The 132,582-nt window shown below is 55.1% G+C and overlaps 12 protein-coding genes, 2 long non-coding RNA genes and 10 other non-coding genes across 40 annotated transcripts in view; 13 read left to right on the top strand and 11 right to left on the bottom strand.

The window, feature by feature from the left end:
* ARSA (arylsulfatase A) overlaps positions 1 to 1,733 on the top strand; it is a 5,553-nt gene extending 3,820 nt beyond the window's left edge. For both annotated transcript variants that reach the window (XM_052705396.1, XM_052705397.1), the window contains exons 7-8: positions 1 to 72; positions 181 to 1,733. The exon at positions 1 to 72 is cut by the window's left edge and continues 31 nt beyond it. In XM_052705396.1, the coding sequence (XP_052561356.1) occupies positions 1 to 72; positions 181 to 482 (374 nt within the window). In that variant the 3' untranslated portion in view covers positions 483 to 1,733. The remainder of the gene's footprint in view (positions 73 to 180) is intronic.
* A 513-nt stretch (positions 1,734 to 2,246) lies between these two features.
* On the top strand, positions 2,247 to 4,813 carry LOC128091964 (acrosin-like). Its single transcript, XM_052705410.1, has 5 exons — positions 2,247 to 2,484; positions 2,558 to 2,755; positions 3,257 to 3,522; positions 3,767 to 3,924; positions 4,331 to 4,813. The coding sequence occupies exons 1-5, from the start codon at positions 2,390 to 2,392 to the stop codon at positions 4,670 to 4,672; spliced, it is 1,059 nt and encodes a 352-aa protein (XP_052561370.1). The 5' UTR covers positions 2,247 to 2,389; the 3' UTR covers positions 4,673 to 4,813.
* A 928-nt stretch (positions 4,814 to 5,741) lies between these two features.
* LOC128091962 (rab-like protein 2A) lies at positions 5,742 to 10,428 on the bottom strand. Its single transcript, XM_052705408.1, has 8 exons — positions 10,269 to 10,428; positions 10,162 to 10,191; positions 9,971 to 10,050; positions 8,978 to 9,057; positions 7,564 to 7,675; positions 6,706 to 6,803; positions 6,431 to 6,514; positions 5,742 to 6,150 (listed from the first exon to the last, which is right to left on the bottom strand). Exons 1-8 carry the CDS (start codon positions 10,373 to 10,375, stop codon positions 6,070 to 6,072), a joined length of 672 nt encoding a protein of 223 aa, XP_052561368.1. The 5' UTR covers positions 10,376 to 10,428; the 3' UTR covers positions 5,742 to 6,069.
* A 33-nt stretch (positions 10,429 to 10,461) lies between these two features.
* On the top strand, positions 10,462 to 13,351 carry NME6 (NME/NM23 nucleoside diphosphate kinase 6). Its single transcript, XM_052705409.1, has 5 exons — positions 10,462 to 10,596; positions 10,692 to 10,794; positions 11,597 to 11,636; positions 12,010 to 12,170; positions 12,390 to 13,351. The coding sequence occupies exons 1-5, from the start codon at positions 10,507 to 10,509 to the stop codon at positions 12,554 to 12,556; spliced, it is 561 nt and encodes a 186-aa protein (XP_052561369.1). The 5' UTR covers positions 10,462 to 10,506; the 3' UTR covers positions 12,557 to 13,351.
* Positions 13,352 to 20,611: 7,260 nt separating this feature from the next.
* On the top strand, positions 20,612 to 24,592 carry LOC128091958 (olfactory receptor 2A12-like). The gene has a single exon (XM_052705399.1). It carries the CDS (start codon positions 22,996 to 22,998, stop codon positions 23,977 to 23,979), a length of 984 nt encoding a protein of 327 aa, XP_052561359.1. The 5' UTR covers positions 20,612 to 22,995; the 3' UTR covers positions 23,980 to 24,592.
* A 1,417-nt stretch (positions 24,593 to 26,009) lies between these two features.
* HCLS1 (hematopoietic cell-specific Lyn substrate 1) lies at positions 26,010 to 35,869 on the bottom strand. 3 transcript variants are annotated; one of them, XM_052705392.1, is made up of 14 exons: positions 35,755 to 35,869; positions 34,440 to 34,513; positions 34,213 to 34,342; positions 33,309 to 33,419; positions 32,654 to 32,708; positions 30,974 to 31,084; positions 30,708 to 30,818; positions 30,363 to 30,418; positions 29,994 to 30,063; positions 29,314 to 29,444; positions 28,582 to 28,689; positions 27,850 to 28,234; positions 27,226 to 27,297; positions 26,010 to 26,884 (listed from the first exon to the last, which is right to left on the bottom strand). In XM_052705392.1, the coding sequence occupies exons 1-14, from the start codon at positions 35,836 to 35,838 to the stop codon at positions 26,748 to 26,750; spliced, it is 1,635 nt and encodes a 544-aa protein (XP_052561352.1). In that variant the 5' UTR covers positions 35,839 to 35,869; the 3' UTR covers positions 26,010 to 26,747. The 3 variants fall into 3 exon arrangements, with proteins under 3 accessions (XP_052561352.1, XP_052561353.1, XP_052561354.1); XM_052705393.1 differs by having other exon boundaries at positions 28,582 to 28,686; XM_052705394.1 differs by having other exon boundaries at positions 27,937 to 28,234; positions 35,755 to 35,868.
* A 3,382-nt stretch (positions 35,870 to 39,251) lies between these two features.
* On the bottom strand, positions 39,252 to 80,607 carry GOLGB1 (golgin B1). Of its 2 annotated transcripts, XM_052705383.1 has the most exons (22): positions 80,539 to 80,607; positions 77,193 to 77,335; positions 75,926 to 76,028; positions 73,722 to 73,874; positions 72,865 to 73,017; positions 71,391 to 71,549; positions 68,733 to 68,855; positions 68,172 to 68,285; positions 65,232 to 65,640; positions 63,961 to 64,025; positions 62,012 to 62,102; positions 60,896 to 60,963; positions 55,233 to 60,268; positions 52,218 to 54,168; positions 49,922 to 50,100; positions 48,522 to 48,687; positions 47,548 to 47,679; positions 45,562 to 45,720; positions 45,341 to 45,435; positions 44,386 to 44,520; positions 41,544 to 41,649; positions 39,252 to 40,864 (listed from the first exon to the last, which is right to left on the bottom strand). In XM_052705383.1, the coding sequence occupies exons 3-22, from the start codon at positions 76,019 to 76,021 to the stop codon at positions 40,730 to 40,732; spliced, it is 9,525 nt and encodes a 3,174-aa protein (XP_052561343.1). In that variant the 5' UTR covers positions 76,022 to 76,028; positions 77,193 to 77,335; positions 80,539 to 80,607; the 3' UTR covers positions 39,252 to 40,729. The 2 variants fall into 2 exon arrangements, with proteins under 2 accessions (XP_052561343.1, XP_052561344.1); XM_052705384.1 differs by lacking the exons at positions 75,926 to 76,028; positions 77,193 to 77,335; positions 80,539 to 80,607 and adding an exon at positions 75,062 to 75,237.
* Positions 80,608 to 85,874: 5,267 nt separating this feature from the next.
* Positions 85,875 to 90,973, top strand: LOC128091965 (guanylyl cyclase-activating protein 1-like). Its single transcript, XM_052705411.1, has 4 exons — positions 85,875 to 86,072; positions 87,645 to 87,794; positions 90,105 to 90,195; positions 90,846 to 90,973. Exons 1-4 carry the CDS (start codon positions 85,875 to 85,877, stop codon positions 90,971 to 90,973), a joined length of 567 nt encoding a protein of 188 aa, XP_052561371.1.
* Positions 90,974 to 92,357: 1,384 nt separating this feature from the next.
* LOC128091977 (U2 spliceosomal RNA) lies at positions 92,358 to 92,548 on the top strand. Its single transcript, XR_008211569.1, has one exon. It is a non-coding gene; the product is annotated as a U2 spliceosomal RNA (small nuclear RNA).
* A 1,204-nt stretch (positions 92,549 to 93,752) lies between these two features.
* Positions 93,753 to 93,943, bottom strand: LOC128091976 (U2 spliceosomal RNA). Its single transcript, XR_008211568.1, has one exon. It is a non-coding gene; the product is annotated as a U2 spliceosomal RNA (small nuclear RNA).
* A 2,075-nt stretch (positions 93,944 to 96,018) lies between these two features.
* Positions 96,019 to 96,209, bottom strand: LOC128091978 (U2 spliceosomal RNA). Its single transcript, XR_008211570.1, has one exon. It is a non-coding gene; the product is annotated as a U2 spliceosomal RNA (small nuclear RNA).
* A 1,465-nt stretch (positions 96,210 to 97,674) lies between these two features.
* LOC128091953 (uncharacterized) lies at positions 97,675 to 102,400 on the top strand. Of its 7 annotated transcripts, none has more exons than XM_052705387.1 (3): positions 97,675 to 99,382; positions 101,428 to 101,578; positions 101,727 to 102,400. In XM_052705387.1, the coding sequence occupies exons 1-3, from the start codon at positions 97,772 to 97,774 to the stop codon at positions 101,768 to 101,770; spliced, it is 1,806 nt and encodes a 601-aa protein (XP_052561347.1). In that variant the 5' UTR covers positions 97,675 to 97,771; the 3' UTR covers positions 101,771 to 102,400. The 7 variants fall into 7 exon arrangements, with proteins under 7 accessions (XP_052561347.1, XP_052561348.1, XP_052561349.1 ...); XM_052705388.1 differs by having other exon boundaries at positions 97,676 to 99,382; positions 101,428 to 101,515; positions 101,727 to 102,397; XM_052705389.1 differs by having other exon boundaries at positions 97,676 to 99,382; positions 101,428 to 101,515; positions 102,115 to 102,376.
* On the top strand, positions 100,586 to 101,414 carry LOC128091967 (uncharacterized). Its single transcript, XR_008211556.1, has 2 exons — positions 100,586 to 100,954; positions 101,084 to 101,414. It is a non-coding gene; the product is annotated as an uncharacterized LOC128091967 (long non-coding RNA).
* A 198-nt stretch (positions 102,401 to 102,598) lies between the features above and the next one.
* On the bottom strand, positions 102,599 to 102,789 carry LOC128091975 (U2 spliceosomal RNA). The gene has a single exon (XR_008211567.1). It is a non-coding gene; the product is annotated as a U2 spliceosomal RNA (small nuclear RNA).
* A 1,589-nt stretch (positions 102,790 to 104,378) lies between these two features.
* LOC128091966 (C-type lectin domain family 2 member D-like) lies at positions 104,379 to 105,074 on the top strand (the record flags this gene model as incomplete). Its single annotated transcript, XM_052705412.1, has 3 exons — positions 104,379 to 104,627; positions 104,831 to 104,945; positions 104,980 to 105,074. Coding segments are annotated over 3 exons (459 nt in total), but the record flags the coding sequence as incomplete, so codon positions are not given.
* A 1,954-nt stretch (positions 105,075 to 107,028) lies between these two features.
* Positions 107,029 to 107,219, top strand: LOC128091974 (U2 spliceosomal RNA). The gene has a single exon (XR_008211566.1). It is a non-coding gene; the product is annotated as a U2 spliceosomal RNA (small nuclear RNA).
* Positions 107,220 to 107,290: 71 nt separating this feature from the next.
* LOC128091961 (capping protein, Arp2/3 and myosin-I linker protein 3-like) lies at positions 107,291 to 113,072 on the bottom strand. 6 transcript variants are annotated; one of them, XM_052705406.1, is made up of 5 exons: positions 111,883 to 113,072; positions 110,776 to 110,870; positions 110,268 to 110,318; positions 109,744 to 109,927; positions 107,291 to 109,106 (listed from the first exon to the last, which is right to left on the bottom strand). In XM_052705406.1, exons 1-5 carry the CDS (start codon positions 112,067 to 112,069, stop codon positions 109,081 to 109,083), a joined length of 543 nt encoding a protein of 180 aa, XP_052561366.1. In that variant the 5' UTR covers positions 112,070 to 113,072; the 3' UTR covers positions 107,291 to 109,080. The 6 variants fall into 6 exon arrangements, with proteins under 6 accessions (XP_052561366.1, XP_052561362.1, XP_052561361.1 ...); XM_052705402.1 differs by having other exon boundaries at positions 107,291 to 109,080; XM_052705401.1 differs by having other exon boundaries at positions 109,744 to 109,881.
* Positions 113,073 to 115,344: 2,272 nt separating this feature from the next.
* Positions 115,345 to 118,102, top strand: LOC128091960 (dehydrogenase/reductase SDR family member 4-like). The gene is made up of 8 exons (XM_052705400.1): positions 115,345 to 115,488; positions 115,755 to 115,932; positions 116,458 to 116,559; positions 116,671 to 116,741; positions 116,844 to 116,895; positions 117,171 to 117,305; positions 117,686 to 117,741; positions 117,839 to 118,102. Exons 1-8 carry the CDS (start codon positions 115,376 to 115,378, stop codon positions 117,951 to 117,953), a joined length of 822 nt encoding a protein of 273 aa, XP_052561360.1. The 5' UTR covers positions 115,345 to 115,375; the 3' UTR covers positions 117,954 to 118,102.
* LOC128091968 (uncharacterized) lies at positions 118,016 to 119,671 on the bottom strand. 2 transcript variants are annotated; one of them, XR_008211557.1, is made up of 2 exons: positions 119,608 to 119,671; positions 118,016 to 119,034 (listed from the first exon to the last, which is right to left on the bottom strand). It is a non-coding gene; the product is annotated as an uncharacterized LOC128091968 (long non-coding RNA). The 2 variants fall into 2 exon arrangements; XR_008211558.1 differs by having other exon boundaries at positions 119,615 to 119,671.
* On the bottom strand, positions 119,304 to 119,494 carry LOC128091982 (U2 spliceosomal RNA). The gene has a single exon (XR_008211574.1). It is a non-coding gene; the product is annotated as a U2 spliceosomal RNA (small nuclear RNA).
* A 3,574-nt stretch (positions 119,672 to 123,245) lies between the features above and the next one.
* Positions 123,246 to 123,436, top strand: LOC128091981 (U2 spliceosomal RNA). Its single transcript, XR_008211573.1, has one exon. It is a non-coding gene; the product is annotated as a U2 spliceosomal RNA (small nuclear RNA).
* A 2,082-nt stretch (positions 123,437 to 125,518) lies between these two features.
* LOC128091980 (U2 spliceosomal RNA) lies at positions 125,519 to 125,709 on the top strand. The gene has a single exon (XR_008211572.1). It is a non-coding gene; the product is annotated as a U2 spliceosomal RNA (small nuclear RNA).
* Positions 125,710 to 126,912: 1,203 nt separating this feature from the next.
* Positions 126,913 to 127,103, bottom strand: LOC128091979 (U2 spliceosomal RNA). Its single transcript, XR_008211571.1, has one exon. It is a non-coding gene; the product is annotated as a U2 spliceosomal RNA (small nuclear RNA).
* Positions 127,104 to 130,217: 3,114 nt separating this feature from the next.
* LOC128091973 (U2 spliceosomal RNA) lies at positions 130,218 to 130,408 on the bottom strand. The gene has a single exon (XR_008211565.1). It is a non-coding gene; the product is annotated as a U2 spliceosomal RNA (small nuclear RNA).
* Positions 130,409 to 132,582: the final 2,174 nt, after the last annotated feature.

Here is a 132,582-nt window from a genome sequence, read left to right as displayed (position 1 = left end):
CATCCCCTGATCCACTGCATGGCCCCTTTGCTGTCCGGCTCGGGAAGTACAAGGCCCACTACTTCACACAAGGTTGGTGCCACCTCCTCTCTGCTCGGGGAGCTCTGTGAAGTCCTGCCTGGTTCTTCTGTCCCGAGCTCAGAGTAGCAGCTGAGCTGCTCTTGGACATTTCTTTTGCAGGTTCCTTTCACAGTGACACAACCCCAGACCAGGCCTGCCACGGGCTGACCCCGCTGACCCATCATGAGCCCCCGCTGCTCTTTGACCTGGAATCAGACCCTGCTGAGAACTACAATTTGGTACAGAGCGCTGCAGGGCCAGAAGTTTGGCAAATCCTGAAGGACATCAAAGTGCAGAAGACACTTTTTGAGCAACGCATGGAGTTTGGGGAAAGCCAGATGAAGAAGGGTGGGGATCCTGCCCTGGAACCCTGCTGCAAGCCAGACTGCACTCCCAAGCCCTCCTGCTGCTGCTGCTCGTAGCCTTTTGCTGCTCCACCCTCCTCTGCTGATCCTAAACCCACCAGACCCTCCCAACTAACCACATGTAGCCTCAGTGCTACCCCAGAGCTTCGGCTCAGTGATGCTGCTGACTGAGGGAGTGCTGCCCGGTGAGCTGAGGGTTGGGCAGGCCACCAGCCCTGCTGGCTGTGCAGGTCGTTGTTGGACCTCCAAGCTGTGATCTGTTAACAGAAATTCTGAGGGACCAGGAGCCAGAATCATCAGCAGAGCCAGCACAGCCCCTTTCAAACCACAGTTAAGATGAAGCACAGGTATGCCCCGGTGTCTGGAGATCCCAGTTCGGCAGGAGGCGTGCTGTGCAACCCTTGTGAGGGCAGTGTGAGCTGCAGCAGAGTCACTTTGCAGGGGATGGGAACAAAGCAAAGAGCAGGATGGGCTTGGATGGTCCTGACAGCTTTAGGGATGGAGCTTCGTACAGCTAGTGCAGAGAGGACATGCCAGTCAATCATAGGATTGCTCAGGTTGGAAAAGACCTTAAAGATCATCGAGTCCAACCCCAACCCAACCATCCCACCCCAACTCTAACAGCCCTCTGCTAAATCGTGTCCTTGAGCACCGCATCCAGATGGTTTTTAAACACATCCAGGGATGGTGGCTCAACCACCTCCCTGGCAGCCCATCCCACTGCTTAACAGCCCTTTCTGTACAGAAGTTTTTCCTGAGATCCAACCTAAACCCCCCCTGGCACAACTCGAGGCCATTTCCCCTCATCCTGTCACCACTTCCCTGTCCTTCTAAATAAGGTGGAGATGTGGCTGGCCTGATCTTTCTGTAAGGTCTGTGGATGCTGGAGCTGCCTGCAGTCGGGTGGGCTGTGCTCACTTTCCATCCACAGGACAAAAATGATCTCTTGCTCATGAGCTAATTGGCGTTCATTAGCAATGACACGCACAGCAATCCCACATTGCATTTGGGGTCCTTGGCATTTGGGGTTTCCAACTGGTGGGTTGGGCCTGGAGCCCCTCCTGATGGGGACAGGCTGGGAACACTGGAAGGGGACGCTGAGGGGGGATCTGAGCAGTGCTGATGGATATCTGATGGCAGGGGCTGCTCAGTGATGCCTGGGCTTGGACTGGAGGACTCCAGAGGTCCCATCCACTCCCACAGCTCTGGAGCTCTGTGTAGAATAATTCTTAACAAAATATGAAGGTGGATTACCGTGATTGGATGCAGGGCTCAATAAAACAACCAAATCAACGTGCAGTTCGCTTATACGTGATTTCTGTATTGGCCTCCATGTTGCCCCTTTGTTTTCAATACTTACTCATCTTGCTTGCCTCCTCCCACATAAGCAATTCCCTTCCCCAGTTAACTTTTCCCCACTGCTCTGGGGTTTTGCTGCATTGATTGGTGCTGTTTGCTGAGGGCATCGTGTGCATCTGGGCCATGACTGAGTTTCCTCAGTGCTGCCGGCCCTGCTCCATTCCTGTCTCCATAAAAGACACCCAGCCCTGTGGGGCCATTCATCCGTCCCACCACAGCGCTAAGGGGACAGCTGGGTACCCACAGCAGGCAAAGTGCCCTCCGAGGCATTCTGTGCACCCTAAGCAGATCTGGGGCACAGGGTGACAAAACCACAGCAAGGTTTGTTTGAGAGCCGCTTCTGGTGCGCGTGGTGCCTCGAGGCTGTTTGGGACAGAGGCTGAAATTTGCGCTGCTGTCGTTCACAACACCGGGTTGCGCACTCAGCTGTGCGGCTCCGCATCCATCCGTACCGGCCGTAGAGCAGCCGGGGGTCCCTCCCAGCTGCTGCCCGACCCCCCCGCGCAGCCCCACGCGGTGGCACAGCCCTCGGAACCGACGGTTCTGTGACATCAGCGCCGCGGACAACGGGCAGCGCTGCGTCGTTGGCGGTGAAGCCTGACGCGATGGGCTGCCGTGAGACGTCGGGAGCGATGCTGCTGCTCCTGCTGCTCCTCGTGGCCGCCTGCCGGCCGGCGCACAGCTTCTCCGGCAGCTGCGAGTGAGTGGCCGGCGGCGCCCCGTGGGGAGGGACGGCGGTTCAGATGCAAAACCTGACGTGTTTCTCCTTGCAGCACCTGCGGGCTCCGGCCCCTGGCTTATCAGTACGGGGGAACGCGCGTCGTGGGCGGCACTGATGCCCCACAGGGGGCCTGGCCGTGGATCGTTAGCTTGCAGAGCACATGGTATGTCGGCACCGGACACATATGCGGAGGATCCCTGATTACGCCGCAGTGGGTCCTCACAGCGGCGCACTGCTTCGACCACGCAACGTAAGGGCCGTCCCCTTCCCTGCCTTACAAACAGTGCGGGCAGTCCTGGGTGCCTTCCTGGTGGTGCGTGCCACAGCTTCCAGCAGCCCTTAGCTCAGTAAGCCTCATGCCCAAGGCACGCCTGGGATGTCACAGCCCTTGTAGGACAGCTTTCCTCCCTCCTGCATAGTAGAGATAGCAGGGAACTGGAGAAATGGTTTGAAGTCGAGGGAGGGCAGCTGGAGGTTGGATGTCAGGGGGAAGTTGTGTGCTGTGAGAGCGGGGAGGGGCTGGAACAGCTGCCCAGAGGGGCTGCGATGCCCCGTCCATCCCTGGAGGTGTTGGAGGCCAGGTTGGATGGGGCCCTGGGCAGCCTGGGCTGCTGTGCAATGCAGAGGTTGGTGGCCCTGCATTGGTGGGGGGTTGGAGCTTCGTGATCCTTGAGGTCCCTTCCAACCCAAACCATTCTGTGATAGTGATGTTGCCACGTTTCTTCTGACCTTTCCTCTGCCCTTCTTCCAGCCCTGACACCCCGTGGCACGTGGTTATCGGTGGCCACGATCTGAAACGCCTGGGCCCCGAAGCGGTCGTGCGCAACGTGGTGCGGGTAATCCCACATGAGTACTATCACAGGAACACCATGGCTAACGACATTGCACTGCTCGAATTGGACCAACCCGTCCACTGCAGCTACTACATCCAGCTGGCCTGCGTGCCCGACGCCTCGCTGCGAGTGTCAGAGCTCACAGACTGCTACGTCAGTGGCTGGGGACACATGGGGCTGAGATGTGAGTACACAAAATGCACGGGTGTCCAGAGTGAAATGCTGAAACAGCATCCCTGATGGCAGGTAGAAACCCAGTGACGCCATAGGGATGTATCCATGGAGAGGTGTGGGTCTGACCCGTTTCCCAAAGCAGGGAAACGTGGGTGCATCTCGAGACATAAAGTCAAGATGTAGGGAAGGTCTTCACCCACAAATGGGATAACGGGCCAGGAGCTGGCGGTGCCAATTGTGCTCTGTGCTCACAGCTCTACAGGAATACGTGGAGCCGTACCGTGTCCTGCAGGAGGCCAAGGTGCAGCTCATTGACCTCAACCTCTGCAACAGCAGCCACTGGTATGCTGGGGCTGTCCATAGCCACAATGTGTGTGCTGGTTACCCGCAGGGCGGCATCGACACCTGCCAGGTAGGAGCTGCACACCGACACACAGCTCTGCCTGCAAACCACCCTCCCAGCACTGGGCGCCCATCAGAGCTCACCTCCCCTTCCCATCTGCAGCTCCTCAGACTCCCTGTACCCCATACACCTGGGACTCTGCCCAGAGAGCCCCCCAGGTGCCCTGTACGTCTGGACCCAATCCTGGAAAACCCCTTTCCCCCACAGCCTGGATCACTGCACAGAGATGAGGGAGGAAGGGAGGGCTACCTTCCAGACCCACAGTCCCCTTCCAGAAGACTTTTTAGGCTCTGGAACCCAAGCAAAGCTTTTCTGTGCAGGGAACGTAGCTCTAGGGAGCGCTGTGAGAGGGGAGCCAGCTCTGCTGCTGATGTGGCCACCCAGTCACACTTTGGGCTTCTCTCCTCCACCACAGGGCGACAGCGGTGGTCCTCTCATGTGCAAAGATAAAACTGCTGACTACTTCTGGCTCATTGGTGTGACCAGCTGGGGGAAAGGCTGTGGGAGGATACAGCAGCCTGGAGTCTATGCCTCCACTCAGTACTTTCGCAACTGGATCCTGGTACAGATGGGATTGCTTCCAGCAGAAACGCCTACTTCAACACCATACCCAGTCTATACCTCAACCTCCTACCAGAGGCCCAAACCAACGTACTCGAGCCCATTTAGACCGTGTCCATTTCCACGCCAGAAAGTCCTGGATTTCTTTAATCTGCTCCAGGAGCTCCTGCAGGGTTTAAGAGGAAAGAAAGCTTAATTGGCTGCATGGCCCACAGCAGGCTGCAAAGCACCACGATCCTTTTCTTTGGGATGATGCCCAACGGCACCCCAAGTGCCAAAGCCCTGCTCTGTCCCATCCATCCTCCTCTGACTGCACACAAACACTGAAGTTGACTTGGTTGGATAAATAAAGCTTATTTTCACAGCTACCCGTGTCTCTGCTCAGTTCAATCTGTGCCAGGCAAAGGCTTCCACACCCTGCAATGCAAAGCAACAGACTGCAGGCCACAAAAAGGGAGAGAGTGGCCCACGAGGGCTGAAATGGCGCCTGCTCAGGGAAGGGGACACAATGGGACAGGTTGTAGGTGAGCAGAGGTCTCAGCGACAGCAGCTGCAACATCAAGTGTCCCTCAAGTGCCAGCTACTGGTGAGGTGTGGGTGTGGGGGGGTTATAATGCACCAGGCAACTCAATGCCAAGCCAGCTCAAATGGCAGGAGAACCAATCTGGGAAGAGCTAATGGCTGCCCCTGTGAGTGTGCAAGGAACCTCATGACACCCAGCCACCAGACATGAGCTGGATGCCATTTCTACGCTGTTATTTGAAGGATCTGTAGACTTGCTCTGCAAACCTAGAGAGCAAAGCTGCATCTATTTGTCGCTGCTGACCACCAGTCCCAGTAACTGGAGAGGGATTCACAGTCACATGTTCATGCAAGGAAAGCACTCTGTCCATCTTGATGTGTTTTGCCATCCACATCAGAGTCCTGGTGTGTGTCTGTCTGCACCTGGGACACACAGCACGTCACCACGTGGGAACAGCAGCAGCCACATCCATCAGCCTGGGCTGGGAGACACCTTGTGGATACGACCTCACCATGAAGCTCCAGAGGACCTACAAGGAGCAATTCCTTATGCCTAGAGGTCTACTGGATCTGTCTGGCCCACGGCAGAATGGAGAAGGGAAACTCAAAGGAACTCTACAAAGAGGTGCAAAGAAACTCACAGGGGTGCACAGAGGCTGGGCTGTGAAAGGAAGGGGAGGGCTGGTGGTTGGACTCGCGTTGTGCAGCGACTCAACTGCCTCGTAACAAAACTGCAAGAAGACTCCAACCTTTTTTCTTTTAATGAAAAAAAAAGTCTTTAGTAACTATTTTCTGTGGTAGGTACCATTAAAGTCTCTGGGCAGGACCCTTCCCTGCAGGTACACGAGTGGCTCAGCTCTCCCAGCAAGCTTTGTCTCGAAGAAGCACATGGATGCTCGCGCTGCCGCCTCGACTGCGAGGCACAGGGAGTCAGGGCCCAGCCAAGGGAGGTGGTGCCCAGTCTCCCCATCACCAGAGATCTCAGGGCACGAGAAAAATCGCTTTCCCCTGCAGAGGTGAGATCCTGTAACCCCTGGAGCAGAGAGAAAAGATGGACTCCAAATGCGGTCCTTAGGAGGATGGGGGCTTTTCTTCAGGGCAGCTCTCCTCCTGATCTGACACGTTCTCACTCGTCTTCTCCAGGTCAAAGCTCTGTAAAGAAGTGAGACAAGAAAATGCTGAAGAGCACAACAGCTACACTCTGCTACGGCTTTCAAAACCAGGCAAAAGCAGCATAAGTTCTTCAGAGGGTCACCACCTCACCCCTTCCCACCTACATATGAGCAGCACCCAAACCCGGCGCTGTCAGCATAAGGCAAATCTTTCAGTTCCTGTGAGATTTTCACCCTTTGGTACAGGCTCTGCTTTCCCCAGGGGGAAGAGCTGCTAACCACCTCACGTTCTACTCCCTGCACTTCTCCTCCTTTCTTACCTCCAGTTCTTGCATGACCTCATCCATGAAATCTCCTGAATTCTGTTTGTAAGTAACCGCCAGCTTGATGGCATCGTTGAAGAGCTGACAAGAAAGAGAACATTTTGTCACTCAAAGCAAAGAGTGATGGGACTCCTTAATGTACAAAAACTGCTCCCATGGGGGAAAAAAAACCCCAACTCTACAACTGCTTATAGTCAGAGGGACTGCCCCATTTCCTACTCCGTGCTCACAGCCCTCCACGGACAGGGCTGAGACAAACAGCTGCGTTTTACCTTCACTACATTGGTGCCATCTGCAGCAGACACAAAGTAAAAGGGCAAACTGAACTTCCGGGCAAAGCTGAAGCTTTTCTGGGTCATCTTCATATCCGCTGAGGGGAAAAAATGAAATGGAGAAATAGTCGGTAAGGCACTGGTATAGAAAGAATGGGAAATGGTTGGAAGCTGAGGGAGGGCAGCTGGAGGTTGGATGTCAGGGGGAAGTTGTGTGCTGTGAGAATGATGGGGGCTGGAACAGCTGCCCAGAGAGGCTGCGATGCCCCGTCCATCCCTGGAGGTGTTGGAGGTTGGATGGGGCCCTGGGCAGCCTGGGCTGCTGTGAAATGCAGAGGTTGGTGGCCCTGCGTGTGGCTGCAGGGCTGCAGCTTCGTGATCCTTGAGGTCGCTTCCAACCTGGGCCATTCTGTGATTCTTTCTGTGAAAGAATGCCAACAAATGCAGGGATGGTGGAACAGATGCAGACAGGAACCTAAAGCAGCTCTCAAGGCCTCCCCTTTGCAGTACAAAGCCATGTGGACCCTCCACAAAAGCCAGAGGGCTTTAAAAGCGACAGCATCAGCAGGCAGCTGACAAGAAGACAAAGAAAGGAACAGGCTCTTGTTGCTTCATTCGTGGTGCTTGATGCAGCCTGGAGGAAAGGCTCTCATTAGTGAGATGAATCACGCTCTAAGCTCCACCACTGAGCCAAATGAACCTGCACAGACCTGGCTATTTATCTGGTAACATACAGCCCCGAGGAACTAATCCTCAAGGATGTATTGGACCCAAGAGAAGCATGACATTCCTTCCCAACCAGATAAGAAGAGAATACCTTCACAATCCTGAGGAGCTACAAGAAGAAGACACACTCACCATCGATTTTATTGGCCACCACAATGCAAGGGATCTCCGGGCGAAATTCTCTCAGCTCCTTGTACCAGTTGTTCAGGTTCCTGTAGGTGATTTTCCGCTGCACATCAAACACCTTCCAAAAAAGAACCAGCAAAAGGTGCAACAGGGCAGCTCCTGATAACCCACAGCACCAAACACATCTGCAGAACCCAGAATTCTGCCAGGAGGATGTCATGGGAAGCTGCTGCTTGTTAGAAAGCGTGACAGAGGAAAGGGAGAACATCCAGCAAGCCCTGAAAAACGCAGCCAGGCTTTGTCTTTGCTTGATGCAAGCAACGATCCCTCGTTTGCCTTTACATTCTTAGCACCCAAAGCACTGGGACAGATCTGTTCTGCTGTCAGTGGGGTCAGATGTGAGGATTCTCCATTGTAACAATTACATTAAAGCATCAGCGGAGTTGGCTGATAAAGATACAAGCAATAAAGATGCAGTGAAAAGTTAGAGCAACAACACAGACCAAGAGACTGAAGTAGATCAGGAGTCAGGAAACAACACTCATTTGAGTTACAAAAAAGCTCAAAGCACGTGGAAATAAGGAGGGCAGCTGGAGGTTGGATGTCAGGGGGAAGTTGTGTGCTGTGAGAGCAGTGAGGGGCTGGAACAGCTGCCCAGAGAGGCTGTGATGCCCCGTTCATCCCTGGAGGCGTTGGAGGCCAGGTTGGATGGGGCCCTGGGCAGCCTGGGCTGCTGTGCAATGCGGAGGTTGGTGGCCCTGCGTGTGGCTGCAGGGCTGCAGCTTTGTGAGCCTTGAGGTCCCTTCCAACTCAAACCCAAATTCATCCTGTGAGTGCAGCACTTTGCAGAACACCTGAAGACAGTTCTGTACTCTACAGTTCAACAGCCACATCAGACACAGAAGGAGAAAAGAGTGCCCTCTCCCCCACATCCCTTCTGACAGCACCGCTTCCAAGGAGGTGCATTTGGTCATAAACACATCATTACTGGAAGGGCAGTGATGAAAGAAAGGAAATTGACAAGAAAGCAAACTCAGGGAATGCAGTCAGAGCACTGCAGAATTATGCAGAACACACCAACCACACTGGCTTTGTCAGGTAAAAAAGAAGGAACAATGTGGGAAAATCTGTAAAACAACTGGAAGAGATAAAAAAAAATATAGTAGAGTGTAACTGCAAAAAGTAACATCCAGGCCAAACATCAGCTGGGATTTATCAGCCAAAATCCCACCAGATCACAGAATTCCAGAATGGCCTGGGTTGAAAAAGCACACAGTGCTCATCTGGTTCCAATCCCTGCTGTGTGCAGGTCGCCAACCAGCAGCCCAGGCTGCCCAGAGCCACATCCAGCCTGGCCTCCAATGCCTGCAGGGATGGGGCATCCACAGCCTCCCTGGGCAGCTTAGGACATCACCCTTACCATGATACAAGCGTGAGCTTTGTGGTAATAGGAGGCATGCATGCTCTGGAACCTCTCTTGTCCAGCTGTGTCCCAGAAATCTGTAAGATAAAAGGATAAATTAAAAACAAAAAAACAAAAAAAAAACCTGACAAATTCAGGATGACACAACATCTCAACTTCTGTTTTCCTCACAACTTTAACCCAGGATGCAAACCCCAGCTCATCTACTCAGCGCCACAAGTTAGGTTTCATCTCACTGATCTGAAACATCCCGGGGACAAGAGTTACCACAAAACCAGGACCAGGCTGGGCAGAACAGCACCCCATGGCAGCTGCCCCAAGCTGCAGCAGGAACAGAGCGAGGCTGAAGGAGCTGCAGAGACAAATCCTCACGGGATGTCCACAACCCCCACTCCCCTGCGCTGTCGGTTACAGGAGAAAGAAGCAGATGATGGGGAGTTGGCGTTTGTTCTCTTCAGGTTCTCTTCATAGAATGGTTTGGATTTGAAGGGACCTTTCAGACCATCTCATTCCAACCCCCTGCTGTAGGCAGGGACACCTCCCACCAGCCCCGGTTGCTCACAGCCCCACCCAGCCTGGCCTTCAATGCTTCCATGGAGGGGGCATCCACAGCCTCACGGGGCAACCTGCTCCTTTGTCTCGCAGCCCTCACGGTAAAGAATTTCTTCCTCATTTCTTCTCCCAGGAAGTAGTGCTTTGCCCACGACAAAAATCAGCAGCGATCTGCCCATCCTTACCTCGACCCATAGACTTTTCTCACCTCGTTTTCTCCCCCTGTTCTTTTCAGGGCGGAGAACAAGCGGCACGCCACAGCCCGGCTATGAAACGGCTCTGCGATGCTGCTCTTCATTCCTCCATTTCGCTGCCCACACAGCGCCGGGCGGCACCCCCTGCCCACCGCCGGGAAGCCCCCGCGCGGCGCTTTGTGTCCCGGCAGCACCGCGGCCGTCCTGCCTTCCGACAGAACTTCCGACAGGGCTCCGCACTTACCCACGAGCACCGCCTTCCCGTCCACTCGCGCTTGGTGTCGGTACAGCGTCAAGGCGAAGGTGGAGAGCTGCTGAGGGCGGCTGCGCCCGCGTTAAGGAGCCGTCGGATGAACCGTCCCCGCCGCCGCCGCCGCCGCCCGCCTCCCGCCCGCCCCACCGACACCTGAGGGGCGCGGCCGGAACCGCGGATACAACCCGTCCAGCAGGAACCTCTCGAGCAGCCTGCGGAGAGACAGCGCGGCCGTCAGGAGCCCCGCCAGGCCCGGCCCGGCGTCCGGGGAACGCGCGCGGCCACGCACTTGGACTTGCCCACGGCGCTGTCGCCCAGGCAGATGATCTTCACGGCCTCCTCGGCGCCGGCCTCAACCGGGGCCTCATCCCGGGGCTGCTCCGCTGCCTCCGCCATCGCTCCGCCGCTGCGTCCCCGCTGCTACGCGACACACACGGCGCCGTCGCGCCCTGACGACGTCATCGCCCGCGCGCCGTCGCGCTGAGTGACGTCATCACCCGCACGACGCCACGTGAGAGGAGGGCGTCATGGCGGCCGCGGCGTGTTCCAAGCGGCCCCTGCAGCTGACGCTGGCGCTGCTGAAGCCGGACGCCGTCGCCCATCCGCTGGTGCTGGAGGTGAGGGCAGATCGGGCCGCCCCGCACCGCTCGGCCCCCTCGGGACGCCCTGGCGGTGCGCGCCTCCCGCCCAGCCGCTGCACCTCTGCCCACAGGCCGTGCATGAGATCATCCTCAGCAATCGCCTCCTCATCGTGCGCGCCAAGGAGCTGCGCTGCGGGCGGGAACAGAGCCGCCGCTTTTACCGGGAGCACGCGGGTAAGCGGTGCGGGGCTGCGGGGCGGGAAGGAAAAGGCCCTGGGGGTGCTGGTGGGGAGCAGCAGCACGAGGCAGCGCTGTGCCCTCAAAGCACAGAGAGCCAACTGCACCCTGGGGGCATCCAGAGCAGCGCAGCCAGCAGGAGGGGATCTGCAGCTCTGCTCTGTGCTGGGACACCTCGCCTGGAGCACTGCGCCCAGATGGGGAGCGCTCAGCACGGGAGGGACATGGAGGCGTTGCATTGTGTGCAGAGGAGGGCCACCAAGAGGGTCTTAGGGATGGAACAGCTCTCCTGCGAGGATAGGGTGAGAGCTGGGGCTGTGCAGGTGGAGAAAGGAAGGCTGTAGGGAGAGCTCACAACAGCCTTCTGTATCTGAAGGGGCTGTGGAAAGGAGGGAATGGACTCTTTAGTGGGGTCTGTGTGACAGGACGAGGGGAGGTGGTTGCTAACTGACAGAGGGAGTCTGAGGCTGGGTGTAAGGAGCAGGTCTTCATGCTGAGGGCGGTGAGGCACTGCACAGCTTGCACAGAGAGGTGCTGCTGCCCATCCCTGCAGGCACCCACGCTCAGGGGAGGGGGCTGTGAGCACTGATGGAGCTGCGGGGGTCCCTGCTTATTGCAGGGAGTGGGACCAGATGGCCTTGAAGAGCCCTTCTAACCCAAACCACTGGGTTAGAATGACTGTGTGCAAGTCTCTTTTGACCCCCATCGTTCTCTGATTCCCTGAAGGCTGCTTCTCCTGGGGGTGGGCAGGGAGCACGCTGGGTGGGTGCTGTGACTCAGGGTTGTTTCTCTCCCACAGGGCGATTCTTCTACCAGCGGCTGGTGGAGTTCATGGCCAGGTATCTGCTGTGCCACATGGTGGGCAGTGCAAGGCACAAGGAGGGGATGGGGTGAACCCTGAGCAGCACAGCCACATCTGGGGGGCTCCACCTCAGCGGGGGATGCATCTTGTCAGGAGCCTGTGCTTGAGATGTGCTGAGGGTGAAGGCTTTGGGCTGAAGGGTGGGCATTTGTCATGGAACAGCTCCTGTGTGATGAGAGAGGACTGAGTGGGATGGCATCCCAGTGTATTGTGGGTGCCATCACCTAGATGGAGGTCATGCAGATGCTTTGCTTTCAAGCTATCGCTGTCTACTGTGAGCTTGTCATAAGAATAAGAATGAAGAAGCTGTACCCTGTTATAACCTTACTCTTTCCTGGTCCCTTTTTCAGTGGCCCCATGTGGGCTTATATCTTGGCCCATGAGAATGCCATCTCCCTCTGGAGATCCCTGATGGGACCCACCAAAGTGTTCCGAGCTCGAAACTGTGTCCCAGACTCCATCCGAGGAGCTTATGGCCTCACTGACACCAGGAATACCACCCATGGTTCAGGTAGGCCTTCTTGGCTGAGCGCTGGGCAGGGCCTGGAGCTCGGTGGGGGCTGAACGATGCTATTTTTGTCTGCCTTTGCTTTCTGCTCACAATTTGCTCGCTTCTGCAGACTCCACGTGCAGCCAGGCCTGGTGCTTTACATCCGCAGCTTCTGCCTTTAAAACAGTGTGTGTTTCAGGTGCAAGGCTAGCATCTCACCTCTTCCCTCTCTACTTACAGATTCCCCAGCGTCAGCCAGCAGGGAAATTGCCTTCTTCTTCCCAGAGTTCAATGAACAGCTGTGGTACCAGCAGGAGGAGCCACGTCTGCGCTGTGGGCAGATGTATTACAATGCAGAGAAGCGTGTCCACTGTGTGATCAGGGGAGAAGAAACAGAGATGACATGAGTTACATGGGAGTATGGTCTCTGCTGAGCTGGCTTTAGCTGCTAGCCACACTGTTTGGGTCAGTCCCATAACAAGACACAGAGTCATGACGTGTCTTAAGGACTGTGGGGAAAGGGAAGGCAGATGAGCATCGTGCTGTGCTGCTCAGGATTGTGATTTGTGCAGCATGCAGGTGCTGGGACACTCCTGAAACAACTTCTCCACTAGCAGTACTGAAAGTCAACACAGAGATAAAGCCATGCACTTCCCCAGCCCTCGTGTTTTTATCTGTGTGTGAGCAGTGCAGGTGAACACTGAGGACTTGGCAGCTAGGGGATGACGAGCGTTGCTGATAGTAGGCCCGTATTCTTACTGTCTGCTCTGTTCCCTCCTTCCCTTATGAAGGGTTTAATGGGATGAATATGGAAAAAAATGCAGTGGTGAGCAGAGCAGTGGTAACCCTTCTGTTATTGCTTTCCTGGATCCGAGCTGGGAGGAGAGGTGGCCTTCAAACTCATATAAAAATTCTTATGGTAGGCACCTACTGGAGGCACAGTTGGAAGTTGTTCTCAGTAGGAAAGCAGTTCCTTTTAGTCTGGGCTGACAACCCTATGGCTGATCTTCTAGCAGTGATTGCAGAAAGGTGTGGAGCAGCCCGGTGCCTGTGGAGGATCATAAATTGTTTGCTTTTAAATCTTCTGGAACGTGGGGTTGGTGGCTCTGATGGAACCTGAGAGTGGCTGTTAGGACTGCGAATATTGGGAGTGTGCAATAAAGGCCAAAAGTCTGTGATTCAGTGCAGGTACGCAGACACCACCAGAGTTCTGTCTGGAGCTCTTTGCATTCAGCCTCATAACAGAACACCCAGTGGTGACTCAGAGACCAAATTGCTTCTGGGTTTGCTGTGAGCTGAGGCACAGAGTTCCACATCCTTTGCACAGTTGTGTTCCAAGTGTTTCAACCATCAGATCGTTGGTGTGCTGGGGCACGAGGACTTGGGTTTGAGTTACTGTGAAAGTTCTGTGCTCACTTATGTTCTTCCATCTGATGCATTTTGAGATCTGCCCATGTGTGAGTCCTTAATCCATTTAAACTGTCCCCTCGTAGTTTATTCCAATACTGATGACGTTTAAAAATCAAGGTACTGAGTGAAATTTCTTTCACATAACTCCAAATGACCTGAATCAGAGAAGGGACCCTGGGAATCTACTTAGGTTGAGTTTGTTTGCCTTGACTCCCCATTCTGATGTAAAGCACGAGTGTCAGTGATGCTGAAGCTCTGCTGATTGAGTCCCAAATTAATTAACACTCTGGTCTGTCACGGATCCCAAACAAGTTACTCTTTCATTAGTTTAAGACAGCTGTGTTTGAGAAAATGTAAGTTGTCAAAGTGCTGCCACCCAGCTTCCTCGATTCAGTACATTTGTGTTGTTCTTTCCTTGCTGTTATAGGAGATTAAACACGGCCATCATTTTGTTTCGGGCACAGATCAAAACAATCTGCTGAATATGTCTGCATTTCTGCCTTGCTGCTTTTATTTTCACCAGCAGTTCCCAAAGGTGGATCTGTTGATGACATGAATTTACCCACACCTGGATTCTTGCTGTCATTGATGATTGATTCGTTGTTGGTTCCCCATATGCTGGATGCTGTGTGCTTATTTCTGGTAACTACTGATCTTTACTATTCCTCTCCAGCTCCCTTCTTTACATCATTTGCTTTTATGACGTTAATTGGGGATGGCATTACGTGGTAAATCTTTGTTCATCTGAAATGTTTATTTTGCACAATCCCTGAAACAAAACCTCGAATTTCAAGTACTGATCCTCCATCTCAGTGTCACGTTTTCAGGTACTGTTACAGGTTCTGGTTGGCATTGCTTGGGTAATTGTCACATTAGTGCTGACAGGGATAAGGAATTGGTTGAAAGGCTGCAGACAGAGGCTGTGGTGAGTGGTTCTGTGTCCAGGTGAGGCCAGTAAGGAGCGCTGTCCCACAGGGGTCTGCCTTGGGACCAGCAATCTTTAACATCTTCATCAGTGACATCAGTGATGGAATTGAGTGCATCCTCAGCAGAGACATGGATGGAGGGGCTGCCGTTCAGAGAGACCTCAGCAGACTTGAAAGGTGGGCCTGGGTGAACCTAATGGGGGTCAACACAGCAGTGTGTGAGGTTTGGGATTTGGGCCAGAGGAATCCCAGGCATCCACACAGACTGGAAGGAGCAGAGCTTGAGAGCAGCCCTGCAGAGCAGGACCTGGGGGCCCTGATGGGTGAAAAACTGAACATGAGCCAGCAGTGTGACCTTGTAGCTCTGAAAGTAAATGGGATCCTGGGCTCCATCAGCAGAGGGGTGGCAGCAGGGACAGGGAGGGGATTGTCCCTTTCTGCTCTGCCCAAATGAGGCCCCGTCTGCAGCACTGCATCCAGGGCTGGGGGTCCAAATACAAGACAGACAGGGAGCTGTTGGAGAGGGTGCAGAGCAGCCACAAAGATGAGCAGGGGGCTGCAGCACCGCCCTGCAAACAGCCTGAGGGAGCTGGGCTGTTCAGCATGGAGAAGAGAAGCTGGGGGTGAGCTGAGTGCAGCTGCAGGAGCTGAAGGGAGCCTGCAGACAGGAGGGGAGTCAACTCCTGGCAAGGGGAGATGGCAGCAGGACGAGGGGAAACGGCTGGAAGCTGAGGGAGGGCAGCTGGAGGTTGGATGTCAGGGGGAAGTTGTGTGCTGTGAGAGCGGGGAGGGGCTGGAACAGCTGCCCAGAGAGGCTGTGATGCCCCGTCCATCCCTGGAGGTGTTGGAGGTTGGATGGGGCCCTGGGCAGCCTGGTTTAGCATTAAACGTGGAGGTTGGTGGCCCTGCCTGTTGCTGCAGGGCTGCAGCTTCGTGAGCCTTGAGGTCCCTTCCAACCCAAACCATTCTGTGATGATTCTATGATTGTATGTCTTTGGTTCACCTCAGTCCCATTTCCCCAATCAAGGTGTTTGTTTTGCAAAGCAAAAGATGCTCTAAAATTCATCAGGAGATCTAACCCTGAAATAATTGGTGTTGGGTGCGAGAGGCAATGTCAGGCGTGGATTTTTAGCATAAAGAAGCCCTTGCATTTGGGATGACAGCAGATGTTCTCTATTTCGGGTACTCTGCTAAAAGTCTTTTTTCCTCCTTGCTTGGAAGAGAGCAAAATCAGCTTTTTTTGCTGCTTCTGCAGTGACATCCAGCATCTGTTCTGTGCACCATCTGGTGCCGCTTGGTCCTCTGACGATGAGTCACCATTGGTTTTGTAACTTCAAATGGTTTAAATTCAAAACAGCTTCTCGTTCCATTTCTCACCTTTCTCTCCCTCATTCCCTCCCTCATTGATCTGTTCTTACAGAACAAATGGAGAACAGATTCCGTTCCCTCCTTCAGGATTTTTGCTTGCTTTGTTTGAACTGCAGATGCTGTGGCTTAACATCACAAAGGCAAAACTTCCAGATGCTGCTTTAGCATAACGTTACAGATTCTGTTGCTGCAACAACAGCACAGTGGGGCATTGGGATTAAGGAAGGGGGACGAAGCATTAGGCTGAGCCTGGGAAGGGGTTTCATTGCTGTTTTTCAAAGCAGGTCAAGGAGTTGGTGATGTCTGTTGGATTTTGCTTTGCACAGCTTGCTGTCACTCGGGCGTTTCGTATTGACCATGCACTGTTCAGTTGTTCAGCTTTTTCCCCTTCTAACACTCGAAACCTTTGTGTGCACCTTTTCTTGGCTCAGAGTGTGGACACCCTGAAGACAGGAAGGCTGATTCTCCGCTTTCCATTCCCCTTGCTCTGTGTGATGATGCAATGGATTGGTGCAAATGCAAACAGTTTCAAAGTAAAGTTCTGAGCGATGCACCGAACTTCTAACAGCTCCCTCCGGGCCTCGTTTACCCTCATTTACTCATTTACCCACAGACACACAGGGCAGAAAATTGGGGCGCTCTGGGCTTTCTGCCTGGCACTGCCACTCCTGTGGAGGGAGCCCAGCGGGGATTTGCCCCGAGTGGGCAAGAAAACTTTTCTCTCCAATTTCAACCTTCTATTTAAAGCATCTCATTTCAAGTGCAGTAATTAGCTCCTGTGTCTGGCTTGGTGCCATGGGCAAAAACCCCACAGCGTGAGGATGAGGGATGGGGATGGTGGTTGGGTCGCAGCTGTCCCATAATAATCAGTGGGCAGGAGCTGCTTGCTGGTGGTGGGGGAGCTCCTGGGCTCCATCAGGAGAGGGGTGGTCAGCAGGGACAGGGAGGTGATCGTCCCTCTCTACTCGGCTCTTTGTGAGGCCCCACCTGGAGTCCTGTGTCCAGGTGTGGAGCCCTCAGTACAAGAAAGACATTGAGATCTTGGAAAGGGTCCAGAGGAGGGCGACTGAGATGAGCAGGGGGCTGGAGCACCTCCCCTATGAGGACAGGCTGAGGGAGTTGGGCTTGTTCAGCCTGGAGAAGAGAAGCTGCGGGGTGACCTCATGGCAGCCTATCAATACCTGAAGGGAACCTACAGCCAGGAGGGGAGTAAACTCTTCAGAAGGGCTGACAACAGCAGGACGAGGGGAAATGGATCCAAGTTGAAGGAGGGAAGATTGAGGTTGGATGTTAGGGGGAAGTTCTTCACAAGGAGAGCAATCAGGCCCTAGAACGGGCTGCCCAGGGAGGTTGTGGATGCCCCGTCCTTGGACGTGTTCAAGGGACCAAATAATCAAGTCACCATAAATCAAGTCAGCTTTGGCCCACTTTAGAGCTGGATCAAGCATTGCCACCCTTTTTTCCTGCAATACGAGTACCAGCAGTGAATCCAACAGAATGAAGGTGCAACAAATGAAGTCCCTTCACTGCTACAGAGCAGCATGAGGCACTGCTGTTTTCTTTTCAGCCAAAAATCAGTCATTTTAGAGAAAAGCGACTCCCTGCGTTCCATTGGTGCTTTCACAGGATGAGGCATTTGTCCTGCCTTGGGCAGTGCAGGCTGGAAATGCCAGCTCTTTCCTATCCTTGCTTCTGGGCTGGCCTAGATAACAAGGAGCTCCAGGCAACTCCTCTGCAAAATCACGTCTCGAAGGAAACTCCTCGGAGGAAAGCAATGAGAAAAATGTGAAATGCTGTTGTGACAAAACCCAATGGAATTTAACTGTAGAGATCAGACTCGTACTGGTGGAAAGGAGATGCTGGTCCAGCCCCTGCCCAGGACACAGTTGAGGCTGCAGGAAGAATTGTAGGGGTTGGAAGGGACCTCCAGAGATCATGGAGTCCAACCCCCTGCCAAAGCAGTTCCCTACACCAGGTTGTCCATGGCCTGTGGGTGTGGAGCCAGCGCTGGAGGGATTTTCCATGGCATGCAGTGGGGATGGCTCTTTTCATGGCTCATGTCTGTTACCTCTCCTCATCACCATAACCATAACCCTACCCTAACCTTAACTTCTGGCAGAGCACCATTAGCACCATCACAACTGCAGGAGGGACAGCCAAAGCCACCGAGCAAAAGCCCACTGCAGCCAATGGGGCCAACGATGCCTTCAACACGTTGCTGAGCTCTGTATTCAGACGTGGCCACACAAAGGTCTGAGCAGCTGGGCTCTCCTTGTCAGTTAGAAGTGTGTTCAAAAACATGGGAAGAAAAGTGTGTTCAGCTCGTGTGTGTCAAAGCAACTTCATGAAAGTGATGGTGTAACGCTGTCTGGATCATCAGCTTCAGAGAATAATCATAGAATCATAGAATCACCAAGGTTGGAAAAGACCTCAAAGCTCATCCGGTCCAACCGTTCACCCATTCCCAATAGCTCCCACTAAACCACGTCCCTCAACACAACATCCAGCCTTTCCTTGAACACCCCCAGGCTCGGTGACTCCACCACCTCCCTGGGCATCCATTCCAGCACCTGACCACCCTTTCTGAACAGTAATACTTCCTCATGTCCAGCCTGAGTCTCCCCTGCCGTAGCTTGAAGCCATTCCCTCTGCTCCTATCACTGATGACACGAGAGCAGAGCCGACCCCCAGCTCACTACAGCCTCCCTTCAGGAAGTTATAGAGAGCAGTGAGGTCTCCCCTGAGCCTCCTCTTCTCCAGGCTGAACATTCCCAGCTCCTTCAGCCTCTCCTCATCAGCCCTGTGTTCCAGACCCCTCACCATTTCATTGCCCTCCTTTGAACACGTTCCAGGGCCTCAATATCTTTCTTGCAGTGAGGGGCCCAAAACTGGACCCAGCACTCGAGGTGCGGCCTCACCAGTGCTGAATACAGGGGAACAATCACCTCTCTGCTCCTGCTGGCAGCACTGTTTCTGATGCAGGCCAGGCTGCCCTTGGCCTTCTTGGCCACCTGGGCACACTGTGGGCTCATGTTCAGCCCAGCATCCATCCATACCCCCAGGTCCATTTCCTCTACGCCGTCCTCCAGCCACACCGCCCCAAGCCTGCAGCGTCGCCTGGGGTTGCTGTGGCCGAAGTGCAGGACCCGGCATTTGGCCTTGTTGAAACTCATCCCATGGGCTTCAGCCCAGCTCTCCAGCCTGTCCAGATCCCTCTGCAGGGCCTCGCTACCCCCAGGCAGATCCACGCTTCCAGCCAATTTGGTGTCATCTGCGAATGTACTGAGGCTGCACTCGATGCCCTCATCGAGGTCATCAATAAAGATATTGAAGAGGACAGGCCCAGCACCGACCCCTGGGGAACACCGCTCACGACCGGTCGCCAGCTGGATTTGACTCCATTCACCACCACTCTCTGTGCCCGGCCCTCCAACCAGCTCCTGTAATGTTTGAGCAGTCATCAGAGACGGATGAGACATCGCAGGTATCTGGTCCAGGGCCCTGCCCTGATTGGCCTCTTCATTAGTGACACAGAGGAGATGGTAACCATGCCAGATTTGTAGGTGACTTCAAATCAAGAAGACCAGTGTATGTGCTCAAGGGTTTTTATTCCAGAGGGACCTGGACAGGCTGGAGGAGAGGACCAAGGGGAACCCTGTGAAATTCAATGAGAACGATGCCAGGTCTGGAGGGGGGAGCAGTGACAGCAAACTGGGCATGGGGCAGCAGCATGCCCTGGTGGCCCTGGGCATCCTGGGGTTGTGTGAATCAAAGGCAGCAGAATGAGGTAAGCATTCTGTGCCCCTGAGACCACATCCAGATACTGGATGCAGTGCTGGGCTCCCCAGAACAGGAGGCACGTCGTCGAACTGGAGGTGAGCTCCCATGGGCAGGGGCTGAGAGAGCTGAGCTTGTTCAGCCTGATGGAGTGGTGGCTTGGGGGAGCCACAAGTATCCATGTACCCATGGGGAGGCTATCTCAAAACCAAGGCCGGACCCTTCACAACAGGGCACAGAGGAGTAGGAGAGGCAGCAGGCAAAATGCAGCCAAGAGGCTTCAAGATTTTTCCTTCTAATGGATGTAAGAAAGAACCAGAGTCACCTGTGGTGATCTTAGTGGGTTTTTCCAACCTGAATGATTCTATGATTCTCTCTGAATATCACGAGATGAAGGCTCAGGAAATCTGTGGCTGTGCCAGTGCTGACTGCTCTTTGGAGAAGAAATTGTTCCCAAGATCCAATCTAATTTCCACCTGTCGAAACAAACAGGGAATCGTGACTTGGAGAAGACCACAGTTTTACAACAGTACCTTTGGGTTTGGAAAGCACGGTGCTTGCAAGTGGAGACATTAAGAGCTCTGCATCCACTAAAGAGTCCAGAAGTGCTGAGTCCTCAGAGCCACAGAGCTCTGTTCCACGCCTCAACCCAGCCCAACCAGTGCTTTAACACAACCAGTGCTTTATCCCAGCCCAACCAGTGCTTTAACCCAGCCCAACCAGTGCTTTAACACAACCAGTGCTTTATCCCAGCCCAACCAGTGCTTTAACACAACCAGTGCTTTATCCCAGCCCAACCAGTGCTTTAACCCAGCCCAACCAGTGCTTTAACACAACCAATGCTTTATCCCAGCCCAACCAGTGCTTTAACACAACCAGTGCTTTATCCCAGCCCAACCAGTGCTTTAACCCAACACAACCTGTGCTTTAACCCAGCCCAACCTGTGCCATAGGGTTGTGCTGCAGGTGTGTGCATTGCTGCCCCCCTGCTGCACCATCTGCTGTGACCCCTCACGGTGTGATGAAGGAGGACGAAAGGGCTGCAGGTTCTTCACTTCTTGGTGGAGGCTGATCGTAGTACCTGTGCTTATCAGTTAATGAGCTCAATCAGCTCCCAACCCTCCCATCCGGCCCTTCCCCATGGCATGGGGTACTCAGTGCGTGGTGACCTGAGCTGCAGCCCAGGTGCACAAGAGTTGCTGAGGGCTGGGATGGAAGGACAGGGCTAGAGAGCTCAGACTGGGCTGGACCAGAGAAGGGAATCATAGGGGGTACTGCGCCAGGAGGGTTCTGTTTGGCAGGCTCAGGTCCCACTTGTGTGGACTGACTGGGGGGAAATCATCTCTGCTCTGTGCTTTTGCCGTGCAGCAGTGCTGCCTCTGCCAGCCTCTCCCTCAGGACCTCCCAGGGTTAAAAGCTGCTCCTCTGCTCACAGGTGCAGGTGGCTCCTCCTGGTGCAGGTAAGACACATTGGGCAGCACGTGGGGGCAGGGGCAGCTTTTTCCTCTCACCCAGCACTGCAGGTTTGTTGCTGGACACGGAGGTAAGGAGGGCAGAGCCCTGCTTGCAGTAGGAGGCTCATAGGGCATGATGGAGGCCTCTCAGGGTCCCCCCCCTGCATACTGCATAGGGACCATGCCTGTGCTGGCACCCAGGGCTCAGGGTGGTCGAGGCATTTGTACAGGCTGTGGGAGCTGGTGCTGCCTCCAGCAAAACCACCCAGTCCTCATTGGGAGAAATTCCTCCTGTGGTGCTGCCAGCTCCCCCCAGTCCAACCATCAGGCAGGGACAGAGCGCACCAAGGGCTCAGGATCCCTCTCCCACGTTCCAGGCTCTGCTGTGCTCACCTGGGGTGCAAATGGGCTGGTAGAAATTCAAGGGGAGAGCTGCATCTTCCTGCAGGAGCATCTGGTGTCTGGGGTGGGAGCACAGCGTGCCTGGCCTCCTGCAGAACAGAGGGTGGCACAACGCACCCCAAAACACTGGGGCGACGGGAGGGGGACCAAGGTGAAGTGAGGCACCTTCCTTGGTGGGGGAAAGGGGAGATTTTCCGACCACGTTTCCCCTCCCCTGTACAAAGGGTGTTTGGGGGTGAAGGGTTTAAATGTCACTGACTGCTACATCACTCCAGAGCGCAGCGGAGAAATTAGGGTCTGTCTTCCTGTGATTGCACAGCATCCTTGTGCCTCCACACCCAATGCACAGGGAGAGCCTCACAGGCAGCTCTCCATCCCTCCCTCCTGCAGAGGAACTCATGGTTCCCTTCTGCTGCTGCTGAAATACCACGGGAAAATGGAATCACGGAACCACAGGGGTTGGGAGGGACCTCAGGAGATCACTGAGCCCAACCTCTGCTAAAGCAGTTCCCTGTAATGGTCTCAGAGGTGGATGTCCTCACAGGAGACTCCACCACCTCTCTGCACAGCCTGTGCCACTGCTCCGTCACCCCGATGGAAAGCAGTTCTTCTGCATCTTAGCACAGAATTCCCTATGTTCCAGTTTGTTGCTCCTCGTCCTCTGGTTGCTCAGCACTGAGAGGAGCCTGGCCCCATCTCTGTGCCTCCACCTCCCTTTAGAGGTTTGTGAACATTGATCAGATCCCCTCTCAGCCTCCTTTTCCTCAGGCTGAACAGCCCCAGGTCTCTTAGCCTTTCGTATGGACAGGGTCAGCACAGCTCCACAGAGCAATCAGCAAAACCCTTGGGTCAGGGTGGCAGAAATCAGATGTATGGAAGAAAGTCAGGAGTCCCAGGCCAGCAGAGACCCTGACAGCTCCATTTGGTTGTGGCTCTACAAACATAGCGTGGTGAGCCTCCCTCAGCTGGAACCTGGGGTGTTCTGGTACTGGTTATTGCTAAGCAAAGCACTCCAAAAAGGCAGAGGAAGAGACAGGATGGAAAAAAGAGTAATAATAATCCCTTTTAGCTGGTGCAAAGTGATGGCACATCCCTGGCAGCTGGCAGAGAGCAGGCCTTGTGGCCGTAGCATCTGGAGAAGGATGTGGTGTTGTGCAGGAAGCAGGGAAGGGAGCAGGAGTGCAAATGGGAAGAAAAGAGATGTGCTGGGTGTTTGAGACAGCGGGTTTGATGGGCAGGAGGACCCAGGATGTGTGAGTTAGCCTGGATGCAAACTGGCCACGGTTTCCTTGGTGTGACTCCTGCAGTCAGATTGCCAGCACCAAACAGCATCTTCCTGGACGGTGAAATCCCACTGTCTGCAAAGTATTGGCATGGGAAGCCTTCAGTCACTGCAGAGATAGGACCACAGCCATCCGAGCAGTTAAACCCATACTCTGTAGTCGTTTTTTTACCCTCTCCACCTCTTCCTGCTGCTCTTTTCCGCCTGCAGACCAACGCAGCTGCCCCATGGCCAGGGGGAACCAGACTCAGGTGACAGAGATCCTTCTGCTGGGCTTTTCCCATGGCCGGCCCTTCCTCTTCCTCCTTTTCCTGGCCACATACCTGGTCACGCTGCTGGGGAACTCTGCAATACTCGCCCTCGTGCTCCTGGACCCCCATCTCCACAACCCCATGTATTTCTTCCTCAGCCACCTCTCCTGGTTGGACATCTGCTACTCCACAGCGACGGTGCCCAAGGTCCTGGCCAACAGCCTTCTCCCGCGGGCCGCCATCTCCTACCGCGGCTGCTTGGCTCAGACCTTCTTCCTGATGAGCTGCGCGGGTGCCGAGTGCGCATTGCTGGCCGTCATGGCTTACGACCGCTACGCAGCCATCGTGCACCCCCTGCACTACGCACACACCATGCCGAGGGCTGCGTGCCGGGCCATGGCTGCGGGCTGCTGGCTGTGGGGAGCGCTGGACTCGGCGGTGCACACGCTGCTGGCCTCCCGGCTGTCCTTCTGCAGAGCCGTTCACCTGCAGCACCTCTTCTGCGACGTCCCCCCGCTGCTCAGGGCCGCCTGCGGCAACACGCGGCCCAGCGAGGCGGCTCTGCACGCCGCCAGCATCTTCGTGGGCTTCGGCCCCTTCCTGCTGGTGCTCGGCTCCTACCTGCGCATCCTGGTGGCCGTGTTGGCCGTGCCAGCAGCCGCTGGCCGACGCAAGGCTTTCTCCACCTGCTCTGCCCACCTGCTGGTGGTCACGCTCTACTTCGTGACGGCCAACCTCAACTACAACCGGCTCGGCACCGACGGCTCGCCGCTGGCCGGCGCCGTGGTGTCAGCGTTGTTCTGCATCGTCACCCCCGCGCTGAACCCCCTCATCTACAGCCTCCGCAACCAGGAGGTGCGGGCGGCCCTCAGGAGGGTCCTGCGCTGGCGGTGCGGCTCCCGGGGCTGCGGGGCTGATGTGGGGCTGCGTCCACAGGGAGGGGGAATCGGGGGGCCGTAGAATGGCTGAGGTTGGAGGAGACCTTAAAGACTCTCCCGTTCCACCCCTGCTGTGGGCTGGGTGCCCCCCACCAGCTCGGGCTGCCCAGTGGCCCCATGCACAGCCTCGGGCACCTCCAGGGTGTAAAAGGGAGGAATTCCAGCAGACTGAGTTCTCTGGTTTATTCAAAGTTGGGTCACCAGCGCAGTGAATGTCAACCTATCTGTGCTTTGTGATCGCTTACACAGCATTACTCTTCTGATTATGTAGGAGGCTGTGGATGCCCCATCCCTGCAGGCATTGGAGGCCAGGCTGGATGTGGCTCTGGGCAGCCTGGGCTGCTGGTTGGTGAGCTGCACACAGCAGGGGCTTGGAACTGGAGGAGCATTGTGGTCCTTTTCAACCCAGGCCATTCTATGGTTCTGTGATTCCATGACTTTACTAAAGTTTCCATAGAGTCCTTCATGTCCTCTACCGAGTCCCAAACAAATGACTTCATCAGCACAATCTGCTTTCTTAGTCTCACTTCTCAGTTCAGTTTTGGAAGTTTATCTCCAGGTCATCGTGTCTCGCACTCCGCTTCTTATGGTTCCATTCTCCAAAAAACACGGGTTGTTCCATTAAAGGACTTCACAACAGACTTCGTAATAAGCATTTTCTAAACTAAAAATCAGCTGTCTCCATGTCGACTTATACAAGCACACCTGTAAAAGCTAATCCTTCATCCTTTCTCTGTCTTCCTACCAGTTATCTGTGCTCATAGCACACTGTCATCACATCACACGTCTGACCCTTCGCACATCACCAGTGAGAGAATGGCAGAATCAAGCTGGGATCCAGGCCACAGGTCCTGGGTTGTGTCCAGGTAGTGTTAGCTGAAATCTATAGGATATGAAGTCACTATTCATAATATCACAGAATGGTTTGTGTTGGAAGGCACCAGAGGAGGGCCACGAAGATGATCAGAGGGCTGGAGCACATCTCCTATGGGGACAGGCCCAGAGAACTGGGGATATTCAGCCTGAGAAAAGAAGGCACTGGGGGGATCTTATAGCGGCCTGCCAGGACCTGAAGGATCCTACAGGAAAGCTGGGGAGGGACAGGATGAGGGGAAATGGCTTTAAACTGGAAGAGGGGAGATTTAGTGTAGATCTTAGGAAGAAATTCTTAACTGTGAGGGCAAGTGAGGCACTGGCACAGGTTGCCCAGAGAGGCTGTGGATGACCCAGGGCCATTCAAGGCCAGGCTGGATGGGCTGTGAGCAACCTGGGCTGGTGGGAGGCGTCCCTGCCTACAGCAGCAGGTTGGAAGGAGGCCGTCTGACAGATCCCTTCCAACCCAAACCTATCTGATTCTGTGACTGCACGCTGAGCTCAGCACAGGACCCTCTGCAGTAGCACTGTTACCAGAGGATGCTGTAATTGGCAATTTCCTGTAGCAGGCATGGGCTGCACTCAGCAGGGCTGGGAGCAGTGCCTGAGGCTGACCAGAGCACCGAGCCACGGACACGGCACCAGCACAGAGCACAGAACTCAGCCCCTGCAGAAGTTCCACTGGCGCAGCCCACTCCCATACGGCCTTTGGCACCACTGGGCTTCTGCAGGCTGCCACCAAAGCTCTGCACTTTGCTTTGCAGCAGTAAATCCCAACTTGGTGGAGCAGTGGTGTGGCTGTGGGTGGTGGGAGATGTCAGCTTTCAGGTGCCAGCCTGCTGCTGGAGGTTGGGACTGCACTGGGATGAGCTCCCAGAGCTCCTTGCAGGAGCTTTGGTCCCAGGGGTGGTGCTGGCACTGACTTGCACACTACTTGCACACCAACAACCATTTCCTGCAGCAGCAGTAGTGAGCACCCAGCCCAGAGCACGCTGCTTTAGGGGAGGGCATGGTTTGCATTGGATTGTTGCTCAGTGTTGCTTTAAAGCATTGCAAATCTTAAAATGTCTGGTCCCGCTGCCAACACGCTCTGCTTTTTCCTCCTATCTGCAGAAACAAATCCCTCTCGGCTGTGCGCTGTGTGCCGTCACAAAGTAAGGGGTCATGGCCATGAGCAGGTCAGAACAGAAGAGTTTATTGCTTGAGTTCTAGGGGGAGCACAGTGCAGCACAGACAGATGCTGCTGCCGTTTGCTGCTCAAACCAGGCTGCTAAAAGTTTGGTAGACTTCAAAGTGATGCAACCAACTCACGCCAGGGAAGCAGGGTTTGGCCAACAGCACCAGCAATGGGAACACATCAGGTAAGGGAACTCCACCCAGCGTGCACAATTTGCTCCTTTCCTCATTAATTCCTACTGACAGGTGAGCTAATTAGCTGCAGGTAACTATTTCTGCAGTGGGAATGGGTGGGCTGACTTCACTGCTGGACTGAGCCCTATGGGTAGAACCACAAAACCACTGAGGTTGGAAAAGACCTCTGAGATCCCCAGTGCAACCCCAATCCAGCCCCAGCCCATCGCGCTGCCCACGTCCCCAAGTGCCACATCCCTGTGGCCACTGCTCCCTGCTGGGACAGAAATGGACACAGCTCTCCTGCACGCACTGTGGCTGATGCATGGGATGACCCAGACAGAAAAGGCATCGCACATCACACCTCTAAGTTCTGGGACCATCCCACCTTTCTCAGTGGGATGGGAGTCAGAATACATCCTGGGCATTTCCTCCCACACGGCTGGTTTGTTCGCTGCTATTCCTTGCATGCAGCCAGGCCAAGCAGAGTCAAATCAAGCTAATAATGCATAAAGGGCTGAAGCAGAGAGGGGTGAAGGTTCAGGAGGAGGCAGATGGAGCACGGCCTCACTGCAGGAGCTTCACGTAGTTTGCTGGGAAGAGCCCCACTTTGCCGTGGCACTGCCCTCTCCACCAGCCTTCGTCCACCATCTCGATGTGTGTGATGGTGTCATCGGGATCAAAGGAAATCTCATCATCTCCGTCTGCAGGGATTGATCAGAGCAGATGGTGGCCGTGCTGGGATGGACTGGTTTACATCCCTCCCCTCCTTCTCCCCATGCAGGCTGACAGGTCACAGAGCTCATCCCACCCAACCCCCAACCCTGCAATCAGCACAGAGTGGAGCAAGGAGAGAAACCTCACAGGTGAACGATGAAGCAGAGGTTCCAAAGCAAGCTCTCCTTTTACTTCCCACAAGGAAGACACGTAACCAGCTGAGCCCAACCCCTTCCACCACAGCTGCTGTGAGCCACCACCTCCCATCCCCTGCCGAGCTCCCAGGGCCAGGGTGACCGCCTTCCACACCGCTGGATGGCAGACTCACCTCCTTGGTAATCGTAGAGGGCCACTGCACAGATCCCAGGACTCTCCACCTCATAAATGCTGTCCGTTCCCCCTGCAGAAGACAGACAGGTAGATGAGAGGGAGGCTGAAGGCAGCCACGGAGGTCCGTTTGGTGCCCATCTGTCTGTCCTGCTGTGAGCCACATCCGTCCCCTGTTGGCACAGAGCGGTGCACCGCGGCTCAGCGCACAGCACGCATTGCTTCCATGGCTAGGAGGAGGGAGCAGCAGTCCTGGTGCTTGGTGATCCTCCTTCAGACAAAGCCTGGATAGAACCGCAGCTCCTCCTTTTCGCCATGCAAAGTGGCAATGGAAACAGCAGCAGCCTCTCGTGCAATTTGCTCACATACTCCCTGCTCCCCTGGCAGCCAGGAGGCACCAGCAGCTCAGGTCTCCGAGCACCGTGAGCTGTGAAGGATCAGAGCCAGCCCTGCAGCCCCACCGGGGGTCCCTCAAAGGAAACAACGCATCAGGTGCAGCCCTCCTGCCCTCGCCTTCAGCGGACACCCGCTGCCCAACCCTGCACCCCACGCTGCTGATTTGTGCCTTGGAGCAAGGGCGAGGGGCTGGGATGCAGCCAGGTCCCGACCAACACGGACTGCTAACCTGAACCACAGGACTTCAGGACACCAAACCCCCCTCGGTTTGTCCATCCACCCAGACACTCTCCGAGGCTGTTTTCCCCACGCTCACCCCCGCAGGGCTGGCTCTGGCTGGGCTCCTCGGGAATGACCTCGTCATAGTCCTCCCCTTCATCCTCCTCTCTCAGGCTGGGGGTGGCACTCGGCTTTGCCGCGGGTGCCGGCAGCTCCTCGTAGTCAGCGCCTGCACTGACGCTGTCGCAGTAGTCGGAGCACTCCAGCAGCTCCTCGTAGTCCCCACCATCAAAAGTCTCGCTGTAGATGGGCTCCTCCTCCTCCTCCTGGTTCAGATCTGCTTGCCTTGGGGGCAACGCAGGTGCTGTCTCCTCCTCCTCCTCTCCTTTTGCCTCCTGCCACGGAGTGAGAAAACAACAGGAAAGTTACCTGCAAAGCACCCATTGCAGGCAGCTCCTCATTGCACAGCACCCAACCAAGGGCGCCCGCATCCACAGAGCCACCGCAGCACCAGCAGAGCATCATCCACACCCAGAGCTCAGCAGCCAGCTCAGGACAGACTCTCATGGCTCCAAGTCTTTCTCATACCATACAGCGTGCCATATAGCAATGACCAACCCCCCCAGACCACCCTCTGTGGCTCAAGGTGCTGTGCAGCCATGTCCCACCACCACCACAGTGTTTCCTCCTGGTCTCCCTGCAGGGCTGTGGGGCACAGCGTCTCCATCCCCTCTCTCAGCACCTGCTCTCCTTGTGGCATGGGCTCCTGCTCAGCTCTCACAGGGACCCTCGCAGGCACAGGGGCAGGAGGTGGCTCTGTGCGGTCCGTCTCTCTTTGTGGGATTTCCTGCTGGAGGAAAGTTGGCAGAGCCCTTCAGTCCCTTTCAACCACATCCATCCCCATCCCCATAAGAGAGCAACGCTCAGACAATCCTCTTCCCACTGAAATCTGCTCCAGCTGCCACAAACTAACAGATGGACACCAGCAGGTCTGCAGAACAGTCTACTCTGCTGGTCCTGGGGACACAGGGAAGTGATGGTGATGGGGACTTGGTGATGGTGATGGTGATGGGGCCATGAAGAGGTGATGGCCAAAGGGACATGGTGGCCCTGGGAAGATGATGGTGATGGCCACAGGGAGGTGATGGCCATGGAGAGCTGGTAGTCACAGCGGGGAGATGGTGGCCATGAGGAGACTGTGGCCATAGGGAGATTGTGGCCCTGGAGAGATGGTGGTAATGTCCACAGGGAGGTGATGGCCATGGGGAGGTGATGGCCACGGGGAGGTGATGGCCATGGGGAGGTGATGGCCATGGGGAGGTGATGGCCACGGGGAGGTGATGGCCATGGGGAGGTGATGTCCATGGGGAGGTGATGTCCATGGGGAGGTGATGGCCATGGGGAGGTGATGGCCATGGGGAGGTGCTGTCCACAGGGAGGTGATGTCCACAGGGAGGTGATGGCCATGGCTCACCTTTCTCCGTGCCGCCTGGCCCTCCCGTTGCCGCCTGGCCCGCTCCTCTTCCACCTGCCTCCTGCTCTCCTCATCTGCCAACTTAGCCATGTTCTCAAACCGTGACCGCAGGCTGCTGGCACCGCCGGAAGCTGATGTATGGAGGATAGAGCTGATGTATGGAGGATAGAGCTGGTGCATGGAGGATAGAGCTGATGTATGGAGGATAGAGCTGGTGCATGGAGGATAGAGCTGATGCATGGAGGATAGAGCTGATGCATGGAGGATAGTGCTGATGCATGGAGGATAGAGCTGATGCATGGAGGATAGAGCTGATGTATGGAGGATAGAGCTGATGCATGGAGGATAGAGCTGATGCATGGAGGATAGAGCTGATGCATGGAGGATAGAGCTGGTGCATGGAGGATAGAGCTGATGCATGGAGGATAGAGCTGATGCATGGAGGATAGAGCTGATGCATGGAGGATAGAGCTGATGCATGGAGGATAGAGCTGATGCAGGCTGCCCAATGGCTCCTTTCTCTGCCCCAAGCACCAGGAGAAACCCGTCTCTCCGTGCAGCTGGAGGAACCTCCTTGCAGCCGCCCTCCTCACCCCTCAGCACTGCCCAGGGCCTGTGATGCGCTGCCACTGGGGGAGACAGCACCCAGCGAGCCCTGGGTGGGTACATGCTTCTCTCACCTGCCTCCACTGGTCGTGTTTTCTCATATCTGGACGTTGGACCTTCCATCTCGTCAAAGCCAGCAGCACTCTGCAAGAGGAAGGGGGTGGTCGGCTCCTGCTCCCAGGATGGGACGGGAGGGGATGGGCTCAGGGTGCAATGGGGAGGGTTGGAATTGGGAACAACCTGTGCTGCAAAGAGCCGTCAGCACTGCACAGCTGCCCAGGGCAGCGGGGAGCCCCCATCCCTGGGGGTGTTTGGTGAGCACAGGGATGTGGCACTGGGGGATGTGGGCAGTGGGATGGGTGGGATGGGTTGGGGCTGGAGATCTCAGAGCTCTTTCCCAACCTACAGCTCAGTGAATCTAAGAGCACTGATCAGAGACTCACCTTATCCACCCTGTCCTTCTGGACCCCATAGCGGCCTCCAAACCCCCTGGCATAGTCTGTATGGAGAATCAGAAACCAATTTATATTTTAGAATGTTACATAGGTCACTCTGAAAGTAATGCCTCCTATTTATTTCCATGGAAACTACAACAGGCACAGAGAGCCCAACCCAGGGATGTGTATCCACGTCCCCCATCAATCTGCTCTGCCACACTCCAAGCCCTGCTATGGCCAAGTTCACCCTTTGCTTTGGAGCTCACAGTGCCCCCCAGCTGCCCACACATCCACAGTGTGCTGCATTTGGGTTTTGGCAGTGTGAACAGTCAGCTCCAAGCCCATCTGTACCTGTCTGGGAGGCGTGGGGCTGCACCTCCTCCTGGTGGTCCCAGCCCAGAGCACTCTTGTCCTGACGATCCCTCTGGACTCCAAACTTCCCACCGAAGCCCACCGAATAATCTTCAGCCACGGGGATCCCAATCACAGCACAGAGGGGAACAGAGGACAGAGAGGAGGGGAAAAGCATCAGCATGGTGAGCGTGGGGCTGCAGTGCTGACTGTAGTGCCCCTATAGAACTCTATAGGCTGCTCTGGACTTAGGAAGGGGTGATCACCTTTCTGTGAGTCGTGCTTCTCCGCCTGGCTCTTGTAGTCAAACCCCACTGCTGCTTTGTCCACTTTGTCCCTCTCCACACCGTAACGGCCACCGAAACCCTTGGAGTAATCTGAGGGGGGGTGCAGTGAGGTGCTGGGGGGCTGCGGGGAGGGGGAGAGCAGCAGGGGTGGGGGAATGGCAGCAGGGATTGGGAACGACAGCGGAGATGTAGGAGGGAACGGCAGTGGGGAGGGAGGACAACAGAGCAGGGTTGGAGGCTGGGAGCATCCCAGGGGCCGCTGAGATGAAGGTCTGGGGTAATGGGGGTACAGACAACGTGTCTGACTGCAGCAACGGGCAGTGGGGACTTGGCATGGAGTGAGGCCTTGGGATCACAAAACATATGGCAAACATTTATGGACGGCTGACATTTGCCACCGTGGAACCTCAGCTCCCACATGGAAACCACCAACCGTGGGAGCTCGGCAAAAGCTGAACAAATACATTTCTGGAGACGTGGTCCCTCCACTTCTGTCTCATTGGGATGGAGGCACAGCCCATCCTCCTTACTCCTCTGCTTCCTACATTCCCTGCAAAGCATCCCACAGTGACCGCTGTATCTCTGCTCATTTATCCTCCAAGCATCATCCTCCCTTTTGGAGGCCACCATCCTCCAAAATCTCAGCCCCTGTCCTGCCCACCGGCTCCATAGGGATCCCTTCACAGCCCCCCATCACCATATCCCACTTGAAGAGGGGGAGTGCATCACAAAACAAACACCCCAGGTGCTGCTTCCAGCAGATGGAGCTTTTCCAGCTGTTACCTCAGCACTAAAGGCTCCAGCACAGGGACATCATCACTAGGACCAAACACTGCAGGGATGTGGGCGTCTGCTGCAACTTCTTTCCTTACCTCTTACATCTTTGTTTTGCTCCAAGGTATTTCTGTGCTTCCACACAGCCTGAAGTCCCACGTCTACAACTGACTTCCTATGCAGAACGTGCTGTGGTGTCACGACTGCCTCTGGCTCTTTATACCAACTACAAATGCCTCAAAACTTCTTCACTCTTTTGCAGTTTCCTCCGAAAAGAACACAGCACCAAGCTTTTTTCCCCTGCAGTGATGCTCTTCTCACATTGGCCTGAAGCACAATGAGGGGTTTTGCCCTCTGACCTTCTCTTGGCTGCAGAATATTCCACCTTTGGCTTCAGATCTTGCAGCATTCCCTCTGAATGCAGCTGCTCCTCTGCACACCTCTAAGTTTGCAGAGTTCTGCACAGGTTTGGGTGCAGTGGAGCCTTTTGTTGCCATATCCATTGCTGTGCTTTTTCCTTATATATATATATATATTTGTGTGTGTGTGTAATCACTTCTCATATCCCTCAGTGCTGCGTTCTGCACAGAGCAGCTCCTCAGAGGGACTTTTAGAGGATCAGGAGGGAGCACCGCTCACCCATCAGCAGTTTGGGGCTGGGGGGTCCTCTCTGCTCAGCCAGGAGTTTCCAGCAAAGCAAAAGAGAGCAGTGATAGGGATGGACAGAGCAGGACAGGACAGGGCAGCAGGGTGAGCTATTGGGAATGGGGATCTGCACCGAGTGGCAGAATTGGGATAACAGAGCTGTGAGCAGCAGCCAGCATGGGGTGCTGGGAGCAGGAGGGCACTGCAGAGTACCGAGGCCTGAGTGTGCCATGGACTTGCCTTTCTGGGATGAATGCTTCTCCACTTCACCCTTGTATTCAAACCCCAGCGCTGACTGGAAAACAAAGGGAGGAATGGAGATGTGCTGGGTGTTGAGTCCCACCAGCAGTGGGGTCTGACCCCAGGGATGGAGGCAGCATGCCATGCATGCATATAGAAAGCACCTGAGCAGGAGCTGACGTGCATGGGATGGAGGCAGCATGCCATGCATGCACATAGAAAGCAACACAGAGACGGGGACCAGCAGCCCTGGGGACACATGACTGTACCCAAGGATGCATGGCCATGCCCAGGGGTGCATGACACACTCCTGAGCAGGAGCTGACGTGCATGGGATGGAGGCAGCATGCCATGCATGCACACAGAAAGCACTTGGGCTGCAAACAAGAGCCACTGCAGCTCCCTCAGCAGCGGTAGGCGGGACGCAAACACGGCCCTGCCTGCAGGGCACAGCGCACAGACGTCGGTGCGGAGCTCACGGCCACGTGTGCTGCAAGCTATCGGCTCTCGCCCTGCACACAGGAGCTGAGCTGCACGTCGCAGCGTGGTGCACAGCACGCCCAGCCCTGCACGCGTCAGCGCACTGCAAACTGCATCAGTAATCGCAATGCAGCACGGGCCCCAGCCGCGTCCCTCTCTGCTCTGCCCAGCGCACCTTGTCGGCTCGGTCCCGCTGCACGCCGTACTTCCCCCCGAAGCCCTGAGCCGCATCAGTTTGTGAGGAATGCTTCCCGACATCGGCGACGTACTCGTGGCCCACGGCACACTGAGGAGAGAGGAGGAAGGGTGTGAGCTCGGAGCAATGGGACGGATGGGGGCTGCTCTGCTCTGCTGCCAGAATGAGCGGGGGGTGACCTGGGGGTCCTGACTGATCAGTGTTTGAGCAACTGTTGACCAGTTATGAGCCAGCAGTGTCCCAGAAGGCCAACGGGAGCCTGGAGTGCATTGCATATAAAGGCACGGAGCTGCTCCTCCCCTCTGCTCTGCGCTGGGGGAGCACAGCTGCAGCCCTGCAACCAGCGTGAGGCTCAGGGCAGAATGGGAACCGCTTGAAGAGCCCCGCAAAAGTGCAGAGATGGGGGGGGCACAGAGCACCTCCTGATGGGGACGGGCTGAGAGCCCCGGGGCTGCGCGCCTGGAGAAGAGGAGAGAGGAGATCTGAGCCGTGTGACTGGCGGGGGTCAGCGGGATGGGGCTGGGCTCTGTTTGGTGGTGCCCAGCGCCTGGATGAGGGGCAGCAGGCACAGAATGGAGCCTCACAGTCTGTCTGACCTTGAGGAAGAAGTTTGTGCTGTGAGGGGGTGGGATCGTTATTCACTGTTTCTCCAAAGCCAGTACGGAGGCACCCGACTGAGCTGTTAGCAGCACAGAGCTCCATGAGGGGAGTGCTGCAAGGACTCAGCAGGGACAAATTGCATGGATGGGTTCAAGCACGTTTTGGAGACAGCCTATGGGCTGCCACGTGTGTTTGGAACGCCCTTCCTTCAGGGCTGAGGCAGAAAACAGGGACAGAAAACGGACATTTCCACGGAGCCCAGGGGTTCCTTCAACGCCGTTACCTTGTCCATTCGGTCCCGCTCCGTCCCAAATTTGCCCCCGTAGCCGTACGAGGCCTTCGGGCCGCTCTCCAGCTCCTTCTTCTTGATGACCTCGTGCTCCTCCGACACTCTGCTCCTCAGCTGATGGATGCTGCGGGGCGGGGAGCGTAGCTGCGCTGCGGGGTCCTGCAGCCCCGCCTCCCCCCCCCCCCCCCCCCGTAGCCCCCTCCCCTTCCCTCCGCACTCACTCGATGTGCTCGGCCCGCCCGGAGCCCGCGATGCTCTTCGCCCCCCATCGCTGCTCCTTTTCGGAGATGTCGTTCTGCGGAGCGAAGCGCCCCCGTCAGCACCGCCCGGAGCCCGGAGAGCCCCGACGGCACCGCGGGGACTGGAGGGGAGGGGTGGGGGTGGGCAGATGGGTGCTGCGCTATGGATGAATCGTTGGATGTAGGGAGTGAGGTCTGCTCGCTGAGGGTGGTGAGGAACTGCACGGGATGCTCAGAGAGCCTGATGGAGTTGTGGGTGTTTCTGCTCATGGCAGAGAGTGGCACCAAGCTACTCTGTGATGCTATGAACATCCCTTCCAGCCCAAACCATTCCATGATCCTTTGAAGGTCCCTTCCACCCCAAACCATTCCATGATCCTTTGAAGGTCCCTTCCACCCCAAACCATTCCATGATCCTTTGAAGGTCCCTTCCACCCCAAACCATTCCATGATCCTTTGAAGGTCCCCTCCAACACAAACCATTCCATGATCCTTTGAAGGTCCCTTCCAACACAAACCATTCCATGATTCTTTGAAGGTCCCTTCCAACACAAACCATTCCATGATTCTTTGAAGGTCCCTTCCAGCCCAAACCATTCCATGATCCTTTGAAGGTCCCCTCCAACACAAACCATTCTGTGGCTCTATGAAGGTCCCTCCCAACCCCAACCATTCCTATGAAAATCTCTAACTCAAACCATTCTACAGGTCTAAGAAGGTCTCTTCCAACCCAAGTCACTCTATGATTCTATGAAGATCCCTTCCAACCAAAACCATTCTATGATCTTATAGAGGTCCCTTCCAATCCAAACTACTCCATAATCCTACGAAGGTCTCCAAATCATTCTATAGTTCTAAGAAGGTCCCTTCCAAACCAAACCTATGAAGGTTTCATTATCTTATGAAGGTCTGCAAATCAAATCATTCTACAGTTCTAAGAAGGTCTCTTCCAACCCAAACCATTCCATGATCCTACGAAGTCCCCTCCAACCCAAACCATTCTGCAGTTCGATGCAGTTCCCTTCCAATCCAAACCATTCTATGATTCTATGAATGTCCCCTACAACTCAACCCATTCTGTAGTTCTATGAAGGTCACTTCCAAATCCAACCCAAACCATTTTGTGATTGCATGAAGGTCCCTTCCAAGCCAAACCATTATGTGATCCTATGAAGGTCCCTTTCAACACAAACCATTCCGTGGTTCTACAAACTGTCCCCTAATGCAAAACTAAAAACACATCTGTGCCAAGCAGAAGATGCCACCCCTCCACGCTGACCCCCCTGCAGGCACTCACCACAAAGTCGGGGTCGGTGTCCCAGTCATCACTCTGTGCCTCCACCTTCACCGACACGTCGTGGCCCACGACCGCCTTCCACATCTGTGGGGTGGAACACGGCGTCGTCAGGACCACAGGGTGTGGGGCAGGACCACAGTGAGGGGAGACATCTGGTCCCACACCCCACACTGAACAGGGACATCTACATCATAAAGCCCCTGCAGCCTAACAACGAAGCCATCACAGCAGCTGTGTAACACGGGTCAGCTCCACTGGTGCAGATTTTGTACAAGCGTGGCCCATGGGCTCTTGTTCATCGCTGGTGAAAATGCACGGCGAATGGGAGTGCCTGTGTTGAAGAAGAGTGCTTGGTAGCTGAGAATTCGCTCTATCAATTGGCATTGTTGTGCTCTTCGCCTCCGTGCTTCCATGGAAATAAACAGGCATTGCTTTCGGAGCAAAGCACAGGAGCCTGGAGGAGGCAAAAGGCCCAGGGAACAAAAATAGTGCGAAATCTCCAGCTCCTGCATTTCACTTTCAGGATGACTCTGAAAAAAAGACAAAAAAAACCTCCCTCCCTTCGCCTGCAGAGCAGCGGAAGGAAGTCCGGTTGCGTGGGGCAGGCGATGTTGGGGCTGCTTTTGCCACGGCCCAACGCAGCTTTGCAATGGGGCAGAGAGAAGAACTGCAGTGCCGTGCCTCACACTGCCACGAACATCACATCAACCAGGGGAAACCTGACGGGAGGGATGGGGGCGGCTTTGTAGGGATCCTCGATTCGCTGATTCGCTGTGCGCAGGGCAGCTGCTAACAGTGCAAGGTGCTGAGCTGGGAGCTGCCATCCCAGCAGCGGGGGGACCTGCAGCGCTGCTCATTGCACAGAGTTAACGAGGGGCTGGGGAGGAAGGAACAGAAAGAGCAGGGATGGAGTTTGTGGTTGAAAGGAGCCAGGCAGAAAGCTGAGGGTGGAGGACCGAGGGAGATTTTACTGCAAGGATCTGACCCCCAGGAGTTAAAATAATGACAACAGCAATGATAGTAGTAGTGGTAATGATGGAAGCACAGCTCTGTATGGCAGTAGCCCTACTGCAGAGCACAGCCAATAAATCATCCCAGCACTGCTGCCCAGAGCTGCGGGTGCCCCATCCCTGCAGGTGCCCATGGCTGTGGATGGGGCTCTGGGCAGCCCAAGCTGGGAGGATTCAGCCCAGGGCAGAGGGGTTGGAACACATCGTGTTTAAGGTCCCCTTCCAACCAAAGGCATCCTCTGATTCAATGCTACTGTGATAATGATGAGCAGAGGAAGCAGGAAGGTGGGTGCAGACGAAGAGGAACAACCCAACAGCGCCTTCCATCTCTTCTCTGTCCTCACCTTTTACCATCTCTCACTCCAAACTCTTCTATGGCTCATTTGTACGTAGAGCAGCAACAACAACCCAGCACAGGGCTTCCAGCCGAGGGCAGCCGTTGGGCAGCCACCTCAACTCCAACCTGGAGCTCTGGGGTCTGCCTGCTGCTCCGGGTGACTCCAGACCACCTCCTCCCCAGCACCTCCCACCACACATCCTGGGAACAAACCACAGCCACAACCGTAGCCACGGGGATCGGCCCCGTCCTTCCCCCACCATCATCCTTCCCCCCCCTTCCTCCGGTTGGACTGCGTGATCTTGGACATTCTCAACCTTGGTGATTCTGTGATTCCCCCAAAGCAGATGGTCAGTGCAGCATTGCTCTCATCCTTCCCAAAAAGCAGATGGCTGGGAAAAATGGTTCTTCAGAGCCTCAAATGCAAAAAAAACCAAACCCAACGATAAGTGAAGAACCAACCAGCAGTAAATGCTGAGTGCCATCAACTGGAAGTTGACTGGAAGCCCAGGAAGTGGCTCTCTTTGCCCACCAAAGCACTTCTGCCACTGCTGCTGCCCACTCCCCACCCCCAGGACCCCCCAGTATCCTCACCTTTCCCCCTCTTCCGTTGGTGGGTTCACAGTCCTCCGGTGCAGCACTGCTGCTCACAGCAGCCTCAGGGCTGCACTGGGTTCCTGTTTTCTGCACTTCCTCCCCCAGCCCCCAACGCAGCAGTTCCCTGCACTCCGATGAGGTGAACGCTGCACAAAGTGCTCCGTCGGTGCGTAGGGCTCAGCAGGGCACGATGACGTGGATTGTGCCAAAACCAATGGTGATTCCAGCTGGGCTCCTGCCGAGAGGTGCCTGAACCCCCATGGCCAGAGATCCCAAAAAAAGAGAGCTGCAAACCTGCTGGTTGCAGTGTCAGTGCAATGCCGGGCTCAGCACAATTCAAAACCCAAACATATGCATTACGTATCCATATACCCACATGTCTGCATGGATATGGATGTATAATCCACAGATAACCTGAGGTAGGAATACAGGAAGGATCCAGGTGAAGAGCCCTAAGCGTGTTCACACAAACTCTCCCTTCGCTGCTCACTGCTGGAAATGCCCAATTGTGGAACAGGCACAAACCACTTCTGCACCAAGTGAACTTCTGAAACCAAATCGACCTCCTTTCAGAATGAGTCAAGTGATGCAAAGAAGGGCTCCTGGAGCACTCAGCTCTGTGCGGCCCGGCCTGATGCTTCCTGCAGATTAGGCAGGCAGGGCTGCAGTGCCCACACCAGAGGATGCAAAAGGTTGAGATGTTTGAAGCAGAAACCATCAGCTGAAGTCCCACGGCTTCCATCAGAGCTGTTGGCCATGCTGTGACATCGGAGCAGGAGCTCCTTCGAAGCTTCTTGTTCATTTATTTAATCCAAGCTTGAACCGTTCCGTATGGATGCCACGTCTTTAACAAATCCAGTTCACCCAAACGGTCTCATTTCAGCTGTGTGGATGGGCAGGCCCTGAATTTGAGTCCTCTGAAGAAAACTCACACCACAGGCTCTAAGGAAACTTACCTTACCTGTAGTTCTGACACCCATTAAATGCAGCGGGGCCATCGTTCTTGCAGCACCCTATAATTAACTTCTGTTCCAATGGCGTTGTCAGATTGTAGCAGTGAACATGAAGAGTCTTCTTTGGCTATGAAGGATGGAGGAGGATGGCGCTGCACGTCCCACCCCAGGCAGCAGCACAATTGAGGGATATGATTTAGTGAGAGCTATTGGGGGTGGCTGGATGGTTGGACTGGGTGACCCTGCAGTCATTTCTGCCCTTGGTGTTTGTGTGACTCTGTGATTCCAGCCCACGGGCACCAACCACCACGTCTTCCCTGTGGGTTGTACAACTCCAGTGCAGGGTTGGGTTACACCTGAGAGTAAATAAAAGCAAAACCCAACAGACCTTTGGATTTATTGGAGCTGCTTTTTAAACCACAGCATTCTTAACTTTTTTGGTCATGGCAGCCAGAAGCTGAAGATGCCAAAAGGTGAGAGGGGAAAGGGCCTCTGTGTGGGCATTCAATCAGAAGAAACAGAGCTGAAGGAATGAACACATAAGCAAATGCACACAGAGGGCTGTGGAGACCTGATGCTCACATGGGGACACAACGCAGCTTTCATCTGAAAAATAACCTTTATTATATACAGGAGCACGCGCCCCAGGAAGATATAGGCAAAGTTTTTGGTCACAGACGCAGCTGAGAAAGTCAGAGAGATCATCAGGTGGAACACAAAGGGAGATGCAGTGCCCACACCGCCAGAGATCCCGTTGTTTCAGGTACAGTGATGAATTCAACCCACCTTCAAAGAGGCTCTGCAGCAGCTGGGCACTGCTGGGTTACCAGCAGCATCAGAACCCCTCCTTCCCAGGTGGGAAATGCAAGCTGAGCGCTGCGCCACGAAGCAGCCAGGACCCTCCCTGCAGGGACCTGAGCGCAACGCAGCTTGTAGCCAACAGCAGGAAGCTCAGCTCAACCAGCCCTGCATTCAACATTCTCCCTTTGGAAGAGGACCGTCCCCATTCTACGACAGTGCAAGGAGTTCTATAGGAAAGCACAGCTTCCCACGCATCCCATACGATCAAATCCATCCACAGTTTACCTCAGAGTCAGAACAGCCCAGGGCCCAGCGCCAGCGCTGCACAATTTCTCTATAAGCAGTGACACCAAAGGCCCAGAACTCCTTTCCCTTCCCCAGCGCTGGGGGAACCCTTTCAGTTCAGGATCTTCTGCCTCTGACTCTGGCCCCTGTGCTGGAACCACACGATGGAACCCTCCAACACAGCCCATATGGGTTTAAGCTGGCGCAGCGGGAGCACAGCTGCTCTCCTTTTGAGAGCACTTCAGTAAGCGAGAAGTGAGAGATAAAAAGCTCTTGCCTCATATTCAATAATTACATTTCTGAAGCTATTTTACAAGGCTGTCAGAGCAGACATACAGCTGTCTTTAAACGCAGTGCTCAGCAGGTCCAGATGTACTCATTTTGGCCCTACTTCAACCGTAGATGTAACTGAGCAGGAAATGTGAAGTTCACATTCCTTAAAGTGTCACAGTTTCTTTAGGATGTGCATCTCAAGCAGCGCTGAGCCACGGAGCAAACGGGAGACGTGAGGAAGGGAAGGAGCTTCCCTCCCTGGTGCACAGCTCCAGAGCTTCCCCCCGAGCTCAACGGACTCAGGATGAGGGTGAATGAAGATCTGGCATTTCCTGGAAGCACTGAAGAATTGCAGCAATTCAGGAAGAATTTACTCATTCCTACCGCGGTAAAAACGCTCTGTAAAATGAGCGGTGCTCCCTCCGGGTACAGGAACAGATACAGTGATTGTCAGCAGGAGGGACCCCAGCTCCGAAGATGTGCTGCTCAACCATTTAAAACCACGGCACGAAGTGAGAGATGTCCTGGAAACACAGCAGGCAACAGCCCTGCCTGCTGCCCATCCCAACAGCGAGCAGCCGGCGCACGCATCAAGCGCCGGGCAGCGCTGCCCACAGGGCACTTGGGGAGAAGGCGGTGGGCGAAGCTGCCCTGCGGATGGGGAGTGCTGGCCCAGCATCACAGAGGGCTGCGGCTCAAGGAAGGGCTGCTGTTCCTGCTCAGAGGTGGCCTGTGAAGCACAGGAAGAGCAGGACGTGAAGAGCGAGCAGGTACAGGGCCGCCAGCATGGGCAAATGGGTCCTGGAGCGGAAGAGAGAGCGGAAGAGGCGCCGCAGCCCAGGGATATTCCGAGTCTGCAAGAGGGAAAGAGAGGTTGGTCGAGCACCAGGAACGGCCGAGTGCCCAGCGACTCTCCCCCACAGTTCTGACCACAAAGAGAAGTTTAAGCTTATCAGCACGAACTTCTCCAAACCCATTCCGTGGCAGATCTGACCTGCAGAGCCACGCTCCCCCATCAGGAGAGCTGCTCTCTTCAGATTTTCTGCCAGCCAGCTTCTCTTCAATTTCAATTTCTTCAAGAAAGGGCACAAAACGTCTCCCCTTATGTCTGCTCCTTACAAACATCTTAGCCCCTCAAGTGAAATATAAGCAAAGGGACCAATGGTACTTTTCTGCTATAAACTCGAGCTCCTAGGAATCCCAGCTCACCCTGCTCTCCAGGCTGGAGGAAGGGAATGTGTATTTGTTGAGATCTTTCAGCCTCACCACTGAAAGGACTTCAGGGCCTGCTGAGCAGGGCTGCCCTATGGTGATCCCCCACAGGGGCCCTTTGGGGTCCTCAGTCAACACCAGCTCTCCTGGCAGAGCCACAGAACAAAGAAACCAGCAGAGCAAGCTGAGAGCAGAAAGCCACACAAACCCGCTACCCAAACTGACTCAAAGATGCCCACAGCAGAACTTTGCTGCTGTAGGCTCACAGTTCTCAGCTCACGTTTCCTTACACCATTGGCAGCTGTGAGAGAAAATCCTTACTTTGCTGAAATCATTATCCGTGGAGTCAATGAGCAAGGAATGCTCGTGACCTGGAGCCATACTGATGCTGGTGCTTAGGGAGGACGTCCACTCACTCGACTCCAACCTGGCACAAAACAAACACACGACCATGAAACCAACGAGCAGAACCACGGGGTGACCCAAGCAGCAACAGTCTGATTTCCTCAGATGTGGTTTCAAAATGAAGTCATTCCCAATTTCGGGAGGGTAGTGGAATTGGGACAGAGTTGTTATCTTGTGACCTCCATACAAATTATACACAGGAGGGCTCAGCTGCCGCCCCTGGAGCCCTTCTTTCCTCACCCATCTCCCATCACTTTTACAGCTCCTCAATTTCTTTTGGTGCCGCTTTTTCTTTGCAGGAATTACAAACTTGGACTTACCTGAGGTGTCTGTTTGGCTGTCAGTGGAATTTCATAGTGTGTGACTCACCAGAAGCCAAGGCAGGTGACTGAACTCTTTCAAATGCCATGAAATGAATTTGGAAGCCAGCTCTGCCCCCAGCAGTGCTGGTTCTTGCTAACTATTTCCCAGTGACAGACTTTCAAGGGTGGTAAGATACTGTTAAAGCACGAGAGCAGCACTGTCAGTATCAGTGATGTGAGATCAGGTGATAAGAAGGGAGGGAACTTCCACAGACTTTAATGCTGGAAGGGGTATCATTGCCTGAGTTGTGTAGCAGCTGCCAGTATTCCCATCCAGATCATTATTTTTTGTCAGAATAAGCATTCGTGTCAGAAGGAAAACCTCAACGGTGATGCAGAAGATTCTAATAGTGAGATTTACTTGAATTGCTGCACTAAAACTGCTAGGGGACTCATGCAGCACAAGAAGCTACAACAAAACTCAGTGACCAAATTCATTTCTGCAGTCAACAACAAGACAAAGGCACAGGGCTCGCTGCTCCTCAGCCTGACATCCAGGCCAGGTCAGCCTCCTTTTCTCTACTGACTACAACAGCATCTCTCAAGCAACCCAAGATCCAGGGTGCTGTGGGTATGGAGAACAAGGTGTTGCAGCAAAGAGCTTGGGAGGGGGCACATAAGAAGGCACAGGGGGTGGCATGTGGACCTTCTAATATTAAATGGCTGCTGAAACACAAACAGGAGGAAAAAAAACCTGCCAGCCCAAAACTCCAGCTGAGCATCAGGACCAAGAAGTAACCAAACCTGGGATGCAATCCTGAAGTCTTCATACAGGAGGCATCCTGAAAACAACACCCCACTGACAGCACAAACCCAGAAAAGGAACAACTCACTGCCTGAGCAAATGGGAATCCAGGTGAAAAATTAACTCTTGTTTAAAGGAAATTAATGGAAAGCAGCAGCAGCAGCACCTACTGACTGCCTCTGGAAGAAGAATGAACCCAACAGCAACAGCCCATTGCCTCCAAGCAGCAGCATCCTACTCCCCCTTATGTCTCAATAACATACAAAGGGGCTGCTTCTCATCCAAGATAGAGCTCCTCTCTAAGAGAAATGCTGCATGTACTCCTTTGTTTTCTGTCTGGGCAGAGAGGAACCCAATGAGGTGTGGAGTCTTGCAGCTGGGGATGGATAACTGCATGCATCAGCGCAGGTCGGGGCATGAGGAGCTCTGCAGAGAAGGACCTGCGGGTCCTGGTGGGCAACGGGTTGGCCGTGAAGCAGCGCTGTGCCCTGGTGGCCAAGGAGGCCAATGGGGTCCTGGGGTGCATTAAAAGGTCGAGGGAGGTGATCCTCCTCTCCGCTCTGCCCCGGTGAGGCCACATTGAGAATCACGAGTCCAGTTCTGGGCTCCCCGGTTCCAAAAAGATGGGGAATCTCCTGGAAGGAGTCCAGCAGAGGGGCCGCAAAGAGGATGAAGGGCCTGGAGCATCTCCTGTGCGAGGACAGGCTGAGAGACCCGGGGCTGCTCGGCCCTGGGGAAAAGGAGGCTGAGAGGGGATCGTGGAGGGTGATGCTCCTGAAGCTCTAAAGGGAGGTGGAGGCACAGGGATGAGGCCAGGCTCCTCTCGGTGCTGTGCAGCCAGAGGACGAGGAGCAATGGCCCCCGACTGGAACACAGGGAGTTCTGTGCTAAGATGCAGAACTGCTTTCCATCGGGGTGACGGAGCAGAGGCACAGGCTGCACAGAGGGGTGGTGGGGTCTCCTTCTGTAGTGATATTCCTCTACAGAATGCCACGACCTCTCAGGATGCCAACCTGTGCAACCTGTGCAGGGAACTGCTTTAGCAGAGGTTGGGCTCAGGGATCTCCTGAGGTCCCTGCCAACCCTGCACTTCTGTGACTCTCTGATCACCCCATGCCATCCCAACCCCCTGCACGACTTTTTGCCTTAGCAAAGGGACTGAGTGCAAGGGAAATTGCAAACCAGGGGACTGAAGATGAGGAAAGTGGGGGGGAAGGATAGCCAGACTGAAGCTGAGCCAAGAAAGGGGCAGAGGGAAAAGGTCTACCCTAGGTTAGTTGTTTCTCAGTATCCAAAGTTTATGTCTTTTTGGCAATAAATTTAAATGTAAGGAAATTTCTCAATTCAAGACTTTTTGTTTTACTCATGACAGACAGGTGATTACTGAGGAGACAAAACCCCTGGAAATATCAAAAAACTTTTTTTTTTTTTTTAAATCTTCAGCCAATTCTGATCCCACAAATTATATTTTCTGATGGTTTGCTTCACTGGGAAAGCTGGCATTCCTGGCCAGAATTCATCCTACCACAGCTTTCACTCAGTTGCTGCAATCTGCCTTTGTCTACAACCGAAGCACAGACACAGAGCAGTCATTTGGGGAGCTGGGATCTCACTCTTAGGCCATCTCTGCCCCTCTGACCACTGTCCCCACCTGCTGATCTGATCCTGAGCTGCTGAGAGCGCTTCCTCGGCAGCCACGCGCCGCTCGCGCTCCTCCTCCAGCTGCTCCTCCAGGTATCTCAGATCTTGCTTCGTGCTGCTATGTAAGTGCTCAGTTTCGGACAACCTGTCAGAAAATAAGCAAGCATGTGTCAAAGAGGGCTAATTCCTGGCCTGCTCTGCTTCTGTTCTATTTACTGAGGCAGGAGGTGAACAGACGCCAGCTCTCTTCCACTTTGCACAGAAGACAGCTGTTTTTCAGTACCATACTTGAATTATTTGGAAAGCAGGAAGAAGAGCAGCCTCTAGAAGCTCCTGTGTCACATCAGAAAGGAGTGTATGTGATCCTACCTTCCAGAAGCTGTTTACAAAGGGCACCAGGAGCCACATGCTAGATTTCAATCGCAGACACATTCCCGGGCTAAAAGCATTGAGACTGTGCTAATTCATACACCTGGAAGGTCACTGAACTTCCTGGAAGTGAACCTGGAAGGCCCATCAAATCAGAGATGCCAATTTGGCTGCTGATGGTCCATCATAACCTGCTACTACAAGTTTGGGTGTGAGGCACTGGCACAGGTTGCCCAAGGAGGCTGTGGATGCCCCATCCCTGCAGGCATCGGAGGCCAGGCTGGATGTGGCTCTGGGCAGCCTGGGCTGCTGGTTGGCGACCTGCACACAGCAGGGATTGGAACCAGATGAGCACTGTTTTTGCAACCCAGACCATTCTATGACTTTATGATCCTATGTTTGCTCTCCATTGCTTGAAGTCCTGTGCAAGGAGACATTGCTAAGCACAACCTTGCAGCATGTGTGACAGCTCCTCCACTGGGCAAGGTCCTGCTGGGGAACAGAAGTGCTGAGAGCTCAGATGGAGCAGCCCAGCCAGGCTCCTGCCAGCCCCAGGACCTCCATCAGGACTCAAACCCCTCCTGGTCCCACAGTACCTCAGCTGCAGCTCCTGGAGCTCTGGTGTGTAACTGCCTCCAGGCTCATTCTTTTCTTGGGGTGCTCCGGGAGCAGCGTCAGTTGCAAACGACCCCTAAGAGAACATAAACACACGGCAGAGGATGAATGAAGAGGACAGAAGCCAGCCGCTGCGCTGCTCTCTTAGCGGGGCCACCTGCAGGAAGTCTTGCCCTCCCCCTCCCTTTACAGGGACCCTCACCATGCTCTTGTCTGCAGCCTGCAGCTCCTGGAGCTGCTTCTCCAGCACCAGGCAGCGGCTCAGAACCTCGCTGTACTGCTGGTGACTCTCACAGATGCTTCGGCCGCTACTGCGCAGTTGGAGGGAGAGGGCGTTTTTCTCTTCATAGACCTGAGACAGCTGAGAAGACAAATCCTGAGTCAAGAGCTCAAACATTTCTGTGACAGCAAAACTGTTTTCCGTGTAACTGAGGGTAAGAATTCTATTGAGAATGTAGGTGCTGCCACAGTGCCCCTTTCTAAGGTCCTCCCACAGCAGCTCACAGAATCACAGAATCACAGAATCACCCGGGTTGGAAGGGACCTCAAGGATCATGTAGTTCCAACCCCACTGCCCAGCAGGGCCACCAAACATCCACATTCAGATCAGGTTGCCCAGGACCCCGTCCAACCTGGCCTTGAACACGGCCAAGGACGGGGCATCCACAACCTCCCTGGGCAGCCTGTTCCAGGGCCTAACTACTCTCCTTGTGAAGAACTTCCCCCTAACATCCAACCTCAATCTTTCCTCCTTCAACTTGGATCCATTTCCCCTCGTCCTGCTGTTGTCAGCCCTTCTGAAGAGTTTACTCCCCTCCTGGCTGTAGGTTCCCTTCAGGTATTGATAGGCTGCAATGAGGTCACCCCGCAGCTTCTCTTCTCCAGGCTGAACAAGCCCAACTCCCTCAGCCTGTCCTCATAGGGGAGGTGCTCCAGCCCCCTGCTCATCTCAGTCGCCCTCCTCTGGACCCTTTCCAAGATCTCAATGTCTTTCTTGTCCTGAGGGCTCCACACCTGGACACAGGACTCCAGGTGGGGCCTCACAAGAGCCGAGTAGAGAGGGACGATCACCTCCCTGTCCCTGCTGACCACCCCTCTCCTGATGGAGCCCAGGATCCCATTTGCCTTTCGAGCTGCCAGAGCGCACTGCTGCCTCATGTTCAGTCTCTCGTCCATCAGGACCCCGAGGTCCTTCTCTGCCGAGCTCGTGGCAAGGTCTCCAGCACAGGTGGCCCTAAAACATCCACACGATGTAAAGATTGTCCCTTGCTCCTCTCTTCCCTCCCAGAATTACATCTGTGGAAGCGGCTGACATAAGACCCAAAACTTCAAGCCAGAGGAACCTTCGGTTCAATACGGGGAAGCAAAAATTCTGCACCTGATGGAAAGTCCATGCACCAGCACAGGACTGTCAGAGAGTGCCAAGGCAACAGCTCTGCTGTGAAGGACTGGGGAGTTACAGCAGCTGCCCAGCTGAGCACAGCCCAGACAGCTTCATTGGGAGCAAGGAACATTGTATTCTGGGTTACACCAGGAGAAGCAAGGCCAGCAGACAGAGGAGAGTTACTATCTGCTCTGCTTGGTAACCAGTAAGAGCACACCTGGCACACAGTGACCAGTTTTGGGTCCTTCATTTCAAAATGGAGAAAGAAATGAGAAAGAGTCCAGAAAAAGGCTACAAAGATGATGAGGCACTGGAGCGTGTGATGGCCGTGAGAGCTGCACTGCTTTCTCCTGGGAAAGAGAAGGCTGAAGTGTGCAGCAGTTCCCAATTACTCTGAAGGGAGCCATAAAGCAGAGCCAAGCTCTTTGGCAGCAGCAGCAAATATAATAAGGGACTTATTTGTGGCTTGCAAAAACAAAATCATTCTCACTGAAAGTGAAGAGCAGCATTGGACAAGGACCCGGAGAGGTTTGGAAATGCCTTTTCTTGGAGGTTTCCACCACTATGGTAGGCAGGGGCATGGATGATCCGATCTGACAGTGCTGGCAGCACTGCTTTGAGCAGCAGGACAGCGTAAGGGATCACCTCCAGAAGTCTCTTCTAACCACTGCTGACTCTGTGTACCTTTGGTGAATGCCCACACGAATAGGAAGCCCTATTCCTCCTCCACGAGCCCCACTGAAGGCTGCCTACTTCCCCACATCCCTCAGCCCAAACTCTGCAAGCAGGAAGCACGGCTGGTACCTTGCTGTTTAACTGCTGAATTCGGAGCTCTTTTTGGTGCAGCTCCTTCAGGCTGTCACTTAGCTGAGCCTTCAGATGTTTGGTCTCTGCTTCAGGGCTTGAGAAGTCCCCCCTCACTGCTTCTGGATTGAGCTGACAGGGAAAGAACAACAAAGAATCACCACAGGACCATCTGTGTCCATTTCCACTCCTAGCCCTACACTGTTCCCTCACCTGAAACTTCATCTGCACTCTGGGGAGTGGGGGAAGAAAAAATATCAGGTGCACTTGGTTCTAGACTTCTCTTTACATATCTGCACGTGAGTCTGAGGGATAAGAGAGGATTCTCCCCTCCTCACCAACATAAAAGTCTGTCACCAGAGCATTACAGATGTTGGCAGGACAGCTCTGCCCTGCTGTAATGCTCTGCACATGCAGCTGGCGAGCAGACCAGCAAAGCAAAACACTCAACAGATTCCACTCCACTTTCAGAACTGTCATATGGAAAAAGAGGGCAGAAAGTATAACTTTCAACCCTCAGCCCCTCTGGGCATGAGCCAGGATTATACATTTCTTCCTAATACAAACAGCAATAAAAATCCTGTAAAAGACTTAGAAATCAGAACGCGGTATTACAAAGGACTAAAACAAAAAGGAAGATTTCAGGTTCAGAAGAGTGTGAGAAGCAATTCTAAAATCATCAGATTGGAAGAGCTGAGAGGTTCCAGAAGGAACTGCTCAGAGGGAACTCAGGTGCCCAGGAAACCCCATCTCTCCCACTGTCCCAAACGTCAGGAACGAAGGGGGGAGCACATAAGGTTAGGGCAGAGCTTTCTGAAAGCTTCAAGCTGTGCTGTTGGCATAGGCCTTGCAGGGCACACAGCAATACCAACACCAGTCCACGTGATGTCTGACCTCCAACATCCAAATACAACCAACAGGCCCTCATTTGGTTGGATTTCCATGCAGTACAGAATCTGTGCTCTTCCACCGACCTTCTTTTGGTACTGCTCCTCTACAGCTGGAGCCTTGCTGAGGGGCAGCCTCATTTCTTGCACGACCTGCTGCAAGTGGCTCAGCTGCTGCTCTTTTTCTGCTATGAGCACCAGGTATTGCTCTTTGATGCTGCCATTCTGCTCTTCCCAGGTAGTTTTCTCTTGCCTGCAAGGCATCACGCAAAGGAAATTAAAACAGTAATTAACAGTACCACATACAACATCCATTTACCCAGCTCAGAATAAGCCAAGGAGGATTCCAACTACATCTTATCATTACCCCATGCCAGATAAGAAGTTGGATGTCAAGGACAAACTAAATCAACACCACTTCAGCACGGGAACCCTCACATCAGGGCTAAGGATGTTGTCTCCATCGGCACCACCTCGGTCAAATGTGCACATGAGAGCCACTGCATGGATTCCAACACACAGACATGGGCCTTGGCTCCACCTGAGCAGCAGGAGCTACCCAGGAAATGAGCCTCCAGGCTCAGTCATTCTCTCACTCATTCCTTTGGGATCTCTGAAGAATCTGAAATTACTTCTGTCCCATTTCTACAACAGAGCACGTTTGCCTGACTGGGTTGGGTCCAGGAGGGGATGACAATTCACCAGCCTTAAATTACAGCCTTTCTTAATCGAAGACATAAAGCAAGTGAAACAAAGGATTAAATCATCATATAAAATGAGTATTTTCTATACAATTACATCGGATAATAAAGAGTGTTCATTTCATTGTCAGCTCGGAACGGAGAGCACTATGATTATATACAAATCAGCTGCAGTACAAGAAATAGGTGATGCTTCCTCTGAAACAGATGATATTGGCCAGCATTGGAGGAAATAAATCACAGAATGATAGAATGGCCTGGGTGGAAAAGGATCACAGTGCTCATCAGCTCCAAGCCCCTGCTGTGTGCAGGTCGCCAACCAGCAGCCCAGGCTGCCCAGAGCCACATCCAGCCTGGCCTCCAATGCCTGCAGGGATGGGGCATCCACAGCCTCCTTGGGCAACCTGTGCCACTGCCTCACCGCCCTCTGCATGAAAAACTTCCTCCTCACATCCAACCCAAACCTCCCCTGTCTCACTTTAAAGCCATTCCCCTTGTCCCATCACCACCCACCCTCACAAACAGCCATTCCCCTTCCTGTTTATCTGCTCCCATCAAGTAAAACCAAAAAGGCCATTAAACTACTTTGCATGGGCATTTCCCTCCAGTGTGTCGGGCTGTAAATCCCCTCCCTAAGTCTGATGCAAAGATCTGGACAAGGAAACGTGTGCCTGCTCCTGACGAGGGCAGGCGATGCAGTGCAAGTAAGGCAGAGGCGCCCAGGGCTTTGCTTTCCAAAAGGACCCATTGCCATCTCTGAGGCATCAGGAGAAAGGCGATTCTCACCTTAGCTGCTGAAGCTCCTGCTGGTAGGAAATGCACTCGTGCTCCAGCTGCTCCTGGCGGCGGTGCTGTTCATCTGCCTCTTGCTGGTACTCCTGCACTTGTGCCCTCAAGCGAGAGTTTTCAGCTGATTCGACCCCAACTTGTATGTATTGCTGCTGTAGATTCTTCAGCTCCCTCACCTTTAAGTAAAGGGAAATATTGCTACGAATGTTAACTGAGCAAGCAGCTACGTCTGTTATTTACATGCATTTAAGAACACTTTTTACTGCAGCATCACATCCAAATGACAGAGACAATGGAAGTTCACATCAACTACTACAGCAACCTACTAAGAAGAGTTCAGCAGAAAAGCACCTCCAAGAAGCCTGCTGTGTGGAAGAGGGCAGTGAGTTGAGAGCTCCCATACAGACGTGACACACATCAGCAGCACTGCACAGTTCAAGAAAGCAGAAGGTAAATAAATCTAGAAATAACTGAGATCACACAGAATCACCCGGGTTGGAAGGGACCTCAAGGATCATGCAGTTCCAACCCCCCAGCCCAGCAGGGCCACCAAACATCCACATTTAGACCAGGTTGCCCAGGACCCCGTCCAACCTGGCCTTGAACACCTCCAAGGACGGAGCATCACAACCTCCCTGGGCAATGGAGGTGCTGATGGACAAGTGGGACGTCATGGACAGTATCACAAAGTATCACAGAAAGGATTATCCTGAGTTGGAAGGGACCCACTGGGGTCACCGAGTCCAGCTCCTGGCTCCACACAGCACTGCCTCAAATCAAACCATGTTTCTGAGAGTGCTGCCCAAAATCTCTTGCTCTGTTTGATGTGTGATGTGATGCGTGATTGCCCACCCTCTGATTTGTCAAGGTCTCTCTGCAGGACCTCTCCACCCTCAGAGGATTCTGCAGCTCCTTCCTGTTCAGTGCTGTCCCCATGCATATTCAGCATACCTTCAAGCCCTGCACCAAGGTGTTGATGAAAACACTGAAGAGCTCTGCAGAACCCCACCAGTGGCTGGTTGCCAGCCTGAAGGAACCCCATTGACTACAACCCTCTGAGCCCAACCTGTCAGTGCTCAAGAAAGACTTAGATGTGGTACTGAGGGATGTGGTTTGGTGGGGTTACATTGGTGGTGGGTGGATGGGGGGACTGGATGATCTTGGAGGTCTCTTCTAACCTTGGTAATTATGATCAGCCAACTGTTCACCCATTGCATCACTCATTGGATAGCTGTATGCTGGAAGGACGCTCGGAAACAGCCTCAAAAGCTTTACTGAAATCCAAAGCAATGACATCAACTGGCTTCCCTTGCTCAGCTTCGTGGGTACTTTGCCATAGAAAGAGAATAAGTTGGTTGCAAAGTAATAAAACAAAGTAAACTAAGAGCAGATATTAGTGGAAAATCACAGTAAAAAAATCAGTCATCTGAGCAGCAACTGGAAGTGAAATGCACTGAGCTACACTGTGCCAAAGAGCATGCAAACACACATGAGGTATGCAAGTAGAGATGACAGAACGAAGGTGCAATGGCTTGGGCCTGTCTTGACAATCATCTGCCAGGAGGAGAAATCTACCACATGCTTAGATTTCTAGAAGAGACTGCAGAACTGACAAATCAAATGCACGAGCTGGCATTGATGTGGCCTAAGCAGACTAACAGAGAGCACATCTCTTACAACAGGGCTAAGAAGAGAAAACGCCTTGAGAAGTTAATAATGAAACCGTAGTTCAGCTTCCATATGGTCACAGAGGCTAACAGATGACACGTACTGAGTCCACAGGATCTGATGGAGTGCACCCAGAGGTGATGAGGTCATTGGGAGGCAACTCTCAACTACTTTGATCACGATGATCAGAGGGGCTTTGGAAGGCTGGAAGAAATGGCATCCTTACTTCAAAAAGGGCAAGGAGAAGGATGGAGAAAGGCAGTCTGCTCAGCCTCACCTCAGCCTTACCAAGGAGATGGAGCACTAATCCTGGAAACTACTTCCAGATACACAAGAGAACAAGTTGACCAGAGGAATTGTGGAAATCCTCCTCTGGAGATATTCAGAACTCAAGCAGACGTTGCTTTGGTCAACCTGCTCCAGCCAACGCTGTCAGAGCAGAAGGGTGGGATAGAAGACTTCAGAGCTCCCATCCAACCTCAGCTCTTTCGAGGGTCTGTGAGGATGATGGTATGTTTTTAACTCTGTGAAAGACAACGTCTAGCTGTGCTGAATTTTAAGATCTGAAGAACCGAATCTCATGTAAAGCTTTAAATAAGAATGGGAAAAGAAAGCAAGGACTTACTAATCTGTCTCTGTCGTTCTGCAGGGAGGACAGAGCCTTCTTAAGACTCAGCACCTCTGATGGAGTTGTGGCAGTGCTCCCTTCTGCTTGCTGCCTCACTTCTTCCACCTTCCGTGTTCTGTCCAGTTCATCCAGCAGCCGGTCTCTCTCGTCCTGCAGGCTTGCCATAGCCTTGGAGAAAGATTTGACTTGGTTGGAAGAGCCTTCCAGTTCTGAGGACAAATGGAGAAGCTCATCGTCTTTGGCTCTGATCTTCTGCTTCAGATCCTCAATCTGTGCCAAGAGACCTCTTTCATCAGCAGCTTTCTGCATTTCTGTAAGCTCAGACTTCAGCGTATCTCGGTCCCGGGCAGTGGAATTTTGCTCCTCTTGTAACTGAAGCATCTTTTTCTGAAGATTCTCCACTAGATTTTGTTGGTCCCCTAAGTCTGCAGAATATTTCTGTTTCAAAGCTTGAAGCTCCTCGTTGGTCTGGTCCCAGCTATCCTGAAGAGAGCTCATGGACTTCCCAAAAGACTGAATTTGGGCTCTGAGATCTTTGTTTTCATCTGTGACTGCAAGAAATTTCTGTTCCATTTCCATGAGGTCCCGTGCCAGCTCTGCTACTCTCTCTTCTGCTGTTTCTGTTTCATTCCTCATTATCCCAGCGTCGTGATGCAGGTGCTTCAATTCCTTTCTGAGCCTGTCCTCAGCCTCCCCCACTCTCCTGGTTGCATCCTTCTGAACACTTACTAGCTCCTCCTCAAGTTCAGTTATCCTTTGCTGTGAGAGCACAAGCTTACGACGCAGCTCTTGTGCCTCTTCCTCTTGGGCCTTGAGCTGTGCTTGACACTCCATGACAGGGCTTCCCTCAGTTAATGCTGTCACCTGGCTCTGAGCTCGGGACAGAGAGGATTTAAGGGTTTCAACCTCTTGAGACATGCTGACTTTATCCTCTGCCAAGACTTCCACGCTCTTCTTGAGATCGTCCTGCGTACGCTCAGACTCCTTCAGCTGCGTTTCCACGATTGCCTTCTCCTTTTCCAGAGCCTGGATTCGCTGAAGCTGAGTTTTGAGAAGCTGCTTCTGTTGGGAATCCTTAATTGAAATTAATTGGTTCAGATCTTCTCTGTACCTCACCAGGTCTGCGCTCAGCTTGGCGTTCTCCGAGTTGAGGTCATCCATCCGGCTATGAAAAACTCTGATTTCCTCCTTCAGCTTGTTGTTCTCAGCAGCAGCCTCTTGGATTATCTGGTCTTTGTCCAAGATGATAACGAGGTGGCGCTCCTCCAGCTGCTTGTACTCTCTCAGTATACGGTCTCTGTCGTCTTGCAGAGATGACATGGACTTGGTGAAGGAGTCCAGTTGTGCCTTCTGCTGTTTACTTTCTTCTCTGATCATTTTCATCTTCTCAGTGAGATGATCGAGTTTATCGTTAAGTTTGCTCTTCTCAATTTCCAAAGCCTTTTTATCTTCTTCTTCCTTGCTTAGCCTACGCTCCAACAGTGTGATGTCTTCAGAATGCTGCTGCTGTAATTCGCTCAGAGCAGCCCCAACTGCTTCTTCCTTGGCAGACAGCAAACTAACGATCTTTTGATCTTTGGCGCTCGTTTCTTCATGCAGCTTGTTTGTCAGGTCCTTGGAAGCCTGCAGATCAGCTTCCAGCTGCTCACAGCTGAATTTAAAATTCTGGATGCTGTTCTCTTGTTGCTTGACCATGCTCTCCAACTCTCCTCTAACCAGTTCACATCTGGCAAAGGAACTCTGCAGGTCAGCAAGCTGGTCTTTCAGGCTCCGGATCTCTGACTCCAGCTTCTGCTGTTCATCCTGGGACTCACTGAACAGTTTCTGAGACCCTTCCAGCTGAGTTAAAAGCTCTTTTTTTTCTGCCTGCAACATTTCACATGTCTCTTGATGCTGCTGAATCTCCCTCCTGGACTCTGATTCCCAGTCTTTCTTGTTGCATTCCAGCCTGAAAAACAGAGAAGGGAAGATCAGACCCAAATCAATGAGGTATTTCAGGATCCAAAACCACACTAACAATTTTCATCGATTATATTAATTGAGAAAAGCCACCAAATTAGTTTTCCAGTGATTAGCACTGAATCAGGCTTCCAAAGGGAGTGACTGAGTCACCATCCCTGGAGGCATTTAAGAGATGTTTATGTGGCACTTAGGGAAATGGCTTAGTGGTGGACTTGGTGGTGTTATGTTGATGTTTTAATTCAATAGCCTTAAGGGTATTTTCCAACCCAAATGATGCTACAGGCACATTAGCAACGACACGATAGTCCTTTCTAGAATGTGCAGCTACTGAGCCCCTCTCAGCCCCACTTATACCTTCAGTCTTTCAAAGGAGAAATTAATTTCCCCATACATTGAGGCTCAGATTTTGTCTTCTACAAACAAAGGTGCTGTTCTCCTACAGTTGGTATCCATTCCACATTCATTTCACAACATACAACATTTCAATCAAACTCTGTAGGACAGTTTTCCTCACGAAAGAATGGCTTGTTTTTGAGTTTTGGAAATTCCAAGGTTAACATTATGTTAGGCTTCTCTAGCTCCATCCTTCTCTCAAAATCTAATCTGGGATCCAATTGGAATTATGCATCCCCATGCTCTATTGACATACCAAGCTTAATCTCTAAAATTAACAGCTTCCTCATAGAGCCATAGGATGGCCTGGGTTGCAAAGGCCCACAGTGCTCATCTGGTTCCAACCCCTGCTGTGTGCAGGTCACCAACCAGCAGCCCAGGCTGCCCAGAGCCACATCCAGCCTGGCCTCCAATGCCTGCAGGGATGGGGCATCCACAGCCTCCTTGGGCAACCTGTGCCAGTGCCTCACCGCCCTCTGCATGAAAAACTTCCTCCTCACATCCAACCCAAACCTCCCCTGTCTCACTTTAAAGCCATTCCCCCTTGTCCTATCATTATCCACCCTTGTAAACAGCCATTCCCCCTCCTTACCTCTGGCTGCTGACTCTTCAAAGGAAATACATTGACACTATCTTAATCATCATCACTTTCTTTACCTGGATATATGAATCTGAAGTTCTTCCACTTGTGTAGCCATCTGCTTCATCTGCTCCTTCAGCATAACACAAGTTTCCTCTTTCAAGCGTATTTCTTCCTCCTTCTTTTGAATCGTTTCAGTGAACTTCTTCTCCCATGTTCTGGATTCATCTATCACTCTATCCCTGTCATCCTGAAGGGAAGACATGCTCCTGGTGAAGGCTGCAAGCTGGGCCAGTGTTTTGTTCAGGCTGCCTTCCAGTTCCTTGGCTTCTCGATCTTTTGTTGTCAAGGAGCCCTGAACATCACGAACCGTTGCTTCCATCTTCTCTTTCTCCCTCTGCACAGCTGCCAGTTTCTCTTCCATATTTTTCATCTCCTTCGAGTGCTTGTCTTTCTCCCGTTCCAGTCTTCTCTCAAAGTCCTCATCCTTTTTCTTCATTTGAATTAGAGAACTCTCTTTGCTTGCCCGTAACTCTTCTTTTATTTTGAGGCTCTCTGCTAGGACTCTCGCTGCCTCGCTCTGAGTGTCATCCAGCACAACTCTGCAGTGAGCAAGTTCTGCCTGGGCCTTCTTGGTGTCTTCTGTTGCTTTAGCTAAAGTCTCTTTGGCTGCTTCCAAGTCTTTCTGAGACTCACTCTGGACAAATTCTAGAGCTTTAACAGTTCTTTCTAAACTACTGATCTTCTCCTGGCTTTTAATACAGTCCTTCTGCAGCTGCTTAATCTCCTGCTGCTTCTGCTTCAGCAGCTCCTGAAGCTCCTTTACATGTGTGCTACTGTCCTCCCTCCAAGTGCGTTTCAACTTTTCTAAATACTCCTTTTGGTTTTCTGAACTTGCTTTACTTTTCTCCTTTGCCATCTGACGTTTCTCCTCCTCCAGCTCATGTATCGCTCTCTGCAAACTCTGAAGCTCGTGTTTCAGTTGTTCATTTTCAATCTGGGAGTCTGTTGCATCTTGCTGATAATTTCCAATACTGCCATTAAGTTCTGCCAGCTGATTCATGAGCCTTTCCTCCAAATCATCCTTCTCAGCCTCTAAAGTGTCCTTCAGTTCTGTCATCCTGACGAGGTCCTCCTTGGTGTTTTGCACCGTTTCTTCCATCTTTGCTACTGTGTCCTGGAGAACATTTAATTCAAGGACTTTTGCTTCCATTTGGATCTCTAAAGCCCTTTTCTCACCTTCTAAAGCCTCAACGTTCCCACGGATATCATCCAGCTGTTGCTCTGAAGCCCTTCTATGCTCCTCTAGTTCAGTGATTCGCTCTGTCAGCTCAGCTATCTCCTTTACATAGGCATTAACATCCTCAGGTGGGCTACTACCTTCAAAAGCTTTTTGTTCCAGCTTTGCATCAGGAGACTTTGGTCCAAAACTTAAGTCCACTTGATTTTCAGTCCCCTCTATTGGTGGTGGTGTAGCAACTGCCTGATTTGTTTCTTCCTCTGCTGTCTTCAGGGAAACATACTTGTCTAACAGCTCTCTGCTTTCTTCCAGCTTGGATTCCGTTAACTGCAAGTAATGCTTTAAGTCTGTGATCTCTTGAGTAAGAGACTCCTTTTCAACCATTACAGCCTCTAGCTGAGTAGAAAGAGACTGATAATCCCTCCTAGAGCTCTCCAGCTCTTCTTTCAGGTTAGCGTTTGAAAGGAAAGCTCCATCGTCAGTCCTGTGCAGGACCCCACCTGCGGGCTGCATCTCTGCCCTAAGCTTCTCATTCTCCTCCTCTAGCTCCAGAATTTTTTGTTGCTTTGATTTTGCAAATTTCCTCATTTTCTCCTTCATTCCATCAATCTCCTGTTCAGCTTCCTGCAGCTGCTTATCCGCCTCTTCTTTTTTCGCTTCAGCACTTTTCAGCTTCACGAAAATCTCCTGCTTTTCCTGCCTCGCGGTTTCCAAAACACGCTGAATCCGCTCCGTCTCATTGCTCACGTTCTCATATGACTGCAGGAGAGTTTCGTACTCTTTCTGAAGCTCCCTGTGTTTCTCCTGCCACTCAGTGCTCTCAGCAGCTTGCAGGCATTTCAAGGACTCCATCTCCTTCTCCTGCTTCTCCTTCTCTAGGAGAACTCCATCTAGTGTCAACTTCAGGTTTTTACAGCATCCATCAAGATTCTGGTTTTCTCCAAGGACCTTATTAACTTCTGCAATAAGTTTTTCCCTCTCTTCAGTGAGACTTGCTATTTTTTCTGTTAAAGTACCTGTTTCTTTAACATGGCCACCTATTTGGCTTTCCATATTATTCAACTTGACACAAAGATTCTCAATAGTAGTTTTGGCACTTGCCAATTCCTCTTTCAGTGACTTACTCTCCTTTAATGCCTCTTTTCTAGAGATAAGTGCAGCTTGCAACTTCCTCTGCATTTGATTCTTCTGTTTGGCTGCTTCTGCATCATCATCTTGTTTGTGCTGAATTTCAAGCAGCTCGGTTTGCAGTCGCTTGCTCTGTTCCTCATGTGCCTGAGCTTGAGCTTCAATCTGACTACACAGACTTTTAACAGAATCTTCTTTTTCCAGCAGCTCTGCCTTTGCATTAGCAAGAGCCTCACTTTTCTCCCTCAACTGCAAGTTAAGGAATTCAATTTCTTCGTCCTTTTGATGCATAAGTCTTTTCAGGTCTTCCAAACTGTCTTCCCTAGAAATTTCCACTTGACCTTCCTCCAGTTCTCTCCGAAGTCTTGCAGCCTCAGCTTCAGCTTGGTCAGAGGTTCCAGTCAGCCCTTCTGCCTCTGCCAACAACTGCGCTATGTGCTGTTGCAAATTGAAGACTAATTCTGATTTGCAAGCCAATTCACCTTCCATACAGCCGACCTTACTTTCCAACTCCTCCTTCTCCACCTGCAGTTTTTCAAGCTCTGCTTTAAACTCTTCCCCAGAAACATCCGTGACTTGCACAAGTTCGCTGTTTGTAGAATTTCCTGCTTCCAAGCATGAAGAATCCAAAGAGCCTTGATTCCCAGGAACGCTCTCTGTTGATCCTCTCTGTTCCTGCAGTTCCCTGAGCTGAGCTTGGATGCTTTCCTTCTCTTTCATTTGCATATCAAATTGTTCTTGAAGGGTGTTGTAATCATCTTTCTGCTGTTTGAGCTGTTCTCTGTGATGCCTGTCTTTTTCTTGAGCCTTCTTTATAGTGTCCTTGCGAGATACCAGGGCTTCCTGAAGCTTTTTCTGAAGTTGTTCTTTTTCTTGTTCAAGAGTTGAAACTCTCTCTTTCAGAGCAGACGTCTGGTTTTCTTCAAGATTTGCAGCTGCTGCATTGTTTTCTTCATCATCTTTTGGGCCTTCATTGGTTTCAGTTAGTTTGTCAGCAATTGTCTGACTTCCCATGATTTCAGCCTTAATCGAGTCAACGTTTGTCTTATCTTGCCAGCTCTGCTTCATCTCCTCAATCACCACCTCTAACTGTGCTTCAGTAGCTTCCTTATCCAGCAGCTCCTTCCGAACGCTCAGCAGCCCAGATTCCTTTTCAGAAAGCAGCTGGATTTGGTGCTCCTCCCTGGGTGAGCTTTCCAGATTCACTTCTTGGCTTGTCCTACTCATCATATGCTCTTTCCCTTCAGCTTCTTGAGCCACTGAGGTTTCTGACTCAGGCTCCATTTTCACCTGCATCAACTTGTCCTCCAATTTGCTGACCTTCCTCAGGAGCTCCTTCCTGTTAACAAGTGCTGCCTGCAGCTTTCGCTTTACCTGCTCATTTTCCCGTTTCAGAATCTCAAGTTCATTTGCTGGTATCTCACCCTCCCTGCATTCTGCCACTGTCTCATACTGCTGCTCAGACACTTCGCAGTTCAGACATGTATCTTCCGCTTCTGTGTTTCGGTCTTCTCCCTCCTGGGCTTTTAATAAAACACTTGTTTGCTCTTTGAGACTCTTCAGCTCTGTTTCTAGAGAAAACTTCTCTTCGTTCAGCAGCACCATTCTTTCAGACATGCTGATGCTGATCTCTGTCATCTGCTGTTCTTTCTCCAGCAGGGTTTGTTGCAGGCTCTCTATGCACCTGCTACGTTCAGCAACAAGCTGCTCTAGGCCTGCTGCTTCGCGGCCCTTGGAAGCTAAGCTTTGGGAAAGCTCTTCCATCTCAGCCCTGTATTTCCTCAGCAGTTGTTCCAGATCAAGGGCTTCGCATTCCTTCTTCTGGATCTGGCTTCGCATGTCTTTTAGCTGCACGTCCTGCTCAGAAAGCTGAAGTTGCGCTTCATCCAAATCTTTCTGTAAAGCTTCGATTTTAACCTCTTTGGATTTAAATTCGTTTTTAAGGCTTTGGATCTGTTCCTTCAGAAGACTGCTCTGGCTGTCTGACAGCCTCTGCTTTTCAGAAAGAGCTAGAGCTTCCTCCAGCTGCTTCACTTTGTCCTGCAGTTCTGTCATGGTAGAAAGGTTCTTCACCTGACACAGGAGCTGATCTCTCTCTTCAGCCAAAGCACAGAACGAGCTGTCAGAATCCTCCATCTTCTTCCTGTATTCTTCAGCCAACTGGTTTAACCTGTTGATTTCTGCATCTCTTTCCCCCAGATCTTTCTTATAGGATTCCTCTGCTTTCTGCAGAATCATTTGCAGTTCCGCAGTTCGGTTCTGCAGATTTATCAGCTCTCGAGATTGAGAGGTGCCTGGCTCTGGAAATGCTGCAGAGGTTTCCTGTGTTGCTCCCATCTCCCCTGTGCCATGAACAGAGGCCTCTTGGGGTACCTCTTGAAGATCGGTTTTGTCTTCCTGAAGCACATTAATTGGCTGTATTTCTGTTGCTCTCTGTAATGAGCTACTGTCCAACTCACTTTGTGTACTTGACACCTGTTGCTCTTCCCTCTCAAGAAGCCATGCCTGGGGATCCTCTTCCAGCTGGTTAGCTTCTCCTCCTGCTTGGTTAACAGCAGAAGTTTGGTTGTTTGGGTCCTTGAGCTGTCCTTTTAGAAATGCAATTTCTTCTTGAGCTTTTTTCAGCTCCAGCAGCAAAACAGACAGCTCTTTCTGTTTCTGTGCAGCAAGACATTCTCCAATTCCAGACGGGCAGTTTTCTTCGGTAAACTGCTCACCTCCATTGGAAGAGCCATCTGCTCTTGCCTGAAACACAGCACAAGGTTTCACATTTCCTCTGAATCCTGCCAAAGGGGCACTTTTCATTGTCCCTGCCTCATGCTAGCAGTTACAACCAATAACAGCCTCATTAACAGCAGGACTCCTCAGTTCATTTCCCTTCCTGTAGTTGTGGCATGGGAGTCTGGCTTTAGGATTAGACCATAAATGGAGCTTCCTGCTGTTAAAGTGTCTCAGTTCTGTGATCCTCAGAGGTGTCCTTCTGGACTTATCCAGCCATATTTTGAGACTACAGATACCATCATCGTATCCACAGCCTCTGAACAAGGAGGTTTTGTCCTTTACTTTTCCTGTCTGTTTAACGTGGACAAGAATTTATGTAGACACCCCTATTCCAGTGTGTGCTTATCTCTGAAGTGAGAACACTAAACAGAACATCTGATCTAAAGTGCTTGGCTTTTTCCAAACATTACTCTTAAGATTTCCTTCCACCCCCAAATACAGATGACAAAAGAAGAACGATCAAATCCTTGCTGGAAAGCATGGGTCATCACTTTGCAAACGGGTCAGCACCTTGTGCTGCAAAGGCTAAGTTACCATATCCATGTATGCATACAGTATTGAAAAGTAAATAGCAGTGGGTGAAATCTGTACCTCAGGTGGGACCGAAGTGTCACCAGAAGGCTTTTGCCCTTCAGAATTCACCATCTCTCCTGACACACCTGGTGATAAAATATACATGTCACCATCAGCAGATGGAAAGAAAATCCGTGCGACTGGAGATTCTCCAAATTCCCAGGTAGGAAACACAAAAGAATCTGAGCAATGCACTCAGTCCAGATATCCCTGTATCCCTATAATACATCCTGTATTTACACTGCATGCTGACATCACCTAAGTCTACATCACGTGCAACTGCACCTAAGTCTACACGTGCAACTGCAACAGAATAACGAAGAGACACAGAGTGAACTAATACACTTCTACTCTTCCACAAAGAACAAAATCTATTTATGAGCCCTGTAGTTCCACCCCTTCTTTGGGGACATAATGTTTTTCTAACAGCTAACAGTTAGTTCTGTTAGTTCTAGAAGACTTAAGCTCAAAACTCACAGGTTTTGCAGGTGGTACAAGATGGTTCTTTTCTTGTTAACAAAGAAAAAATATAGAAAATATTAAGTGCATTATGAAACCAAGGCTGTAAACTTAAGCCATTTAATGTTAGGAAGCACCACAGCTTACAGAGTTTACAGCTCACTCAGTTTCACCTTTGCTATTCTGTATACATTTAAATTAAAAGCATACGCATTCCAGCAATTAAGTAAACTTTCTCATCTCTTGATCATCTCTTCACGCAGTGCAAGAAGGCAGAGATTTGAGCTCTTCAATGGGGCATTCCTGATTTTTAGTATTTGGAACGTGGGGGAGGGAAGTTTGGTAACACCTGAGACAAAAGAATCTTATTGGCTATCAGACAGGAACTCAGTGCTTCATCTTAAGTCTGTTCTGCACATCACTCAACAGCCTGTGCACCTGCATTCTCCTTCAAAACCTTCTCCTTTCTCATCTTACCTACTACTTTCTGTTCATGTATCCTCACCTGCCTGCCTTAGCATTTTCTCTTCCACCTTCTCTGTATCTTTTCTTATCTCCTCTACATCTTCAGATTTGGACTTTAAAGCTCTCCTTTCCAAACCACGTTGGACTTTTCCTGGCAGTTCTCCCACTTCTGCAATGCTGAGGTCAACACGCTCTATTCTGCGCCCTTACCTGCAGACGTAGCAGAGCAGTCTGTGCCAGAGGCTGAATCTTCCACAACCTGCATGTTCTGTGTTTTCTCCTCAGCTCCACCGTTCTCATTCTATCAGTGGAAGAAAGCACACTCAGTTTTAAGCTACAGCCTTTGCATTAGAAGACAGCTGTCTTAGCTGCTGCTCAACCAAGCTTAGAGCATAAACTGTCGATCGTACTTTAGGCCCAACTCTGATGCCTAATGGAAATAAAAGATGGTTGAGTTATGATACTAAGCAGGAGGCTGGGATATATCTCAGCAAATTAGGATACCAGATCAGATTCAGGATATTTTCCATTCTGAAAAGCCCACTTCCTGCTCTCCTGGAGCAGCTGGACACCTGCTGGCTGACAGGAAGCCACAGGTGAAGTCTTTATTTTGCCTTTCTTATGCATCCAGCTTTAAAAAAAGTCTAGAAATGAAAAATCTACTCCCACTTGAACTAGAAAAACAACTTTTTTTTTTTAAGTTATGACTGAAAACAATGAATAGAAGTGACTTTTGCTGTTAACTATCTCAAATGTAAGCACAGAGGATCACCCAGCCAGACAAGGGCCATCTCCAGTCCCATATTTTAGAGCACTTTTGTGACTGCCAGCTGAAGTGGAACATACAGGATGCACGAAAACAATTTGTGCACGCAACCCAAACCCTTGTATTGGGCTTGAGTTCACAGATATTTTGGGCTGAAGTAACAGGTCAAGGGCACAAGTGGCAGTAGAGAGCTGCCCAAATAGAACACTACATAAAAGCCATTTATGTGGACTGTAAGTTATCCATATACGTGTCTGGTGTTGAAACGGACACTTCCAGCACTGGATTCACAGACTGATTTTCAATACCCACCTTGGTCAAGGTGAGCCACATGCTAAAGCACTGTTCTCTCCACTGCCTCTAAAGGGGCTCCAGGAAATAGCTGACAGCCTTACATCTGTCCTTGGAAAGACACATTTATGTGTGTGTGAACCTGCCAGGCCACCAGCTTACACCCCAATGCCAGGCAGCTGGAACACAAGGCTCTGGGTAAAGCAGGATGGACTGACTCTGCACTTGCAAGCCCCAGTTGTCACCTTTTGGCCTGGTTGCCTCATGGCAACAAACACTTAAGGAACCCATCTTTGGCATACGAACACGTCACACCTTCCATCCCCATTTTTCAATCAGTAGCCAATAAGTCAATAAATGTGACACTTCACCTTATGCTGTACGATCACTGGAGGAGCAGAGGAGCTGGAGAGTTCACACTACCAACTGCCTCTGTGTTGCAGAGGACTGTATTACATAAAACCCAGCATCATCTTCTCCCCCCCTGCTGGCAGATGGGAGCAGAGCAGAGCACTCTGGCAGGAGCCCAGACCTTGCTCTAAGCTAACAACTCTACAACTAGAATGGATACAGAGGCAGCCATCTCCATCACCTTGCTGGTGGAACGTGAAGCAAGGCAGAAGGTATCCAAACCTTCCTGCAGCTCTGTTTGCAAAGCTGTTTGTGGTGGAAGCATACAAAGATACACCCAAAGTCTTCTGTTTGACAAAGTAAAGTCAGCACGCTGCCAGACCCCCATCGGGGCAGAGGGGACAGGAAGGATTTGAAAGGCAACCTGTAAAGGGCAGCTAAGCCTTTGGAACTGTGTATCCTCAGGACTCTCTCAGTTTAGCCTATGATTTTGCTGAAGAACTAACTCATAAGAGGTAGAAAATAGCAAGAATATCAACTGGGAGGATGAAGGACACAAGAATTCCAAACAGCAAAGGGAAACGTGGTCTGATAAGAACACAGGACAAGCAGTATTTGGAAGCTATTTCTGTCTTTCGCCATTAATCCAGTTAATAATAACCTTCCAAAGAGGATTGTTAAAAAAGGCCATCACAGCTTAGCTGTTTTAAGGCCAGTCCTTGACCTGTTTTAGTTTGGGCTTAATCATTACCTCTGAATTTTCTGCAACCATTGTAGCTCCCTGCTGAGGCTCCTGGAGAACAGGCTGGGACCTCTCTGAAACATTGGGGAAAAAAAATGCACACATTAAGCAATTTATTTGAAAATTAAAACTCTCATTTAGAAAGCAATACAGAATTCATCCAGGAACATCTGAGAACGGGACACAGAGAAAACAGACCAGCATTGGACAATGTGCTTTTTTTTCCCCTGGAAAAAAAAAAGAACTACCAAAGCACAACACAGATTTTAAGCACCTTTTAGAAAATAAGATATTACTGTTCTTTTCCCCTCAGAAAGGAAAATGGGGAGGGACACAGTGATGAGTTCTCCCTAATAACGAGTGATAGGATGCATGGGAACAGCACAAGGCTGCGTGGGGGGAGATGCAGACTGAGTATTTGATAGCATTTCCTTACCATGAGGGTGGGCAAACACCACAGCAGCCTTCCAAGAGAGATGGTTGATGCCCCCCTCTCATCAATGCTCAAGAGCCATTTGGATTCCACCTTCAGTAATGAGCTCCACATTTCTGTTAGCCCTGCCACGTTCAGGCAGCTGCAGTTGATCTGTTTTGTCCCTTCCAAATGAACAACTCTATTTTTTTTCTTACTTGGTTTGCAATCATAGGACAACCAATAGAGTGCTTTTTATTATTATTATTATTATTGTGTTTCTTTTAAAACAAAGAAACAAACCTTCTTATAAAGGACAGGGAACAAATTACTGTTGTAGCAGTACTGTTGTAGCTACTGCTGTAGCATTTCAATTTCATTGAGATAAAAATGAAGAGAGAAAATCAGAGAAGAAGACACTGAAGGGCTACTGTCCAAGTCAAGAATGGCACAAGAGTTCAGCTGCTGTTTGTTTGAGTCAGCAGGTTTTTATCCTCACATTCCTGAAAACTGGCACACAAACCCCACTTATGATAGGCACAACACTGCACCAATATGATGAAACACGACCAGCTTGGGAGCTGAAGGGAGAGAGCAGTATTGCCTGCCTGGCTGGAAAGGCTTGTGACAGTCTCACTCAAAATCCTCAGACAAGCTCCTGATGATGGGCTGTGCCAGAGGGCAGCAGTCAGCAAAACTGTGCTACAGAGACCTTCCATTCAACACCATTCCTATCCTCCCGTGCAACTGGGAACTCTGGCACCAAGACCTCCTTAGGAGCTGGCATAGAAACAAAGCCAACAGAAGGCAATCCGGTGATCCTTAGGCAAGTGAGAACCCCCTTCAGCAAAATGCTGTGCTTACTCACCTTGTAGGTTCTGCACTGCTGTGCTGCTTTCAGCAGACAGCACCAGCAGCTGGCCAACCTCCTGCTTCAGCTGATGGTTCTCAGCTACAAGGGCAGCATAGCTGGATTGGAGCTCTTGTTCAGCTGCCTTAAGACAACTGATCTGTAGATTCTTCTCTTCCATTTCCAGTCTCTGTTTCTGCTCCAAGCTTCTGTACCTCTCTAATTCTGCTTGTGCTGCTCTCGCCTCTTCCAGCTGCTCTGAAAGACACTGCACCTCCTCCTGCAAGCGATGGGAGCACAGCTTCCTCTCGGCCACTTCCAGCTCCATCTTCTCTCTGAGATCCCGAGATTCTCTTCTCTCTGCATCCAGCACATCTCTCAGAGAGCTCAGATCCACTGCCATCTTCTGGCACTGATCTCGGAGCGCCTGCAAAAGGACATGGAAATTAATTTAACTCAGATCAAAACAGCACCAAAGCCAACTCCACGAACTGCATCTCAAAATCACCACTAAATCTTCTTCAAATATTTTATCAGAAGAAGGAAATCAACATAGCAAAACTCTCAGTTTGTTAGAGAACCTGCCCTACTGTTTGCAGCTTGCAAGGAAATAACACTGGGAGAAACAAGAGTTCTCATTGTGAGTACAGAAAAGAAACACATTTACTTAGAGGAAGAGGATAGGACAGGAAAACACAGCATTACAGAGGCCATGAATTCTCTTCTGGGGGAAAGAAAGCTTCTCAAGAAGGGGAGGAAGCACTACAACAAAAAGAGGGAGAATTCAACAATTACAGAGGACAATTAACAAGCAGAACAACAAAGTGTATGTGAAATTATGTCAAAAAATAAAAAGCTATAACAGGGATTTAGAGGTGACACAGTGCCCCACACTACGCCCAGTGGCTCATGGAAGACCTCAGCAAGCTGGCAGACACTGAGCAGAGGTTAAAGCCAGCCAGGGAAGAGATGCAGGCCCCAACAGCCATGGCAGAACTCATTCTGCCAAACTTCCTGCTCCTGAGCTGTGGGTGCTCAGCAGGGCTCCTGAGGAGCTCTGTAGGAGGAGGAGCATCTTCTGCCCCAGGGGATGGGTGTAGCAGGCTCTCCTGCTGACCAGACACTGGGTGTAGGGGGAGTCAAAGGCACAGAGGAGGAATCTGAGGACTGTGCCACGAATCAGGATGAGCAGCAGTGAGGACATGCATCAGAGAGGATAAATCCATTTACGTGTAAGTTGCACCCTATCCTGCACCACTCCATCACTGGGGGTGGGCTGGGAAGGGGAGTGCTACCACAGAAACCATTGGGGAAAAAAAGTCAGAGCTCTTCAACCAATATACACAAAAGGAACAAAAAATGGCTTCTTGCTTTCTCTTCAAAACTACTCTTCATCCACTGAACATGTAATGCAAACTCTGTAATGATGACAATAAGGAAAACAAAGCACATGCACTACAAAATGGATCCCCAAGACGAAGATGTGTTTCTCTGTACATAGTTTGCAAGATCAAAACCAAGAGAAACTGATTCATTTCAGAGCTACAGAAGCAGCTTGCAGCCATTTGGTCAGAAATGAGTCCTTCCCACTTCTCTACAGTGAAGCAGCTCACATTTGCTCCAAATTGCTTCAGCTTTCAAAGCCCTCACCAACAAAAAGCAGATGATCCAGCCACGTCCTCACAGAGCACATTATAAATAAATAAAGGAGGAAGGATGGCAGGGTTACACATTACTGAGGCCAAGGAGACTCAGAATAAAAGCTGACGTTTCTCCAGGAAGCACAGAATTGGCCTTTGAACGGACAAAGAGCACAGGAGAACAGGACAGCAGCAGAGGTTTCACCTGTTCCTAACTACCAGTGATGAGGATCTGATCATGAAATGAGTTTGTAGCACAGCTGTCTGTGTGACTGAGAGCACCACTGTCCCTGACACGGACACAGCAGAGGTCTCTGAAGGGCTGGAGATTCTGAGAAGCTTTGAGATTGGAAACACAAAGGCATTCGTCGTGGATCCGCACGGGAAGCAGCTTCACTTGGTGCAGCTGCAGTCAGATTCTCACCAGGCAACTATGCCAAATTCATTCTGCTCGTCCTCATTGGGTCCAATCTCTGTTCTTCTGTTTGTTCTCATAGATGGGTGGACACAAGAATGTGCTTTTTGTAAGATGAAATTGCCATAACTGGCAGCGTGGTGTGGGAAAATACAGCAGTGGGAAACAGCAGAGGGGCTGAGCAGCAGAAACACAGAGCAGGACATGGGGAGGACATGAAGGGATGACAGAAGCAAGGGATGCAACGGAGACCCAAAGGTCATCAGCACTTCACAGAGATTGGCTAAAAAAGGCAGTTCTGGAATTGGAGAGAAGTGATTTGAGGAGTAACAAAAGGGACAAGGAGCGCTCTGTGATGTTCTGCACGACATACAGACAACAGCTATGGCATAAAACACACCAGGCAAAGTAAAATCGGATACAGTGTGAACTTGTGGACTAACACAGAGGTGTAAAACCATCTCAGCAAACATAAAAAATGCTTCTAAGTGGATCCTGGATGGAGGAATGAGCCACAAACATCAAATCCTTCCAGTTTGGAGATCTGTGGTGCTGACAGCTCACTGCATCCTTCGTCCTCAACCAGATGGAAGCCATGGAACTTTTGGGGGGGGGACCACAAAGCCAGAAATAGAGGCAGATATCAGATGTGTGCTGTATTATTACTGAAACATTCTCTGTGTGGTGGTATTCATTTCATTTCCTTTTCTGCTGCAATCAAGTCTGTGCCCTCCTTTGGAAGGAAGGAGTTAATGAACCTGGTATGTTAATGAACCTGCTGGCTGATTCCCTGCTGCAATCCTCGCGCCAGCAATAAGCTCACGTGGGAACTTCCACAAGCTCTGTCAGTACAAAGCTCCTCCCATCCACACACAGTAAGGCAGTAAGCACACCAAAGGGCACCTGGTTTTGTTGTTCAGCCCCACGCAGCTCCTGCTGCAGCAGTTCCACCACCTGTGTTTGTCCCAGCAGAGCTTCTTCTCGCTCCTCCAGCTTCCTCCGAAGCGTAAGCAGGTTCTGTAGGAGAAGGGTCTGTAAGAGCCCCTGAGAGGCTACTGCAGAGCGACCACATCCCCTAAGTTTCACCCACCCACCCACTTCTTGCAACAGTTACTTTAATGGCCCAAATTGCTCTTATTGATGTCCACCACGGAACCAAAGTGCAGCAAGGAAAGCTCGCTGCTGTTTCACCAATAGGGAAGGGCAGCACTACAACTGCATTCAACAGTAACTACATTCCTACCTGCAACAAGGGAAGCTTTATAGCAGCTCAGCAGGCTGAAGGGGGAGCTCTGGAAGTGTGGAATATCATTCTAAAAGCAACCTGACAGCCCCAAGCCATCAGCTCCATCTCCTCTCACCGCTGCTCACTTCTCTGAGAACAGCTTTCCCAATGCATCCTCTGGCTCTCAAAATGCATTTTCTTTTCTCCTCTTCACAACAAGGCGATTGTAACAAACATACCTGCTGCACCTCTGCTTCCTGAGCTGCTTTGTCTGCTGTTCTCAGCAATTCAGCTTGGTGCTGGTGAACCTGCTCTTTGAGGAGAGCTTCCTTCTCCTGAATTGCTTCCTGCAGCGAGCTCAGCTGAAAACAGAAACCAAAATACAGTAACCAGAGAGGAAAAAGAAACAAGCAAACATAACCCAAGAGGGTTGTAAGAGTGACAGATGTGCAGGTGTGCTTTCAGCATCAGCACATCACTCATATCTGGCAACCCTCTGTGTGGCTTTGGTCAGACAGCAACTCCAGCACTGTAACATACAGACATCAGCTAGTGACAGTTCAGATCCCATATAGAAAAGAACATACGATAAAACATAAATGATAAAACATAATCACTACAAGTACGAGCTGGTAAAGCTCCTGGTTTTGTATTTGCACTGGATCCTGTCCATTTCACAGATCAGAAGCTAAAAGTGACAGCACTAACATCAGCCACCCCATAAAGGCTCACAACAGCAGCAGCTCTATGTGATAACAAGCTCATCTGCTCATCCCCAGCAAAGCAGAGAGAGGCAATGATGGGGATGGGAGAAGCTCCACAATTCACCCCAGAACAGTGATAAAACACCATAACCCATCCACTAAAGCACAACAGCAGGCAGGAGCCCAAATCCCAACTCAGAGCAAGGGCTTCCCTGCCCAGCCCCATCCAGGGGCTGCTTCCTCACCCCGTGCTCAGAGAGCCACCTCTCTCATTATCCAAGAGGGAAACACAGTAAGAGAACTCCATTGCTGAGCACCTTTTGCATGAAGTGGTGGAGACAACCGAGGGATGATAGGGTGGGAAGCAGCCAAAGAGTGCTCTGGGATTGCACAGACTGACTGTGGGGTGTTTGAAGGAAGAACCACAAGCATGGAAGCGCATGGATGTTTGAGAAGGAGCAAGCACAAAATAGATGGCAATGGTATTAGAAAAGCAAGCTGTGTGTAACAGCAGCTGGTGGACACGTCTGTCTGGCCATACCCTGGTGGATCCGGCCATACCCTGCAATCTGATCAGCATCCTCTCTTACTGAATTGTATTTCTAATTCTTTTTCTTTTCTGGGGGAAACACCTTCTGTCCTCCAAGGGGAAATGCATCTGAGAGCCTCTGATCAGAGTCAGGCTGGGGGCCAAAGGGCTCATGAGCCTGTGGTGATGGCAACCGAAGCCATGCAGCTGAAGGCATCACCTCCAGCTAACATCACCTCCAGCTAACATCACCTCCAGCTAACATCACCTCCAGCTAACATCACCTCCACCTAACATCACCTCCACCTAACATCACCTCCAGCTAACTCCAAACCATGCGACACGGTAAGCACAGAATCCTTAGGAGTTGGACTTCATGGCCTTTAAAGGTCCCTTCCAACTGCCCTGCAATGCACAGGGACACCACAGCTCCATCAGGCTGCCCAGGGCCTGATCCAGACTGGCCTTGAAAGTCTCCAGGGACAGAGCACCCACCAGATCTCTGGGCAATCCATGCCAGCACCTCACCACCCTCACTGTGCAGGACTTTTTCCTTATATTCCACCTAAATCTCTTCTCTCCTCCTTGAGCTTGAAGCCATTTCCCCTTTTTCTGTCACCACAGACTCTGTTCAACTGTCTGTCCCCTTCCTGCAGCTCCCCTGCAGATACTGACAGGCCACTCTCAGGTCCCCTCACAGCCTTCTCCTCTCCATGCTGCACAGCCCCAGCTCTCAGCCTGTCCTCATAGGAGAGGTGTTCCATCCCTTGGCTCATTTCTGTGGCCCTCCTGTGGACACACTCAAACAGGTCTGTGTCTCTCCTGTGCTGAGGACTCCCCACCTGGGCTCCATGCTCCAGGTGAGGTCTCAGTGCAGATGCCCTCCCTCAACAGGGAAAGATGGGGAATAGCACCCAAATTCAAAATCACAAGCAGGCTTGGCTGTTGGATGGCCAAGGGAGCTCCAGCAATACCAGAGGGACCACAGCACCTCGAGGGGCTCTAAAAGCAAGACCTGCTTCTCTGTATTTTCACATCTCTGAGGGGAAGACAGCAGGGAGCCAGTTAGCAGAGAGAAGGGTGTGCAGCTGTGTATTATGAGTGCCTGCATGTATCCACACCTCTCCCAGGAGAGCAGCACAGGGGGCTGGCTGTCAGAGGGACCAGGGGAATCCCAGTCAGCTCTGTGCACGTCTTCAAGACCAGCAGGTCTGTGCCTACAGGTGGAACAGAACCACAGGCCCCATGGTTTTGCACATTCACGTGTCAGGAAGTGGAGAAACTGGGGTTCAAGAGCTGATTACTGAGCAGACTGAGCACAGCTGCTGGGAGGACCCACGACCTGCTACTGTGCATATTCTCACCATTCTTTCATCTGTGCTAACAGAGAGAAAAACGTCCTTTGTGTGCTCTCATACCAGTGCTGCACTGTATGGCTGTCTGCACACACAGATGCACACCCTGAACACACACAGCTGCCAGGAGCAGAGTTCTCAGGATGGACCTTGGGTCCTGGAGCCCAGGTTTCTGCCAAGATGGCTGGATTTGGGCACATCAGCAGCAACGTGTCACCAGGAATAGGTCTCCCTTGTGAATTACATCAGTGTAAGCGATGGGGTGAGAAACACAGTCAGAGAAAAACAGCTTTGTTTTTCCCCACGTACCTGTGCTGCATATTTGATTTCAGTGTCTTTCAGGTTCATCTCAGCTAAAGCCAGCTGTTCCTTCAGACCCCTTACAGTCTCTTCCTGCTCCCTGAGCTGCTCTTCCAGACCTTCAGCTTCGTCCCTTTGCTCTTCTCTTGCATTTTGGTTATTCTGACACTGCAAGAAAGAATCAGGAAAAAAAGAAACATAAGAAAGAAAACTATTGGTATTACTGTACTATTGGTATTCAACATCTGTGCCACCCTCTCGGTGCCCTCCTTCCTGGCACAGCTCTAAGAGGAAATTACGTTTCTTCTAAGCTTGGCTCAGTGCTGTCACAAACTTACTTAGCATACTTTCAAGACATTTAAGTCATTGACAAAAGCATCAAAGAGATGTGGCCTTAAAACAGAACCCTGCAGAACCCCTGCAGCCTGATGGAAGCCCACCTGTCAGCCAACTGCTCACCCATTGCACTGTGCTTTTGGCTGCCATATGCTGGATGCTTTGTCCAGAAGGATACTGTGAGAAACAGCCTCAAAGTTGTACTGGAATCCAAAAAACAGACACCAGCCCTTGGTCAGCTGGTGGGGATCTCATCTTAACAGAAGATGCAGTTTGTGAAACAGGGCTTGCCTCTTGTGAGCCTGTGAACCTTTGACCAATGACTTTTCAGGATTGCCTTTCAGGTGCTTTTCAATTAGTGGCCACCCCTCACCTCAGAGCTCACATTTCAATGTCACTCACACTCACCTTTTGACTTTCCCTACAATTCCCAACTTATTTTTTCCTCTCCCCAGTGTTTCTAATCACCTTTTACCCTCTTTGGTTTAGTGAAGATCACCCCAGTGTGCAGTGACCTCTCTGGGCTTCCATCTCACTCCTCTTGCCAACTCACATAAAGTTCTTCTAAAAAGATGATGTGGTCAGCAGAACAGTTCCCAAAGTTCTCACAAACTCAGCAGTGCCTGTGGTAGCTCCTCACCAGCAGTCAGCAGCTTCTTTAACATGCTGGCATGGGACATTCCTGCCCCTCCTCTTACCCAGGTTCACACAAACGGTTCCAGTTTACCACGAAACATTGCAGAGGCACAGGAAGATACATGGCTTAGAAATACCATCTTATATTTGAGTTACTGCCTTCCAACTACTCCTTCTGTCTTGTATTCCAGTCTACCTCCCCTCTCTTTTGCTGTGCTGTCAGAACAGGCAACCTTTGGAAACAGCTCACACACAGATGTGATTTCTGCAAGAACTTTACCCATAAGAGAGTACTGAAGATACACAGCATGAAAGTGACCCGTACCCTTGGGGAGATCAAGCTGTGCAGCCCAAGGAGGTCTGCAGTACAGAGAAGCTGGACAGATCAGCTTCCTGCAGCAGACATCCTTGCTGGGACTGTGGATGTCCTGCTAACAACAGAAGGGCGAGACCTACGACACAGGGCAACCCCAGACGACCTGCAGAAGCAGCATCTTTTAATTCTCCCAACCTTAGCACACATTTGCTCCCCTGGCACGGCCTGTGCAGGCAGCAGAGGGCCCTTCTCTGTCAGCTCCTCGATGCGTTTGTTCAGAGATGCCAGCTTGGCTTTGGCCTGAAGTTTCAGCTTCATCAGCTTTGCATCAGCAGCCTCGCGCTCCTCCTGGAAGAGAAGAACACGAATGGGCTGTGCTTAAAATCTCAGTGCTGCCCACCATCCTGCAAGCACCACTCATAAAAGCTGCAGTTCTGTCAGTCTGCCTCTTTGCCCAAACCCCTCTCATACCAATGCTAATTAAAGCATTCAGAAAACAAACTTGCTCCAAAGCGCTTTAAACAGCAGAACAGTTGCATGCTTCTGCTCTGCCAGTTTCTCTCCAGGGGATGGACCACTCAAGGGACATCTCCCAGCAGTCAGAACAAGTTAAATTTGACTCCCTCTACAATATGCAGTCCCTCAGGACTTCCTCTCCTGCAGTGCCTCAGGATAAGCAATACATAAACCTGTTTAAATGCCACAAACCACTGGACTGCTGGGAGGCTGCAGTAGGTCCCAAATGCTCTGAACTGGAGGGGAAAAAAAAACACTGACATAAAAGATATTAGCACTTATCAGAGCAATGACAGCTGCAAATGCACACGGCATCTGGATGCCACGTCTTCACTTCAGAGGCAGCTACACCTAAACAAAGGGCACAGAAGCAATCCCACATCTCTTTGGTTGAGGCCCACTCTTTGGAACCCCAAACCCGGCGCCTTCAGCAGTGCAGGCATCTCAATGGCAGAAGAAAACACAAAGTAGGCTGCACAGAAAGCTGACACAGCATTTCACACCTGCTGTTAGGTCCTTGGTAAAAGAGATGATACCTTGAGCACAGCTTCCTTTTGCTGGAGCAGGGCATCCTTCTCTCGGATCAAATCCTTCAGCTGGACAACCAGCTTCTCAGTCTGTGCTAACCGTTCCAACAAGTCCTCTGGTGCCTCCTCCATGCCTCCTCCTCCCAGCTCTGAAGGCTCTACCTGAAACAGTGAGATGAGTGCTCTGGAGGAGCAAAGTCCAAACAGACCACAGCACACATCCTGATGTCACCTTCAGGTCGGCTCCTAAACGCTGCCTTCTTGTTCCTTGCAAACATTGCATGCAGCCTACAGAACTACACACGATTCTGTGAAATAGTGGGAAAAGATCATTGAGAGAAAGATGTTGGGGATGCCTCGTTCCTGGAGGCATTCAAGGCCAGGCTGGATGTGGCTCTGGGCAGCCTGGTCTGGTGGTTGGTGGCCCCTCCACATAGCAGGGGGTTGGAGCTGATGATCATTGTGGTCCTTTTCAACCTAGGCCATTCTATGATTCTGTGTGTAAGGGGGGGAAGAAAAAAACAACAAAGAATGCATGCATCTTCAATGAACACAGGAAAGCTGAAGTGAGTGGCTCTCAGGAGATGCCACCACTCAGGTAGTCTGCACTGCCCTAGGTGCTAAAAGGCAGCCTGCAGACCAAAGTCTTCTCCTGCCACCCAACTGTGCACAGCTCCTCTTCCTGCTTACAGAACCATTAAAACTTGGAAATCTTTCTTCATTCTCATTCTAATACTTTTTCTAGCATCACTTTGAGATTTAGAAACTTATGTAGATTTTGGTTTGCCCCACATAAGCACTGACTTAAGACGTTGGGAATTCAGAAGCAGAGCGGAACGTTGGCTCCGTAGCTCCTTCAGCACTCAGCAGTGAAGGAGGAAATAGTTCTCACTGCAGCCAGATGGTTTACACTCCCAAAACCAATTCTATGTTATGTCTGGAAGTCTTCTCACAGAATCACTAAGGTTGGAAAAGACCTTTAAGATCACCCAGTCCAACCATCCACCCATCACCAATGATTCTCACTACACCACGTCCCTCAACACAAAATCCAGATGTTCCTTGAACGCCTCCAGGGTAGGATGAGGTTTAACAAAAGCAAGTGTAGAGTCTTGCATCTGGGGAGGAATGATTGCATGCAGTGGTACAGGTTGGGGGATGAGCTGCTGGAGGGGAGCTCTGTGGGGGGGGGACCTGGGTGTCCTGGTGGACGGCAGGTTGCCATGAGCCAGCAGTGTGCCCTTGTGGCCAAGAGGGCCAACGGCATCCTGGGGTGCATTGCAAGGAGCGTGGCCAGCAGGTGGAGGGAGGCGATCCTCCCCCTCTGCTCTGCCCTGCTGAGGCCTCACCTGGAGCACTGCGTCCAGTTCTGGGCTCCCCAGCACAAAACAGACAGGGAGCTCTTGGGAAGAGTCCAGCGGAGGGCCAGAAGATGGTGAGGGGCCTGGAGCATCTCTGCTATGGGGAAAGGCTGAGGGAACTGGGTCTGTTCAGCCTGGAGGAAAGGAGGCTGAGAGGGGACCTGATCCAGGTCTATCAGGATCTGAGGTGTGGGGGGCAGAATGGCGAGGCTGGACTCTGTTCAGTGGTGAGTGGAGACAGGACAAGGGGAAATGGTTGGAAACTGCAGCATAGGAAGTTCTGCAGCAATGTGCGAAGGAACGGCTGTGCAGTGAGGTGAGGAGCACTGGAACAGGCTGCCCAGGGAGGTGGGGGAGACTGTGGGTCCCAATGGGTCTCAGTGTGTCTCTATGGGTCCCAATGGGTCTCTATGGGTCCCAATGGGTCTCTATGGGTCTCCATGGTTCCCAACGTGTCTCTATGGGTCCCACTGTTCACTGGAGCAGGCTGCCCAGGGAGGTGGGGGAGACTGTGGGTCCCAATGGGTCTCAGTGTGTCTCCATGGGTCCCAATGGGTCTCTATGGGTCTCTATGGGTCCCAATGGGTCTCCATGGGTCCCACTGTTCACTGGAACAGGCTGCCCAGGGAGGTGGTGGAGTCTCCTGCTCTGGAGATGTTCCAGACCTGCCTGGATGCCGACCTGTGCGACCTGCTGTAGGAACTGATTGGGCAGGGGGTTGGACTCCATGAGCTCTGGAGCTCCCTTCCAACCCCTACAATTCTGTGATCCTGTGACTCCACCACCTCCCTGTGCAGCCACTCCAGTGCCTGACCACTCTTTCAGAAAACATTTTCACTACAGCTTACTTACAGTGTCAGAGGACTCAGACTCAGTAACTGCATCTCCACCATCGCCAGACAGCTCTTGAAGAACAGTATTTGCCAAGCCTGACAAACGGCTCAGCATCTTCAGCCTGAAACAAAGCAAAGAGTCAGGATACAGCCAAAACTGCTGGGGGAAAAAAAAGGCATCCCTCCACACTGGTCAGGCTTACAGAGAATGCAACTGCTCTGCCAAGAGAACACAGTGGTTTACCTCAGCTCACTGAGTTCTTGCACTTGTACCTTTCCAATCCTCTTCCCCATCCCACCTAGGAAGGGAGAGCAAGCAGCTGCGTGGTGCTGAGCTGCCAGCCAGGATTAAACCACAAAAGAACAGAAAAACCTCAGGAATTGCATTGGGTTTGTGTGACAAGGTTTGGGCAGCAGGGGTGGCCTCTGCCAGAGGAGTGCAGGAGCTGCTTCATAGCACAGGCAGCTCTGGATGCTGAGTGCACCTCCAGGAGAGCAGACTGAAGGAAGGGGAAGAAATGCTGCTCCACTCAGAGAGAGAACGTTCAGAGAACACCAAGTTGGGTGCAGGAGGAGGGCAAGAGGTGCTCCAGGCATGGAATAGAAGTTCCCTGCAGCCTGCGGAGAGGAGCCCACTGCAGAGCAGGCAAATGTGGCCTAAGGAGGCTGCAGCCCACGGAAAGGCCCTGCAGGAGTTGGCCCCAGGTCTGAGTGCAGCCCATGGGGGGAAGTCTATGCTGGAGCAGATCATTGGGCAGGAGCTGCAGCCCGAGGGACCTCACACTGGAGCAATCCATCCCTGTGGGAAGGCTGTGCAGGATCGGTTTGGGAAGGATGGCATCCCATAGGAGGGACCTCACAGCAGGGCGAGGGAGGAAGGCAGAGGGGAAGCACTACAAACTGAACATGTCTGCCATTCTCCCACACTGCTCGGAGGGAGGAGGCAGAAAGAGGTTTTAGTTTGTTGTCAGTTCTCCTAGCTCGAGCCTGACTGCAACAGAACATGCAAGTACCACATTAGATAGAAACTCAAGCTTACATCAAGTTCTGAAGTCTCTGCTTAGCCAGCAGGAGACTTCCCAAGCTGGCTCTATGCTCATTCTCAATCTCCTTTATCTCTGCAAACAAACCCCTCCTCTCACATTGCCACTTAGAGCATGGAGACACCAACAAGGGTGAGAATCACACAACACTTCAGCGTGGCAGTCACAGCTCCCAGACTTTAAGCTAGGTGTGCTAACATGCGTTTCTCTATCAGGAAGCAAAAAGGCCACATGAACACCAACCTCCTTCATGGACTGAGGAGCTCATAGGTCTGCTTGCTCAGTAGGGGAGAGGTTTGCAGGGCAGTGCTGCTGCTCACACACAGCTCCTTCACACCATTCCTGTTTATCTCGTGGGTCCTGGCAGGGCATAGGAACAAAGGGTCCTTGAAGGCAGAAGAGAAGAAAAACAATTTATTTGACAGTAAGGAGATAAAACCTCTCTCCTTTCTACACAACACGCTCTGGGTCTGTCACAGTCACTCATCTGTGGTAAGCATTGAAAGTGAAAAGTCTTCCTCGTTTGGAAAATATGATTTCTCCTGTCCTTGCTAACGCACACTCTGATTTCCAATGCTTTCAAACTCTATCTCTGCTGCCTGCAGAACAGAACGCCTGGGAAGCAGTGAAGCAAGCAGGCAGGTCTTGGACTCCTGTAAACAGTTCTGGAGGTGACACTTCTGGTGAAGGAATAAAGCTCTGCAATAAAGCTAGGAGTGCTCCTGTTCTGTATCAGTGCAACAGCCAGCAAACGCAGTGCCAGTATCTCACGTGCATCCCAGCTGGCCTGCACCCATCGTGGAGCTCCAAAGCAACACAGGCTTACGGGGAAATTTCTTCTTTCACCATTAGCTGTTTGCCAAGCTGGCAACAGAACAGACTCACTTAAAGGCATGGAAAGTAAAAACGCCTCTGTGACCACCAGCAATGTTTGAGGAGGATGAATCTGCTCGTCCCACTCAACACAAGGCCACAGCTTCTCGGTGTCACAAATGTGCCCAACCTCTACCCCAGGTCAGTTCCAGACAGCTTTCCAAGGAGGGGAGCTCCACAGCTGCCCTGGGTTGTGCTGAGGCTCCATCACCACACAGCAGATGAGCACTTCATGGTGTTCAGAGGTGATTTCTTGCATTCCAGTTTGTGTCCACTGCCTCATCCCATCCATGGGCACCACAGCAGCTCGGCTCCATCATCTTTGCACCACCCCAGAGGCAGAACACAGGAATAGCAGAATTACTGTCCCAAAGCCAGGTCAGCACACACGTTGGTGTCACTGACTCGGGGCAGAAACAGCCCAGTGCTTGCATTTCCTATTTGCTTAGTTAGCATCATGGAGCCATTCAGGTTGGAAAAGACCTCTAAGACTGAGTCCAACCACCAGCTGACACTATCAGACCCCACCACTAAGCCACATCCCTCAGTGCCACATCCACCATCTCTTCCATGCCTGCAGGGCTGGTGACAGCACTGCTGCCTGGCACAGCCCATCTCAGCACCTCACCACCCTGCCCGTGGAAGCACTCACTCTTCCTAAGGTCCAATTTAAACCTTTCCTGGCACAACTTGAGGCCATTTTCTTGCATCCCGTTCCTCATCACCCGAAAACAGAGACGGCCCCTCCTCACTGCAGCGCCCTGCCGGGCAGTTGCACAGTGACGAGCTCTCCTCTCAGCTTCCACTTCCCCAGGTGGGACCACCTGGATTCCCTCAGCCGCTGCTCACAGGTCGTCTTCTCCAGTCCCTTCACCAGCCTCATTTTTCGAACACGTTCCTCCAACTTCACTTCCTTGTAGAGAGGCTCCAGACAGAACACAGCGCTGAGCTGCGGCCCCAGCAGCGCCATGCAGAGGGACGGGCACCTCCTGCTCTGCTGCCTGCACCGCTGCTGCTACGAGCCAGGATGTCACCGGCCTCCTTGGCCACCCAGGCACAATGCTGGCCCGTGTTCAGCTGCCAACAGCACCCCCAGCTCCTTCTCCAGGCACTTTTCCCCAGGCCAACACTGCTGCATGAGGTTGCTATGACCCAGGCACAGGACGCTGCAACTGGCCTTGCTGAACAGCATTGATCCATCCTATCCGGATCAACCTGCAGATTTTCCTTCCAGTACCCAAAGGGGAGCTACAGGAAAGAGGGGACAGAGTCTTGAACAGAGTCTGTAGTGACAGGACAAGGGGAAATGAATTCAAACTTAAAGAGTGTAGATTTAGCTTGGATATAAGGAAAAAGTCTTTCACAGTCAGGGTGGTGAGGCACTGGAACGGGTTGCCCAGAGACGTGGTTGAAGCCCCACTCCTCCAGACTGTCAAGGCCGGGCTGGAACAGGTCCTGAGCAACCTGATGGAGCTGTAATGTCTCTGTGCATTGCAGGGGAATTGGACTTGATGGCCTTTCAAGGTCCCCTCCAACTCTAAGGGTTCTATGATTCTGCGACTCCTAACCTCAGGCAGATCAATGTTCCTGCCTAAGTTGGCACCATCTGCAAACCTGAGGAGGCACTCGACCACCTCATGCAGATCACTGATAAAGCTATTAAAATTGCCCCAATCCCGAGCCCTGAGGAGTGCTGCTGGCAAACAGCCACCAGTGGGGGTTAACCCCACTCCCAGAGACGCAGCTCCTTTTCCCTCAGAGAACAGAACCTCCACCCGAGCCTCGAGAAGCCAATTCTTGAGGAAAATTGGGAAATACCAAACGCTGTGCTAAGGCTGAGCATGTGGCAGGAAGGAATCACACAGGACGGACCAACTCCCTCATAAGCAGCAGTCGGCAAACACAGGATGCACGCAGCTCAGTGCACAGCCACTGCCTCACCCAGTGTGCAAACAGCACAGCTGGCAGCCAGCAGCCACAGCTCCTCTGGGCTCACAGCGATCGCAGAGGGGTTCTACCACTCCTATGGGCCCACAAGGATCAAGAAGGAATGGATTTAAGCTGAAACAGGGGAGGTTTGGGTTGGATCTGAGGAGGGAGTTTTTCAGCCAGAGGGCGGTGAGGCACTGGCACAGGTTGCCCAAGGAGGCTGTGGATGCCCCATCCCTGCAGGCATTGGAGGCCAGGCTGGATGTGGCTCTGGGCAGCCTGGGCTGCTGGTTGGCGACCTGCACACAGCAGGGCTTGGAACCAGATGAGCACTGTGGGCCTTTGCAACCCAGGCCATTCTATGGCTCTATGACTGCAGTGGGGATCCGCAGCCCCTCAGGGCTCATAACGACAGATTTGCACGGCCTGCACACAAGTGATGAAGTCGCCCACCCCCATCTCATCCATCCCCATTTCTGCGTATCAGCTACAGATGAAGGACTCAGCGTTATCTTTCCCCTCACCCGCCCCATTGCGACTGCATTACACACGCGCTACACGCACGCTAACTTCAATTCTTTGCTTTTTTTCCTTCTCCCGGAGGCAAACAGGCGCTGCTGCCGCCCCGCAGCTCACGAGCTCCATCAGACGCGACCCGCGGCAGCGCCTCGGGGCCCGACCGCCGCTCCCCGCCGCCCCGCAAGGCCGCCTCGCTTCCCCCCCCCCGACCCTGCGGGCCGAACGCACCCCGTGGCGGAGCGCCAAAGAACGGGCACAAAGCACCGACCTGCCTCAGCGCTGCGCTGCGCGCCGCCACAACCCGACCCGCCGCAGCCACCTCAGCACCGGAACGCACCGCCGCCACTTCCGGCCTCTAGCCCCGCCCCCCGGAAGCAGCACATCCAATCAGCTGCGGAGCTGAGGAGGCCGCCCGCTGCTGTTCGCGGACACGTGGCAGTAAACCGCCAATCCCGAGCCGGGCCTCGAAGCCCCGCCCCATAACAAGGAAGCGAATGGTCAGCCGAGACGGGGGGCGGGGCCTTACCTTGTTCGTACAGTCACGCCCCCTTCGTGGCCACGCCCCCCGCCTCCGGCTCCCGACCTCGCCGTGACCGCTTCCGGCTTTGTTTCGCTTTAATTAGCTGGGAGAGAGCAATTTCTCTAATTACCAGCTGCCTACGGCTAATTTATTTCACTTTCATCCTCATTACGTTCCGTTAATGCGCCCTGGATGACGTGAATGGGAGTTGACTCTGCTGAAACTGTTACACGGTGCCATAAGTGCACGGGGCCATACAGCCCCATAACAGCTCCATAAAGCCCCATACAGCCCCATACAGCTCCATACAGCCCCATACAGCTCCATATTGCCCCATACAGCCCCCTGCCCACATACAGCCCCATACAGCCCCATACAGCTCCATACAGCCCCATACAGCCCCATGCAGCTCCATATTGCCCCATACAGCCCCCTGCCCACATACAGCCCCATACAGCTCCATACAGCCCCATACAGCTCCATATTGCCCCATACAGCCCCCTGCCCACATACAGCCCCATACAGCTCCATATTGCCCCATACAGCCCCCTGCCCACATAGAGCCCCATACAGCTCCATATAGCTCCATACAGCCCCATATAGCCTCATACAGCCCCATACAGCTCCATAAAGCCCCATACAGCTCCATATTGCCCCATACAGCCCCCTGCCCACATACAGCCCCATACAGCTCCATACAGCCCCATACAGCTCCATATTGCCCCATACAGCCCCCTGCCCACATACAGCCCCATACAGCTCCATACAGCCCCATACAGCTCCATATTGCCCCATACAGCCCCCTGCCCACATAGAGCCCCATACAGCTCCATATTGCCCCATACAGCCCCCTGCCCACATACAGCCCCATACAGCTCCATATAGCTCCATACAGCCCCATATAGCCTCATACAGCCCCATACAGCCCCCTGCCCACATACAGCCCCATACAGCTCCATATAGCTCCATACAGCCCCATATAGCTTCATACAGCCCCATACAGCCCCCTGCCCGCATACAGCCCCGTGGCCCCATACAGTCCTATGGCCCCCATACATCCCTATGCTCCCATACAGCTTCTTGGCCCCACTCAGCCCTGTGTCCCCATACAACCTCATGATCCAGCTCCTTGCTCCCATATAGCCCTGTACCCCATACAGCTCACTGGCCCCAGACAGCCCTATACCCCCCCATATGGCCCTATAACCCCCACACAGCCCTATGTGACCATACAGCCCTGTGCCACCATACACTTCCATGGTCCCATACAACACTATGGTTCCATACAGCCCTGCGTCCTCATGCAGCTCTTTACTCCCATAAACCCCATACCCCATACAGTCCCATGCAGCCCTATATGTCATCCAGCCCCTACTGCACACATTCCCATAGTAGCTCTGTATCCCATATGCTGTACAGCCCTGTGCACCCCATACATCCCTATACAGCCCCATACAGCCCCATGCTCCATGCAGTCACACACCTGGTTCCCAAATCAATCCATGAGTTTGGTGGCTGCCCCACAGTGCTATTTGCTGAGCACAGGACTGCATGCTGACACACAGACACAGCTCCATGGGAGGACGTGCACAGAAAGCAGAGCCCCTCACCTGAAAGGGGGATTAGAAAGTGGGATGGGATGGGATGGGATGGGATGGGATGGGATGGGATGGGATGGGATGGAGTGGAATGGAGTGGAGTGGAATGGAGTGGAGTGGAGTGGAATGGAATGGAATGGAATGGAGTGGAGTGGAGTGGAGTGGAATGGAATGGAATGGAGTGGAGTGGAGTGGAGTGGAGTGGAGTGGAGTGGAGCGGAATGGAATGGAATGGAGTGGAGTGGAGTGGAGTGGAATGGAATGGAATGGAATGGAGTGGAGTGGAGTGGAGTGGAGTGGAGTGGAGTGGAGTGGAGTGGAGTGGAATGGAGTGGAATGGAGTGGAGTGGAATGGAGTGGAGTGGAGTGGAATGGAATGGAATGGAGTGGAGTGGAATGGAGTGGAGTGGAGTGGAATGGAATGGAGTGGAATGGAATGGAATGGAATGGAATGGAATGGAATGGAATGGAATGGAATGGAGTGGAGTGGAATGGAGTGGAATGGAGTGGAATGGAATGGAATGGAGTAGAGTGGAATGGAATGGAATGGAGTGGAGTGGAATGGAGTAGAGTGGAATGGAATGGAATGGAATGGAATGGAATGGAGTGGAGTGGAGCGGAATGGAGTGGAATGGAGTGGAATGGAATGGAATGGAATGGAATGGAGTGGAGTGGAATGGAGTGGAGTGGAGTGGAATGGAGTGGAATGGAGTGGAATGGAATGGAGTGGAGTGGAGTGGAATGGAATGGAGTGGAGTGGAATGGAGTGGAATGGAATGGAATGGAATGGAGCGGAATGGAATGGAATGGAATGGAATGGAGTGGAGTGGAGTGGAATGGAATGGAATGGAATGGAATGGAATGGAATGGAGTGGAGTGGTGTGGAATGGAATGGAATGGAATGGAATGGAATGGAATGGAATGGGATGGGATGGGATGGGATGGGATGGAATGGAATGGAATGGAATGGAATGGAATGGAGTGGAGTGGAATGGAATGGAATGGAATGGAATGGAATGGAGTGCAATGGAGTGGAGTGGAATGGAGTGGAATGGAGTGGAGTGGAGTGGAATGGAGTGGAGTGGAATGGAATGGAGTGGAATGGAATGGAATGGAGTAGAGTGGAATGGAATGGAATGGAATGGAATGGAATGGAGTGGAGTGGAATGGAGTAGAGTGGAATGGAATGGAATGGAATGGAGTGGAGTGGAGTGGAGTAGAGTGGAATGGAATGGAATGGAATGGAATGGAATGGAATGGAGTGGAGTGGAATGGAGTGGAATGGAGTGGAGTGGAGTGGAATGGAGTGGAGTGGAATGGAATGGAATGGAATGGAATGGAATGGAATGGAATGGAATGGAATGGAGTGGAGTGGAATGGAGTGGAGTGGAATGGAGTGGAGTGGTGTGGAATGGAATGGAATGGAATGGAATGGAGTGGAATGGAGTGGAATGGAGTGGAATGGAGTGGAGTGGAGTGGAATGGAATGGGAATACACCAGACTGGACTAGAATAGGAATAGACCAGTTCAGTTGGATGAGACCTTTGAGGACAGCCAGACCTGTGCAGCCCCCCAGTGCCCATCCCCACCCCCACAGCCTGGGCAGTGACCCACAGCCAGGTGCTCTGCTGACTGGTCCTGACAGCCCCAGAAGAAGCTGGGGATGATCTTCTTTCATTAATTATTTATCCTGGAACTGGGAAGAAAACTCTTTCCACTTATCACCACATACCTGGTTACACATTAGGGACATTCTTCAGTATCTAGAAGAGTACCCAACAGCTAGGTTCGATGAACTGGTCAAGGATGCCAAAATACATTTCCCTGTTCATCAGCATACACTGTTGTAAGATTTGCAAGATGAGTTTACACCATTAATAAGAAAAATTAAAACAAGATGACAGCCCTGCTAGGAAAAGCAGCCCTCGTGTCTCCTCCCACAAAAGGCTCCGTTCATTTGGCCCTGGTGCTGCAAAAATCAATCTGCCTCTTGAAAAAATGAGACTGCACAGATTCTCACTGGCAGCACAGAGCGAGGCTTTGTCACCTCCTGTGTCCTTCAGCTGGAAAAAAGATCTGACTGGTAGCAAAGCAAGTTTCCTTTGTCTACTAGTAAAACTTTCTGCCATGGCATTTGCAGTGGGTTGATCTATTCTCAAAGTAGAAACTAATTCCTACAAATTGTTAACAAAATGGTATGCATTTTGTTTTGCCCACAAGCTGCCAATTATGTGATTCATGGCAGTTGTTGCATATCACGGAGTCTTTCTGCACAAAAATAGCTTTTCATTTACTGTTTCTTTCCAGATTCCACTTGTTGTGAGTGCTCAAGGCACCAGATACTCCCCAGTGCTGAGTAATGATTTACAACCCTTTGCAGTGTTTTAAAATACACTTAGACTGAACATGAACAAAACCTGAGATTTGGTGTCAGCAACGTGGGCAACAGAGGCAGAGTTGGACTCTGCCCACGGCCTCCCCTAGGAACACAAAGGTTTTGCAAGCACCAGGGCCATGCTGAGCAATTTGGTGTGTGAGGTACTTTGAGATGAAGCTGTGTTGTAAAAAGGAGGCTGAGAGGCAGGGGGAGTTAAAATGTCCAGAACTGAGACAGGGGAGGTTTGGGTTGGATATGAGGAGGAAGTTTTTCATGCAGAGGGCGGTGAGGCACTGGCACAGGTTGCCCAAGGAGGCTGTGGATGCCCCATCCCTGCAGGCATTGGAGGCCAGGCTGGATGTGGCTCTGGGCAGCCTGGGCTGCTGGTTGGCGACCTGCACACAGCAGGGGCTTGGAACCAGATGAGCACTGTGGGCATTTTGCAACCCAGGCCATTCTATGGCTCTGTGATTCTATGGTTAGTGGTGTTCCCTGGCAGCACCACTTTGTGCTCTGTGAGATGGGTTCTGCAGGGGTTCGCTGCCCCTCCGTCGTGTTTCTGGGGCCAGCAGAGTCACAGCAAGGTCTGGTTCCCCATCTGTGCTGTGTGTGGAGACAGGACTTTTCCCACAGGCCTGATGCTGATGGGTCATTCTTGGTCCTATACGCCAAATTACCCATGACCTCCAAGTCTACAAATCCAGACAGAGGGGCAGACCTTCACCCCCCACCAAACCTCGCTTCCTGCAGCATTTCCATCTCATCTTTGTGTCTAATTATACCAAGGTTAAAAATAGGGCAGCGTCCAAAAGCAGAGCAGCTCTGAGGCATCTGCTTAACCTCCTCACCCCAATGCAGCTCCTGGAATAGCAGAGCTTTGCTGGATTATCTCACACCTTCTTTTCATTCTAAGCGGAATGTTTGTATCATTGAAACTTCAGGAGTCTGTAAAGCAGCCTCTAAGCAGATTAACGTTTCTAATGGGCTTGGGGAAGGTCAGAGGTTTTCACTTTGGGACTAACATTGAACGTGGACGGAAGCAAAGGGGCATTGCTGTGAGAGCAGCGGGACGGGGAGGACCGTTCCTGCAGGGTTCCTATCACTGGCCATGGGAAACAACAACAGCTCCACGGTGGACGACCTGCAGGCAGTGGAGATCCACCATTGGTACAAGAAGTTCATGACAGAGTGTCCCTCCGGGCAGCTGACAGAGCATGAGTTCAAGCAGTTCTTCGGGCTGCGGGGTTTGGACCCCCAGGCCAACGAGTACATCGAGCAGATGTTCCGTACCTTCGACATGAACAAGGTGAGTTCTCTGCGAGAAAGGATGCGCCCTGTAGAACCAGAGAAACACAGAACTGTGGAATCAGGTTGACAAAGAGCTCTGAGATCCCCAGTCCAACCTGGATCCATCCCACCTCCCCCAGTGCCACATTCCTGTGCTCACCAAACACCCCCAGGGATGGGGGCTCCCCGCTGCCCTGGGCAGCTGTGCAGTGCTGACGGCTCTTTGCAGGTTGTTCCCAATTCCAACCCAACCCTCCCCGTTGCACCCTGAGCCCATCCCCTCCCATCCTATTGCTGTTGCCTGGGACAAAGGTCTGACTATGAGGTGACGAATGGCAGTCCCTCCTGCCCTGAACACATCACAGTTGGTGTTTCTTGCTGGAACAGCTGCCCAGAGAGGCTGTGATGCCCCGTCCATCCCTGGAGGCGTTGGAGGCCAGGTTGGATGGGGCCCTGGGCAGCCTGGGCTGCTATGAAATGTGGAGGTTGGCGGACCTGCCTGCGGTGGGAGGGTTGGAGCTTCATGATCCTTGGGGTCCCTTCCAACCCAGGCCATTCTGTGATCCTGTGGTCCCCTCCCATCCCATCACCATTCCCTGTGGATAGAAACCAACCCCTACTTACTTACATCCCTGCTTATTGAGGATGCCTTCAATCCCCTCATCCAGACCATCAGTAACGACCCCTAACAGCAAACCAACCCCAGCAGCATTGGGCAGTTTGGGGCTTTGTGTCACAATGCCAAGGGGTGTTGGTGTAAGGCAGCAGAATGCAAGGGGCAAATCAGCGTGCGTCAATGACACGGGTGACAGCCATAGGGAGTAACTTCTCGCTGTCTAACAGCCTCGTTCAAGTTCACCTACGAATCTCGAGATATCACTGCATTGTGTTAATTGGTTTGAGCTCGTTTGGCCCGTGAGATGCCAGCAGGAGGAGGTGAGGCTGGAAGCTGGAGCTTTCTTGAGCCTTTCACTGTCCTTCAGTAATGCATACATTAGACAGTAAAGGCTCAAATTCTGGATTCAAATCCCAGACTCACATACCATACAGACCTTTACAACACTCTGGAGGAAGCAGTTTCCAGGTGTTCCATGGATTCCATCAATCCCACGTGGCTCCTACACCAGGGCCAGGACACCAGGACCCCTGGCTGTCTCCCCAAATGCTCCTCCTCCCAACACCGTGTCCCAGTAACGACAGTGCTGAGAAGCAGCTCTGTTAATTAACAGCTGTGTTTCTTGTTCCCCCTCCCTGCTGCCCTTCCTTGGGAGGTTCAGAAGCGACCACCCACCCAGAGATGCAGCGCTGCTCAGAGCTCTCCCATGAGCTCCGTGTGCTGCAATGAACCCCATCTTGAGGCCAAGTTCCACTTCAGGTTCCATCATCCTGAGACAAAACCCAGGTACAGGGAGCAATGATGGTGAGAGGAGTGGATCGGAGATTCCCAATCCAGATTTAAGCTGGCTTTAAACCTCGGGAGCGCAGAGTGGTGCTGGGTTCCAGGCCGAGGAGCTCCTCCTCATCACGGCACAGAGGCACTGATGGCTCCCTTTGTTTGTAAGCTTTGTCTGTAAGCTCTGTTCTGCCCCAGGATGGGTACATCGACTTCATGGAGTACGTGGCAGCCCTCAGCCTGGTGCTGCGCGGGAAGATGGAGCAGAAGCTGCGCTGGTACTTCAAGCTGTACGACGTGGATGGGAACGGCTGCATCGACCGCCACGAGCTGCTCAACATCATTAAGGTGAGTCCTCAGCAAGTGGTCCTGGAACAGCCCCAGGGATGGGGGCTGCCCTGGGCAGCTGTGCAGTGCTGACGGCTCTTTGCAGCACAGGTTGTTCCCAATTCCAAGCCAACCCCCCCGTTGCACCCTGAGCCCATCATCTCCCACCCCCATTCCCTGGGAGCAGAGGCTGAGAACACAACCTCCATGCAGGAGCTGCAAAGAGGAGGAGCAGATACAGGGAATGCCCTCCATCAGTCCCTCCTTTTAGGCTCAGCCCCTCAATGTCCCTCAATGCAACAGCAGCGGCTTCATGGCAGCAATCAGAGGGTCCCCGTTTGGTCTCTTCCATTGGAGCTTAGAAAGACGCTGAACTAATAAAGGACGAAGAACCAAACAACGAACACTTTTCTTGGAGCTAAAATTGGCCAATTTGCTAATTACAATCAATAGGCATTACAGGCAAGACAGTGTTAGGCAACGGCTCCTACAAAGGCTGAAAAGAGCAAAAGAAGAGAAGGGATAGGAAACGGCCGTTCCACAGGCGATATTCGCAGAGCCTCACGCTGGAGGCACTTCTTTCCCCCTCTTTTCCCCTCTTTTGCCCCATATTCAAGAGTTTTCTTTTCCCTTCTTTTCCCATTTCCAATGGTCTTTCCCTGTTTTCTCTGGTTTTCACTTGACTTTCCCTGGTTTCCCTTTGCATTCCCTCGTTTTTGTCTATTTTAATCCATTTCCATTATTTCCTCTCTTTTTTCCTTGTTTTCCACTGCTTTCCACTCTTCTCCCCTTATTTTCCCTGCTCACCATTCTTTTCCCCAGTTCTCCCAACTTTTCCATTGTTTTCCCTCAGTTTTCCAATGTTTCTTTTCCCAGTTTTCCATTTTTCCCCTGGTTTTCAAAAGCTCTCCCCATCTTCTCACCTTTCCCCTGTTTTTTCCTTGTTTTTCCCCTTATTCCCCCATTTTTCCTTGTTTTCTTCTGTTTTCTTTTTCTTCCCCATTTTCTTTTGATTTTCCCCATTTTCATCTCACATCCCCTATTTTTCCTTGTTTTCTTTTGTGTTTTTCCATTTTCTTTTGTTGTTTTTTTTTTCCCCTCCATTTTCTTTTGGTTTCATTTTTCTCTTTTATTTTGTGTTCTTTTTTTCCTTCGCTTTCTTTTGTTTTGTTTTTTTTCCCCTCCATTTTCTTTTGTTCGTTTGCTTTTCCTCCACTTCCTTGTGGTTTATTTTCTCCTTTTTCTTTTGCTGTCCCCCATTTCCCCCTTCTCCCCTCATTTTCCCTTGTTTTCTCCTCCTTACCCTGTCCAAGGTGTTACTCCACGTTTCACTTTCACCTGTCAGATCCTGACTCTTCCCCCACCTTCCCCCACACCCCACTGAGGACCAACCTGCCCTTGGCTGGGCTGGTTGCTGTGTTCCAGAGGGACACCTCTACTCACACAGCAGCTCTCGGGACGCAGCACAGATGTTGGTTTCCACCCCTGCTCTGCCCCACCGCTGACCAAACTCGGGGCAGATCTCACCCAGGATCCCCATTCTGCCCTATCAGCAGTGCTTCCATTCCACCCAACCCAATGTAGGGCAGCTCTCAGGTCCGACCCGCTCACAGAATCACAGAATCACAGAATCACCTGGGTTGGAAGGGACCTCAAGGATCACGCAGTTCCAACCCCCTGCCCAGCAGGGCCACCAAACATCCACATCAGATCAGGTTGCCCAGGACCCCGTCCAACCTGGCCTTGAACACGGCCAAGGACGGGGCATCCACAACCTCCCTGGGCAGCCCGTTCCAGGGCCCAACCACTCTCCTTGTGAAGAACTTCCCCCTAACATCCAACCTCAATCTTCCCTCCTTCAACTTGGATCCATTTCCCCTCGTCCTGCTGTTGTCAGCCCTTCTGAAGAGTTTACTCCCCTCCTGGCTGTAGGTTCCCTTCAGCTATCGATAGGCTGCACTGAGGTCACCCCGCAGCCTTCTCTTCTCCAAGCTGAACAAGCCCAACTCCCTCAGCCTGTCCTCATAGGGGAGGTGCTCCAGCCCCCTGCTCATCTCAGTCGCCCTCCTCTGGACCCTTTCCAACATCTCAATGTCTTTCTTGTACTGAGGGCTCCACACCTGGACACAGGACTCCAGATGGGGCCTCACAAGAGCCGAGTAGAGAGGGACGATCACCTCCCTGTCCCTGCTGACCACCCCTCTGCTGATGGAGCCCAGGATCCCATTTGCCTTTCGCTCCTCCCACACTGCAGAGCCTCCTTCCCCTCTAGGCCAGCTGTCAGGGTTGAGGATTCCCATGGTGTTTTCCTATCCTGCTCTGCTCTTCCAGGCCATCCGTGCCATCAATGGTGGCGACCACGAGACGAGCGCAGAGGAGTTCACCAACCGCGTCTTCAACAAAATCGATGTGAACGGAGACGGTGAGAAACACCCTGCTGCCACCCCAGCCCTGCTGCCACCCCAGCCCTGCTGCCACCCCACTGAGATGCCCCAATGCCACACAGCTGCCCGTGCTCCCAGGCGGGATGGGGCTGTGAGCTCCATGGAGAGGCGTCCCTCCCCTGGCGGGGATTGGAACCGAACGATCCCTAAGGTCTCTTCCAACCCAAACCAATTCTCTGATCCTGTGGCTCCTCTTTTGCTTCATCTGTGCGTCTTTTCCTTTTGTGTTTCCTTCTCACACGAAGCCACGCACTTTGCAGAGAAGCTTTTCTCCTCCACCACACATAATGGGTGCAATGGGATTCATTCCCTGTACCCAGTCCTTGGCTGTATTTTGTCTGTATGCATTCTGTAGGGTTTCTTTGTCCCTTTTTGGGTGTAGCTGATGGCAGAGGGAGGAGCAGGTGCTGCTTGCTGGCAGTGCCTCTAAAGATCATAGAATCACAGAATGGTCTGGGTTGAAAAGGACCACAAGGATCATCTTGTTTCCAACTCCTGCTATGTGCAGGGTCACCAACCAGCAGACCAGGCTGCCCAGAGCCACATCCAGCCTGGCATCCACCCATAGGGAAAGGCAGAAACCCCCCTGAGAGCCCCCGTCCCACTCTGCTCTGTCTGTGCCCCACAGGGGAACTTTCCCTGGATGAATTTGTGGAGGGAGCAAGGAAGGACGACGAGTTCATGGAGGTGATGATGAAGAGTTTGGATCTGTCTCACATCGTGGCCATGATCAACAACCGCCGGCACAGCGTGTAAATGGGGCTGGGGAGAGCGAGCCAGGAAGGACAGACAGACAAAATTCCACACATGTAAGGATGGAAATGAGGACAGAAAGGAACTGCCATAGATCTGTGGGCATTGGAGAGCACACTGCTGCGTGGACATGGGAACTGTGCTTGCAGGGCAGGCTTGGAACAACGGGTGCTGTGCAGCACTGCCTAGGGATTTCCTACAGCCCAAAGGCCAACGGCTCAGCACCCCGACTGCATCCCACAGCCCGCATCCATTGCTGTGTGCTGCACTCAGGGCAATGCCAGTCAATGAGCAGTGTGATAATGCAGCACGGAGAAATCTCTGATGTGCACAGAAAGACCCCAGCGATCACCAGCACGAAGGGCATCAGCACCCCGCTCCACCACCGTGCCACCAACACCTCTGCAGCGCTCGCTCTGCATCCGGAGCTCGGCAGCTTTGCAGCTCCATCTGTAGGAACCCCTGGGCAGAAGGGAATACCCGCCGCGGGGCTGATAGGACACTGCTGTCATAGCAGCTTTGCTGCTGCCAGTGAGGGTTGGTGCCAGGGATGGGCACAGCGCGGTGCTGCAGTGCTGTGACGGTGCTGCAGACCCCTGAAATCCAGGAAGAAAACGCCGTGACCCCAGTGCAGTGTCAGAAAGTGGCATTCCTTCATTCCTCACACAGGACCGGGCGATGTGACACAGCAGTGCACGCGCTCAGAGTTCCGGCTCTGCACCGCAGCAGCTGAGCGGCGCACACGCGGTGCGTTGGCACCCACGTTCATTCCTGCCCAGTAACTCAGTTCCAATCAGATCGCTGCTCGCACCGCAGAAAGGTGAACCGGGAAGTTGTAGAAATGGCGCTCACGGATCTCTTGCGTTAAGCCGCTCCTTATCCTCACAGCCCGGCGCCGCCGCCAAACCGCAGCAGCGAACGAACGGGAGGGAGGGAGCGAGAGAAGGGTGGTGGGCGGGGCGAGGCCAAAGGGGCGTGGCTGAGCGGGGGCGGAGCCTGTGGAGCAGCGCCCCAATGGGAGGGAGGGAGAGGCGGGGCCGGCAGAGCGGTTCGTCAATGAGAGGACGGACGGGGTGTGGGCGGGGCCTGCGGGGCAGCGCTCCAATGGGGCGGAGGAAGGCGTTGTGGGCGGTGCTTGGGCTTAGAGGCAGGTCTATGCTAATCAGAAGCGCGGGGGTCGGTGGGAGCAGCATCCATCCACGCCGCTAAGCCTGACGCTGTCGTGATAACGGCGGTGTGAGAGCGGAGCGGGAGCGGTGCGGGGTGGCTGAGATGTGGGGAGCGGCGGTGGGGCGGCGGGAGAGGGTCGGTGCGTGCGGCGCTTGCGCGTCCGTGAGATGTCGGGGGTGGGCGTTGGGGTGGGTGGCGTCCGGGCAGCGAGGGAGGCATCGCTTCTCGGCCTTTTGGCTAAGATCAAGTGTAGTATCTGTTCTTATCAGTTTAATATCTGATACGTCCTCGATGAGAGGACTTTATATTAAACGGATTTTTGGGCGCGGGAGTTGGACCCGGAGCTTGCTCCCTCCGCTCCGCGCATCGTCCCGGTATGGCAGTACCTCCGGGCACGGTGCAGCTCCCCCACGGGAGGAGTGTTGGTGGTGAAGGGCAGAGCGAAGGCGCTGTTTGCTGCCGAGGGAGCAGTGGCTGCTGTGTTCCCGCACGGGGCGCTGCTGCCCGCTGTTCTCGGCGCTGGGCGCTGCTCGGACGGCGGGGGCGCCCGGAGCCGCTATTGGCGTTCGGAGGTCGGTGGGTGCGACGCAGGGCTCCGGACACGGAGCCGCTCAGCGTTTGGATCGCTTCCCATTCACCTCCCAATTTTGCTCCTCGGTCCTTTGCTTTCTAATGCAGCTTGGCGCCGGGCGCGGTGCGAGCCGCCTGCTTTCCGTCTCTTCTTTTTCCTTCCGCTTCCCGTCGCACGAGGTGCCGCTCGGCCGCTTTGCTGCAATAAATCCGGCCGTTCTCTCCGGCGCTCAGCGGTCGCTGTGTGTGACTCTCGGCTCCTCCGCCCCTCCTCGCCCTCCGTTTGCCCTCCGTGCCCGCACAGCCCCGAGGAGCGGCTGTTCTTCTCCCCCCTCCCCGCACGCGGCAGCTCCGTTCCGGCAGCGCCAAAAGGACGCAGCCGGGCAGCACGGGAGGGGTTGCGGCCGGCAGAGCGACGGCACCGCGTACGGACCCAGCTGTGCCGGACGGCCCCGGCAGGGTGTGAGGAGCGATGGGTCGAGTTGGAAGGGATTGAAAGCATCAGCGAGCTCCAAATCCCCGTTGCGGGCTGTGTGCCCCCAGCTCGGGCTGCCCGGCTCCCATCCACGCCTCGGGCAGCTCCAGGGATGGGGCACCCACAGCTCTGGGCAGCGGTGCCAGCGCCTGGACAGGCTGGAGAAGCGGGCCGTGAAAACGTGATGAGGGCAATAAGGCCAAGCGCAGGGTGCTGCAGCGGGTCGGGGCAATGGCAGCTGTTGATGCGGGCTGGGCGAAGATGTCCTTGAGAGCAGCCGTGCGGAGAAGGACTTGGGGGTCCTGGCGGAGCAGAAGCTGGGCCCGAGCCAGCAGTGTGCGCTCGCAGCCCGGAAGGACAACCGTGATCCGGGCTGCACGAAAACGGGGCGGCCAGCAGCGACAGGGAGGCTCCAGCAGCGGCTCCGGGCGCCCCCGCCGTCCGAGCAGCGCCCAGCGCCGAGAACAGCGGGCAGCAGCGCCCCGTGCGGGAGCACAGCAGCCACTGCTCCCTCGGCAGCAAACAGCGCCTTCGCTCTGCCCTTCACCACCAACACTCCTCCCGTGGGGGAGCTGCACCGTGCCCGGAGGTACTGCCATACCGGGACGATGCGCGGAGCGGAGGGAGCAAGCTCCGGGTCCAACTCCCGCGCCCAAAAATCCGTTTAATATAAAGTCCTCTCATCGAGGACGTATCAGATATTAAACTGATAAGAACAGATACTACACTTGATCTTAGCCAAAAGGCCGAGAAGCGATGCCTCCCTCGCTGCCCGGACGCCACCCACCCCAACGCCCACCCCCGATATCTCACGGACGCGCACGCTCTGCCCGCACCCACCCTCCCCCGCCGCCCCACCGCCGCTCCCCACACTGCGCCGAACGGCTTCGCTCCCGCTCCTCCCCAGTGGCTGCCCGCCGTTTCCTCGGTTCTTCGCGTTTGTGAACTGCTACCGGCGGCCCCTGCGCCGCAAATTAGCATAGCCCCCCCCCCTTCGCCGTGGGTCCCGCCCCCAGCCCCGCCCCTCCCGCCTCCGTCCGGCGGTGCTGCTGCGCGTGCGCACTGCGATCGGTTGCGGTGGGGGCCGTGCTGGGGGCGGGGAGACGGCGGGGCCGGGGTTGCGCGCTCCGTCTGCCGTGCCGTGCGGGGGATGCCCTACCCGGGACGACGGCGGCGCTCCCTCCGCTCGCAGGCGTCTTCCGGGCGCTCTCGGCTCGGTTCTGCAGCGCGTTCCCCCCTCTCTCTGTTCGGCCATACGGAGCCGCCCCTTTTCTCGCACATCGATGCCACGCGGTGCAGCGCAGAGCAGCGCAGCGCTGCCCGAAGCCGGGCGCGGTGCGAGCCGCCTGCTTTCCGTCTCTTCGTTTTCCTTCCGCTTCCCGTCGCACGAGGTGCCGCTCGGCCGCTTTGCTGCAATAAATCCGGCCGTTCTCTCCGGCGCTCAGCGGTCGCTGTGTGTGACTCTCGGCTCCTCCGCCCCTCCTCGCCCTCCGTTTGCCCTCCGTGCCCGCACAGCCCCGAGGAGCGGCTGTTCTTCTCCCCCCTCCCCGCACGCGGCAGCTCCGTTCCGGCAGCGCCAAAAGGACGCAGCCGGGCAGCACGGGAGGGGTTGCGGCCGGCAGAGCGACGGCACCGCGTACGGACCCAGCTGTGCCGGACGGCCCCGGCAGGGTGTGAGGAGCGATGGGTCGAGTTGGAAGGGATTGAAAGCATCAGCGAGCTCCAAATCCCCGTTGCGGGCTGTGTGCCCCCAGCTCGGGCTGCCCGGCTCCCATCCACGCCTCGGGCAGCTCCAGGGATGGGGCACCCACAGCTCTGGGCAGCGGTGCCAGCGCCGCACCGCCTCGGGTGAAGGATTTCCCCACATCCCACCTCAGTTTCACTTCTTTCAGTTCAGTTTTGTGGGAATCGAATGCTGCTTCTGCGTTAGGGCAAGGTAAGAGTTTTTATTTCATGGACTCTGCCGCCACGGCCCTTTTTGGGCGTCTTTCTGTTTTCCTGGGGGTCTCTGATAGTTTCCATCACTTGTGCTCTAGGTGAAGCTTCCCCAGCAATGCGCGCTCAGTGCACAGGGCAGTGATTTATAGGCGTGGAGATGAGGTGGATGCAGGTGGCTGCAGGCACAGAGGCTGCAGCTCCTGTCTGTCCGTCCATCTGAAACACATCTGAGCCTTCAGTTAAGGGCAGGTGGGACAGATCAAAGACCCCGATGTTGGAGAACTGCCAGCATTTGGTGCTGCACAGACAAGACCCGAGTAATAGAGAATAAGAGGAGGAGAAGGTAAATAATTACCACGTACATGCACAGGCAGCAACAGGCTGTGCCTGAACAGCACCAATACGTATGTAACATTTTCTGATACACTTTGCAAGGATATCCTGCAGGAGGTTGCTGGAACCAGAGAACAAACCACGAGGTGCCCATCTGACCTCAGTCTCTTTCAGTTTAACACCGTCCCCCCTTCATCTCACCGCTCTCTGCCCGCACACAAAGCCGCTTCTCCTGCTGCGCTTCAGGCACCGACAGCCGCAGCGCGGTCTCCCCGCAGCCGTCCCTGCTCCAGGCTGCACAGCCCCTCCGTCGGCCTTTCGCCACACACAGCTGCAGCACCCACCCATCAGCGTGCCCTTCTCCGGCCCCGCTCCCGCAGCCCCACGGCTCCCGGAAGGGGCTCCCAAGGGCGGAAAACCGGGACCGATCTCCCCCCCCGCTGCTCCTCCGCCAAAGCAGCGCAGGCAGCGGCAACCCTCCGCCGAATGCGGCCCAGCAGCGCCCCGTGCGGGAACACAGCACCCCCAGCTCTGCCCTTCACCACCAACACTCCTCCCGTGGGGGAGCTGCACCGTGCCCGGAGGTACTGCCATACCGGGACGATGCGCGGAGCGGAGGGAGCAAGCTCCGGGTCCAACCCCCGCGCCCAAAAATCCGTTTAATATAAAGTCCTCTCATCGAGGACGTATCAGATATTAAACTGATAAGAACAGATACTACACTTGATCTTAGCCAAAAGGCCGAGAAGCGATGCCTTCGTCGCTGCCCGGACGCCACCCACCCCAACGCCCACCCCCAACATCTCACGGACGCGCACGCGCCGCACGCACCCACCCTCCCCCGCCGCCTCAGCACCATTCCCCACCCCGCCCCGCTCCCGCTCCGCTCTCACACCGCCGTTATCACGACAGCGTCAGGCTTAGCGGCGTGGGTGGATGCTGCTCCCACCGACACCCGCGCTTCTGATTAGCATAGACCTGCCTCTAAGCCCAAGCGCCGCCCACAACGCCTTCCTCCTCCCCATTGGAGCGCTGCCCCGCAGGCCCCGCCCACACCCCGTCCGTCCTCTCATTGACAGCCGCTCTGCCGGCCCCGCCCCTCCCTCCCTCCCGTTGGGGCGCTGCTCCGCAGCTGTGAGCGCCGTGGTGTCATTTGGGGCATCGCTGGGTGATGCCGTCGCTGATGGATCTCACACACTAATTAACAATGCCTATAACCGCTATCCTCATTCTCTCTCTTGGGTCTCTCACTGGCTTTGGAGTCTCAGTTTCCTTTATCACCAGGCCTCCCCTTATTGAACTTCCCCCGTTGCAATTCAGAGTTCAATCATCAGATCCCAGCTGTCCAACCCGACTGCTGGTTCGTCCTTTTCCAAGATGAGGCCCCTTCTGCAGCGCTGCACCCAGGCCTGGGGAACCCGGCGCAGGAAGGACGTGGAGCTCTGGGAGCGGGTCCAGAGGAGGCACTGAGATGGCAGAGGGCTGGAGCAGCTCTGTGTCAGGAGAGGTTGAGGGAACTGGGATTGCTCGGCTTGGAGAAGGGAAGGCTGCGGGGAGACCTCATGGTGGCCTTCAGTGCTTGAAAACTGTGTGTGAGGGTGGATGGTGATGGGACAAGGGGGAATGGCTTTAAAGTGAGACAGGGGAGGTTTGGGTTGGATACGAGGGGGAAGTTTTTCAGCCAGAGGGCGGGGAGGCACTGCAACAGGTTGCCCAAGGAGCCTGGAGTACCGGGCCCAGTTCTGGGCTCCCCAGCGCAAAAAAGGCAGGGATCTCTTGCAAACAGTCCAGCGCAGGGCCGCAAACACGTCCGAACGCTCAGCCTCCGTTCCTCGCTCTCCGCTGCCGCCTGCCGTCCTTTCAGCCCCATTCCCGTCTGCTCGGCGTCCTTCCCTTCCCCAGGCGCTGCTCCTCGCTCGCGCTCTCCATGAACTCTTCCTCGCTGTGCTCGGTGCGACGATGCCTATTAGCAATGATTTCTGGGCACAAAATCGTAACGTTTGCTCGCTCCGCCGGCAGCTCTGGACATCCGTGGCCGCTCAAACTTTTCTCCCGCTGCAGACACGACCTCAGCCGCTGCGGATCTGGCAGCACCGCGGGGCGCTTCGGCGCCTTCTGTCGCCGTTATTCCCCGTCCGCACACCGCGGAAAGCTCCGGCAGTTAAAGGGTTAACGCTGCGAATCGGGAGTTTGGGGGGGTGGGAGGCGCTGCGGGGGGTCACGTGGCCTGCGGGGATCACGTGCCTCTGCTGGTTGCGGCGGAGCCGCGCGCTGCGCTCAGCTCTGCTCCCTTCTTGCTTCTCCCGACGGCTGCAATGAATCCGTTCTTCCTTTCAGGAGCGCCGCGCGCTGCAACAAAGGCCGTCTCGTTCCTCCGGACGCTTTGGTCTCTCATCGCGTTCGTCGTTTGCAGTTTGGGAGTTGTAGGGATATGGAACCGGTTCAGGGCGCTGCTGGAGATCTCTGCCTGGCAGCCGTCCCTCCCGCTGCGAGCAGCCGATCTCACGCGCAGCTCCGTGCTCAGGCTGCTTTCCGGGTTCTCTGCTCAGTTCTTTACGCACGTTTGGAATGCCGAATCGGGGATCGCGTTCTCCATCCTCCTGAATGTCTTCCTCTCCATCCTTCTCATCTACTTCGTGTGGAAGAAGTCTTCTCCCAAAGCAGAGAATGCTGAGCGGCAGCAAGAATGGGGAGGCTTAGGACAGGACTTGGGGGCGTCGGGACCCCCGGTGTCGTCGCATGTGGAACAGAGAGGAGGAGAAGAAGTGGAAGAAGCGGAGGAAGATGCAGAGGAGGGACCGTCCCCAACAGCACCGCCATCGAGAGCAGCAGCGGAAAGAGCTGAGAGCCGCGGAGAGGAGAGTGAGGAGGAGGAATTCGCTGTTAGCGCTGCTCGCCCAGCTCGGGAGGTGACTGAATTCCACGGCTCAAGAGAGCAGTTTGTACGGCACCCAAACGAAGCTGTTGTCACCTGGCTGCTTCGCTGCTGGGACAGCGGGGCCAGCAGCGTGCTTCTAGATGGAAACGGGGCTCGCCAGCTGGGCAGCATTGCCGGAGACTCAGCTATGGACAGAGGGATCAGTAGATGTCTGCGCGGGGTCACCACCCTCTGGGAACGAATGTTATTGGCCGTGAAGGAACGGCATCCCTTCAAAGGTGATCTGGAGCCTGAAGTGAAGAGGTGGAAGACTCTTAAAGAAGGTATCCAGTATTTGAGAGAGACGGCCGTGGTGGAGATGCTGTATGACCCCATGTTCGTCCCCAATGATCCACGCCCGAACCGCCGTGATCCTGAGAATGTGTGGATCACGTCAGATGTGGTGTGGAATCTGACAAGAACAGCACCAGAAAGGTACCTGGGTGTGCTGGCATCCATGTCCCATAGGTACGAGAAGCAACAGAGGAGGCCCCCCGTGATTGAACTGATTATTAGACTTCAGATCTTTGAACAACAACTACTTCTATTCCACAGTTACGTTTCAGCCACCTCAGAAATAACAGAAAGAATGGATAAAGCAGATAAGAGGATGGATAAGGCGGTAGGTAAAAAGGAGAGGAAACAGGGCGGCGTGCCAGAGGAAGCGTCCCTGTCGATGAATCGTGGTGAACCCGTGGCAGCGTCAGAAACAGCCAACGAAGATCAGGACCTAACGAGTCTGCTGAAGGAGCTGATCGCACTGATTAAAGGCGACGAACCCTCCTCCTCACCTGCGCCACCCGAAATCTCAGCCATCCATGGCAAACGCTCTCCCCCGCAAGCAAACGACAGCAGTAGATGTATGGCACGTGCTGCCTTGTGGAGTTACTTACGTGAGCATGGAGAAGACATGAAGGAGTGGCGTAAAAAACCCACGGCTGCGCTCCGAGCTCGGGTGAGAGAATTACAGCAGAGATCAACCAGCGTGCGACTGCTCCACTTACTGCAGGTAAGCGAGGGGGGGCCCTGCCCTCAGGAGGGGGGAAGGGATGATTTGTACCTCGTTGGGCCCGTGGGACCTCGGGCCATCAGGGAGGGGATGCAGCATAGAAGTGGGCTGCAGACCCAGGGGTGGGCTGAACTGCGGACACTATTGCACAGCTGATTCGTGGCCGTGACACACGTGCTGCAATTCCACAAGGCAGGAGGACGAAACCTGTGATGGGGGAAGGCGATGGCAAAATGTGAATATGGGGAGGGGTGGCAGGTTGACTCCGTCACCTTGTCAGAAGCCATAAAGGTAAGCGTTATGTGCTCACCGCGGTGGAGGCAACCACTGGTGCTGTGAAACGTCTGCAGTACCCCATGCTGGCGCCCGAAACACCAAGTGGGGTCTGGAGAAAGACGTGCTGTGGTGACGTGGCAGTGCAGGGAGAATTGAGTCAGATAACGGGGCTCATTTCAAACATTCCCTTGTGGGTATTTGTGCCAAAGACGATGGCGCTGAGTGCATTTCTCACACCCCCTGTCATGCACAGCTTCTGGTGAGATCAGACGCTGCAGTGGGTTGTTCAAAACCACGTTGAAAGCAGCGGGTGGTGGAACATTGCAGCTCTGGGAGAAGCATTGGGCAGAAGCCCCCTGGTTGGTCAATAGCAGCGGATCTATCGATCGTGCTGGCCTCAGCCCATGCAGCTCCCTGCGTGCTGCACGGGAGATGAGGTCCCTGCATGTAAAGAACGCGCTGGGCAAAGCGGCTGGGGGCCTTCCAGCCTCCGGAAAGGGCAGAGCTGCCCGTGGGGCTGTTTGTGCTCAGGGTGCAGCTGTGGGTGACGGGAATGGGGCTGTGCAGTGCGCACCAAGGGAACGCGCTGCTGGAAGGGGGAGCGCGGCCAGGATCCCACGTCTGCGTGTGCGTTTAACGCGAGTGAATTGTCAACACGAGGCGGTGCTGTGGGATCAGGGCTGCAAAGTGACGGCTCTGCCATGTTCGTTATCAGGGCTCCACATCACAGCGCCGTGCAGCGCAGTGGCAGTGAAGGAGTTGGGGCCGCAGTTCCGGCACGGCGGATATTTGCGGCTCTGCGGGGCGCAGAGGAGCCGAACTGCAGCTCCCAGCGCCGGCCCCGCTGCGCTGCTCCGCCCGGAGGGAAGGCGGCGCGGCTCCGAGTCACGTGACGGCGCGGCTCCGAGTCACGTGACGGCGCGGCTCCGTTGGTTTCGTTCATCAGCCGCAATCCCAACTCGCTTCTGTTTCCGCTATCAGCACCCGTTAATTAAGTTTCCTTCTGAGATGGTGGACCCTGGTTTTGGTTTCCTTCTTTCCCTCTTTGTTCCCTCCCTGGTTTTGGCCCTGAGGCTCTGCTGTCCCGTCGCCGCAGTCCCAGACGGATCCAGAGGTGACTCGGTGACGGTCAGGGCTGGCCCAGGGGCTGCGTGCATCCTGGGGATGGATTACCTCGGGAGGGTGGAAGGTGAGACGGGCCCCATAAGTGAAAGTCAAAAGGCAAGAAGGCTTCGTGGTGACTGAGAACAAGGGGGTGAAGGGGAATAGTTAGAGATAGTTGATAGAAGCAGGAATGTAGAGCTTGTTAGAAAATAAGGGATGGCAGACCCTGTGTCTGGGCCAGTGAGGGGGATGAAGGCCCCAAAGATAAGGTTTGAGAACAGCCCGAGGACATTTGGCAGGGAGGGGATTTGATGTCCACAGGGCGAGAAGAAACCGGTTTGGGGGGAAGCCCCCCCTGAAAGGCCAGGAGTTGACAGCGAAAACGGTCAGAAGCCTTTGCGAGGAAAACAACAAATCTTCATCCCACGACCCACTATGCACACAGCAGAGGGGAGGGTCTGCACGCTAATGAACTGTCGGGGTGTAAGGAATATGGATCCGAATCCAGGGAAAACTATTGATTATGTATTAGTTTCGCCTGTTTCTGTAGCACGATTTCTCTAGACGGTGTGCAAGCCAGGCGGATCGATGCCCCTTGCACCCGGTGTCTGCGCAGCACTGAATAAACCTCACCTGCTTTGTAATCTTACAATCTTGGCTTACAGAGTTTGATTCCGCACTTCAAGGGGGCATTTCAAGGATCCCAAGGGGTATTGATGGGCCTTAGGAGGAGCTGCTGCAGACGCAGACAAGGTGAAGCAGCTGCCTGTTCTGCCTGGCCTGTCAGAAGATCCCTCTGTTGTGGGGTTGCTTCGGGTAAAAGAGCAGCAGGTGCCGATTGCCACAAAAACGGTGCGCAGACGGCAGCACCGCACCAACAGGGACTCCTTGCTCCCCGTTCCTGAGTTGATTGGTCAGCTAGAGAGTCGGGGAGTGATCAGCAAAACCCACTCACCTTTAACAGCCCCATACGGCCGGTGCGTAAAGCCAGCGGAGAACGGAGGCTGACGGTAGACTGGCATGGCCTGAATGAATCACAGAACGGCCCCGTTTGGAAAAGACCCCCAGGATAATGAAGTCCAACCCCAACCCAGGCATCCTACTCTACATTTAAATACCTGCCACTAAATCATGTCCCCGAGCACCACATCCAAACGGTTTTTAAACACGTCCAGGGATGGTGGCTCAACCACCTCCCTGGCAGCCCATCCCACTGCTTAACAGCCCTTTCTGTAAAGAAGTTTTTCCTGAGATCCAACCTAAACCCCCCCTGGCACAACCTGAGGCCATTTCCCCTCGTCCTGTCAGCAGTGAGAAGAGAGCAGCCCCGCTCTCATGCAATCATCTTTCAGGTATCGCAAGAGAGCAGTGATGTCTCCCTCAGCCTCCTCTTCCCCAGACCGAAGAGCCTCCGTTCCTTCGGTGGCTCAAAGTCACACCCGCTCTGAGTACAGAAGCGCGCTCCTGGGGCCCCGTCCGTACAGCGGTCAAACGACGGAAAAGCGCCCCGCAACGAGGGGAAAGATCCCAAAGCCGTCCTTCCTTCGGCAGCGCGCACGCAGCGCCACACGGTGCGGCGCTCTGCGGAGATCCGCCCATAGGGGGAGCCGTGCGGTCGGCCGGCGCCTCACGACCGGACCGCGCGGTGCGGCGCCCCCCGCCTCTTACAGCAACGTGCCGGGAGCAGCGGGGAACCTCCGTGTGAGCAGCGCCGGTAGGAGGGGACGGGAGGAGCGCTGAGGTGCCGGGAGCGGCGGGAGCGGGGCAGAACCGCTGGAGGCAGCCGCGCTCCGCCGTTTTCAGATCTGCTTTTGACCACCAACACTCCTCCCGTGGGGGAGCTGCACCGTGCCCGGAGGTACTGCCATACCGGGACGATGCGCGGAGCGGAGGGAGCAAGCTCCGGGTCCAACTCCCGCGCCCAAAAATCCGTTTAATATAAAGTCCTCTCATCGAGGACGTATCAGATATTAAACTGATAAGAACAGATACTACACTTGATCTTAGCCAAAAGGCCGAGAAGCGATGCCTCCATCACTGCCCGAACACCAACCGGCCCCACGCGCGACCCCGACATCTCACGGACGCGCACCCGCCGCCCGCCCCGACTCCTCCCCCGCGACCCCACAGTCACTCCCCACCCCGCTCCGCTCCCGCTCCGCTCCCGTTCCGCCCCGATGGCGGCCCGCCTTTCCCGGTTCTTGGCGTTTTGAGAACTACCGGCGGCCCCTGCGCCGCAGATTAGCATAGCCCCGCCCTTGGCGCACACCTCCACTATTGGGCGTGGCACCGCAGGCCCCGCCCCCAGCACTGGCCCCTCCCCGCCCGCCCAACTTCTTCCCCTGTTACCGCAGAGAGCGGCGTTGCTGCTGCGCGTGCGCACTGCGATCGGCGGGGCAGCGCGGCAGCCATCGTAGGGCTGTGCTGGGGGCGGGGAGACGCGGAACCTTCGGCACAACGAACGCGGGCTGAACGGCCTCGGGCACCTCAGGGAACGGAGCGCCGCGCGGCTGCGCTTCCTCTCCGTGACTGCGGGCCGCCGCTGCCGAGTCGTTGCTCCCCGGCGGCAGCGGCGCTACGAGTAGAACGGCGGCCGTTTTGCGGTCGTGCGGAGATGGGATCGGGATCGGGAACGGCACGGCGCTGGGGAAGTCGCGAGGGGAGACGGGGAGAAAGGAAGGCGGAGGGACGAAGGGCAATGAACGCAATGAGCCTGTTCATATCCTTGTCCAGGGTTTCTGATTCGTAAAGGCGTTCTCACGCTCTCCAGGGCTGGGATGCAGAACTTGTCCTGAGCTCAGAGCCGTTCCAGACGGCTGCGCAGAGCAGGGCTGCACTCTCCGTATCTATAAATTACTCCATCTGCCTGCTGAGCGTGCGCCAACGTGGAAAGTTCATCCAAAGGAAAGTGATGAAGACCTTCAGAGAGCCCCGGTGAAATCCAGAGAACCCCAGGAGGAATGACGAGTACCAGGACAGGACACAGAACGGCAGCATTGTCATCAATGCTTGGACATCTTGCAGCTCACTGTGTGGCTTTTCCGACACATACCAGGATGGTTGAAGTCCCCACCTGGACAAGAGCTGTGAGCACAGTGCCTCCTGCATCTGAAGCAAGAAGCTTCAACAACAATCTCCCCTTGATCAGGCCGCCTGTAGTGCAGCCCTATCACCAGCTGGCCTTTCTTAGTCCTATCCCTGATTCTAACCCACAGTCTCTAAACCTGTTCCTGACTGGTTCTCAGAAGGAGCTTCTCACAGTCTATCTGCTTTCTGACATGGAGGGCAACTCCCTGTCATGGTTCTATGTTTTTTATTTTGGGTTTCAGCATTCCACTGTACCACCAACTGCCACAGTTTACTGCCACGGAACTGGGGCATTAACACTTCAATGCCCTGTACACTACATGATGTTTTGATGTGGAATACTGAAACCCAAAAACAAAAGAACACAGAACCATGACACTCCCCCAGGCTTCCTACCTCACCTATCCATTCTGAAGAGCCGATATCCCTCAGCGGTGGTATTTCAGTTATGGGAGCCATCCCACCATGTTTCTGTGATGGCGACTAGAACATCACTTTCCAAGTGCATCACAGTTTAATCCCAGTTTAATCACAATTTAATCACAATTATTTCAGCTCTTTGCCTCTCACTCGCCCAACTCTCTCCCTCTCAGTGCTCCAGCATTCTGAGTCGTGCTCACCTCGCCCACCCTTCTCCCACGTCTGCCCCGACGCCTGGCTCGGTTTGCAAGGGAAATGCTTCTATTTCTCGGCCAGTGAGAGTGACTGGGACAGCAGCAGGGAGCACTGCCAGCGCCTCGGAGCTTCCCTGGCCACCGTGGACACGGAGGAGGAGATGGTGAGAGCGGGGCGTGAGCCGCAGTGCCAACACGGGGGTGGGAAACCCACACTTGTGGGGCCGCAGCAACGGCTCCCGGTGCCCCCAAGTGGCCCCACGCCGAAGCCACAAGGAGATGCCTTGCAGCGAGGTGGCAGCTGAGACGTGGGCCTGAGGGGGGAAAGTGCTGCAACGGCTGCAGTCACACCTGGGTTTGTCCAAAGGAATTCATGCTGCGGTACCTGGGCCCGGCAAACCGTTGGATTGGGCTGCACAGGGCAGAAGGGGACGAGCGCTGGACGTGGGCCGACGGCAGCGCCTTCAGCATCTGGTCAGTGCGTGCGTCCGTCTGTCTGTCTGGGATGTCTGTCAGGGTCTGTTTGGGATGGGCTGGGATTGGGTTTCCCATTCTGCTCCCTGCTGTGCTCGGGTTCCAGCTGCCAGGCGGAGGCCGATGTGCGGACCTGAATGGGGACGGGATCAGCTCAGCCCTGTGCCACACTGAGAAGTTGTGGGTGTGCAGCAGAGCCGACAGCTTCGTCCTCTGGAGGAATGGGACAAATCCACAGTGACAGATCCCAGCCCAGCCAGCTCGTGCCACTGCTGCTGGGCACGGCCATGCCATGGCTGTGTGCTGCAATCTGCCTCTTTCCAGCACTCCTGCAGCTGTTCCTGCATGGAATCACGCAGCTCTGCAGCTCGTTATCTCTCAGGGAACACGTTTAATTGCACCGTGCCTTAAAAGAAGGGTCCTCTGAGGGTCCTCAAAGGTCACAGCAGCATGGAACAATCCCAATGTGCTGCCGTGTGTGGCTGGACCCCAGGCTGGGGTATTTCTGCTCTCCTTTTGGGCTCTGTGTCACATCGTGGTGCCATCGCTCCCAGCCGCCGTCTGACTTTGGCTCTGGGTGATGTCGCTCCCGGTGCTGTCACACAGCCGCAGCCCTGCAGGAGGCTTTATGCACTTACAGTTCTGCCCTATGGCTTTTCCCCACGAGGAGCACTGCAGTCCCGATGGAACACTGCTATCTTTGGCCTCACAACGCGCACAGACATTTCCTCGCGTTCCACAGAGCCTGCTGTAAGAGCGGCTCACTGTGCCATAGGGAGCACTGGGAATGTTCTGAGCTGGAGCAGCGGGTGGCAGTGGGACATTCTGTGCTGGAGCTGATGGTGAACAAAGGGAGAGCAGTCGGGGGGCACTCGAGCAGCCTGAATAGCTCTGAGCACGGCCAGAGGGACAGCAGCTCGTATCTGAGAGTCCTTGGGAAAGGAGGAGCTCGTGTGACAGTGCAGTGCGTATGGCTGTGTGAGCTGTTCGTGTGCAGGACCTGAACCCCACGAGGGTGCACTCACTGGTCACATCCCGCAGAGCAAACAGAGAGGAATAAAGACTGGGAGTGGAACGTTGTTTCTGCGTTGTAATTAATGAGACAAGTGTTTTATCTCACGGTCTGTGCCGCTGTTCTGTGTCCTGTCCTGGTACTCGTCATTCCTCCTGGGGCTCTCTGGATTTCACCGGGGCTCTCTGAAGGTCTTCATCACTTTCCTTTGGATGAACTTTCCACGTTGGCGCACGCTCAGCAGGCAGATGGAGTAATTTATAGGTACGGAGAGTGCAGCCCTGCTCTGCGCAGCCGTCTGGAACGGCTCTGAGCTCAGGACAAGTTCCGCATCCCAGCCTTGGAGAGCGTGAGAACGCCTTTACGAATCAGAAACCCTGGACAAGGATATGAACAGGCTCATTGCGTTCATTGCCCTTCGTCCCTCCGCCTTCCTTTCTCCCCGTCTCCCCTCGCGACTTCCCCAGCGCCGTGCCGTTCCCGATCCCGATCCCATCTCCGCACGACCGCAAAACGGCCGCCGTTCTACTCGTAGCGCCGCTGCCGCCGGGGAGCAACGACTCGGCAGCGGCGGCCCGCAGTCACGGAGAGGAAGCGCAGCCGCGCGGCGCTCCGTTCCCTGAGGTGCCCGAGGCCGTTCAGCCCGCGTTCGTTGTGCCGAAGGTTCCGCGTCTCCCCGCCCCCAGCACAGCCCTACGATGGCTGCCGCGCTGCCCCGCCGATCGCAGTGCGCACGCGCAGCAGCAACGCCGCTCTCTGCGGTAACGGGAAGAAGTTGGGCGGGCGGGGAGGGGCCAGTGCTGGGGGCGGGGCCTGCGGTGCCACGCCCAATAGTGGAGGGTTGCGCCAAGGGCGGGGCTATGCTAATCTGCGGCGCAGGGGCCGGCGGTAGTTCTCAAACGCCAAGAACCGGGAAAGGCGGGCCGCCATCGGGCGGAACGGGAGCGGAGCGGGAGCGGAGCGGGGTGGGGAGTGACTGTGGGGTCGCGGGGGAGGAGTCGGTGCGGGCGGCGTGTGCGCGTCCGTGAGATGTCGGGGGTGGGCGTTGGGGTGGGTGGCGTCCGGGCAGCGAGGGAGGCATCGCTTCTCGGCCTTTTGGCTAAGATCAAGTGTAGTATCTGTTCTTATCAGTTTAATATCTGATACGTCCTCGATGAGAGGACTTTATATTAAACGGATTTTTGGGCGCGGGAGTTGGACCCGGAGCTTGCTCCCTCCGCTCCGCGCATCGTCCCGGTATGGCAGTACCTCCGGGCACGGTGCAGCTCCCCCACGGGAGGAGTGTTGGTGGTGAAGGGCAGAGCGAAGGCGCTGTTTGCTGCCGAGGGAGCAGTGGCTGCTGTGTTCCCGCACGGGGCGCTGCTGCCCGCTGTTCTCGGCGCTGGGCGCTGCTCGGACGGCGGGGGCGCCCGGAGCCGCTGCTGGAGCCTCCCTGTCGCTGCTGGCCGCCCCGTTTTCACGCAGCCCGGATCACGGTTGTCCTTCCGGGCTGCGAGCGCACACTGCTGGCTCGCGTCCAGCTTCTGCTCCGCCAGGACCCCCAAGTCCTTCTCCGCACGGCTGCTCTCAAGGACATCTTCGCCCAGCCCGCATCAACAGCTGCCATTGCCCCGACCCGCTGCAGCACCCTGCGCTTGGCCTTATTGCCCTCATCACGTTTTCACGGCCCGCTTCTCCAGCCTGTCCAGGTCCCTCTGGATGGAATCGGCTGCTCTCACCCACACCTGGAGCTTCAGGGTCGTGGCAGGCATGGGGAGGAGCCTGACCACCCGTGAAGACCGAAGCAAAGCACTCATGGAGCACCTCAGCTTTTCCCATGTCTGAGGAAGGCAGCTCCCCGTTGCCTTTCATCAGAGGGGAACGCTCTGCTTGGCCTGTCTCCTCCTGCCTATGCACCTGCACAACCCCTTCTTGTTATCTTTCACATCCCTCGCCAAGTTCAGCTCCATCTGCACCTTGCCTTTCCTAATCGATCTCTGCACACGCACACAGCAGCCCCGTGTTCCTCCCAGGCTACACAACCCTGCTTCCACTTCCTGTACATTTCCCTCTTTTCCCTCAGATTCAGCTGTGGCTCCTTGCTCAGCCATGCCGGCCGCCCGCCTCCTCTGCTCAGTTTCTTCTGCTGGGGGGTGGAGAGCTCTTGTGCTCGCAGAAGGGTGTCACAGAATCACAGAATGGCCCGGGTTGGAAGGGACCTCAAGGATCACGAAGCTGCAGCCCTGCAGCCACACGCAGGGCCACCAACCTCCGCATTGCACAGCAGCCCAGGCTGCCCAGGGCCCCATCCAACCTGGCCTCCAACACCTCCAGGGATGGACGGGGCATCACAGCCTCTCTGGCAGCTGTTCCAGCCCCTCCCCGCTCTCACAGCACACAACTTCCCCTGACATCCAACCTCCAGCTGCCCTCCCTCGGCTTCAAACCATTTCCCCTCATCCTGCTGTCATCTCCCCTTTCCAGGATTTGACTCCCCTCCTGTTTTTAGGCTCCCTTCAGGCACTGCAGGCTGCACTGAGGTCACCCCGCAGCTGCTTTTCTCCATGCTGAAGAGCCCAGCTCCCTCCGCCTCTCTTTGTAGGGAGGTGCTGCAGCCCTTTGATCATCTTTTTAATCCCCCTCTGTCCTTGAAGAGCTGCCAGCTCAGTTCTGTTCCTGTGCCCTTAAGCACAGTTTCCCAGGAGATCGCACCCGGCAGTTCCTTCAGCAGACAGAAGTTTGCCCTCCTGAAGTTCAGGGTCCCGACTCTGCTCGTCGACCCGCCCGTGGCAGGGAGCGTGCAAAGGCGGAGCTGTGCTGGGGAACGGCGCTGCACGGCGGGACCGCGGGGCGCCGGGGACGGAGATCAGAAGCGCTGCCGAGAGCGGCGCAGAGAACAGCGCGAACGCGGCCCAATGATCCCCCAGGACCCCCCAAGATTTCCCCACGGACCTCTCAAGGTTCCCTGGGTGGTGCTCCCCCCCACCGCCCGCCCCAACCCTCTCCCAGCACATCCCAAGCATGGCTCACACGGGGGGGGCACAGGGCAGGGCCCGCCCCAGGGCGGCTCCCAGCTCCCGGGCCAGGCAGGCGGCAGCAGAAGGGCTGGCAAGGGCCAGGGCCAGGGGACCCCGCTCCGTGTCCAGGCGCACCTAGGAACTGGGTGTACTGGGAGGCACTGGGAGGCATTGGTGGGGGGTGTTGGGAGAGCCCTGGGGGGACTGGGGCTCTCTAATGGGAATGGAGGGGACTGGAGAGACTTGTACAAACTGGAAGGGCACTGCAATATACTGGGAGGGTGCTGGGAGGGGCGAGGAGGGCTTTAGGAGAGACTGGAGGTGTGCAGGGAGGTTCTGGAAACACACTGGGATGTCATGGAAGAAAAGCTGACATACAGCAAGACTGGGGGGGATGGACATAGAACAGGACATGTCCTGAGAGGGACTGGGAGGCACTGGGATGTGCTGGGAGGGGGGTGGGAGGTGCTGGGAGGGGGCTGGGAAGGTGGTGGAGGCTGGCTGGTTCACACTGGTCCATAATGGGAGGTAATGGGATATACTGTAAGGGCCCGAGAGGCACTGGGAGTCAGTGGATGGAGACTGGGCAGGCAGTGGAGGGCCACTGGTCCATACTGGTCCATACTGGGAAACATTATAAGGTAAAGCAATGACTTAAGGAGATCATTGGGGCGGTACTGGCAGTCACTGGAAGGGCACTGGGGCACACGGAGAGGCTCGGCAGGATTCTGGGCAAGCAGTGGAGGGTCACCAGTCCGCACTGGCCCATACTGGTCTGCACTGGGAGGCGGTGGGTACCTGGGTGGGGCTGGTGGCACTGATGCAGCGAATCTCCAGCACGCTCAGGGAACCTTCGGCCTGGCAGCAAACAGCAACCTTTGTGCACGTGGGCACACAGATGGGCATGCAAATCCACGTGCAATTTCTCATGGCAATCTTTGTGCAAACAGGTGGGAAAGGGCTCAGCAGAATGAAAACCCTGCTGCAAGAGGATGGACTCCATGCAAACCCTCGTGCATACATTTGTGCAAATCCTCGTGCAAATTATTGTGCGAATTCCCATCTAAGCTTTCATGTGAATGTCTGTGCAAAAAGGCAGGCTGGTGCAAGCAGCTGCTTCTGTGAACCCTGTGCAAATGCTCATGAAATGCTTGTGCCAGGGAACAGTGCAAAGCCTCACGTGGTTTCTCATGCAGTGGGTCGTGCTGGGCACAACCAGATCCCTCTGAACATCCCTATGCAAATCGTTCTGCACATCCCCGTATCAATCCGCGTGGACATTGAGCACATCCACTCGTGCAAATTCCCGTGCAAGGGCTCACCTTGGCCGGTGTTGTGGGGCCGAAGAGGTGCAGGCGCCAGGCAGTGAGGGCCTGGGGGACAGAGGCTGGCACCCAGGGCTCCCAGTGCTTCCAGTAAGAGCTCAGACCTCTCCCAGTGCCCCCCGGTGCTCCCAGTGATCTCCCAGAGCCCCATTTGCCCATTTCCCTTCTCAGTGCCATCAGCCTCCCTCCCAGAGCATCCCATTTCCCCTTCAAGTGCTTCCAGTACCTCCCGGTGCCCCCAGACCCGTTTCAGTGTCCCCACTTTCAGTGCCAGTGCCTCCCAGTAGCCTCTGACCCCCTCCCAGTGCTCCCAATAAGCCTTAGGTCTGTAATAGCGAATGTCCCAGACCCCCTCCCAGTGTCCCCATTTCTACTCCCAGTACCCCTGAGCCCGCTTCCAGTATTCCCAGTGCTTCCAATAACCCTGGATCCCTCTCAGCGCCCCCAGTCCCCCTCCCAGGGCCCCGATCCCCCTCCCGTTCCTCTCATCCCTCCCAGCTCCCACCAGGATCCTCTCCTCCAGCCGACGGGGTTTGGTCTCCAGGCGGGCACGCAGCAGCAGGTGGATGCGGGGCCGCCCCAGGGCCCGGCGGATGCTTTCTGAACGGGGTCGGGGTTACGAGGGGAAGGATTCATCCCAGGAACCTCCCCCTCCCCAGCGCCCCCCAGGCCGCCCCCTCCCCGCTCCCATCGCCGTTTAGCGCCGCTTTCAGCACCACGGACAGCGCCCGGCCCGGAGCCGCGGACGCGGAGCTTCGGGGGCGCGGGGGGAAAGGAGGGGGGCTGGGAGCTCCAGGGGGTCATGGCAGAATGTGGGGGTTATGGGGTGTGGGGGGTTACGGCGGGACGTGGGGGAGCACGGAAGGGGTCTGGGGGGCGGGTGTGGGGCTAGGAAGTTTATGGGGGTATATTGTACGTTAGGGGCCTACGGAAGGGTTGTGGATGTCTTAGGGGATTACGGGGGGATGCTATAGGGTCATTGGGGCGGGATTACGGGATGGCCGTGGAGGGGAATGCGGGGAGTGTGGAGAGAATAAGGAGGGGTGCTGAGGTGATGGGAGGGTCAATGGAAGGGATTTGGGGATTAGGGGGGTACAGAGGGGGATAGGAGGGCTATGGATGGAATATGGTGGCTCCATAGAAAGAACATGGATCGCTATGGGGTGATGGAGGGGAGCACTGAGGAGGTCTGGGGACGTATGAGGGGATTGGATGGGGGATGAGGAAGGATATGGAGCGAGTTATGGGGGCCTTGAGCCCATGGGAGTTTATGGGGGATCCCACGAAGAGAGATACGGGGGGAAATGAGGGGAAATTGAGAAATTTCGGGGAAAATGAGGGGATTTGGGCAGGATTTGAGGGAAATTGAGGGAAACTGTGGACGGATTTGGGGGGAAATAGAAGCATTTAATTGGGATTTGAGAGTAAATGGGGAGATCTGAGGGAAACGGGGGTGGGATTTAGAGGAAAATGGGAGGATTGAATGCAAAACGGAGGGGATTTAGCGGGAAATTGAAGGATTTTGAGAGGTTTGGGGGTGAAATGGAGGGATGTGGATGGGATTTGGGGTGAAGTGGGGAGATTTGGGGTTACAGGGGCGCTGGGCGCCTACCTTGCAGCTCCCGGGACACGTCCCCCGCCGGCGGGGCCATGCCGCGGCCGAGAGGAGCCGAGCCGAGCCGAGCGACGCCGGAAATCACAGCATCACAGAACTGTAGGGGTTGGAAGGGAGCTGCAGAGCTCATGGAGTCCAACCCCCTGCCCAAGCAGTTCCTACAGCAGGTTGCACAGGTCGGCATCCAGGCAGGTCTGGAACATCTCCAGAGCAGGAGACTCCACCACCTGCCTGTGCAGCCTGTTCCAGTGCTCCTCACCTCACTGCACAGCCGTTCCTTCGCACATTGCTGCACAACTTCCTATGCTGCAGTTTCCAACCATTTCCCCTTGTCCTGTCTCCACTCACCACTGAAAAGAGTCCAGCCTCGCCATTCTGCCCCCCACACCTCAGATATTTACAGACCTGGATCAGGTCCCCTCTCAGCCTTCTTTCCTCCATGCTGAACAGACCCAGTTCACTCAGCCTTTCCCCATAGCACAGATGCTCCAGGCCCCTCACCATCTTTCGGCCCTCCGCTGGACTCTTCCCAAGAGCTCCCTGTCTGTTTTGTGCTGGGGAGCCCAGAACTGGACGCAGTGCTCCAGGTGAGGCCTCAGCAGGGCAGAGCAGAGGGGGAGGATCGCCTCCCTCCACCTGCTGGCCACGCTCCTTGCAATGCACCCCAGGATGCCGTTGGCCCTCTTGGCCACAAGGGCACACTGCTGGCTCATGGCAACCTGCCGTCCACCAGGACACCCAGGTCCCTCTGTGCAGAGCTCCTCTCCAGCAGCTCATCCCCCAACCTGTACCGGTGCATGGAATTATTCCTCCCCAGATGCAAGACTCTACACTTGCTGTTGTTAAACCTCATCTGGTTTCTTACTGTCCAGCTCTCCAGCCTGTCCAGCTCTCGCTGAATGGCAGCACAGCCTTCAGCCAATCCTCCCAACTTCGTATCATCAGCAAACTTGCTGAGGGTGGCCACCATCCCCTCATCAAGGTCATTGATGAAGATGTTGAACAAGGATCCAGCACCGACCCCTGAGGAACAGCGCTGCTTACAGGCCTCCAACCGGACTCTGCACCACCAACAACGACCCTCTGTGCTCTGTCAGTCAGCCAGTTCTTAACCCACCTCACTGTCCACTCATCCATCCCACACTTCCTCAGCTTTGTTATAAGGATGTCGTGGGGGACAGGATCAAATGCCTTGCTGAAATCAAGGTAGGCTACATCAACTGCTCTCCCCCTATCCACCCAGCCAGAGACAACATCATAGAAGGCCACCAGGTGGTCAAGCACGACCTCCCCCTTGTGAACCCGTGCTGACTGCTCCTGATCACCTCCTTTTCTTCCAGTTGTCTGGAGATGACATCCAATACAAGCTGTTCCATCACCTTTCCAGGCACAGAGGTGAGGCTGACTGGCCTATAATTGCCTGGCTCTTCCTTCTTGCCCTTTTTGAAGACCGGGGTGACGTTGGCTCTGCTCCAGTCTTCAGGCACCTCCTCTGTCCTCCAAGACTTCTCAAAGATGACAGAAAGCGGCTCAGCAATCACCTCTGCCAGCTCCCTCAGCACCCTTGGATGAATCCCATCGGGTCCCATGGATTTGTGAACATTGGTGTTGCCTGGGCGCTCCTGAACCACCTCTTCCCTGACAGAAGGGAGGTCTTCCATTCCCCAGATCCTCTCACTCACCTCCAGGGTCTCAGATTCCTGAGGGGGAGCTTTTTCACTGAAGACAGAAGCAAAGAAGGCATTCAGTATCTCCGCCTTCTCAGCATCCCCCGTTACCAGCACACCTCCATCACTTAGCAGGGGAGCCACATTCTCCCTACTCTTCCTTTTACTGTTAACGTACTTGAAAAAACCTTTCTTATTATCCTTTATCCCCTTTGCCAGATTCAATTCCAGGCAGGCTTTAGCCTTCCTTGTCGCATCCCTGCAGGCCCTGACAACATTCCTGTATTCTTCCCAAGTGCTCAGACCCTTTTTCCACATTTCATGGGCCTTCTTTCCTTTGAGTTTGTGCACGAGCTCCTTGCTCATCCACACAGCTCTCCTGCCACCCTTTTCCGATTTCTTCCTCACAGGGACGCCGATCCTGGGCTTGGAAGAAGAGCTGCTTCAATGCCAACCAGTTCTCACAGCCCCCCTTGCCTTCCAACACCCCAGCCCATGAGACAGCTCCAAGTAGGCCCAGAAGAGATCGAAGTTGGCTCTCCTGAAGTCCAGGATAGCAATCCTACTTTTTGCTTTACTTCTTCCACTCAGGACCTTGAACTCCACCATCTCGTGGTCACTACAACCCAAGCTGCCCCCGACCTTTACTTCCCTGACAAGCCCTTCTCTGTTAGTGACAATAAGGTCCAGCAGTGCCCCTCTCCTTGTCAATTCCTCAACCACCTGCATCAGGAAGTTGTCTTCAACACATTGCAGGAACCGTCTGGACCGCGCGTGCCTGGCCACATTGCTTTTCCAGCAAATACCTGGATAATTGAAGTCCCCCATAAGCACCAGCGCCTGGGATCGTGACGCCGCTTCCAACTGTTTGTGGAAGGCCTCATCAACCTCCTCCTCCTGATCGTGGGCCTGCAGCACACACCCACAACGGTGTCAGCCATACCAGCCCCTTGATTCTCACCCACAAGCTCTCCACTGCTACACCGCTCTCCCCCAGGTGCAGTTCAATACATTCAAGCTGCTCTCTCACATAAAGAGCAACTCCACCACCCCGCCTCGCCGGCCGATCTTTCCTAAAGAGCACACAGCCCTCCATGACACCATTCCAGCCCTGCCAGCTGTCCCACCACGTCTCCGTGATCGCAGTGACATCGCAGCCGTGTGACCGCACGCAGATCTCCAGCTCTTCCTCTTCATTTCCATACTGCGCGCATTGCTGTATGGACACTTCAGGCAGGCACCATTCCCCTGCCACACTCCAACCCTTCGAACTCCACCCTCGTCACCCATCAAGTTCACTTTTGAACCTTGAACTACCTTAACCTCAGCAGTCTTCATTTTGTCCCCTTCCGCCTTCTTACCTAGTTTAAAGACCTTTCACTGACGTCCGCCAGCTCCTGGGCTCGGATCCTTTTACCCCTTGCAGACAGTTGAGCTCCATCTGCAGCCGTCATGCCAGGAAACGTCCGAAGGAACCCGAGCGCAGCCCGGCTCTTCCCGGTGCGCTCCAGCGATCCCCTGTAACCTTCAGAGCCCCTCCCCAAGATCCCCCCTGCGTCCCTCCCCAATACATCGTCCCTCTCCCGTTCACCCAGGACAGCCCACCGCCCCAATACATCGTGGAACGACCTCAGCCCCCCTGTTCCCCTGCTGCCCCCCCATAACTCCCAGTTCCTCCCAGTCCCCCCGACCCCAACTCCTTTTCCCCGCCCCTCCCCCCTGCCGCCCCCCCCCCCGGCGGCCCTCCCGACCCCCCCAGCGCTCCCGGCCCCTCCTCCCGCCCCTCCCCTCGCAGGGCAAAGGCCGTGGGGCGGAGTGAGGTGATGTGGAGCGTTATGGGGCGAGCGGGGCTGGGGGCTTTGTCCGGGGGGGCTGCCCCTAATTCCGGGAGGAACCTGGAAGGGAAAGTGGCTCTGGTGACCGCCGCCACCGACGGGTGAGTGACCTACAACGCGTCTCCCCATAAACCTCCCCATAGCCTAAATCAACTCAGAATCCCCAAGTCCTCCCAGCCCCCCCTGCGTCCCCCCATAACCCTTCTGACTCTGTAGACACTTCCGATGTTTCTCCATCACCCCGTAACCCCCCCCGTTATCCCATATATCCCCACGTCTCTCCAGACCCGCCATGTCCCCACGACCCCCCCATGTTCCCCCAAGAACCCCTCTCCCCGCAGTGCCCCCAGCCTCCCCCTCCCCACAGGATCGGGCTGGCGGTGGCACAGAGGCTGGGGGCGGCGGGGGCCCGGGTGCTGCTGAGCTCCCGGCGTCAGCCCAACGTGGATGCGGCCGTGCAGAAGCTGCGGGCTCAGGGTCTGGAGGTCAGCGGGGTGGTGTGCCATGTGGGGCAGCCCCAGGACCGGCAGCGCCTGGTGCAGACGGTGAGGGGTGGGGATGTGGGGTTATGGGGGCAGTGGAGGTGGGAGGGAGACATGGGGAGATATGGTGCACTGGGGAGCGATAGGGTTGTGGAGGGCAGGGGGTCGGTGGGAGCCCATAGGGTTACGCAGGGTCGGTGGGGCTATGGAGATAAAGGGTTACTGGGGGCAGTGAGGCTATGGGGTGCGATGGGGCTGTGGGGTCAAAGAGCTCTGCGGTCAGGGAGGTCCCATGGGGTTATAGAGCACCGTGGAAGTTCCACTGTTCTATGGGGAACTGCTGGGGTACCATCACTCTGTGGGGTGCGTGGGGATCCCATCATTCGGTGGGACTCGATGGGGGGGCCACCCGTCTGTGAGTAGTCCCATGGGGTTACGTGTCACCATGGGATCCCGTTGTTTGGTGGGGGCTCCCATTGGTCTGTGGAGGCCTCACTGAACCCGGTATCTGGGTATCCCGTGGGGTTATGGGGTCGTCCCACTGGTCTGTGGGGGCCCAGTCACTCTTTGGGGTGAATCCTTCCGCAGGCATTGGACACCTATGGCGCCATTGACATCCTGGTCTCCAACGCCGCCGTCAACCCCGTCATGTGCAGCACCCTGGAGGTCGAGGAGGCAGCCTGGGAGAAGGTGACCCAGCCCCCCTTCCCCCCCTCCCCACACACACCCTGCCCCACTGACCACAAGCACTGACCACGACCCACTGACTGCACCCCACTCTCATGGCTCTGCCCTCTCCAGATCTTCCAGGTGAACGTAACGGCAGCAGCGATGCTGGTGAAGCTGGTGTTGCCCCACATGGAGAAGAGAGGGTGAGAGGGGGTGGGCTGTGGTGGGAGAGAGGGGTTTGATGGAGAGAGGGGCTTCTTGGGGGTGGGCCCATCTGACAGCGCTCCCCCCTTTCCTTCCTGCAGTGGAGGCGCCGTGGTGTTGGTGACATCAGTGGCCGGCTTTATGCCCTTCCCAGTGAGCGGGGGGCAATGGAGGCGGGCGAGGACTGCTGGGAAGGGGGAAGGGTGGGACAGGGGCTGACGGTGCGGTGGGGAGGTGGTGGGGGCGGTCAGACAGTGGGGTGGAGGAATGGTGGGCGGTGGGTGGAAGAAGGGCAAGGGGGAGGAATGGCTGCTGGGACGCACGGCGTGCAGCCGCTGATGGGACAGATGGACGTGTGGTTGGGACAGACAGCAGAGGGACATGCGGACGGACAGACGGGTTGGTGTGATCACTCCTGTGCCCCGCAGGCTCTGGGCCCATACAGCGTGAGCAAAACGGCGCTGCTGGGGCTGGTGAAGGTGTTGGCCCCGGAGCTGCGCGCCCGCGGAGTGCGGCTCAACGCCGTCGCACCCGGCCTCATCCAGACCCGCTTCAGTGCCGCCGTGAGGGCGGGGGGGGTCATGGGAATGGGGGGCTGGGGGGGCCGTGGGGCGGTGCTCAGAGCCCCGTGGTGGGGAATGCAGAGCGGTGGAGCTGTGCCTGAGGGCCGGGTCAGAGAATCACAGAATCACAAGGTTGGGGAGGACCTGCAGGAGCATCTTGTCCAGCCAAGGGCTCTGAGCGGGGCAGGGCATGAAGCAGGGCCTCCTATGCGGGGTGGGGGTCGGGGGCTGGGCGTGGTTGTGGGGTGGGCGGAGCCTCTTGGCGGCGGACGATCTGACAACCAATGGGGGGACGGGTCGGGTGGGCGGAGCCGGTGGGGGGAGGGGTCTGCGGTGGGCGGGGCTGGAGGTGAGCAGCCTGCGGTGTCCCTCTGTTGCAGCTGTGGGAGAACGAGGCCACCAAGGAACAGGTGATGTCCACCATGGGGATCGACAGGTGGGGAACGGCCCCGAGAGCCTCAGCGTGGGGACGGGGACCTGGGGGTGGTGGCGCTGACAAGGAGCGACCCTGCGGTGTCTTCCCCTGTCCGCAGGCTGGGAACGCCATCGGATGTGGCCGAGGTGGTGGCGTTCCTCTGCTCCCCCGCCGCCTCCTACATGGTGGGAGAGACCGTGGTGGTGGCCGGGGGGGCGCCGTCCCGCCTCTGAAGACCCCCGAAGAGGGACGGCGTCGCTGTGTGGCAGCGGGGTGTCTGGGAGAGACATCCGTGTCTGTAGGGGAGCTCTGGGGACACCTGACGGGATGCTGAGCTTCAGTCCAGGAGGATGAGGGGACCTATGGGTAGACCTCCAGGAAGCGGAAGGGGCTTTGTAGGAGACACTGAAGTCAATATGGGGCGTTTGGGGAAATCTATGGGGACACGGAGGCATAGCGACATCTCAGGGACACCGGGATCCACAGGGGACATTCTGGGAGCCGCCAGGTAAATTTGGGGTCACTTCAGCATGTTTGAGGCACTTTGCATCCCCCAATAAATCCACTGACGCTGCCCTGGTTACAGCTCAGAGGTGTCTATTTGGGGCCATGGTGGAGTGCCGTCACAGCATCAACGTGCGAGTGACCATCCTGGCAGTGTTGGCAGCCGTCTTGAAGGGACAGGCATTGAGGTGGCATCTCCTTGGACCTCCCCCTTGGGGCTTTTGTCCCCCTTTGGCCACCAGTGCTGTCACTCCAGCACAGGAGGCCGCCAACGGGTCAGGCGCAGCCCTCCCTCGGTGAAGCAGTGCTGGCTGTCTCGGATCTCACGCTCATCCCTCACGTGCCGGAACTCTTCCAGGAGAATCTGCTCCAACATCTTCCCAGGCTCAGCGGGGAGACCCAGCAGCCTGTAGCTCCCCAGTTCCTCCTTCCTCCCTTTGATGTTTCCCTTTTTCCAGTCCCTGCGGACTTTGCCTGGCAGCCAGCTCAGCCAGCTCCCTTAGGACCCTGGGTTGCACGCCATCCAGCCCCAGGGACTTGTACACATCCATTCTCAACAGTCAGTCACAGATTTGCTCAGCCCTTGCAGCAGGGAGGAGTTTGCTGCCCCGGTTCCCACCTGGAGGTTCAGGTTCAGGGATGTGAGAATCCTGGCTGCCAGCAAAGACTGAGGCAGAGAACGCACTGAGTACCGCAACCTCCTCCATACCTGCTGCAGCCAGTTCTGCTTTCCCATTTAGCAGAGGAGGTGCGCTCTCTTCGGCCTTTTCGGACTGATGTGCCTGGATCCCTTCTTGTTGTCTTTAGCATCTTGTTGTCAAAGCAAAGGACCGAGGAGCAAAACCGGGAGGGGAATGGGAAGCGACCCAAACGCTGAGCGGCTCCGTGATCGGAGCCCTGCGTCGCACCCAGCGACCCCCAACCCCACCAGCGGCTCCGCGCGCCCCCGCCGTCCGAGCAGCGCCCAGCGCCGAGAACAGCGGGCAGCAGCGCCCCGTGCGGGAACACAGCAGCCACTGCTCCCTCGGCAGCAAACAGCGCCTTCGCTCTGCCCTTCACCACCAACACTCCTCCCGTGGGGGAGCTGCACCGTGCCCGGAGGTACTGCCATACCGGGACGATGCGCGGAGCGGAGGGAGCAAGCTCCGGGTCCAACTCCCGCGCCCAAAAATCCGTTTAATATAAAGTCCTCTCATCGAGGACGTATCAGATATTAAACTGATAAGAACAGATACTACACTTGATCTTAGCCAAAAGGCCGAGAAGCGATGCCTCCCTCGCTCCCCAAACGCCACCCACCCCAACGCCCACCCCCGACATCTCACGGACGCGCACACGCCGCACGCACCCACCCTCCCCCGCCGCCCCACCGCCGCTCCCCACCTCTCACCCGCTCCGCTTCGCTCCCGCTCCGCCCCGATGGCGGCCCGCCGTTCCGCGGTTGTTCGTGTTTTGAGAACTACCGCCGGCCCCAGCGGCTCTTATCAGCATAGCCCCGCCCCTTCGCCGAAGCCCCGCCCCCGCCCTGCTGTCACTCTGCGGAAGTGCGGCCGCTCGGACGCCGGGCTCGCGGGGCGGGCGCTGCGCAGCGTGGCGGTGTCGGGGGGCCGCGCGGCTGCGGTGCTGCCCGCCGTCTGAGCTTGGAGCAGAAGCGGACGGCTTAAAGCCGCCTCGTAGCGCTGCTGAGCGACAGATGGAGGCTCTTTGCTGCGGGAAGCAGGCGGTGCGGTGCGCTGATGTCTGGCACAGAAGCACGGAGCTCGTTCAGCCGCTGCCCTGAAGAACGGCGTGACAGCTACTTTGAGCAGAAACACAGCAACGAGTCACAGAGTCAGAATTGCTCGGGTTGGAAACGATCTTCAAGGTGATCCAATAAACCACGAGCCGACCATCCTACCCCAACTCCAGCAGCCCTCTGCTCAATCACGGCCCTGAGCACCACGTCCAAATGGTTTTTAAACTCATCCAGGGGTGGTGACTCAGCCCATCCCAGTGCTCAACAACCCCTTCTGTACAGAAGTGCTTCCGAACATCTGCACTTACTCTGGCACGACGTGAAGCCCTTTGCCCTCATCCTGTCACCAGTGAGAAGCGCAGCCCCGCTCTCGCTGTCTCCCTGCGTGGCTTCACTGCGTTCCTGTAATCATCACAAGCTGCTTGCCGTCACGGTTTATCCTTAGATGTAAGTCCGTGACAAGGGGGCACAGGCCCCGGGGAGGAGAAAACAAGAATGAAAGGAAGAAAAGAAGGAGGGCACGAACGGTTTGCCGCCACCCGGCCGGCCCCGTGCGCTCCGGGAGAGGGGGAAGGGCGGAGAGCTAGCCGGTGGTTTTAACGAAGAGAAAACACGACGGCAACGATCTGAGGAGGAAGGGCAATGCACTGCATCTGACTAAATCAAACACCACGGGAGAGACGAGGCTGTCAGCAATGGGAGTCAGACCACGACAGCGCCAGGACAGCACGCGCCTCCTGCGGCCAGCCGAGACGCCGAGCCGGGCCGGGCGGGGAGAGGCAGCCGCCGCGCGTCCCGTCCGCAGCTCCGCCCCACCGCCTCTGCCCGCAGCTCCTCGGGATGCCGCCCCTCCCCTCCCGTCGGGATACCCAGAGTCCGCAACAGCAAACGGAACCGGAAATTAACTCGTGAACCGCCGCTGATGATCTGATGTGAAATACTGACAACAGAAGTCGCGACACCGCAACACCTGCCCGCTCTTCCGCACACCACGAGCTTTCCTTTTGCTCTTGAATTCCGGCCACTGGTCTCCGTTCAGCCACTCTGGCCTCCCTGCCTGTCGGCTCGTCTTCCGTGGCTTGGGGAAGTTCAGCTCCTGCACCGTTACAATGACTTCCTTAACGCGTTCCCAGCCTTCCTGGGCTCCCTCCAAAGCTTCCTCCCAGCAGAGGCTCTCAGCCATGGCCTAAAGAGGCCAAAGTCTGTCCTGCGGAAGTCCGAGCCCGCAGCTCTCCTGACTCTCCTGCAGGCTTCAACAAGGATGGAGCCATCTTGCATCTCGTGATCGCGGTCCCCCAGACGGCTTCCAACCTTTGCACCCCCCACAAGACCTCTGTTAACAAACAGCAGGACCAGGATTTTGCTTTCCTCCGTTGGCTCCTTCACCAGCTGTGCCAGGCGTTTCTCTCCCCCACACTCTGGCAACCTCCAGGACTGTTCCCTGTGTGCTGTATCATAAATCCAGCAGATGTCGGGGAAGGTGAAGTCCCCCATAAGAACAATGGGCAGAGACCTTGAGACCTCAGCCGACTGCCTATGAAGCGTCTCGTCCACCTCCTCATCCTGGTTGGGCGGCCTGGAGCAGACTCCCATGATAACGCCAGTCTCACTGGGCTTCCCTTTTCTTCTGACCCATCCGTTCTCCTTAATCATTCCTTTCCATACATTCGCATTCTTTCTTAGCACAGAGGGCTCCACCACCGCCTTTCCTGCCTCGCCTCTCTTTGGATACGTTGGCAGCCACCCACCACGGCCCTCCAGCTGTGAGCCACCCCGCCACGTTTCCCTGATGGCGACCGTATCACAGCTTTCCAAGCACACAGTGGCCTCCAGCTCCCGTTTATCTCCTGTGCTGCCTGCATCGCTGTAAATGCACCTGAGCTGGGCCTCCTTTGGAGCGGCCGTAGCCCTGATACCTCTGGGCCACACTCAGGTGTGTCTGCAGCCACCAACCTCACACCAACCCTCCTGTTCTTCCTACACAAAGGTGAGTCGTCCTCCTCCCTCACCGAGACACGAGGCTGTGGGATCTTTCCAGCACATCCCTGTCCCACAAGCACCGGCACGTTACACACAGGCTCTGCCCCAATGACCCCAGCTACACCCCACCTCCTTTATACCTAGTTTATCAACTCTGTCAGTGAATAGAACTCAACCGATGAACCTTCCCAACTCCATCCTAAGACCCCTCCAGTGGGAGAAGCTGCTCCTATCAGCTGCCTGCAGGCCTGGCTTCGTGCAAATCGAGCAGAGGTCACAAAACCCAACCCCTGCAGGGCACACCAGGCTTGGAGCCAGGTTTTGTTCAGTTGCCCCATCATATTGAGTTCCTCATTGTTCCCTACAGCTGCAAGGACAGAGGAGAACACAGCTTGTGCTTCCAAACCCCTGACCTGTCGCCCCAGGGCTCTGAAGTCCTTTTTCACAGTCCTTAGGGAAATTCTTCCTGTATCATCGCTGCCAACCTGAAGCAACAGGAGGCGGTAATCTGAGGGCCAAAAATGGAAGGAAGTTTATTCCTCACATCTTTAACCCGGGCCCCCAGGAGGCAGCAGAGCTCCCTGCGTGGAGGGTCTGGTCTGAATATCGGCGCTTCTGCTCCCTTCAGCAGAGACACAATGACAACGACCGGTCATTTTCTCTTTACTGAAGAGGCTTTAATGCCAAGTGCAGTCCGGTTAGGCTTTGGAGACGCCGAGCGATGGAAAGAGGCAGATGGAAGGATTGACCGACGGCTTTGCTGTGCGCAGCAGCCTTGCAATGACCTCAAAGCTGATGGGAGTGGTTAACGTGGGAATGCCTTCTGCTTCCTCCAGAGGACGAAGCTGTCGGCTCTGCTGCACACCCACAACTTCTCAGTGTGGCACAGGGCTGAGCTGATCCCGTCCCCATTCAGGTCCGCACATCGGCCTCCGCCTGGCAGCTGGAACCCGAGCACAGCAGGGAGCAGAATGGGAAACCCAATCCCAGCCCATCGCAAACAGACCCTGACAGACATCCCAGCAGAGCATCAATGGAGAAAGGGATGAGCTGGAAGGCGGGGCTTCGGCGGAGGGGCGGGGCTATGCTAATCTGCGCCGAAAGGGCCGCCGGTAGCAGTTCTCAAACACGAACAACCGCGGAACGGCGGGGCAGCCATCGGGCAGACGGGGAGCGCAGTTGGGGGGCGCGGGGTGGGAAGCGGGGCTGGAGCGGCGGGGGAGGGTGGGTGCGTGCGGCGTGTGCGCGTCCGTGAGATGTCGGGGGTGGGCGCTGGGGTGGGTGGCGTTTGGGGAGCGAGGGAGGCATCGCTTCTCGGCCTTTTGGCTAAGATCAAGTGTAGTATCTGTTCTTATCAGTTTAATATCTGATACGTCCTCGATGAGAGGACTTTATATTAAACGGATTTTTGGGCGCGGGAGTTGGACCCGGAGCTTGCTCCCTCCGCTCCGCGCATCGTCCCGGTATGGCAGTACCTCCGGGCACGGTGCAGCTCCCCCACGGGAGGAGTGTTGGTGGTGAAGGGCAGAGCTGGGGGTGCTGTGTTCCCGCACGGGGTGCTGCGGGGCAGCGTTCGGCGGAGGGTTGCCGCTGCCTGCGCTGTTTTGGCGGAGGAGCAGCGGGGGGGGAGATCGGCCCCGTCTGTCCGCCCTCGGGAGCCCCTTCCGGGAGCCGTGGGGCTGCGGGAGCGGGGCCGGAGAAGGGCACGCTGATGGCTGGGTGCTGCAGCTGTGTGTGGCGAAAGGCCGACGGAGGGGCTGTGCAGCCTGGAGCAGGGACGGCTGCGGGGAGACCGCGCTGCGGCTGTCGGTGCCTGAAGGGGCCGAAGCGCAGCAGGAGAAGCGGCTTTGTGTGCGGGCAGAGAGCGGTGAGATGAAGGGGGGACGGTGTTAAACTGAAAGAGACTGAGGTCAGATGGGCACCTCGTGGTTTGTTCTCTGGTTCCAGCAACCTCCTGCAGGATATCCTTGCAAAGTGTATCAGAAAATGTTACATACGTATTGGTGCTTTTCAGGCACAGCCTGTTGCTGCCTGTGCATGTACGTGGTAATTATTTACCTTCTCCTCCTCTTATTCTCTATTACTCGGGTCTTGTCTGTGCAGCACCAAATGCTGGCAGTTCTCCAACATCGGGGTCTTTGATCTGTCCGACCTGCCCTTAACTGAAGGCTCAGATGTGTTTCAGATGGACGGACAGACAGGAGCTGCAGCCTCTGTGCCTGCAGCCACCTGCATCCACCTCATCTCCACGCCTATAAATCACTGCCCTGTGCACTGAGCGCGCATTGCTGGGGAAGCTTCACCTAGAGCACAAGTGATGGAAACTATCGGAGACCCCCAGGAAAACAGAAAGACGCCCAAAAAGGGCCATGGCGGCAGAGTCCATGAAATAAAAACTCTTACCTTGCCCTAACGCAGAAGCAGCATTCGATTCCCACAAAACTGAACTGAAAGAAGTGAAACTGAGGTGGGATGTGGGGAAATCCTTCACCCGAGGCGGTGCGGCGCTGGCACCGCTGCCCAGAGCTGTGGGTGCCCCATCCCTGGAGCTGCCCGAGGCGTGGATGGGAGCCGGGCAGCCCGAGCTGGGGGCACACAGCCCGCAACGGGGATTTGGAGCTCGCTGATGCTTTCAATCCCTTCCAACTCGACCCATCGCTCCTCACACCCTCCCGGGGCCGTCCGGCACAGCTGGGTCCGTACGCGGTGCCGTCGCTCTGCCGGCCGCAACCCCTCCCGTGCTGCCCGGCTGCGTCCTTTTGGCGCTGCCGGAACGGAGCTGCCGCGTGCGGGAAGGGGGGAGAAGAACAGCCGCTCCTCGGGGCTGTGCGGGCACGGAGGGCAAACGGAGGGCGAGGAGGGGCGGAGGAGCCGAGAGTCACACACAGCGACCGCTGAGCGCCGGAGAGAACGGCCGGATTTATTGCAGCAAAGCGGCCCGAGCGGCACCTCGTGCGACGGGAAGCGGAAGGAAAACGAAGAGACGGAAAGCAGGCGGCTCGCACCGCGCCCGGCTTCGGGCAGCGCTGCGCTGCTCTGCGCTGCACCGCGTGGCATCGATGTGCGAGAAAAGGGGCGGCTCCGTATGGCCGAACAGAGAGAGGGGGGAACGCGCTGCAGAACCGAGCCGAGAGCGCCCGGAAGACGCCTGCGAGCGGAGGGAGCGCCGCCGTCGTCCCGGGTAGGGCATCCCCCGCACGGCACGGCAGACGGAGCGCGCAACCCCGGCCCCGCCGTCTCCCCGCCCCCAGCACGGCCCCCACCGCAACCGATCGCAGTGCGCACGCGCAGCAGCACCGCCGGACGGAGTCGGGAGGGGCGGGGATGGGGGCGGGACCCACAGCGAAGGGGGGGGGCTATGCTAATTTGCGGCGCAGGGGCCGCCGGTAGCGCCCAAACACGAAGAACCGAGGAAACGGCGGGCCGCCATCGGGGCGGAGCGGGAGCGAAGCGGAGCGGGTGAGAGGTGGGGAGCGGCGGTGGGGCGGCGGGGGAGGGTGGGTGCGAGCGGCGTGTGCGCGTCCGTGAGATGTCGGGGGTGGGCGTTGGGGTGGGTGGCGTTTGGGGAGCGAGGGAGGCATCGCTTCTCGGCCTTTTGGCTAAGATCAAGTGTAGTATCTGTTCTTATCAGTTTAATATCTGATACGTCCTCGATGAGAGGACTTTATATTAAACGGATTTTTGGGCGCGGGAGTTGGACCCGGAGCTTGCTCCCTCCGCTCCGCGCATCGTCCCGGTATGGCAGTACCTCCGGGCACGGTGCAGCTCCCCCACGGGAGGAGTGTTGGTGGTGAAGGGCAGAGCGAAGGCGCTGTTTGCTGCCGAGGGAGCAGTGGCTGCTGTGTTCCCGCACGGGGCGCTGCTGCCCGCTGTTCTCGGCGCTGGGCGCTGCTCGGACGGCGGGGGCGCGCGGAGCTGCTGTTGGCGTTCGGAGGTCGGTGGGTGCGACGCAGGGCTCCGATCACGGAGCCACTGAGCGTTTGAATCGCTTACCATTCACCTCCCAATTTTGCTCCTCGGTCCTTTGCTTTCTAATGCAGCTTGGCGCCGGGCGCGGTGCGAGCCGCCTGCTTTCCGTCTCTTCGTTTTCCTTCCGCTTCCCGTCGCACGAGGTGCCGCTCGGCCGCTTTGCTGCAATAAATCCTGCCGTTCTCTCCGGCGCTCAGCGGTCGCTGTGTGTGACTCTCGGCTCCTCCGCCCCTCCTCGCCCTCCGTTTGCCCTCCGTGCCCGCACAGCCCCGAGGAGCGGCTGTTCTTCCCCCTTTCCCGGCACGCGGCAGCTCCGTTCCGGCAGCGCCAAAAGGACGCAGCCGGGCAGCACGGGAGGGGTTGCGGCCGGCAGAGCGACGGCACCGCGTACGGACCCAGCTGTGCCGGACGGCCCCGGGAGGGTGTGAGGAGCGATGGGTCGAGTTGGAAGGGATTGAAAGCATCAGCGAGCTCCAAATCCCCGTTGCGGGCTGTGTGCCCCCAGCTCGGGCTGCCCGGCTCCCATCCACGCCTCGGGCAGCTCCAGGGATGGGGCACCCACAGCTCTGGGCAGCGGTGCCAGCGCCTGGACAGGCTGGAGAAGCGGGCCGTGAAAACGTGATGAGGGCAATAAGGCCAAGCGCAGGGTGCTGCAGCGGGTCGGGGCAATGGCAGCTCTGGATGCGGGCTGGGCGAAGATGTCCTTGAGAGCAGCCGTGCGGAGAAGGACTTGGGGGTCCTGGCGGAGCAGAAGCTGGGCACGAGCCAGCAGTGTGCGCTCGCAGCCCGGAAGGACAACCGTGATCCGGGCTGCGTGAAAACGGGGCGGCCAGCAGCGACAGGGAGGCTCCAGCAGCGGCTCCGGGCGCCCCCGCCGTCCGAGCAGCGCCCAGCGCCGAGAACAGCGGGCAGCAGCGCCCCGTGCGGGAACACAGCAGCCACTGCTCCCTCGGCAGCCAACAGCGCCTTCGCTCTGCCCTTCACCACCAACACTCCTCCCGTGGGGGAGCTGCACCGTGCCCGGAGGTACTGCCATACCGGGACGATGCGCGGAGCGGAGGGAGCAAGCTCCGGGTCCAACTCCCGCGCCCAAAAATCCGTTTAATATAAAGTCCTCTCATCGAGGACGTATCAGATATTAAACTGATAAGAACAGATACTACACTTGATCTTAGCCAAAAGGCCGAGAAGCGATGCCTCCGCCGCTGCCCGGACATCAAGCGGCCCCACGCGACACCCCGACATCTCACGGACGCGCACACGCCGCACGCACCCACCCTCCCCCGCCGCTCCAGCCCCGCTTTCCACCCCGCGCCCCCCAACTCCGCTCCCCGTCTGCCCGATGGCTGCCCCGCCGTTCCGCGGTTGTTCGTGTTTGAGAACTGCTACCGGCGGCCCTTTCGGCGCAGATTAGCATAGCTCCGCCCCTCCGCCGCCGTTTCCTTCCCACGCTGCCGCAGCGCCGCTCCGGCAGCACGGAAAGAACGGCGCCCGCCGTCGGCGCCCGCAGGAGCCGCTCTGTCGGCGCCGGGCGAGCAGCTGAAGGCGTTACGGACGGCGCAGCGATGGGACGGGATGGGTCCAACAGCACCGACGGCCCTGGGACAGTTGGGAGGGATCGTGGAACCGTAGAATGGTTGGGTTGCAAGAAAACGAAAGCATCACCAGCTCCAAATCCTTTACTGGTTTTCCACGTTGGAAAAGAAGAGGTCAGCAAAGGAAGTTCTGGGCGATCAAAAGGGGCTTCGGGGCCCTGGGAAATCCGCCGGCGGGATCGGGAGCACAAAAGGTTTCTCCTCCGTCCTCTCAGGTGCTGGTTGGGAGCAGCACAGAAGGAGGAGGGCGGACGTGCTGAAGGAACGGCTTTGTGGATGGTGCTGAGCTCAGGGCTTGGGGTGCTGCAGGTTGGGACACAGCCTTGAGAAAGGAGAACCTGGCGGCGGGTGGGATGGGAGCCCACGGACTGGAAGGGCCGCAAAGAGTGCAGGGAGCAGAGCCGGCTGGGCTGGTTGGCAGCGCTGTAAGCGTGGTGGGGAAGGGGTTGCACCGGGTGACAGAGAGGAGCGTGGGAACGCTGTCGGCCTGGGAGGCGGGAGGGAAAACCCAGATTGTCCTGCAGGTATTGGGGAGGGGTCCTCCGAGAGGGCAGCGAGGCCAAGAGCCGAGCTGAAGTGCCTCTACAGCAACGCGTGCAGCATGGGAAATGAACAGGAGGAGCTGGAAACCGTGGTGCAGCTGGGAAAAGTGAGACCTGATTGCTGTCACAGAAACGGAGGGAGGAATCCCACGATTGGAATTCCCTGACTGAGGACTGCGGGCTTTTCAGAAGGGACGGGCAGGAGGGAGGGTGGCGGAGCCGCCCTCTGTGTTGGGAAGTGGGTCGACTGCCAAGAGCTGAGTCTGAGGAGCAGCCACGATCGGGCCGAGAGCTTGGGGGTAAAAATCATGGATGGACCCAGCAAAGGGCATCTGGTGGCTGGGGTCGGCTGCAGCCCACCTGCTCAGGGGAGCCCGTTGACGAGCCCTTCTTGCTTCAGCTGCAGGAGCTGTCGCGCTCGCGGGCTCTTGATGGGGGACGTCAACCACCCGGATGCCTGATGGGAGAGCGGCGCGGCGGGGGGCAGACAGCACAGGAGATTGCTGGAGTCTGTCGAGGACGACTTCCTGGTGCAGGTAACAGATGGACCGACCCGAGGGGAAGCCTTGCTGGGCCTGGCGCTCACCAGGAGGAGAGCATTGCAGAGGCCAAGATCAGGGGCAGCCTGGGCTGCGGTGACCAGGCCTTGGTGCAGTTGGTGATCTGGAGGAATGCAGGCCTGGCAACGAGCAGAGTCAGGACCCTGAACTTCAGGAGGGCAAACTTCTGTCTGCTGAAGGAACTGCCGGGTGTGATCTCCTGGGAAACTGTGCTTAAGGGCATAGGAACAGAACTGAGCTGGCAGCTCTTCAAGGACAGAGGGGGATTAAAAAGATGATCAAAGGGCTGCAGCACCTCCCTACAAAGAGAGGCGGAGGGAGCTGGGCTCTTCGGCATGGAGAAGAGCAGCTGCGGGGTGACCTCAGTGCAGCCTGCAGTGCCTGAAGGGAGCCTAAAAACAGGAGGGGAGTCAAATCCTGGAAAGGGGAGATGGCAGCAGGATGAGGGGAAATGGTTTGAAGCCGAGGGAGGGCAGCTGGAGGTTGGATGTCAGGGGGAAGCTGTGTGCTGTGAGAGCGGGGAGGGGCTGGAACAGCTGCCCAGAGAGGCTGTGATGCCCCGTCCATCCCTGGAGGCGTTGGAGGCCAGCTTGGATGGGGCCCTGGGCAGCCTGGGCTGCTGTGCAATGCGGAGGTTGGTGGCCCTGCGTGTGGCTGCAGGGCTGCAGCTTCGTGATCCTTGAGGTCCCTTCCAACCCGGGCCATTCTGTGATTCTGTGACACCCTTCTGCGAGCACAAGAGCTCTCCACCCCCCAGCAGAAGAAACTGAGCAGAGGAGGCGGGCGGCCGGCATGGCTGAGCAAGGAGCCACAGCTGAATCTGAGGGAAAAGAGGGAAATGTACAGGAAGTGGAAGCAGGGTTGTGTAGCCTGGGAGGAACACGGGGCTGCTGTGTGCGTGTGCAGAGATCGATTAGGAAAGGCAAGGTGCAGATGGAGCTGAACTTGGCGAGGGATGTGAAAGATAACAAGAAGGGGTTGTGCAGGTGCATAGGCAGGAGGAGACAGGCCAAGCAGAGCGTTCCCCTCTGATGAAAGGCAACGGGGAGCTGCCTTCCTCAGACATGGGAAAAGCTGAGGTGCTCCATGAGTGCTTTGCTTCGGTCTTCACGGGTGGTCAGGCTCCTCCCCATGCCTGCCACGACCCTGAAGCTCCAGGTGTGGGTGAGAGCAGCCGATTCCATCCAGAGGGACCTGGACAGGCTGGAGAAGCGGGCCGTGAAAACGTGATGAGGGCAATAAGGCCAAGCGCAGGGTGCTGCAGCGGGTCGGGGCAATGGCAGCTGTTGATGCGGGCTGGGCGAAGATGTCCTTGAGAGCAGCCGTGCGGAGAAGGACTTGGGGGTTCTGGCGGAGCAGAAGCTGGACGCGAGCCAGCAGTGTGCGCTCGCAGCCCGGAAGGACAACCGTGATCCGGGCTGCGTGAAAACGGGGCGGCCAGCAGCGACAGGGAGGCTCCAGCAGCGGCTCCGGGCGCCCCCGCCGTGGGAGCAGCGCCCAGCGCCGAGAACAGCGGGCAGCAGCGCCCCGTGCGGGAACACAGCAGCCACTGCTCCCTCGGCAGCAAACAGCGCCTTCGCTCTGCCCTTCACCACCAACACTCCTCCCGTGGGGGAGCTGCACCGTGCCCGGAGGTACTGCCATACCGGGACGATGCGCGGAGCGGAGGGAGCAAGCTCCGGGTCCAACTCCCGCGCCCAAAAATCCGTTTAATATAAAGTCCTCTCATCGAGGACGTATCAGATATTAAACTGATAAGAACAGATACTACACTTGATCTTAGCCAAAAGGCCGAGAAGCGATGCCTCCCTCCCTCCCCAAACGCCACCCACCCCAGCGCCCACCCCCGACATCTCACGGACGCGCACACGCCGCACGCACCCACCCTCCCCCGCCGCTCCAGCCCCGCTTTCCACCCCGCGCCCCCCAACTTTGCTCCCCGTCTGCCCGATGGCTGCCCCGCCGTTCCGCGGTTGTTCGTGTTTTGAGAACTGCTACCGGCGGCCCTTTCGGCGCAGATTAGCATAGCCCCGCCCCTCCGCCGCCGTTTCCTTCCCACGCTGCCGCAGCGCCGCTCCGGCAGCACGGAAAGAACGGCCCGCCGTCGGCGCCCGCAGGAGCCGCTCTGTCGGCGCCGGGCGAGCAGCTGAAGGCGTTACGGACGGCGCAGCGATGGGACGGGATGGGTCCAACAGCACCGACGGCCCTGGGACAGCTGGGAGGGATCGTGGAACTGTAGAATGGTTGGGTTGCAAGAAAACGAAAGCATCACCAGCTCCAAATCCTTTACTGGTTTTCCACGTTGGAAAAGAAGAGGTCAGCAAAAGAAGTTCTGGGCAATCAAAAGGATCAAAAATCCGCCGGCGGGATCGGGAGCACAAAAGGTTTCTCCTCCGTCCTCTCAGGTGCTGGTTGGGAGCAGCACAGAAGGAGGAGGGCGGACGTGCTGAAGGAACGGCTTTGTGGATGGTGCTGAGCTCAGGGCTTGGGGTGCTGCAGGTTGGGACACAGCCTTGAGAAAGGAGAACCTGGCGGCGGGTGGGATGGGAGCCCACGGACTGGAAGGGCCGCAAAGAGTGCAGGGAGCAGAGCCGGCTGGGCTGGTTGGCAGCGCTGTAAGCGTGGTGGGGAAGGGGTTGCACCGGGTGACAGAGAGGAGCGTGGGAACGCTGTCGGCCTGGGAGGCGGGAGGGAAAACCCAGATTGTCCTGCAGGTATTGGGGAGGGGTCCTCCGAGAGGGCAGCGAGGCCAAGAGCGGAGCTGAAGTGCCTCTACAGCAACGCGTGCAGCATGGGAAATGAACAGGAGGAGCTGGAAACCGTGGTGCAGCTGGGAAAAGTGAGACCTGATTGCTGTCACAGAAACGGAGGAAGGAATCCCACGATTGGAATTCCCTGACTGAGGACTACGGGCTTTTCAGAAGGGACGGGCAAGGTGGGAGGGTGGCGGAGCTGCCCTCTGTGTTGGGAAGTGGGTCGACTGCCAAGAGCTGAGTCTGAGGAGCAGCCACGATGGGGCCGAGAGCTTGGGGGTAAAAATCACGGATGGACCCAGCAAAGGGCATCTGGTGGCTGGGGTCGGCTGCAGCCCACCTGCTCAGGGGAGCCCGTTGACGAGCCCTTCTTGCTTCAGCTGCAGGAGCTGTCGCGCTCGCGGGCTCTTGATGGGGGACGTCAACCACCCGGATGCCTGATGGGAGAGCGGCGCGGCGGGGGGCAGACAGCACAGGAGATTGCTGGAGTCTGTCGAGGACGACTTCCTGGTGCAGGTAACAGATGGACCGACCCGAGGGGAAGCCTTGCTGGGCCTGGCGCTCACCAGGAGGAGAGCATTGCAGAGGCCAAGATCAGGGGCAGCCTGGGCTGCGGTGACCAGGCCTTGGTGCAGTTGGTGATCTGGAGGAATGCAGGCCTGGCAACGAGCAGAGTCAGGACCCTGAACTTCAGGAGGGCAAACTTCTGTCTGCTGAAGGAAATGCCGGGTGCGATCTCCTGGGAAACTGTGCTTAAGGGCACAGGAACAGAACTGAGCTGGCAGCTCTTCAAGGACAGAGGGGGATTAAAAAGATGATCAAAGGGCTGCAGCACCTCCCTACAAAGAGAGGCGGAGGGAGCTGGGCTCTTCAGCATGGAGAAAAGCAGCTGCGGGGTGACCTCAGTGCAGCCTGCAGTGCCTGAAGGGAGCCTAAAAACAGGAGGGGAGTCAAATCCTGGAAAGGGGAGATGGCTGCAGGATGAGGGGAAATGGTTTGAAGCCGAGGGAGGGCAGCTGGAGGTTGGATGTCAGGGGAAGTTGTGTGCTGTGAGAGCGGGGAGGGGCTGGAACAGCTGCCCAGAGAGGCTGTGATGCCCCGTCCATCCCTGGAGGTGTTGGAGGCCAGCTTGGATGGGGCCCTGGGCAGCCTGGGCTGCTGTGCAATGCGGAGGTTGGTGGCCCTGCGTGTGGCTGCAGGGCTGCAGCTTCGTGATCCTTGAGG

Source organism: Tympanuchus pallidicinctus, unplaced genomic scaffold, assembly GCF_026119805.1.
Source record: "Tympanuchus pallidicinctus isolate F22 unplaced genomic scaffold, pur_lepc_1.0 scaffold57, whole genome shotgun sequence".
NCBI lineage: Eukaryota > Metazoa > Chordata > Aves > Galliformes > Phasianidae > Tympanuchus > Tympanuchus pallidicinctus.
This window is presented reverse-complemented; position numbering and strand designations above follow the sequence as displayed.

Bases quoted from the DNA above. Each gene is read 5' to 3' on its own strand.
- LOC128091964 (XM_052705410.1), top strand. From the start codon at position 2,390: ATGGGCTGCCGTGAGACGTCGGGAGCGATGCTGCTGCTCCTGCTGCTC. The intron at 2,756-3,256 runs GTAAGGGCCGTC...CCCTTCTTCCAG, and splicing joins CACTGCTTCGACCACGCAAC to CCCTGACACCCCGTGGCACG. The intron at 3,523-3,766 runs GTGAGTACACAA...CTGTGCTCACAG, and splicing joins GGGACACATGGGGCTGAGAT to CTCTACAGGAATACGTGGAG.
- LOC128091962 (XM_052705408.1), bottom strand. From the start codon at position 10,375: ATGGCGGAGGCAGCGGAGCAGCCCCGGGATGAGGCCCCGGTTGAGGCC. The intron at 10,051-10,161 runs GTATCCGCGGTT...ACGCGGGCGCAG, and splicing joins AGGTTCCTGCTGGACGGGTT to CCGCCCTCAGCAGCTCTCCA. The intron at 9,058-9,970 runs GTAAGTGCGGAG...TTTATCTTACAG, and splicing joins CGGGAAGGCGGTGCTCGTGG to ATTTCTGGGACACAGCTGGA.
- NME6 (XM_052705409.1), top strand. From the start codon at position 10,507: ATGGCGGCCGCGGCGTGTTCCAAGCGGCCCCTGCAGCTGACGCTGGCG. The intron at 10,597-10,691 runs GTGAGGGCAGAT...CTCTGCCCACAG, and splicing joins CCCATCCGCTGGTGCTGGAG to GCCGTGCATGAGATCATCCT. The intron at 10,795-11,596 runs GTAAGCGGTGCG...TCTCTCCCACAG, and splicing joins CTTTTACCGGGAGCACGCGG to GGCGATTCTTCTACCAGCGG.
- LOC128091958 (XM_052705399.1), top strand. From the start codon at position 22,996: ATGGCCAGGGGGAACCAGACTCAGGTGACAGAGATCCTTCTGCTGGGC.
- HCLS1 (XM_052705392.1), bottom strand. From the start codon at position 35,838: ATGTGGAAGGCGGTCGTGGGCCACGACGTGTCGGTGAAGGTGGAGGCA. The intron at 30,419-30,707 runs GTACAGATGGGC...TTCTCCATACAG, and splicing joins GCCCCACGCCTCCCAGACAG to ACTATGCCAGGGGGTTTGGA. The intron at 28,690-29,313 runs GTGAGCCATGGC...ACTTTCCTCCAG, and splicing joins GCCAGGCGGCACGGAGAAAG to CAGGAAATCCCACAAAGAGA.
- GOLGB1 (XM_052705383.1), bottom strand. From the start codon at position 76,021: ATGCTGAGCCGTTTGTCAGGCTTGGCAAATACTGTTCTTCAAGAGCTG. The intron at 62,103-63,960 runs GTAATGATTAAG...TTCCACTGATAG, and splicing joins TGGTTGCAGAAAATTCAGAG to AATGAGAACGGTGGAGCTGA. The intron at 50,101-52,217 runs GTAAGTCCTTGC...CTTTACTTAAAG, and splicing joins AGAACGACAGAGACAGATTA to GTGAGGGAGCTGAAGAATCT.
- LOC128091965 (XM_052705411.1), top strand. From the start codon at position 85,875: ATGGGAAACAACAACAGCTCCACGGTGGACGACCTGCAGGCAGTGGAG. The intron at 86,073-87,644 runs GTGAGTTCTCTG...GTTCTGCCCCAG, and splicing joins GTACCTTCGACATGAACAAG to GATGGGTACATCGACTTCAT. The intron at 90,196-90,845 runs GTGAGAAACACC...TGTGCCCCACAG, and splicing joins AATCGATGTGAACGGAGACG to GGGAACTTTCCCTGGATGAA.
- LOC128091953 (XM_052705385.1), top strand. From the start codon at position 97,772: ATGAATCCGTTCTTCCTTTCAGGAGCGCCGCGCGCTGCAACAAAGGCC. The intron at 99,383-101,427 runs GTAAGCGAGGGG...CTTGGCTTACAG, and splicing joins GACTGCTCCACTTACTGCAG to AGTTTGATTCCGCACTTCAA.
- LOC128091961 (XM_052705401.1), bottom strand. From the start codon at position 112,069: ATGCCGACCTGTGCAACCTGCTGTAGGAACTGCTTGGGCAGGGGGTTG. The intron at 110,871-111,882 runs GTAGGCGCCCAG...GACCCCGTTCAG, and splicing joins CGTGTCCCGGGAGCTGCAAG to AAAGCATCCGCCGGGCCCTG. The intron at 109,882-110,267 runs GTGAGCCCTTGC...GTTTGCACAAAG, and splicing joins GCCCCACAACACCGGCCAAG to ATTGCCATGAGAAATTGCAC.
- LOC128091960 (XM_052705400.1), top strand. From the start codon at position 115,376: ATGTGGAGCGTTATGGGGCGAGCGGGGCTGGGGGCTTTGTCCGGGGGG. The intron at 115,489-115,754 runs GTGAGTGACCTA...CCCTCCCCACAG, and splicing joins GTGACCGCCGCCACCGACGG to GATCGGGCTGGCGGTGGCAC. The intron at 116,560-116,670 runs GTGACCCAGCCC...TGCCCTCTCCAG, and splicing joins AGGAGGCAGCCTGGGAGAAG to ATCTTCCAGGTGAACGTAAC.